Raw genomic sequence first — 114,001 nt, forward strand, 5'->3', positions numbered from 1 at the left:
AGCTATGACCAACCTCGACAGCATATTAAAAAGCAGAGACACTACTTTGCTGATAAAGGTCTGTCTTGTCAAAGCTATTGTTTTTCCAATAGTCATGTATGGATGTGAGAGTTGTACCACAAAGAAAGCTGAGCACCAAAGAACTGATGCTTTTGAACTGTGGTGTTGGAGACGACTCTTGAGAGTCCCTTGGACTGCAAGGAGATCGAACCAGTCCATCCTAAAGGAAATCAGTCCTGAATATTCACTGGAAGGACTGATGCTGAAGCTTCAATACTTTGGCCACCTGATACGAAGGTCTGACTCATTGAGAAAGACCCTGATTCTGGGAAAGACTGAAGGAAGGAAGAGAAAGGGATGACAGAGGATGAGATGATTGGATGGCATCACTGACTCTATGGTCATGTTTGAGCTAGCTCCAGAAGTTGGTGATGGACAGGGGAGCCTGGAGTGCTGCAGTCCATGGGTTCACCAAGAGTTGGACACGACTGAGTGACTGAACTAAACTGAACATTCCTCAGGAAATACATTAACTAAAGAAACCTTTCAACCTTTTATTTGTGACTATCTCATTTAACTCTCCAAACAATTTTACTAGGTAGGTAATGTCATGCCCCTTATTTTACAGAAAACGAATCCCACCTCTTTTAGGTCATCACAGAGCACTAGGTTGAATTCTCTGTGTACCCACAATTCTTGATTATGCTCCCAGAATTCCTCAGGAGATAATGGTCACACCATGCCCCTCTGCAGAGGCAGTTGGCCACCTACACAAAGCTGTTGGACTACACATCCCAGAACCCCCATGTCATTGCCTTCGTAGGACAGAAGGTCAGTTACTATCCTTAGAGCCTGGATTAAATTTCATATGATTCCCCCCACAGTCAAGTAACTTGATTAAACATGTTCACTTATTGGATAATCAATCTAATTTTTCATGTATTTACTTGCTATAGCAATTGCTTCTTTTAAAAACTTGCCTATTCATATCCCTTGTAGTCATATCCATATTCCTATTGGGTTTTATTATCTTAAGATTCATGTTAAGGATTTTAATCCATTTTCTAGCACATATGCCAATATATGTCAAATAGGTTAATATATGTCAAACAGGTCAATATTTTCAGCACAGTTGACTGTCTTTTACGTATGCTGCCTTAACACTGGGAAATTAAAATTGTTTCATACATAATTGATTATTGTTGGCTGGAGCTTTGTGCATCCATAATGAGCAGCTTTTTCTGTGCGCAACTACTATTCCATGTGTTTTATAATTATTAACTTCATTTAACTTCCACAATCCCACCGAGTAAGTACTGTATAATTATACCCCAGCGACTGATTCAGAGATTAACTTGCCCAAAGTTATAACACTAGGAAGTGGCCATGCTAACTGCGAATCAAGGAGAGGCTGGGGGAATACAGAACCCAGAAGTGAAGTGAAATGAAATGAAAGTTTTAATCACTCAGTAGTGTCTGACTCTCTGTGACCCCACGAACTGTAGCCCACCAGGCTTCTCTGTCCATGGCAAGATTCTCTAGGCTAGAATACTGCAGTGGATTGCCATTCTTTTCTGCAGGGGATGAAACCATGGTCTCCTGCATTGCAGGCAGATTCTTTACCTTTGAGCTACAGGGAAGTCCAAAATTTTGCTAGTGGTCACAAGTATAGTCAAGCTATAAGTCAAGTATAGTCAAGCACAAGCGTGCTCAGTCGCTTCAGTGATGTCCGACTCTGTGTAACCGCATGAACTGTAGCCTGCCAGGCTCCTCGGTCCATGGAATTTTCCAGGCAAGAATACTGGAGTAGGTTGCCATGCCCTCCTCCAGGGGATCTTCCCGACCCAGGTATCCAACCCGTGTCTCTCCTGGGTCTCCTGCACTGCAGGCGGGTTCACCGGGGAAGCCCATCCATCAAAAAAGCCATGTATTATACTAGCCCGCTCCCAACCAACTGCTCTGCAAACGCTAGGATTTTCTGCCGAGAAGGAAACGCAAATGCTTCTAACCCTTGTCACCCACCGACCATCGCTTCTCTTCCGGGACCACTGTTGGCCCCTTGCCTAGACTGAGTAAGCGCGGAGCTGTTACTGGGATTCAAGTCACCACTGCATAAAGGGAGTGATGGCCGCAACCTCCCGTGAAACGGAAGTTCTTCCGAGTCACTTCGCAGGTTCCGGAGACTCTCCTAGAGGGCAATACCCGGCACACCTGAATAGGAAATATTGTTGAGTGCACGAAACTTCTGAACCACAGTTCCCAGAAACCCCAAAGGGGTGTGGGAGGTATGGGACTACAGCTCTGCCTGTCTGGGGTGGAACTGCTTCCGACTACACCTCCCAGAATCCTCTGCATGGTAGTGATTCCGCCTTCCCTCCACTATTTCTTTGGGTTAAACGCAACCTGAGTCATTCAAGCACGGTTAGCATTTGGCCTTTTTCTTTTTTGTAATTTTTTTTTTTTTCAAGAAGAAAACTAGAACGTGGGGATTTAAAGGAAATATAGATATTTAGGGGGGGAAAAGAGAAGCTTCTCACATGTAAAGAAAATGAACACATGTTAGCACGAAAGCTATGCCTATGACAAGAAGACTTGTTCTGTGCTGCACTGGACATCGACCTTAAGGAACATGGAATCTCCGACTTGGTTTGACTCCATTGTCTCTATATATGCCTGTATTCATCTACTTCTGACTTTGCTGTCTAGCATATACTATTTACTCCAAGGTGCCAAGCATAAGGAGTTCCAAGCACAGGCCATGAAACAAACTGCCTCCTTGTTTCTGATAAATGAGAAGAGCTGCATGATAAATGAGAGAAAATACTGTAATAGGGGAAAAGTCTGTTTCCTTGGAATTTTTTAAGTTCAAACTCAAGCTTTCCTTTGACTACTCCTGTATTGTTCTTTTTGATACCATATATTTGCTATGAATATTTCTTTCCTACCAGTCTTTTTAGACAAGGTGAGGTCATCATTATTTAGGGCTGGGGGATAGGTAAGTTGATGTGGGAGATGGAATCCATATAACTACAAGTGAAACTACAGGAAGTATGTACTTACCACTTTCCTCTGGGCAGGAAATAATTTAAAAAGTGAAACTTATAAAAATAGTACATAAGTATTGAGAATAGTAACATGAAGTACTAAATACATATAGGTTAAATTCAACACTTATCAACATTATGCCATACTGGCTTCATGTATCACTTTAAAATTTTGTTACTAAAGAATTTTAAGGACTTCCCAGGTGGTGCCGTGGTAAAGAATCTGCCTGCCAATGCAGGAAACGCAAGATATGCGGTTCGATCCCAGGGTCAGGAAGATCCCCTGGAGCAGGAAATGGCAACCCATTCCAGTATTCTTGCCTGGGGAATCCCATGGACAGAGGAGCCTGGCGGGCTACAGTCCATGGGTTTACAAAGAGTCAGACATGACTGAGCACACTCATAAAGAATTTTAAAGCAGTCTTTAACACTATCATTTCCTTTCAAATATCATATTGCTTAAAAATAATAATATTTTACAGCTGGTTTACTCCAGTAAGTATCCAACTAGATGAATTTATTGTATTTGATTGCTATCTCACTTGATTCTCATTTATTCTAAAACTATATTCTACACTCTTTACAGCCACCATCTCTAATGTCCTTGAACTGTTGGAGAAACAAAGATGTCAAATTATGTGTCTGAATTCTGGATTTGTCTATTGGCTTCTCGTACTTTCTCCTCAAAACTTATAAATGTCCTATAAGTAGAATTTTTATTTAAAGGCTATCTTAGATACAGGTTCTTTTTTTTTTTTTTTCCTTTTGGCAAAAACATGTCATAGAAGGGAATGGAAATATTTGAACATGAAACATATTCTGTTCAAACAAAGCCAATGCAAAGCCTGGGCAAGTTTCTGAAGAGAAAAACCAAAAGAAATAGCAGCAAATATGTTAAAAACACCTACCTTAAAACAAGGAAACCATTACCACAAATCACATCTCATGATCCTCTGTATTACAGATTCTATCTTTGTGAAAGGAAAGAGAATATTTGGTAATCTCGGTTTTGAAGTTTCACATATATTAAACAGGATAAGATAAAAGCAAAAATTTTTCAGGTGAGGAAAACAATTTGGAGAAAACATTTCCTACGTTAAACATATCCCCACTTGTGTTAAATCCCCCAAACAAACCTTGCAGCAACACTGAAAAGTGAAATGTACAGCAGTGGTGGAGGATTGGTCCCAGTGCTGCTCTGCATCCTACTCTTGTCTATTATAGATCATACTTGATCTTTTATAGATCATACTTGATCTTTTATAACTTGATGTTTTCCCCAAACAATATGTGAAAACTTATAGGTCTAAATCATTTTAATGGTTGATATTATTCCTTTCTGTGGGCTTCCCAGGTGGTACAGTGGTAAAGAATGCACCTACCAATGCAGGAGACTCAAGAGGCAGGGTCAATCCCTGGGTCAGGAACATCTCCTAAGAGAAGGGAATGGCAACCCACTTCAGTATTCTTGCCTGGAAAATTCCATGGACAGAGGAGCCAGGTGGGCTATAGTCCATGGGGTTGCAAAGAGTTGGACACACCTACACATTATTCTATTATATGAGGATGACATAATTTGCTCAATCTCTTATTCATGGAACTTTAGGTTGTCTGCAATTTTTATTATTGCAAATATTCTTAGAATATGCTCCCTTCTTTAAACCATCTTTTCCAACCCGTGCAATCATGTCTTAAAGATAAATTCTGAGCAGCTGCATTAGTGGTTGAAAGATAATGCTCCTTATACACTTTGATACATATATAAAAAATCCTCTTCAGAAATGTTACACTTTTTTTTTTTCACTAGCATATGGTAAGGATGCTAACTTCTTTCTATTCCCTTACTGACACTGAGTTTAGCTAATATTTCACTATTGCCCACCTGAATTGGTAAGAAAGTAATACTTCAGGGATGGTTTTATTTGCATTTGAATGGCTGTTTCATATACAAACAATAACTAGTATGAAAATGTAATGTAAAAAAAAAAAAATTAAAGGGACTTCCCTGGTGGTCCAGAGGTTAAGAATTCACTTTGCAATGCGCAGGGGTTTCAATCCCTGGTCAGGGAACTAAGATCCCATGGGCCACAACTAAGACCTGATGCAGACAAATAAATATTATTTTAAAAAGGAAAGAAAACTAGAGATTAAATATGATCAAAATAAACAAACAGATACAAAAATACATCATTATTGAAGATAAAGATACTGTAAAGGTATGTTCTCCTCCAAAATCCAGCTGTAATCCCAAACTGAATCACAGTTTTGGTAGGAACTTGACAAAATGAGCACCTTCTAAAAACCCATTATTAAACAAGATGCTGAGAAAGAGTGGTGTCTGCTTCTAATAATGAACACTTTGGCTTGGCCCTCTCTAAGTTATTACTCACTTCTGTAAATGTTAGTTTTACTTAATTTAAAAAAATTGTATTTAAGGTGCAAGATGACAAACTTTTTTGCTACACATTATAGTTTCTCTACTGCATGGGATTTCTTATGGTATAGACTGCACTTGTGGTCAACGTTTTACCACATGTACATCACTTGGAACACTTCTATGATGAATGGCTATTCTCACTGAAGAATTCCTACCTAGACCATTTAAATGTCTGCACTGCCACAAATTGGCACAAAGATTCAAAAGTTTTAAACTCTGAATTCTAAAGTTGCTTTCTTGTGTGGATGCTAGTGACTGTGAAGTTTGTTGCTATTAAATATCTCTGTACTGCTCAGGACACCCTAAGAAATGTTGTAACAAATAAACTGCCAAAATCTCAGTCAGTTCAGTTCAGTTGCTCAGTTGCGTGGGACTCTTTGTGACCCCATGGACTGCAGTACACCAGGCCTCCCTGTCCATCACCAACTCCCGGAGTTTACTCAAACTCATGTCCATTGAGTCGGTGATGCCAACCATCTCATCCTCTGTCGACCCCTTCTCCTCACGCCTTCAATCTTTCCCAGCACCAGGGTCTTTTCCAGTGAGTCAATTCTTCGCATCAGGTGGCCAAAGTATTGGAATTTCAGCTTCAACATCAGTCCTTCCAATGAACACCCAGGACTGATCTCCTTTAGGATGGACTGGTTGGATGTCCTTGCAGCCCAAGGGACTCTCAAGAGTCTTCTCCAACACCACAGTTCAAAAGCATCAATTCTTCGGTGCTCAGCTTTCTTTATAGTCCAACTCACTTCCATACATGACTACTAGAAAAACCATAGCTTTCACTAGCAAAGTAATGTCTCTGCTTTTTAATATGCTGTCTGGGTTGGTCATAACTTTCCTTCCAAGGAGTAAGCGTCTTTTAATTTCATAGCTGCAGTCACCATCTGCAGTGATTTTGGAGCCCCCCAAAATAAAGTTGCTCACTGTTTCCATTGCTTCCCCATCTATTTGCCATGAAGTGATGGGACCAGATGCCATGATCTTAGTTTTCTGAATGCCGAACTTTAAGCCAACTTTTTCACTCTCCTCTTTCACTTTCATCAAGAGGCTCTTTAGTTCCTCTTCACTTTCTGCCATAAGGGTGGTGTCATCTGCATATCTGAGGTTATTGATATTTCTCCTGGCAATCTTGATTCCAACTTGTGTTTCATCCACCCCAGCATTTCTCATGATGTACTCTGCATATAAGTTAAATAAGGAGGGTGACAATATATAGCCTTGACGTACTCCTTTACCAATTTGGAACCAGTCTGTTGGTTGCTTCCTGACCTGAATACATATATCTCAGGAGGCTGGTCAGGTGGTCTGGTATCCCTATCTCTTTAAGAATTTTCCACAGTTTGTTGTGATCCACACAGTCAAAGGCTTTGGCATAGTCAATAAAGCAGTAGATGTTTTTCTGGACTCTCTTGCTTTTTCGATGATCAAACAGATGTGGCAATTTCCTCTGCCTTCTCTAAATCCAGCTTGAACATCTGAAAGTTCACAGTTCACATACTGTTGGAAGTCTGGCTTGGAGAATTTTGAGCATTACTTTGCTGGCGTGTGAAATGAGTGCAATTTTGTGGTAGTTTGAGCATTCTTTGGCATTGCCTTAAAATCTCAGTAGTGTAACACAATAAATGTTTATTTCTCATTAAAACAAATTCCAACACAGACACCCAGTTTCCCCATCATTCCAGTTTGGAAGAAACAGCCTACAAGATCAGCACAAGTAAAGAAAAGCCTAGAGGACATCACAAGATGGTTTTGCAAAGGCCAGTCCAAGAAGTAGCCTAAATCACTTCTGCTCACACTCCACTGGTTAAAACACAATCACATGGACCCATCCTTAACTGCAAGGCCTGCTGGGAAATGGAGTCCTTACTGTGTGCCAGTAAATAGAACCAGTAGGAATATGAATACATATCAGTGTCTCTGTCACACCCTTAAAATATCACTTCCATAGAGATTCTTAACTGTATGAAGAATCCAATGGATTTGAAAACCTGAGTATGGCCTAATTCTTATCATACTAATAACACAGCTTTCATTTCTGAGCACTGTTTTGAAAGTTCTTAGCAGAGAATACATTTCTAGAGGAGATTCTAAAAACAAACAAAAACAAAAGCAAAAACACCTACAGGTTTTGGCTGGACTGAAGTTCTTGCTGGCCCCATCCCAATTAGAATTTCCTTCCTGGGCACACCCATTAATGGAAATTTGACCTCTAACTACTGTCATTGCCACAAACAGCCCATTTGTCAAGAATCACTTTCTTGGCCTATGACAGCTGATGGGCATTCAAGGAAGGTGTTGACAGCCACAGTAGTTTCCTGGAATGCCCTTGAGAAACATATGCTTTAGTGCTGCATGCTGACATCATGGGTGGCAGCGTCCCTGTCCTTTGCTCCTCCAACCGTCCCAATGGCTGAGTAAGTGTCTATCATCTGGAACACCTAGAGTGGCTTCTGTTTTCCTCACTGAACCCAGACTGGCTACATTTATAATGTTTCTGTCCTCTTGTGCAGTCTTAGCTGAGTAAGAAGGTCCAAGCTATATATTTCCTGAGCCTTGTCGTGCTCATGACATGCATAGTCCATCCCATCCCTATGAACTCTCTAATGGGCAAGAAGATATGAGTTACAACTGATGCCCTCCCCACACTCCTTCCACTAATAGGGCCTCTCTCCTGTGTGGACTCAGAGATGAACATGAAGATCTGAGTTCCAACTGAAGCCCTTCCCACACTTGTCGCATTTATATGGCTTCTCTTGGGTGTGATCTCTCTGATGTAAGTGAACATAGGAGCTGTAACTGAAGCCCTTACTACACACTTGGCACGTGTAAGGCCTTTCTCCTGTGTGAACTCTCTGATGAGTGTGCAGAACTGAGCTGTAGGCAAAAGCCTTCCTGCACACATCACACTTGTAGGGTTTCTCCCCAACGTGTACCCTCTAGTGAATGTGCAGGTGTGTGCTTTGGCTGAACCTCTTCCCACACTCATCACACCTGTAAGGCTTCTCCCCCGTGTGCAGCTTCTGGTGAACTTGGAGAACTGAGCTAGAACCAAAGCATTTTCCGCACTCGCTGCATTTGTAGGGTTTCTCCCCTGAGTGGACCTTCTGATGGACAAAAAGGTTGGAGCTCTGATCAAAGTCCTTCCCACACTCGGTGGGTGCCTTTTCCCACTGTGGACCCTCTGACGGATACATAGGAGCGACCCGAATCCGAACCCCTTCCTACACACATCACAGGTGTAGGGCATCTCCCCCGTGTGGACTCGGCGATGGTTGTGAAGAGAGGAATCTCAACTGAAGCCTTTGCCACATTCCATGCATTTATAGGGCTTGTCTCCTGGAGGGCCATTGGGATTCCTAGGAAGGTCTGAGTTCTGTCTGCAGCCCTGAGCCCACTCTTGACCTTCACTTGTTTTCTCCCCTGAATGGGTTTTATCATGAACAGTACGTTCTGGGCTCTGGCTAAAGTCCCTTCCATACAGATGATGTTTATAAGATTTTCCTCCCGTGTGAGCACTGTGATGAACATGAGCATCACCTGTGAAGCCCATTCCAGAGTTATTACATCTGAAAGCGTGCCACACTGCATGGACCATGTGACTGTGTTTGACTGTTGACTTTATAACCAAATGTTTCCCACAGTTGGTGTATCTACAAAACTCCTCTCCTTTACATTCTTGGGAATCATCATAATCACACAAGGTCTGAAGGAAGCTGTCATCACACCGAGCACATCCATCCAGTTTCTCTTCTATCTGCTTTCTCTGAGGATTATGGGGCTGTCATTAGGTTGCCTTTCTTCCAAGATTCTCAGGTAAGGACCTGTGTCAGGCTTTTCCAAGCTGTAATGTCTTGATTTTCTAAATAAATGGCATTTATTACATGGTTTTCATTTTCAGAAATCTTTAGAGACACTCCTGTCCACTCTTCACAGAGGGAAATGTCTCCTAAATACTGGGGACAATCTCCTTACAGATTCATAATAACATAATCATGACTCATGATCAATTCACTGATCCTTTGGTTCCAAATTTGTCAAAAGTAGAGCACTTCTGGTGAGAGGTAACGCAAGCCTTTTCCCCGAAGGTTCATAAGGTTAGGGTTTTTAATCCTGTCTTCTCTGAGAAGAAAGAGAATTTGGCGAAGCAAACAAGTAGATCATCTATCCAAAGGCTCTGAGGATATGAAGCTGGGTGGGATGAAAAGTTGCCACTGGATCCTAGTTGTGTATGAAACAATTAGAAACCTAGTCATTCTAATTGTGAGCTGCCAATCAAAAACCACTGACTGCAGATGCATCAGAAGAAATACCGGAAACAATTTATAAAGGAAGAAATTCACCTCTCTGCTATTAGAGTAGTCCGTAAAAAGACTTTAGTCATTTTGCTAATTTGTTTTTAAGTAATGGATTTGATATCCATGACCTCTAAAGCCTGTAGTTTTTTCAGCAATATTTAAAAATAAATTTATCTAGAATAACTTTGCTTCCAAAATACACAAGCTTTTATAGTTTTTAAGCACATATTCCCTGTGAGACAACTTTAAAACTTAATAAATCTCTGTGTGGGTACTTTTGTAAGAATTAGGTACATCTGTGAGACTTTAAAGGGAGATGCACTTTTAAACACTGTACATATTGAACCACACTGAAATGGAATGCACCCTTTCTTTACTTAAAATTTGTTGTTCATTGTGAATTCATTTTCAACATATTCTTGGTTATTGCTGTTTCTGACTGAAGGGGTGAGTATACATTAGAAAGAATCATCATAGCGACTACACCATGTGACTATTTATTTATTACATGATATGAAGTTAGAAGAACAAAAATATGTAAAAAACAAAACAAAAAACCCCAAACATAAGAGGAAGGCTCCCATATGATTCATGTAGTATATATAATAATGGAGTTCTGGACATGGTGAGAGATATAAAGGACCACAGAGACCTTCCAGGATCCTGGAAGGTTGCAGAAACAAGCAACAAGTCCTCTCTCCTAACCAGTCCTTTCCTTTACATCAACTATTAAATGTGATAGAACTATCATGTATATTTGTGTACAACCTGCACAACTGTACACAGCGGGCCTACAGCTGCAGTGGGGATTGAAATGGGGGTAATATTGTGAAATATAAGACATCCTTTTTATTTTCCCAAGGTTCTCTGGCTTTGTGAAGAGACAAAATCCATCAAGACCCTGTAGTCCAATTCCCAACTTCTCCCCTTTGATGTTATTGCAGAATCTCTAACAGCCATGGCTAGGAGAATGGGCAGTGTGGAACTGTTCACAGCCTGGCACCCAGGGAAGCAAGATTGTATGAAAGGTTCATAAGAAATAGAGGGTTGATGGTCACAACACCTTGGCACCCAAAAACAGGCTTCACAGAATGTCACAAATCTCACCTGGACACTGCTTCTAGTTCAAGGTAATTTTCTGATTCATTTTATTGAGTGACTTTGGTTCATAAAGTGGTGTCAGAGGAAACAGGAACAGGCTTAAAGCAGTAGTTTTCCAACTGTTTGGACTGTACCCATAGCAAGAAAAGCATTTACACTGTGACCCAGTACCTACACAGAGACACAGACCAGAAACTAAAATACTGTGATCAGTTGAGACTTACCTTACCAAGTGCAATGTACTCTGATAAATTCTTTTGTGTTCTAGTCCATGGATTTGTTTTGCTTTTTAAAAACTGCTAGCTATGACATGGTCACTTGATTTCAGGACTCACCAATGGGGTCAGTCCTGCACAGTTAGGCCAAGGAGCCCTGTCTACAATCTATGGACACAGCAGTACTTCACGTCACCTGGTTATTACAAGCACACGGCTGAGGGTCAGACTGGAAGGTTCAAATCCTAGATCCTCTGACAAGCTGGGTGATCCTGGGCAAGTTACTCGCCCACTCTGTGCCTCAGTTGTTTGCTCTGTAGAAGGGGGACAATAAGAGCAACTATATCGTAAACTAAACTGAGGTCCTAGATAGCTGTATACAGGGCTCTAAGAAATTGAAGCTAGGATAGATATTGATCAGCAAGAGAGCAAATAAGCGGACACTCATAGTGTACTGACTACCAACCAGATCCTAAACTGGTTCCTTTAATACCAGTTTGTCCAAAACATTGGTTAAAAAAAAAGAAAATGAAAAAAAACAAAAAAAAACCCACATTGGTTTTATTCTAGAGGCAACCAAGGGACCAAGGCCTTGGTAATGTGTGAACTTCCTCAGTCTTGTTCTGGAAAATATGAGGGAATGACAGCCTAAACGTGTGATGAGATCAGCGTAGGCTTGCCAACTGCATCGGATGCCCGCAGGCAGGGGGCACAGGGCGGGGGAGAGCTCCCTCACCCACCCACAATTCACAAGGGACCACCTGCTCACAGTTATCTGCTAAAACTCATTAACTGCAGGTTGTCATCTGCATGTGTATCTCTTAGGAGGTTTCCCTTTGTGCTCCAACGGGAATATTCTATCCAGTTTGAAGCTGATCACTTGAGAAAATGGGACCAGTGGTTTGATGCTTAGTTACAGGGGCTTGTTGTCCTCACCCACGGAGACCAGGTTCCTGAAGTTCTCCAGCATCACATCTTGGTACAGGTTTATCTGGGCAGAGTCCAAGAGTGCCAGCTCTTCCTTGGAGAAGACCATGGCCATGTCCTTGAAGCTCAAGGTTTCCTAAAACATCAAGCACATGCCACGTTCATCATCTGCACCAATGACTTCTGGAAGAAGAGCTACACTGGAAGCTGCTGTACCAGTCATTAAGTTTTTACCTTTTTGCTCCAAATCCTCTTAGTTCCCTGACCAGGAATTGAACCTGGAGCCACAAGTTTGAAAGCATGGAGTTCTAACCCCACCAAGGAATTCTCCAAACACTTGTTTTTGTTTTTTTCAAAAAATATTTACGTATTTGGCTGCCTTTCAGCATGATGGTTGCGCCACAGCATGTGAGATCTTAGTTCCCAGACCAGGGATTGAACCCACGTCCCCTGCATTGCAAGGTGGATTCTTAACCACTGGATCACCAGGGAAGTCCCTTACTCTTGATTTCTGTACTTATCTCTCATGGCCCAGGGACAAGCAGCTCATCGACTGGCACTGGTAAGCAAACTGAACTTGGAAGCAGCCCTGAACCAGACAGCCTGACATTTCTGAACTTGTTTCTTAATTTCTCCAAAGGGAATAATAACACTACCTCTCCCAGCTGTTATAAATAAGGTAAAATGCCTACCATACAGAAGTCTCTCAAAAATTGGTGACTTCCTTTTGGAAAATAGAGATATCCAGCTCCTCAGAATGGACATGGCATTTAAGAGAAAGAAAGGAAACTTCAGCTTACCTGGAGCTTAATCATACTGTCTTCCTCTTAGAGAGATCAGGAGCCAGAGAAACCAGAACTGCAAAGAAGAGAGAATCCATGAGACCGGGGGTTTAACAAGTTGTGAATGAATATCGGTTCCTTCTGGGCTGGACAGTTTTCTCACACATTCTTTTTTTTTTTTCCAAGATGTCTTTTCCTCTCGTCTCACTCTCACCAAACCAAATTCCTACCTCCTCAAACCTCCCGCCCACCAATCCCATCCCAGACACCTGTATAATTCCTATCTCTTTCCTCAAGCTTTTGGGTCAAACTGCCACATTTTTTTTTTAATATTTATTTTTTTGGTTGTGCTGGGCCTTAGTTGTGGCACACGGGGTCTCCCATCTTGATTGCAGCATAGTTGTGGCGTGTGGGAATCTAGTTCCCTGACAAGGAATCGAACCTGGGCCCCAGGAATTGTACTGGGAGCTTGGAGCCTTAGCTACTGGACCACCAGGGAAATCCTGCCATTAGGTTTTCAACATAATGAATTTGAGGGGGACACAAACATTCAGACTATGGCAGGTACCACTTCTATGACAGCATTATACTGCAGTGGCTTAATTGCCTTCTGCCTCTGTCTCTAAGCTCAGAGAGAGACAGGGACTGCATTCCCTCATGTAACACATATTTATTAAGTGCCTACTGGGTGCCAGGCAGTGATGTGGACACTGAAGATACCACAGTGATCAATGCTATGGAGCAAAGGATTAAAAAAGCAGGGAAGGGGGACTGGGAGTGAAACAGGGTGGTCAGGAAATGTCTCACTGAGGCGATACTTAATGAAGTAAGAGAGTGGGCAATGCAAGTGTGTGTACAGAGCATTCTAGACAGAGTAAATAGCAAGTGCAAAGACCGTGAGGTGGCAGCATGCACATGGTTCAAGTGGAGTGAGTGTGGGAATGAGCGAGAGGGAATGGAATGCAGGTAAAGGGAGCCAAGTGGTAGATGCTGTAAGAACACTTGAAGGTTTGGGCCGCTGGTCTCATTAGTTAGAAGTAATGGGAGGATTCTGAACAGAGGAGTGACATGACTTAACTTAAGTATTAGCAGGATCATGCTAGCTGGTGTGATGAATGGACTGCCAATTGGGATTGACATATATATACTATTGATGCTATGTATGAAATGGACAACTAGTGAGAACCTACTGTATAGCACAGGGAACTCCACTCAATGCTCTGTGTTGACCTAAATGGGAAGGAAATCCAAAAAAGAGGGGACATATGTACAGCTGATTCAGGGGTTCCCCGGTGGCTCAGACAGTAAAGAATCTGCCGTCTATGCAGGAGACCTGGGTTCCATCCCTCAGTTGGGAAGACCCCCTGGAGGAGGAAATGGCTACCCACTCCAGTACTCTTGCCTGGAGAATTCCATGGACAAAGGAGCCTGACAGGCTACAGTCCATAGAGTCACAAAGAGCCAGACACAACTGAGTCACACACACACACACACACACACACACACACACACGTAGCTGATTCATTTTGCTGTACAGTAGAAGCTAAGAGAACATCATAAAGTAACTATACTCCAAAAAATTGAACTTTAAACCCCCACAAAAACAGAACAGACATACAAAGAATGGACTACCAATGGTTAGAAGGGGAGCAGGAGACTCGTTAGGTGGTTTTCAGGGAATCCCATTCAGAGATGATGGTGCCTTGGATCAGGGAAGTGGAGGTGGAGGTAGTGAGAAATGGCAGGGACCAAGATTTATACCGATGATCTGGTCAACAGGATCTGTTGATGGTTTGCATGTGGGCAGAGAAAGGAAGACAGGAGAGGAATCTTCAGCCTCAGTTACTGCAAAGACGGAGTTGCCCGTGACAGAGATGGGCAAGTCCATTGGAGGGACAGGTTTTGTAGGGAGGATCAGAAGTTCAGTTTTGGCAATAACAGGTTTGAGATGTTGAAAAAGACACCAATATTCACTATTCAGAGATAGAAATATTCAATATTCAGAGATAGAAATGAAAAATTGTCCCATTTACAAGGGACAAAAGATATAAATGACCAATGAATCACCTTCACTAAGAAAGGAAGAAAACTACAGAATTTTATTGAAAGGCCTGAAACTCTGACGGCACCTTGGAGCTCACAGGGACTCCCAGGGCATTGGGGTCTAGTCTGAGGGGGGATTTCCAAGGTCTGGCCCCACAGACTATGTGCAACTAAGAGGAAAATCCAACCTTCCCATGCTTCAGGCATTTCCTAGCTAGTTAAGTGGAAAATTGTTTCCAAAATATTGTATTATGGAAACTTCTAACATATACAGAGGCAGACATAACAGCAGAGTGTTTAAGCCAACAGTCACTTGGCTTAAACAATTATTAACATGTGGTCACTCTTGTTTCAACTACACCTCTACCCATTCCCCACACATTCACATACTATTTTGAAGCAATTCCCTGACATATTATTTTGTCCACACATATTTCAGTAAGTAGTGCTAAAAGATATGAAATCATCTTTAAAATGTTAGTATTACACCTCAGTAATTCTCTAATTTTATAAAATGAAGAGTCAGTGTTCAAATTTGTTGACTGCAGTTTAATAATTTAGAATTTGTCTTATAATCCTCAAAGATAGCACTCTCTGTCTTCATACTGTATTCAGAGACATACTCCTGGCCGGAACATACAGAGAAGGGATGCACAGTTTGAGTTGCCCCCCAATTTCCAGTGGCCAGAACTTTTGCCCTAAAGTCAAGAATGCCCCGCTGGAGTCAAGAGCTGCCACACCCCAAACGCAGAAGCCTTTAGAAACTAAGTTTCCAAGGATATAGGGTGCTGAGCCGGAATCGCCCCTCCGCCGAAACGAGGAATGAATAGACCAAGCTGTCCTTCCTATCAGAGGGGACCCAACTGCTTGGGTCAATTCCTCTCCCCATCAGGGAGGAAGGGTGTGTGGGGGTGTGTGTCGCTCAGCCCTGTCCGTGTCCGACTCTTTGCGACCCTATGGTCTGTAGCCCGCCAGGCTCCTCTGTCCTCTCCAGGCAAGAATACTGGAGTGGGTTGCCATTCCCGTCTCCAGAGGATCTTCCTGACCCGGGAATCGAACTCCGGTCTCCCGCATTGCGGGCAGATTTTTTGCTGACTGAGCTACCAGGGAAACCCTTCCCATCAGGGGCGCATGGCCTAAATCAGCATCTCCAAAACCTGAGCCCACGCCTCCTGTCCCCGCCTGGGTTCAGAGATGCACGTGCCAAGACTGACACCAACCCTGACCCGGAGTTGCACATCCTACAAACCTGCAGAGGCACCACCTCGCAAACCAGCCCAAGCTCCCCACCCCCGACCCCATTCCAGGGAGGTCGGACCGAAGCGCCTCACCACTCCACCTCGCCAAGGAAGTCCTTTTATCGGTCACTAGTCCCCGCTTCCAACGCCTCCCATTCCAGTTCACAAGGTCGGGTTACAGTTTCACAACCCCCATCCCCCATACACAGTGACTCCTCGGAAGGGGGCGCGGTCCGAGCCACACTCACCTAGCGCCCCACACAATGTTGCTTACAGCACCCGTCCCGGACCATAGCGCATGCGTGAGGTAGCCTGTGGACTACAACCCCCAGAAGCCCCTGCGTGGCACTAGGGGCCGCGCCAGGTTGCTCTTGGTTCACGGTGCTGCAGGGACCACCTGGACTCTATCCTTATTAAATAGTAACAACAATTACAGTAGCGATAAAATAACAGCGAAATGTTAATAACAATTTTTTTGAAAATCTCTCTCTACCCAAGATAAAAAAGAAGAGTGAAGAGTCAATGTCTTACCACCTAAAAATGAACACTTGATACATTTTAGTGAAAATCTTTAAAGGTACTTATTCTGTAGACATATCCTTTACTTTTTTTGTTTTTGTTTCAATTGTTTATTAACCGACCAGATTACAAAAATAATCCTGGTAGATACCTTAGTTCATCCTTCTAATAAGCCTGTTGATCTGGTCTTCCCTGTTGCCAGCATCTCCACCTTCTACAAAATGGGTGGTCTTTTTCTTCATTCCACCTCCTGGAGAAGACAGTCTAAAGGGCCACAGGACGTTGTTTGCTTCTTTGAAACGTTTTCCAATGGTATAGATCTCATGAACCAGATCCTCCATGCAGATAATTCCATATTTCCCAAGAGATCGAGGAATCAATGAGTTGTCTGTCAGGGCAATTCGCTTCTTGTTGATTTTGCCATAACCACGCTTGTAGATCAGTTCATTTATGGACTTCAGATTTGGGTACCCCCATGCAATGTATGGCTCCACAATTCTCAGCATGTTAATTGAAGCCTTGTTGAGCTTCACAAAGGTGCCATTGAAGATCTGCCGGAGGCGAAGGAGCTGCAGCACCTTTCGAACCTTCAGGCTCACACCGGTGATGCCTCTGATCCTGATGACAAATGCCAACTTGGGTACCGCGGGTACATAGAAGGTGCCGGCTCTTTGTGCCATCCTAGCCATTCGAATTTCAGCTCTGTACGTCTGCCTGTATTCCTTGTGGTGATGCTCAGCTTTTTCTTAGATAAGCTTCCTCCTTGCCTTTCGAAGCATCTTTGGGGCAAACTTCTTTCTCAGGCGCTTGATCTTAAGCTCTGCGAAATTCTTTCGCTTTTTCTTAAAGGTTTTTGGCACAGCAGGAACCTTCTTTTTCTTCTCTTCTACTCCCTCCATGGTTCTAGACGGGAAAGAGGCTATCCTTTACTTTTATAAACACACAACTTTTCAATTAAAATTTACTTCCCTTTTTTTTTCAGGATTTGTTTCCATTTAAGGAGACTCTGGGAAATCTTCCACAGGGCATCTGACATAACTCTGTACTTTTCCCCTTAGGAGAAGCAGAAGGACATATGAACTAGTCAGTAGGTGGTGTCCTTTATCAGGGAATTGTAGGAGTTTGGGGTTCTCTTTAAAGAGATACATTTCAACAAATTATGAAAACATGGAAAGCTTTCACATTCTCTTTGAAATTTCCCTTGTAGGGACTTAATGCTTTTTCTCATTTTAAGGTTTCTATTAAACATCTTCATTTTTCAGTGCCTTAAATTTGAATTGGGATTGAATTGGGCCTTAAAATTAAATAGGGATTATATTAGAGCCTATAATTCTGACCTATAAAGAGTAAAAAACAAACAAAACACCCCCAAAATGGATGAGAACCATCTCTGTCAGCTCTAATTCTAGATTAGACAGTTGGTGATTGGCAGGAGCTGAAAGGATAACATTCAATGATAGGTTAACATCGAAACTGGGGCACACAAAGAGAACAGTGAAATAAATGCTTTGGGCCTGTCTCTTGTCATTTGATGTCTTGACGTTTCAGTTTCACTGTGACTTTTTAAAAAATCTAGTAAAATCTACCAGAGAGATGAGAGTCACACTTAATTATGGCAGAGCCTAACAGTCTTTTTTTATCAGATGGAGAGGAGGATGGTTTCTATAATATGCCTCAGTAATATTTGTGATAAATAGGTAGATCCTCCATTTCTGAATTAATTTATCCTCTTTAGCCCCTCCTCTCTGACCTCATCTTCCATTACTTCCTCACTTACCCATTCTGATCCAACCATATTGGGCTTTGTGTTATCAGTCAAACCTGATCACTGTTTCTCAGCTGGTATGTTCTTTACCTCAGTGGCCACAAACTTTGCTTCACCTTCTTTATTCTTTGCTCAAATATTACTCTCAGCGAGGTAGTCTATTTAAAAGTGCAACAGTCCCGGGGAACTTCATCACCTGCCTCACCCCACTTTCCCTTTCCCTTCAGGTACTTATCACCTAAAATGCAGGCAAGCACACCTTGTTTTATTGAACTCCAGAGATGCTGCGCTTTTACAAAGTGAACGTTTGTGCAAGCCTGTGGCAAGCAAATGTATCAGCACCATTTTTTCAACAGCATTTGCTCACTTTGTGTCTCTGCGTCACACTTTGGCAATTCTTGCAGTATTTCAAACCTTTTCATTATTGCTGTATTTGTTAGGGTGATCTATGATCAGTGATCTTTAAAAATTTTTTTTCTTTTGTTTGTTAAAAACCTTTTATTGTGATCAGTGATTTCTGATGTTAACTGTTGCAGAAAGATTACAACTCACTGAAGACTCAGATGATGGCTAGCATTTTTTAACAAGAGTATTTTATTTCTTATTTTGGCTGTGCTGCATGGCTTGCAGGATTTTAGTTCCCCAACCAGAGGTTGGGTCCACAGCAGTGAAAGCACCCAATTCTAACCACTGGACCCCCAGGGAATTCCCCAGGAAAAAAGTATTTTTAAATTAAGGTGTGTATATTTTTTTAGATATAATGCTATTGCATACTTAATAGACTACAATATACAGTACTACAGACATAAGTTTTATGTACACTGGGAAACCAAAAAAATTCATGTGACCTGCTTTACTGCAGTATTTGCCTATAGCAGTGGCTTGGAATCAAACCTGCAAGTCTTTGAGATATGTGTGTCACTTAGATTCCTTTTCTTGCAGCCTCAGGTAGCAGAAAGGGACTCAGCCCACCTCATGCCTCAGGTCTCCTGAGTCATCCAGGTGGAGACATCAGACTGGAGTTATGGTGCACTATCCTCTGTTGAAGCCAGGCTTGTGGGCTCCCGGGTCCCAGAGGGCCAAAAGGTAGGACAGAAGTACTAAACAGGTCCTCCCAATGATCCAGAACATCTCCTCTTCTACCAGCCAAAAAAAATGATGCAGCCTCTGAAAGTATCTAAATCACAAATTTCACAGTTCACTTGTATACCTTACATTTGGTACTAGGTACTAAGTGAACAGTAGAAAAAGAAAAAAAATTATAGAGTTTATAACATGGATCCTTGACTACATGGGATTATTCCAGCAGACTAATTTTTTTTTAAAACAATAGCTTTACTGTTGTTATAAAATTGATGTATACTTTTTTTTAATAAACCTGTAGAAGTCCATGAAAGTATTACAGACCCTGTATTCCATCTGCTAGAAATAAGCACTTATGATACTGACCTCTCACACATATTTTTCTCTCTTTATAAACACACACACACACACACACACACACACACACACAATATTAACAAAATGGGGTCATAGTATACTTGTCATTCTACAAGTTTTCCTGTTCTCTAAAGAGTTTGTAGGCAACTTTCGATGTCACTACAGGTGTGCCTGAATGTTTTTAGTGGTTTGTCCTCATATACATATGCCTTAACTTACTACAACCGGAGAATTAACATTTGTCGGGTTTTCCTATGGTTAAAAAAAAAAAAATACTGAGCTTGGCCATATGCACTCATCTTTTCCCACATGTGTAACTATCTCCCAAGTATAAATTATTACACACTTATCGCCACTTTGAAGGTTACACAAATTGAATTTGAGGCACTGACAAATTCAAAAAATGCTACCTATTTTCATTCTCATCAATAAGTGCGTAAGAGTGCATGTTTCCACAGCTCCATGGACATGGCTTTGGTGAACCTGTTTTACCACTGCTGTTCTGTTCTAACAAGTTAAAAATGCTATTTCTGAATTTTAAAAGTGTATGAATATTTGTCTTATAAGTTAAAAGTAACCCAACCCTCTATGAAATGAAATGGGTAAAAATACATTCATGATAAAGGTAAAACAAAATCCTAGGCATATATTTAAGAATATTCAGAACCTATCTTTTAAAATCTCTAAAAAATATGACTGAAAGATCATTTAAAATATTTTAGCAAGTGGAGATAAATAGCATTTTCAAAATGGAAAAAGAATCACCATTTCAAATATGCAGATTCTTTCTAGATTAACCTATAAATTCCATACAATGCCAAAGAAAAGCCCAAGCAGATTTTACTTAAAATGATAAAATATTCCTTCAGTTTACAGAACCTTTCTATGAGAGCAGTTTAACTCTGTGAGATAAGATCCCATCACAGAAGCACATGAAAATGTGCTAGAGACACATTACCCAGGCCTGCCAAGAGAATGTCTCTCCTTGAAGCCATTCCTGGCCTTCTAAAGGTAACTTGCCTCAATGAATGTTAACATTATGTTACTTTTTAAAAAAATTTTTTATAACTTTTTTAAATCTTTAAAAAAATTATATATATATATATATATATTTTATCTGTTACTTTTTATAAAAACTATCTTTTTTTTTTTTTTTTCGCTTTGCCACACAGCACATGGGATCTCATTTTCCTGAGCAGGGATGGAAACCTCACCTTGCATTGTAAGTGCAGAGTCTTGATCACTGGACTGCCAGGGAAGTCCCTACAAAAAACCACCTCCTAAAAGGTATGAACATTATTGGTTTGAGTAAGGGGACAATATTTTTCCTACATTTGTCCTGTTTATAGGTATCTTCCCCCTGCCACGAGGACTGTGTATCCATAATCTGCTCCTAGGATACTTTCTCATTACTGTCATCATTTGTAAAACCTCCCTCCTAGGCCAGCTCTGATGAAGGTGACCATTATCACTAAAGTCACTGGCCAGGTCATTGCCTTAAGGAGTATTCAACTGTGCAACAGACTCTTGAAGACTGAAGTTTGTGACTGAAGTGCTTTCCCTATTTACCAAACTTCCAGATTTTCCCTTCCTAGACAGACCAGTGGCTATGAAAACATCAGCCCTTTCTGAGGATCTCCATACACATCACATCTATAATGTTTTTCTCTTGTTTTGGCTCTGAGATGAAGGCAAAGCTCTAACTGGAGACCTTGACTCACATCTACTTGGAAGGCTTCTCGCTTACATGCACCCTCTGATGATTTCACAGACCTGAGCTATAACTGAAGTCTTTCCCACACTCTACACACCTGTAGGGCTTTTTTTTTTTTTTTTCTCACACATTGGCTGCACTACATTGCATGTGGGATCCTAGCTCCCTGACCAGGGATCAAACCTGCGCCACCTGTGTTGGAAGGGCAGCGTCCTAATCACTGGATCGCAAGGGAAGTCCCCCAAAAGAAATTCTGAATAATATTTTACACACACATTTACTTCTTTATTTTAATAATGCTGTTGTTGATAACAACAACAACGTCGAACACCATTACATCGCTTCTATGTGCCACAGAGGTACACATACTAACTCCTTTAGCCCTCAGAGGAAGATGGAGGTAGGAACTATCATGATCTTCATTTTACAGAGGAGAACACCCAGGCACAGAGAAGGTAGGTGGCCGAGTTAAGTTTCTCCAGCATGCCTGAGGAAGCGTTCAGCTGGGACTGCGGCACACAAGCCTGGTCTCAGAGCCCACACTTAGTGGGCATTCTCATCACACTGCCTCTCAGGGTAACTGTGAAGCTGGGTACGTGTGAGCTGAACCTCCGAAGGCCTCCATCTGTGGCTATGTGTTCTGTGAGCATATTCAGGAGGAATCAGGCAATATGGATAGGTCTGGAGACATAAAAACCTCAACATACCCAGGTCACCGCTGGCGAGCCAGCAGACTGTTGTATTTACTGCAGCATTCCATGTGACCTGAAAAACGTGTCCCTGCTATCTGATACTCTTTATTGGTTTATCTTTTCTCTTTTAAGGTTCACCTAACACGAACCTGTTTATGGCCATGAATCTATAATACTGGAGGTAAGTAAGAAATCCATCAGAGGATAGAGTCAACCTTCTGGAACAGACTGCCTGCCACTGGCTTGCTTGTCTTACACTGCCTGTCTCTGTCAGAGGGAAGGAAGCTCAGAGACTGCTTGCTCCCTCTGGGTATGCTGCTCTCTAGAAAGCATGAAGGCAGCATGAAAAGCTAGGGACTGAGTAAGAGAAATGAAGCTGCACAATAATCACCTACCACGGTACCTGCTGTATCCACAGGAAAGATCAAGGTTAGGGAATGGCCTCTGCGTGGCCAGCTAACCCTTCACTGTCACGCTGGGACTCTAGCCTGGGGAACGGCTACTGTGCTTCCCTGGTTGGTTCAGTGGTAAAGAACCTACCTGTCAACTCAGGAGTGGCAGATTTGATCCCTGGGTTGGGAAGATGCCCTGGAGAAGGAAATAGCAGATGGCAGAGGAGCTTGGTGGGCTACAGTCCATGGGGTCACAAAGAGTGAGACATGACTTAGCGGCTAAACAACAAGTACTTTTCTTAAAGTTACCACTTAGTACTAACATGTTCACACTGTAGAAAATCTGACAATATTTCTAAACAAATCCACAATGTTTCACAGGATGCAAAGGCATTATTGATGTTTTATTATAAATCACATAGAGAAGGGACTTCCCTGGTGGCTCAGACGGTAAAGAATCTGCCTGCAATGCAGGAGACCTGGGTTCGATCCCTAGGTCAGGAAGATGCCCTGGAGGAGGGCATGGCAACCCATTCCAGGATTCTTGCTAGGAAAATTCCATGAATAGAAGAGCCTGGCAGGCTACAGTCCACGGGATTGCAAAGAGTTGGGACATGACTGAAGCGACTGAGCACACAGATACATATAAATATTTTATAATATGTAATTTATAAAATATAGTTTATATGTGTAAGATTTACTGATACATATTTTATATACATGTAATTTACATATAAAATTTTATATATGCCTATCACTCAATTTTTTCTATTTGTATAACTACAATTCTAACCGATTCTTAAGAATCGGTTATTAAATCAATCTCTAAATCTAATTTTCATTTTACCTTCTTTCCTTTCTCACATCCAATGGTCCCTCAAGCATGATCACCAGGCCAGCAGAATAAGCCTCACATTGGGATTTATGAGAATTGTAAGCATAAGATCTCAGGCTTTACCCAGTTCTTACCTGCATCAGTGATGCAGTAGCAATGTGAAACTAGGGCTCCTTGATGAATAGCTTAAGACAGAAAGATAGAAATGGGCTAGTACTATCTTATGGATAACAGATTAAAAAACACTGTGAGAGACATCTGGGTGGTGTTACATATGCCACAAAGACCACTAACTTGGGTGGAATTCCTATCAGCCAAGCAGGAGCACTTTGAGCATTGAGAAACTGTTGGTCGAAGAAAAGCATTCTTAGTCTGTTAGGACTGCTATAGCAAAAGTACCTTAAACTGGCTGTATCAAGGCACCCCACGTCCAAGGAGTGGCGCTGCGTGGGCGCAGGAGGGCTGAGAGGAGTTACTCCACGTTCAAGGTCAGGAGGGGCGACCTCGTCCAAGGTAAGGAGCAGCAGCTGCACTTTGCTGGAGCAGCCGTGAAGAGATACCCCACATCCAAGAAGAAACCCAAATAAGACGGTAGATGTTGTGAGAGGGCATCAGAGGGCAGACACACTGAAACCATAACCACAGAAAACTAGGCAATCTGATCACAGGACCACAGGCTTGTCTAACTCAATGAAATTAAGCCACGCCATGTGGGGCCACCCAAGACGGACGGGTCATGGTGGAGCAGTCTGACAGAATGCGGTCCTGGAGAAGGGAATGGCAAACCACTTCAGTATTCTTGCCTTGAGAACCCCATGAACAGTATGAAAGACAAAATGATAGGATACTGAAAGAAGAACTTCCCAGGTCGGGAGGTGCCCAATATGCTACTGGAGATCACTGGAGAAATAACTCCAGAAAGAATGAAGGGATAGAGCCAAAGCAAAAACAATACCCAGTTGTGGATGTGACTGATGATAGAAGCAAGGTCCGATGCTGTAAAGAGCCATATTGCATAGGAACCTGGAATGTAAGGTCCATGAATCAAGGCAAATTGGAAGTGGTCAAACAGGAGATGGCAAGAGTGAACGTTGACATTCTAGGAATCAGCAAACTAAAACGGACTGGAATGGGTGAGTTTAACTCAGATGACCATTATATCTACTACTGTGGGCAGGATTCCCTTAGAAGAAGTGGAGTAGCCATCATGGTCAACAAGAGAGTCCAAAATGCAGTACTTGGATGCAATGTCAAAAATGACAGAATGATCTCTGTTCGTTTCCAAGGCAAACCATTCAATATCACAGTAATCCAAGCCTATGCCCCAACCAGTAACACTGAAGAAGCTGATGTTGAATGGTTCTATGAAGACCTACAAGACCTTTTAGAACTAACACTCCAAAAAGATGTCCTTTTCATTATAGGGGACTGGAATGCAAAAGTAGGAAGTCAGGAAATACCTGGGGTAACAGGCAAATTTGGCCTTGGAGTACAGAATGAAGCAGGACAAAGGCTAATAGAGTTTTGCTAAGAGAACGCACTGGTCATAGCAAACACCCTCTTCGAACAACACAAGAGAAGACTCTACACATGGACATCACCAAATGGTCAACACCAAAAGCAGATTGATAATACTTTGCAGCCAAAGATGGAGAAGCTCTATACAGTCAGCAAAAACAAGACTGGGAGCTGACTGTGGCTCAGATCATGAACTCCTTATTGGCAAATTCAGACCTAAATTGAAGAAAGTAGGGGAAACCACTAGATCATTCAGGTATGACCTAAATCAAATCCCTTATGATTATACAGTGGAGTGAGAAATAGATTTAATAGACTAGATCTGATAGACAGAGAGCCTGATGAACTATAGACGGAGATTTGTGACACTGTACAGGAGACAGGGATCAAGACCATCCCCATGGAAAAGAAATGCAAAAAAGCAAAATGGCTGTCTGAGGAGGCCTTACAAACAGCTGTGAAAAGAAGAGAAGTGAAAAGCAAAGGAGAAAAGGAAAGATATTCCCATTTGAATGCAGAGTTCCAAAGAATAGTAAGGAGAGATAACAAAGCCTTCCTCAGCAATCAATGCAAAGAAATAGAGGAAAACAACAGAATGGGAAAGACTAGAGATCGCTTCAAGAAAATTAGAGATACCAAGGGAATATTTCATGCAAAGATGAGCTCGATAAAGGAAAGAAGTGGAAGAAGTGGTATGGACCTAACAGAAGCAGAAGATATTAAGAAGAGGTGGTAAGAATACACAGAAGAACTGTACAAAAAAGATCTTCACGACCCAGATAATCACGATGGTGTGATCATTCACCTAGAGCCAGACATCCTAGAATGTGAAGTCAAGTGGGCCTCAGAAAGCATCACTACAAAGCTAGTGGAGGTGATGGAATTCCAGTTGAGCTATTTCAAATCCTGAAAGATGATGCTGTGAAAGTGTTGCACTCAATGTCAGCAAATTGGGAAAACTTAGCAGTGGCCACAGGGCTGGAAAAGGTCAGTTTTCATTCCAATCCCAAAGAAAGGCAATGCCAAAGAATGCTCAAACTACCACACAATTGCACTCAACTCACACACTAGTAAAGTAATGCTCAAAATTCTCCAAGCCAGGCTTCAGCAATACATGAACCATGAACTTCCAGATGTTCAAGCTGGTTTTAGAAAAGGCAGAGGAACCAGAGATCAAATTGTCAACATTCGCTGGATCATCAAAAAAGCAAGAGAGTTCCAGGAAAACATCTATTTCTGCTTTATTGACTATGCCAAAGCCTTTGACTGTGTGGATCACAACAAACTGTGGAAAATTCTGAAAGAGATGGCAATACCAGACCACCTGACCTGCCTCTTGAGAAACCTATATGGGGGTCAGGAAGCAACAGTTAGAACTGGACATGGAACAACAGACTGGTTCCAAATAGGAGAAGGAGTACGCCAAGGCTGTATATTGTCACCCTACTTATTTATCTTATATGCAGAGTACATCATGAGAAACGCTGGGCTGGAAGAAGCACAAGCTGGAATCAAGATTGCTGTGAGAAATATCAATAACCTCAGATATGCAGATGACACCACCCTTATGGCAGGAAGTGAAGAGGAACTAAAAGCCTCTTGATGAAAGTGAAAAAGGGGAGTGAAAAAGTTGGCTTAAAGCTCAGCATTCAGAAAACAAAGATCATGGCATCTGGTCCCATCACTTCACGGCAAATAGATGGGGAAACAGTGGAAACAGTGGCTGACTTTATTTTTTGGGGTTCCAAAATTGCTGCAGGTGGTGACTGCAGCCATGAAATTAAAAGGTGCTTACTCCTTGGAAGGAAACTTATGACCAACCTAGACAGCATATTAAAAAGCAGAGACATTACTTTACCAACAAAGGTCTGTCTAGTCAAGGCTATGGTTTTTCCAGTGGTCATGTTGTGAGAGTTGGACTGTGAAGAAAGCTGAGCACCGAAAAATTGATGCTTTTGAACTGTGGTGTTGGAGAAGACTCTTGAGAGTCCCTTGGACTGCAAGGAGATCCAACCAGTCCGTCCTAAAGGAGATCAGTCCTGGGTGTTCATTGGAAGGACTGATGTTGAAGTTGAAACTCCAATACTTTGGCCACCTCATGCAAAGAGTTGACTCATTGGAAAAGACCCTGATGCTGGGAGAGATTGGGGGCAGGAGGAGAAGGGGACAACAGAGGATGAGATGGCTGGATGGCATCACCGACTCGATGGACATGAGTTTGGGTAAACTGAATAGAACTGAACTGATCAAGGTACCAGCAGATTCAGTGTCTGAGGACTTACTTCCTGCTCGTTAGATGCCTATCTCCTTGTTTTGTCCTCACAAAACAGAATAGTTGAGAGCGGTCTCCGTTGACCTCTTTTAGGGGCACTAATCCTGAACTTCACTGATTGTCCAGTGGTTAAGAATCTGTCAATGCAGGGGATAAGCACGGGTTCAATCCCCGATTCAGGAAGATTCCATATGCTGTGAGGCAACTGAGTCCGTGTGCCACAGCCACTTAACTTGAGCGCGCTTGAGTCCATGCTCTGCAACAAACGAGTAGCCCTCGCTCACAACTAGAGGGAACTCACACACAGCAACAAAGACCCAGTGCAGTCAACAATTAATTAATTAAATTTTTAAAAATCTTAAAATAAAATAAGAGCACTAACCCCATTTGTGAGGTGCCCTCATGACCTAACCACCTCCCAAAGGCCCTCACACCCTAAAGTCAAGGTTTTGGGTGTTAGGATGTCAACATATGAATTTGGTGGAGGGACACAAATATCAGGCCACAAAAGGCACAAACTCAACTTCTAATAGTCTTCACAAAAGGTGCACTGCATCAGTCAGTCCCAGTTGCCCTGGAGGCAAGTGTTGGTCGTCATCTAATCTTATGACACATGAAAAATAGGTTCATATGAAGGCCCATACAGAAAAGGAGACTTTACTAGGATGATGATCTGGGAAATACAGGTTTTATCTCACGATGAAAGAGGCCTCTAAAATTCCAGCTCGGGCCCCTCACTACCTGACACTCGGAGGCTGATCTCTTCATTACTTTCCTCTAGTGAACTGGTCACAGCTGTGAAAGGATACACAAAGATACCATTAATAAAGAAGCCCAGTCCCAGGAATATTTGGTCATGTTTATCATTGAAGGGAGCAGATAAGAAAAAAAAAAAGTGATTGGGAATATTGATAACTCACCTTCCACGAGTACTGTTGTTTGCTCTTTGCTAAACTTAGAAAGAAAACAAAAACAGTTAAATGAATATAGCCCATTTCATCACTTGGGAGTGTGAGTGGGGTGGGCAAAGTGTAGATTAATTATCTAGGAGACAAACTGTTAAAGGGGTGGGCAGGGAATACAAATACAAAGTCTAAAGGGAGTCTGGGGGAGAAAGGATACTGTATATGTTTGTCTGAGTCTCTGCTGTCTCTCTGAAACTATCACATAGTTTTCAGCTATGCCACAATGCAAAATTAACAGTTTTTTAAAAAGTAAAAAATAAAACTAAGAAAAAAAGAAATACCAAACAGATTATACCAGTATCAATGATGGAACCCCATATGATTAGTCATATGTGCTGTGTGTGGTGCTGGGTTGCATCTGACTCTGTGACCCCATAGACTATAGCCCGCCCAGCACCTCTGTCCATGGGATTTCCCAGGCAAAGATATTGGAGTAGGGTGCCACTCCCTTCTCCAGAAGATCTTCCCAATCCAGGGACTGAACCCGAGTCTCTTTTGTGTCCTTCATTGGCAGGCAGATTCTTTACTACTAGCACCACCTGGGAAGCCATGTATAGTCATACCAGAGACTAAAGATAAACAGTTTTGAGATTTCATCAGAAAAATCTCCTTTGGCTTTTCCATAGGTTTGGGTCTCTTATAACCTAATCCCCACTATTAAAATTTCAGCACATTCCACTTATGATCGCAGCTACATATTCTTTCTTAAAGATAAATTATCAATTAATTTAACGGCATGTTCATGAAGTTTTTTCAAGACTACAGAAAAATCAAGAACTTACTCTTACAGATAGTTCCAGTCTTTGGCAGTATTTGGCAAAGTATTTGGCAGCAGTAGCGTGGTCCTAGTCCTTTCAGAGAGTGAGGAATGGTGGAGAAACATGTGGACAAACCAAATACAGAACAAGAGCTTCTGTTCAGAATTACCAACCTGGGACTGGATCTGTGGTGCATGAACCACAGGCATAAACAGTCCAGATCTAAATAAACCCTGTCAGAGGGTAAACTAGTGGAGCCTGAGCAGGAAAGAGGAATATTTAAAAGGAATAGCTATGTTTCAAGAACTTGACCCAATAGTCACATTTTAGGAATGCTCCCTAAGAAGAGAGATGATCATGAAGATTCTCACGACTTCAACAGAATACAGAAGATGCAATCCTATTTATCCTATTTCTACTGAAAAGCCATCCCCACTGGATTACAAATCATACCAATTGTCATAACACAGACAATTCACCTTTACTGTTACAACATAAACATCCACTTGGCAAATGTCAAAAGTGATTTTCTTTTTCTGGTTGAGCCCCAGGGCTCGGAAAATGCAGGCTCTTAGTTCCCCAGGGATCGAACTTGTGCCCCCTGCAATGAAGCTTAGAGTCCTAACCACTGGACTGTCATGGAATCCCCAAAAGTGGTATTTTTAAATGTAACAATACTATTTTTACTGCAAAGCATAATAAAAGTCATTGATTTAGTTAGACCCCAAATTTATCCAAATTTGGATTAAATTATCCTAAGCAGTAAAAACTGCCCACGTCACCAACTTAAGTCCTGGCATGCTGCGGTTCACGGGGTCACAAAGAGTCGGACATGACTGAGCAACTGAACTGAACTGATAGCTAATACTGCTATATTGTATACTTGAAAGCTGCTAAGAGAGTAAATCCTAACAGTTTTCATCACAAGAGGAAAAAAACCCATATATATATATATATATATATATATATATATATATATATATATATATGAGATGATGGAAGCTGTGACCATATCTCAATAAAACAAAAATGTTTTAAAAATTTGGTTCTAGGAGAGTATCCCTTAACATCCACGTATTTAAAAACATTCTGGAGAATTCTCTGGCAGTCTAGTGGTTAGCACTTGGCACTTTGACTGCTGTGGCTGGGGTTCAATCCCTAGTCATGGAACCCACGTCTCCTGCATTAGTGGGTCGATTATTCATCACTGAGCCACCACAGAAGCTTGAAGTATTTTACTGTCAATAAGGAATATTCCTGGGAATCTAGGTCCTAAGGAGTGACCTGTTCATGCTAATCCAAATGAACTCTCAGAAGCATGAGAGATCAGAAGCATGATCTCCGCTATCTGGCTGCCCAGTCTTTCCTAAATGGTCAAAGGAGGTGGGTATTTTTGTATTTTTGGACTAATCATTCCTCATATCGTTTCATTAGTATTATAAAAAAGCACACAGTCCAAAAAACAAAAGATCAAGTATAAATCTAAAATTAAAACAGATACACCCAGAATCCCTTTAGATTCTGATCCAAGCACAAATATATCTTTTCATGATTCTAGAAATGAATGTTCTATACTCTTGCCCTGCAATTTTCAGTTTACATCATAGCCATTTCCCTATTTTTTTTTTTTTTTTTTTTTTTTTTTACAAAATCTTTACAGATAAGAGAAAGTGCTTATGAAACAAATTACCAAGTAGTGCTGGAGAAATCACACTGATACACTGAAATGCTGTCTTCCAGTCTAAGTTCTAATGTGCTGTGTGCTAAGTCACCTCAGTCCTGTCTGACTCTTTTGCAACCCCATGGACTGTAGCCCACCAGGCTCCTCTGTCCATGGAATTCTCCAGGCAAGAATACTGGAGTGGTTTGCAATAACTACAGCAATTTCCCAACATTTTCAACAAGCCAACCAGTATTAGCATTCTTTCATTCCTTTTTTTTTTTTAGGTGCCCCAGCTTTATTCTCTTTAGATTTACTATGTATTCTTTTAATTGTAGGATAATTGCTTTACAATATTGTGTTAGTTTCTGCCATATATCAACATGAATCAGTCATAGGTATATATATGTCCCCTCTCATTTATTCTTTATTGGAAAAGATGTCTATCTCACTGGCAATCACTCCACAGCATATTGCCCATTTTTGATAATTCTCTCAAATTCAGGTCGAAGTGCTTTCTGCAAGGAAAAGTGCCAAGAGTTATCACTCTCATGGGAATGTTTAACAAGGGTCAAGTTTGATTTTTTTAAAACATGGACTAGCGAAGTAAAATACATGATTCATACTTTTTCTCTCTTTCTTCTCCAGAGTTTTCAGATACACAGTTGAACAGAGAGCTAACAGAAAGCTCTTTTTCCACACACTATTTTCATGCTTGTTTTTTCCAATACATGTAATCCTGGAGGAATGGAAGGAGGGAACAAGGGAATGAGGGGCTAAAGGGAGAAAGGGAAAGAGTGAGGGAGAGAGGGAGGCAAGGAGGAAGGGATATACTCTGCTGAAAGATTTCCAAGCTAGTTACATCCATAGGGTTTCTCTTCTGTATGAGTTGCCTGATGTCTAATAAGTTTAGAACTATTAATGAAAGCTTTCCCACACTGATTACATGTAAAGGGTTTCTCTCCAGTATGAGTTCTTTGATGTACAATAAGTCGAGCACTCAAGCTGAATGTTTTTCCACACTGATTACATTCATAGGGTTTCTCTCCAGTATGAGTTCTCTGATGTTGAGTAAGGCATGAACTCTGCCTGAAGGATTTTCCACACTGACTGCACTCATAGGGCTTTTCTCCAGTGTGAGTTCTCTGATGTACAACAAGGACATAACTCTGGCTGAAAGACTTCCCACACTGATTACATTCATAGGGTTTCTCTCCAGTATGAGTTCTCTGATGCATAACAAGGTGAGAACTGCGGTTGAAAGATTTCCCACACTCATTACATTCGTAGGGTTTCTCTCCAGTGTGAGTTCTTTGGTGTGCAACAAGTTGAGAGCTCCAGCTGAAGGATTTTCCACACTGATTACATTCAAAGGGTTTTTCTCCTGTGTGAGTTCTCTGGTGGGCAACAAGTTTGTAACTTTGACTAAAAGACTTTCCACATTGATTGCATTCATAGGGCTTTTCTCCAGTATGAATTCTTTGATGGGCAATAAGTTTATAGCTCTGGATAAATGATTTCCCACATTGATTACATTCATAGGGCTTCTCTCCAGTATGAGTTCTTTGATGTGCAATAAGTTTGTAGCTCTGTCTGAATGACTTTCCACACTGATTGCACTCATAAGGCTTCTCTCCAGTATGAGTTCTCTGATGCACAACAAGGACATAGCTCTGGCTAAAGGATTTACCACACTGATTACATCTATATGGTTTCTCTCCAGTATGAGTTCTTTGATGGGAAACAAGGTGAGAGCTGCGGCTGAATGATTTCCCACATTCGTTACATTCATAAGGTTTCTCCCCTGTATGAGTTCTCTGATGGGCAACAAGATGAGAGCTCCAACTGAAGGATTTCCCACACTGATTACATTCAAAGGGCTTCTCTTCAGAATGATTTCTCATGTTTTGAGCAAGGGATGAACTCTGGGAGGTCTTACGACATTTATACTGACTCTCACCAATGGAGTTTTTCTGTTGTTCGTTATGGGATATGCTGTGGTTCAAAACTTGCCCACATTCCTGAAAATCAAAGGATCTTCCTTGTGCATTTATTTTCTCATGTATGTTTAAGGGTGTACCATGGTTAAAAGGTTGAATACTGTCACTAAATCCATAGGATTTATCTTCTGTTTGAGTTCTTGTAAACTGAAAAAAATGAATACTCTGAGGGAGGTTTCCAAATTCATTATGTTCACAGAGTTTCTCACTATTAGTAATCATCTGATGAGTGTTTACCATAGAATTATAATGTAATTTTTTAACATGTGAAGCATGTTTATGAAAATGGTTTCTTATGGGCATCATCTGTGATGAAAGAAGACTGGAATTCAGACCAGCCTTCTCCTCAGGGCTATCATTTTTGCAGTGTCTCTCATGAGTAATGGCTTTCCTGTGAGTAAATGTCACTTCCTTCAAAAGTCTCTCTTGTTTTTCCTGCTGCTTCTCCAACAGCTCCTTACAATCTTGAAATTCTTCACATGAAGATAACCAAGGATCATCTCTTGTCAACTTTTCTATCTTCACGCTAGGGGATAGTCTGTCATCAAAAATGCTCTGCTTCAATCTCGATTCTCTTCTTCCAAGTGCAGGTGCCAAGTCTGGAAGAAAGCAAAATAAAACACCCTAGCCAAAAATTGTTAGAGCTGGAATAGTAGGGGAAAAGCTGACAAGAAAGTATGCAAATTATATGTGGATTTATTTTCAGCTATGGACCTATAACATGAATTGAGAAAGCAAAAGGATGAGATAAGCAGCAAGCAGAGAACTACCACAGTCAGATAGCATAACAAGGAATTAATATGAAACTATTTCAATCTTAGTGTTGCTGAATAAAGACTTTAGATGTCAAATATCTCCATATTCCAAAATAGGATCATCTATGCAGAACTTACAGGATTGCAAAACAATTCTGCAATTCTTAGTAAAAAAACGGAGGATTCTTTCTACCCTCTTTAGTGCTAGACACATGTTCACTGAAATAGAAATTAGTGCCTACATTTCTAGGTATTTCTGAATGCATGAAACTTGTTAGTACAGTCTGTGTTAGTAAGACAAAGTTAAACTACTTTGTGAACCAGGAAAAAATAATGAGGGCACTGTTATTCCAGGTTCCCTAAATGCCTTAGAGGCTAATATGGCCCCATGGATTCCTTTGGTCCCAAGTGAGAGAGGATGGAGATTAGCTCATACACAGAAGCCTGAGTGGCTATTAGGCCAAGGAATAGAAGGTACATTTGGAAAAAAGTGGTGGTGTATACAGTCCTCTTGGAGTGGGAGAAAAGAGAAATATGTGGCATGCCTTATGGGGATTTTTCAAACAAATCTTCTATACCTGTGAAAGAAAGTGAAAATGTTAGTCGTTCTGTCGTGTCTAACTCTTTGCAACCCCAATGGACTATAACCCATGAGGCTCCTCTGTCCATGGGATTCCCCAGGCAATAATACTGGAGTGGATTGCCATTTCCTTCTCCAAGGGATCTTCCTGACCCAGGGATTAAACCTGCATCTCCTGCATTGGCAGGCTGATTCTTTACCACCCAGCCACCAGGGAAGTCTATACCTGTAATGACTCCTAAATGTCTATTTCTTACCTGGATACGCATGTGGGAAAATTCTTTTTATACTCATTCTCTTGTTCAAACTAGGAGATTACATCTAGTTTGGAAAGCTGAGAGGAAAGATAGAGAACTTTGGGTGTTTGGACTGGGGACAAAAGAAAATCACTGCAGAATGTGGCCCCTGTCTTTGGCTCTTAGGAATTTAGAAGACTGAATAAGCTCAAACTCACGAAGTTGTACCTTTGCTACCCTACAAACTAAACCTATATCTTCACCATACTAATCTTTGTGTGGCCAAAATCATTCTGGCCTCTGAACTCCCTAGAGCCTGATCAGTGGAAATGAGAAATTATTTCAATATACAGATACCATTAAAGGGGACTGTACTCTTACCCCAAGAGTCCCTGTGGTTTTCCAGGATCACATCTCTGTCCAGGGTCCTCTGAGCAGAGCTCAAAGTGCCTTCTTCTTCCTGAGTGAAGTCCACAGTCACTATTTTGAAGTTCACTCCCTCCTAAAACAGGACACACATTCCTACTCAGCTGGGTATCATTTCCTTCCAGTGTTCAGAGAGGAAAAATTTGACAGATGGAAGAAGGAAAACCTGATGGCCTGGAAACAGTCCTGAGACAGTCAACATTCAAAAGATTCTAGGGGTATAAGAACCTTCTAGGTAAGCCCCTTTGGGTTTTGGATGCTGGACCTGTTTATATATAACGCCAATGAGGAACATCAGAAAGAACTGACAAACTGTTTTCTTTCTTATGGACCTTAAAGAAAATGCTAATTATGATTTTTGTGTTGGTGAATATAGAATTCCAACTTAGGAATTCCCTCAAAATTCTCAAGAAACTAACAGAACAGATTCAGCAAAATTTTTTCTGTCAAAGGTCAGAGAGCATGTATTTTAGGCTTAGCAAGCCATATAGCTTATATTACAATTAATTAGTCAGCTCTGCTGCTATAGCAAGACAGCAGCCACAGAAAATATATGAACAAATGGTTGTGGCTATATTACAATAAAACTTTATTTACAAAAACAGGTGATGGGACAGATTTGGCACACAGGTTTGTTGATGCAGAGAATGAAATGTAGGCCTTAATGAAAGGCAGGATGTAAAAGCTAAGAGCACTGGATTTGGAAAAGAGATTTGGGTTTTTTCCTCTATTAAGAGCATATGTCTGAATTTTTTTTAATGTATCTTTTTTAAAAAATATAAAAAATTAGATACATTTAATGGTGTCTTTTAATGGTAAGGTTATTCCATTTCTACTTATTAGGCTTAACTGTAACTAACTCATTATGTTGTTGAGTGAATTAAATTGTAATGATACATAAAAAGCCATTAGCAGAGCTTACTGAACAAAAAACAAAGGCTGGTAATTATCAGGATGCTTAGGTTTGAGAACACTGAAAAATTAAATAACAGTCAATGAGAGACCTTTATCCTGAACTCTTAGTCTTCAGAAAACAGTTCTATTTTGCCCACACTATGAGCTGCATGACAGAGCCTGTCATTATTGCCACGTAAAGGGGTTCTCTTGAGCTGCCTCCTGTAAGCAGGAAAGAACCCTCTTTTTAGGACTGTGTGTGTGTGTGTTAGTCACTCAGTCGTATCCGACTCTTTGCAACTCCATGGACTATAGCCCACCAGGCTCCTTTGTCCATGGAATTTTCTAGGCAAGGATACTGGAGTGGGTTGCCATTTCCTTCTTCACATTTTTGGACCGGTAGGTGGTAAATCAAACTACACTCCAATAAAGTTTTTAACTGAGTTTAAAAACAAAAAGACTATTGGGCAGCAATTTTGTTCCAAAAAAGTGCTGGATATGATCTGTCCTTATCAAAAGGCAGCAAAAGCCACTGAAGTCGAACGTCACTTGCCGAGACATTTTAAAATAGATGGAGTGTTCTCAAGCTGTGGTTCATGAACAGGACACAAAGTCCCTGAAGCCCATGAAACTCCAGGCAAAAGTGCTGCTGTGCTTGCATTTTTCTCAGCTACAGCTCATAATTTTCACTAAAAATCTCAGAGATTTTCATAATGAGCCCAAAATGAGACTCAGAAAACTGCTCCCTGTGTTCAACACGGATCTATAGGTACTGTTTTTCAACCTCCAATCCATGCTTCCCTGTTAAAATTTTTTTTAAAAACTTATTTACTTATTTTTTGGTTGCACTAGGTCTTTGTTGCTGTGTGGGCTTCTCTCTAGTTGTGCTGAGTGGGGGCTACTCCCTAGTTGTGAGGCCTGGGCTTCTCACTGCAGTGGCTTGTCATGTTGCAGGGCACAGGCTCAATAGCTGTGGCTCACAGGCCCACATCTGGGATTTCCCAGAGAAAGCGAACCTGTGTCTTCTGCATTGGCAGGCGGATTCTTTACCACTAAGCTACCAAGTAATCCCCATGCTTCCTTTTCATTAACACGCCCCTTCAGTGTTTAATGTAGGGCCCTTTAATATCAAACTTCTTCAAATGTCAAATAAATAATACTAGACTAGATTACCACCACCCCCTCCACCTCAAGTTTTATATTCTCAAAGTTCCAGGAATTTCTATCATAAGACCCACCACCCTTTCTTATCGTTTGCATAGTGGTCATCTTGGTCACTAGGCTGTAATCCATGATGGCAGGGACAAGGTATTTATTTAACTCCAGTGTTTAGTACAGTATTGGTGTATAGTATAGGATAATTACATATTTGGTAACTTATTTCAATAAGTGAATCAACAGTGTATCAATAGACTTTGAAATACAGCAAAATAATCCTGGTTCAAATTCTGATTTAAGTCCTCTCTGTTCACCTGAATCTCACAAGGCCTATCACATATCCATTAGAAAAAGTCCTTTAAGCATGCATACTGGCTTTTCTGGACTTCTATCCCTTCTTATTCTATACTTCATCTACTTGTCTCCAGCTCCCCACTGCTCAAAATTCCTTCCCAAACCTTTCAACTGTGTCTTTGGGAATTCTTCTTCTATAATAATGAAACCCTACATCTTCACCAAATATTCTCTCTACATCCCTGTGTTTGTTTGTTTCTTTAAATAAGTATAGTAGTCTTTTTTTTTGTTTTGCCTGTGCTAGATCTTCATTGCTGCGTGGGCTTTTCTCTCTAGTCACAGCGAGGGGGGCTACTCTCTAGCTGCAGTGTGTGGGCTTCTCATTGCAGTGGCTTCTCTTGTTGTGGAGCATGGGATCTCGGACTTGAGGGCCATGGCACGGAATTCGGTAGTCATGGCATGTGGGCTCCACAGCACAGGCTCAATAGTTGTGGTGCACAGGCTTAGCTGCTCTGTGGCACGTGGGATGTTCCTGGATTAGGGATGGAACACATGTCTCCTACATTGGCAGGTGGATTCTTTATCATTGACCCATCAGGGATGCCCCATTCCTGAGTTAATAGAAAGCTACACTTCCCCCCAAGGACTCCCTCCTCTGCAGACCTCACAGGCTCAGGGTGGTCATGCTCTCCCATCCAGGGGTCTCAGCATCAAAGGTGGAGAAGAGTGTGTATCCTCCCAGGAACCCTGAAACTCATGCCATTTAACTCACTTCTTGGAGCTTTGTCCTACCAACCTCTTGAACATCACCTCCCTTCCATACACTTAAGATTTATATTAATAACACCTAGGATTTATCCTCTAATTCAACAATTTGCATTGTCTTGTCTTGGGTGGTCTATAGCATCCATTTATAACTGACTCTAATGAAGCACTTACTGTGTGGTGTCAGGCAATGTGTTAAGCCTGTTGCATAAATCTGTTCTTGTTGTTTAGTCACTAAGTCATGTCCAACTCTTTTTTGACCCCATGGACTGTAGCCCACCAGACTTCTCTGTCCATGGGATTTCCCAGATAAGAATACTGGAGGGTGTTGCCATTTCTTCCTCCAGGCAATCTTCCTGACCCTGGGATGGAACCTGTGTCTCCTGCACTGGCAGGCAGATTCTTTACCACTTTAGCCAGCAGGGAAGCCCACTGCATAAACTGCTGTTCACTTAATTCTCACAAGGTCCCTGAGAAAATACCATTAGCAGCACCATTTTTCAGATGAAGAGCTAGAAGGTTAGAGAAAGTAACACATATGCCTAAGGTTAGTAACTGGGACGCAACTTCAAGTTTCCCTAACATCACAGACTATGTGTTCTTAGTCATCAACTCACACAGCCAGCCTGACTTGTAGCCCCTCACTCTTAGCATGAGACCCCAGATCTTGAAACCACCATAAAGTACTCCACCTCTCAAGTCACACACAGAGAACTTCTCACTCTTTCATTACAACATCAGATTTCTCCACTTTACTTACTCAATTGTTCCCTTTACTCTTCTCCTTCTTTGATGGTTTGGGGTCTTGATTCTGTTGAAACACCTACTACTACTATTCTCCAGTATATAGTCTTTTCCTTTCTGTTTAGTATCCTTTTTATCTTTTCTATCTTAATTATTCAGTTGAGAGTCTATGGATCATTCACCTTAATCTTTCCATTTGATATAGTCAAAAATTCCCTTTCAAATATTGCCTATGGGCTAACCCTAAATACATCTAAATATCAACCTGCTCTCCATTATTACTAATGGTCACTATTCTCAGAATGCCATTTGATGTGAAGAGCCAACTCATTGGAAAACACCCTGATGCCTGGAGAGATTGAGGGCAGGAGGACAAGTGAGTGGAAGAGGATGAGATGGCTGGACAGCATCACTGACTCAATGGACATGAGTTTGAGCAAACTCCAGGAGATACTAAAGGACAGGCAAGCCTGGCATGTCCATGGGGTTGCAGAGTTGGAAATGACTTAGCAACCAAACAACAATATCAGAATGAATTTTTGGGACTGACCAGCAACCCCATTGTACCTCCTGGAGCAGCCTGTCTCCCCTAATCCAAGTTACTTCTTTAAGCATTCTCCACTCTTCATCTCTCCATTCTGATTACCACCCTCATACTCACCAGATAATTTCATCTGATGGTTCACAGAGAAAAATGCAAGCCTTCCAATAACTCCCTCAACCTCACCTTTCTTATATGAGCCCTTCTTCCTCTAACAGAGCCAATGCATTCACATATGCTCTGAATTAACTCCCCTGACACTAATCAAGGACTGTTTTTTAATGGCTATTTTTTATTTTTATACAATTTTGAAAGGTTACTTTCCATTTACAGTTATTACAAAATACTGGCTATACTGCCCATGTTGTACAATCTACCCTCAAGCCTGTCTTACACTCCATACTTTATACCTCCCAATTCTCCCCCTCAGCTCCCCCCACCCCCAGCACTGGTAACCACAAGTTTGTTCTCTGTATCTGTGAGTTCTGCTTTATAGTTGTATCTTCTCTCTCTCCTGACCCTGAACTTTTTTTTCACTTACTCTTTCCTGCAACCATTTAAACCAAGCCAAATTCTTTCAAACCTTTAGGGGAAGAAAATGACAACCTCACTCTCAAATTTCCATGTAGTTATCACTCTCCTTACATTATAACCAACTTTGTGTAAAATGTGTCCATTCATCTCAATTTCCTCATTTTCTAATCAGTTCACTTCAATGTGGCTTCTGCTGCCTGCCAGCCATGCACATTTCTCAATGGAAAGACACAGAGGCCCTGTCCAACTCACCTGGGATGGGACGGCCAATGACCCGGCATCTTCTCCCTCAACCTTGATGATAATCTCCTGAGGAAGGAGAGAGTCCTGAGAAGGCAGAGCAGATGAGAAAAGGAAGAATAATCAGGGCTCAAAACTCCCACTGTGAGTTGGCTAGGATCCAACAGAGCACCTGTTTTAACACATCTACCGACCAAACTTCTGCTCCTTCCCACCGGTAAGCTCAGATAGGCCACATGGGGAGAGACATGGGATACCCAGGGGAGCAATGAGGCATGAGACACGGCCTGATGTCTCTGTGCGTCTTCCAGACCAGCCCAGTTAGCAGCTGAATGGAGCTGAGTGACCCCAGACACCATACGGAAGGAAAGAACTGTCCAGCTGGGCCCTGCCTGAATTCCTGGATCACAGAACTGTAAGCAAATAGGATGGAATACAGCATGACTGAAGAATGATAAAGGAAAAGAACAATAAATTAACTTCATAAAATGTTTGGCAAAAAATACCATTGATAAGAGCACCACTAAAAAGAATCTATACTGTTACGATTTCTTCCAAATCAGGAAGAAAAAGGTAGAGACTTCCCTGGTGGTCCAGTGGCTAAGACTCTGAGCTCCCATTGCAGGGGGCCCAGGTTCAATCCCTAGTCAGGGAACTAGATCACACATGCTACAACTAAGACCCAACACAGCCAAATAAATAAATATTTTTTAAAAAAGAAAGAAAAAAGTAGCTTAGACAGAAAAATGGACAAAGGAAAATGCCCAGGCAACTCAACTATGAAGAAATAAAACGGCCAGTGAATACGCAAAAAGATGCTCATCTCTTTCAATCAGATAAAATCACATCTCTATTTCTATAACTATCTCTGCGCATTAGAGACCATAAATTCACACCAATGTTTCCAGTTACAATTTAACAACACATTTTATTCTGGCCTCCCTGCTTTCTATATTTTTACCTTCCTTCCCTGGCTCCCACTATTCTATTTATATTTACTTCTTTGCTCAAACCCCTGTATGTGACCAATATCCCAACCACATGGACTGTTTCTTCGGCCTGTTGCTGATTACCCCTGCCCTGGTAGCCCACGATTTAAAAGATTCATATTCATATACTCTTAGTGGAGTTTTAAGTTGATACAACCTTCCTGGATTGGCAATATATTTTTTTAAATAACATTTTACTTGGAAATAGTTTAAAACTCAGAAGAAGTTACAAAAATAGAATAGACTTTCTGTGTATCCTTCACCCAGTTTCCCCCAATGATAGTATCATATACAAGCACAGCACACTGTGAAAACCATGAAACTGATATTAGATCCACATTTTTAACTCAGGTACAGACTTTATCCAGATTTTATCAGTTTTTATATATACTCTTTGCCTTTATGTTTGTTTTCTAATGGTAATGTTTAAAAATATGTAATATCCAATAAGTCTACTTGAAAGTATTTCCTTAGGAAATAATAGAAAATATACTTAGGGAATTCCCTGGCGGTCTAGTGGTTAGGACTCAGGGCTTTCACTGCTGTGGCCTGAGTTCATTCCCTGGTTGGGAAACGAAGATCCTGCAAGCCGTGCAGCACAGTCCCATCCTCACCTCCCTCCCCCCCAGCCCCAGAAAAAAAGAAAGTACATTTAAGAATATGTACAACAAACCTCATTAAAAAGCTACATTAACATAGAAAAATAGGAAGAGGGATTAAGTGTCCATTAGTAAGTGCCTATTTAAATAAATTATGCTTCATTCAGGTAACTGACTGCTCTTCAGCAGCCAAGAGGAGAAAAGATAGATTTGTATGGATTGAGGCATACAAATGACAGAAAGATGTCTGTAACATATTGTTGAATAAAATAAAAATTAAGATCATCATATGGACTATGAATAAATTTTTACAGAATATAAACAAGCACAGAAAAGTCTGGAAAGACAGTCTCAAAAGCATTTAAAGCAGTTGTATTTTGGAAATGCAGAATTGAGGGGCAGGTTCACAGTCTGTATTTCAACACTATATCCGTTTTTTAATGACATCTGTTTTCCTACATTCAATACAGAAAAAAATCAGCAAAAAATGTTTCCTCTTGAATAATCACTTTGAAACAAGGCAGTTCCTTTGTGGCCTCCTGAAGTACACTCCACTGTACTCCTGAGTACAATGACTCAATCCATTAACTGACAGTCCCTTCAAGAACAGGCATATTTCTTTTTATTGTGTTTTACTGTGCTTTACAGCCTTTTACAAACTGAAGGTCTGTGGCAACATCACATCAAGCGAGTCTATTGGTTCCATGCTGCCAACAGCATCTGCCCACTTCCTGTCTGTGTCACGTGTCATTAATTCTCAAAATATTTCAAACTTTCAAAGTATTACTGTATTTGTCATGGTGATCTGTGATCAGTGATCTCTGATGTTACTATTGTGATTGTTTGAGGCTTACCAGGTGGCTCAGTTGTAAAAAATTCTGCAATGCAGGAGACCTGGGTTCAGCCCCTGGGTCGGGAAGACACCCTGGCAAAAGAAATGGCAACAGTATCTTTGCCTGGGAAATCCCAGGGACAGAGGAGCCTGGCGGGCTACAGTCCACTGGGTCGCAAACAAATGGACATGACTTAGCCACTAAACAACAACAACAAAATTGTGATTGTTTTGGGATGTCATGAATTGTGCCCACATATAAGAGGGCAAATTTAACCCATAAATGTTGTATAGATTCTGACTGCTCCACTGAGCAACCCTTCCTCTGTCTCTCTCCCTCTCCTCAGGACTCCTTATTCTCTGAAACACAACGATATTAAATTAGGCCAGTCAATAGCCCTTCAGGGGCCTCTAAGTGTTCGGTGAAAGGGAGAGTTTTATGTCTCTCAATTTAAAAGCTAGAAAGGATTAAGCTTAACATGAAAGGCATGTGAAAGCTGAGACAGGCTGAAAGTGAGGCCTCTAGCACCAAACAGCCAAGTTCTGAATGCAGAGGAAAAGCTCTTGAAGGAAATGAAAAGTGCTACTCCAGTGAGCACACGGATGACAAGAAAGTAAAACAGCTTTATTTCTGATAAGGAGAAAGTGAGTAGTCTGGAGAGAAGATCAAACCAGCCACAACATTCCCTTCAGCCAAAACCTCATCCACAGCAATGTCCTATCTCAAATTCTGTGAAGGCTGAGAGAGGTGAGAACACTGCAGAAGAAAAGTTTGAAGCTACCAGACATTGGTTCATAAGGTTTAAGGAAAGAAGCTGTTTCCTGTGACAAAAAAGTGCAAAGTCAAAGCAAGTGCTGATGGAGAAGCTGCAGCAAGTTATGCAGAAGATCTAGCTAAGTAGTTATTGAAGGTGGCTATACTCAACAACAGATTTTCCATGTAGACAAAACAGCCTTATACTGGAATAAGATACCATCTAGGACTTTCCTAGCTAAAGAGGAGAATCAATGTCTGGCTTCAACGTTTCAGAGGAAAGGCTGACTTTCTTGTTAAGGGCCAATGCAGCTGGTGACTAATTTAAAGCCAGTGCTCATTTACCACTCTGAAAATCCTAGGGCCCTTAAAAATTATGTTAAATCACTCTGCCCGTGCTCTATAAATGGAAAAACAAAGCCTGGATGATGGCGTATCTCTTTACAACATGGTTTACCAAACATTTTAAGCCTGCTGTTGAGACCTAGTGCTCAGAAGAAAAGATTCTTTTCAAAATATTACTGCTCACCTGAGAGCTCTGATGGAGATGTACAACCAGGTTAATGTTGTTTTGATGCCAGCTAACACAACTGTCATTCTGCAGCCCATGAAGAGGGATCACTTCAACTCTCAAGTCTTATTATTTGAGAAATGCATTTCATAAGGTTATAGCTGCCAAAGATAGTGATTCTGCTGGTGGATCTGGGCAAAGAAAATCGAAAATCTTCTGGAAAGGATTCATCAGTCTAAATACCATTAAGGAGATGTGTGTGTGTGTATGTAAAATCTTCTGGAAAGGATCCATCAGTCTAGATGCCATTAAAGAGATTTATTTGTGTGTGTGTGTGTGTGCGTGCATGCACGCACACTTAGTCATGTCTGACTCTTTGTGACCCCATGGACTGTGGCCTGCCAGGCTCCTCCGTCCATGGGATTTTTCAGGCAAGAATACTGGAATGGGTTGCCATTTCCTCCTCCAGGAAACCTATGGGAAGAGGTCAAAATACCAATATTAACAGGAGTTTGGATGAAGCTGATGCTAACCCTCATGGATGACTTTGAGGAGTTCATCACTTCAGTGGAGGAAGTCACTGTAGATGAAGTGAAAATATCAAGAGAACTAGAGTTAGAAGTGGAGCCTGAAGATGGGGCTGAATTGTTGCAATCTCATTGCAATCTTATGGAAAAAAACTTTAATGAATGAGGAATGGTTTCTTATGGATGGGCAAAGAAAAGTGGTTTCTTGAGTTGGAATCAATTCCTGAAGATGCTGGTGAAATGACAACAAAGTATTGGACTTCCTTGATGGTCCAGAGATTAAGAATCTGCCTGCCAACGCAGTGGACATGGGTCAATCCCTAGTCTGGGAAGATCCTACAAGCTGTGGGACAACTAAGCCCGAGGGCCCTAGAACCCGTGCTCCACAACAGAAGCTACCACGGTGAGAAGCCTGCGGACCACAGCTAGAGAGTAGCTTCACTCTCCACAACTAGAGAAAGCCTGTGCACAGCAACGAAGACCTTAGTGCAGCCAAAAGAAAGAAAGAAAGAAAACCTTAAAAAAAAAAAAAAGGAATTAGAATATGACCTGAAGTTAGTTGATAAAGCAGCAGAAGGATGAGAGGATTGACTCCTATTCTGAAAGAAGTTATACTGTGGGTTAATGCTACCAGACAGCACTGCAGGCTACAGAGATATTGTTCATAAATGAACAAATCAATTGATAAGGCAAATTTCACTGTTACCTTATTTTAAAAAATTGCTACAGCCACCCTAACCTTCAGCAACCACCACCCCGATTGGTCAGCAGCCACCAATGAGGCAAGGCCCTCCATCAGCAAAAAGATTATGACTTGCTGAAGGCTCAGATGTTGATCAGCAATTTTTAGCAATAAGATATTTTAAAATTAAGGTATGTACATTGTTATGAGGCCTCCCTGGTGGCTCAGTGGTAAAGAATCTGCCTACTAATGCAGGAGACTGGGGTTCGATCCCTGGGTCAGAAAGATCCCCTGAAAAAGGAAATGGCAACCCACTCCAGTATTCTTGCCTGGGAAACCCCATGGACAGAGGAGCCTGCGGGTTTACAGTCCATGGGGTTGCAAAAGAGTTGGATGCAACTAAACAACAACAAAACATTGCTTATTTAGACACGGTGCTACTGCACACTTAGCAGACTCCAGTATAGTGTACACGTGACTTTGATACGCACTGGGAAACCAGAACATTCATGTGCCTCCCACTGGCAGAGTAGGTAATTAAATAGTTAATCCCACTAGGGGATTGTAAGTAAAGAAAAGAGTATAGGAGACCCCTGTAAGTTAATGATCACTCAAGAAAGCAGGCTTGCCTAGCAACAAAACCAGGCAGCAGGAGCATATGAGACACGCCCCCAAAGGAAGAAAACAATGGTGCTATGAGACCCACATCCTGATAGGTGAGCTTAGTAAGTTAACGATTCCTATGACACGCTCCTCTGTGTGCACTAAAAACAAAAATATAAGGAAACGGTTACATTCTATTTACTAAAACCTGAGATAACGTACCATTTTTAGCACAAGTATATGTTACTTACACACTTATGCAAGAGAGCATAAGCTCTTTTGTTCATTTCCACTGCACCGTGACCATGACCATGGAGGGACAAGTAAAATCCCCTGCTCAACATGGAGGAGGAGCTGATGACGGAAGCATGCTGTCTACTCAAGGAGGAGGAAGGTGGTCCTCTCCCCCTCCTCACTTTTCCTTTGATTGTAAAACTGCAGCCCACTAAGTTTCAGGGGCATGGCTCCCTCTCGCCTGCCTGCTTATAAGCCTCACAAGTGCCCTATTCTAATAAAGCACTTCTGAGCTATCACTTTGCCTCACTGTGCTGAGATATAAATAATTGGAGCTCCTCGGAGCCCCAGAGATGCCGCCCAGTGGTTTCTGTTGTTGCTGTTCAGTTGCTAAGTAATGTCTGACTCTTCGTGACCCCATGGACTGCAGCACACCAGGCTTCTCTGTCCTCTACTGACTCCTGGAGTTTGCTCAAATTCAAGTCTATTGAATTGGTGATACTGTCTACCCATCTCATCCTCTGCCGCCCCCTTTTCCTCCTGCCCTCAATCTTCCCCAGCATCAGCGTCTTTTCCAATGAGACGGCTCTTCATATCAGCTGGCCAATATATTGGAGCTTCAGCTTCAGCATCAGGGCTTCCAATGAATATTCAGGGTTGATTTCCCTTAGGATTGGCCTAAAGTGGTTTCACCATGACCCTTATTAGATTTACTTATCTGACCAACTCCTCTGTAAGTAACTGAGCTCCCATTTCCACTGCCACCCTGGCTCCCACCCAGGCACCCCTTGGCCCCCCAGGACTCTGCTGCCCCGCAGGAGGCCGGCCTCTGCCAAGGAGAGGCCTTGTCATCCGCCTGGGCTCTGACTCTGCAGGCCTCTTCTCACGTGCCACTTGGCTGTGGACTCTGTGTCGATGCCCTTAACATCCTGCCTGAGCTCTGATACTCCACGCTGGGGCACTCTCAAGCGTAGACGCTCTCTGCCTGCTCAGGCTGTGACACGCCACCCAGGATGCACCCCCCACCCCCAAACACGGGTGCCTGTCTCACTCTGCTGTGGCTCAGACACCCCAAGCTGGACCAGCCCTTGCGTGGACACCCCAACTGCACTCGGGCTACCCTCACTGGTGCATCCACTCTCGGGAAGTCCTTCTCCCCAGCTCTGTTCCTGTCGCCCCAAACGAGCACCTCCTCCTCTGTACGGGCACTTACCCCTCCTGGCTTGGGCTCGGACTCCTGATGCCACCCTCCTCACACCCTGCTTGGCCACTGAGGTCCCCACACATGGACACCCTCTTCACCCTGATCAGGCTGTGACGCCCCACAGGCAGCCCTCCCTGAGCTGCAGACACCTACCTGGCTCTGCCTCATCTAACAGCTTCAGGACCGAACTGCTCAGGAAGGGAAAGGTGAAATTCTAATTTAACTAATTTTTTTTCAGGTTTTTTTTTTTTTTTTGATGTGGGCCATTTTTAAAGTATTTATTGAAGGCATTACCATATTGTCTCTGTTTTATGTTTTGTTTTTTTTGGCTGGGAGGCATGGGGGATCTTAGCTCCCTGATCAGCGACTGAACCCACACCCCCTGCATTGGGCATTGGACAGGGAAGTCTTAATTACTGGACCACCAGGGAAGTCCCCTAATTTAACATTTTAAAGAAATGAAATGTTCTCAAAGAAGATGTGCTGTAGGAAAATGCTTTAAACTGTTAATTTCCTAGACTTAAAATGCACTGCACAAAAGGACAAAAGTAGAGCTAAATGAAAACAGAAAATCACTTGGAATGTAATTTACAGATAATCTTTGTTAACTGATAAATTTATAACATATTTTCCATGTACATGCAAATTACATCCCTTTATAAAAAGCATTTTGAAATGCTATTTACTTAACACAGATCATAAATATCATTTCAGCCTATCAGTAGCTACAGTGAATTCCATTTCAAGGTTTTACTATAACTCATTTAACTCTCTTCTCACATTGAATATTCTTGAAATTTCTTTCCAACTGCTTATCCTCAAGCAAAGCTGTGAGCTGCTGGCTAGGAGGGAACAGTATCATAAGGGCTTTGCATTGTTGTTGTTTAGTTGCTCAGTTGTCTGACTCTTTGCAACTCTATGGACGGTAGCCCGCCAGGCTCTTCTGTCCATGGGATTCTCTAAGCAAGAATATTGGAGTGGGTTGCCATTTCCTTCTCCAGGGGATCTTCCCCACCCAGGGACTGAACTCACATATCCTACATTGGCAGGCAGATTCTTTACCACTGAGCCACCAAGGAAGCCCAGCGCTTTCAATACGAGATGCCAAATTCCTTCCAGAAAGAGTTATTTGGGTTAAAAGGGTGAGGAAGTGTAGGGAGCTCCATAAAATGTATAAAAAGTGTTAGAAGCTTGCTGACTGGGAGGGACCAGAAGCCCCAAAACATGACAAAGAGAGCCAGCCTCCCATGCCCAGAGGATCAGACTGTGGGCCACAGGGGGAGCAAACTCTGGTCTCCCAGGAGAAGGGAAGCTCCACTCACCTGCACGCAGACCTTCAGGGGCCCCTGGGGCTTCTCATCCTGCTTTTCCATGCTCTCCTCCAGGCACAGGCAGGGGCCTGAGATCCTGAGCTGCAAGAGGAGAAGTCCTGTGTATAGCATCCTCATGTAGGTCCACTGTGGGCCACATAGCACTATCAGCCTCTGCTTCAGGGATGCAGTCTCCAAGGCAACTGTGTTTCTAGAGGCTCCTGCCCAGATAGAGTCCTGCCTGAATAGCTATGTCTGCACCTAGAGTCGCTAGTCCCTCTCCCAGGCCAAGACTCTGCAGTTCCAACCTGGATGTTCCAGTGTCTGGGGCCTCTGGACCACCTACCTGGAAGCCCACCATGTGCCCAAGCTCCACCTTACATCCATCACCAAAATCTGCAGCATGAATCAGTCTCTGTCCCACCGGATCCTGGGACCACGCCCCCCCCCCCCCCCCCCCAGCAAACACCCAGCACACTGAGGATCCCCTAGTGTGCACCTGCCACCCCCAACCTGAATCTGCAGACCCAAATCAGTACTGCTTCCTAGGGCAAACAGCAGGGCTCTGGGCTTGATGTTGTTGTTTACTTGCTAAGTCGTGTCCGACTCTTGCAACCCCATGGACTGTAAACTCACAGGCTCCTCTGTCCATGGGACTTCCTAGGAAGAATACTCGAGTGGGTTGCCATTCACTTCTCCAGGGCATCTTCCCATCCTAGCGATCGAACCTTTGTCTCCTGCATTGCAGGCGGATTCTTTAGCACTGAGCCACCAGGTAGCCCCCCGGGCTTGATGACCCAGAGTCAAACACTTGATTAATTCCGTGAAGTTCATTACTTAGCCGTGCCTCTCCCAGGATCCTATCCTTCCACTGACCCTCCAGCACCTGTCGATTGCCTCTCACTTCCTGTTCAAAAAGCCAAGCATACTCACAGAGCTCAGCTACACCCACGACCTCCTCCCTCCTCCGTTCTGGGATAGGTGGGCCCCTACCAGAAGAGTGCCAGCCCAGACTCCCCACCACTCAAAATCCTCCAGGCCCCCCCACCCCACCAACCCGCTGTCCTCACCGCTGAGCCCAAAACATGGCCGGCATGGGGCTGGGGGTCGCCCTGACAAACACAGTACCTGCTAGGCCCTCCTAGGCCCTGAATGTGGACCTGTGATTCGATGTTTCTGGGTCTGAGGCTCGAACAGCTCCTGGCAAATCCCCGCCTCCACAAGCCATCCCTGCCCCATTGCTCTCTATTACCCATCCCTCAGCAGTACAGTGTGAGTTCACAATGCAGCTGTACCCTGAACCTGCACCCAAACCGCTTTCTCCACCAACCACCCCAGGCCCCTACCTGCGTCGCACCTGGGACGCGCGCAGAGCACAGTACCGGGATCTGCAGTTGCCTCAGCATCACCACCAACTTCCGTGATCTGAGGCTGAAGCACCACCCACGCAGGTCCCAGATCGCCCACCCACATACCAGGTCCCAGCCACCCTCCTAGACCCTGCGCATGCGCGCACCAGGCACCGGGCGTTGCCCCACCCCGTCACCAACCTGAGCGTCCACCAGCTCGAGGGCCAGGCAGGGCCTGTCACAGCCTCAGTGCACACCACTGCTCTGCGGCAGACGAGCTCGGTTAGGCAATTCTCTGCCACGACTCTGCACACAGTAGGCTAGGCTTAAGCTAGTTCTATCCCCTCCTTTAGTCGGCATCCACAAGGCCGCTCGGCTTAACCGCCAAAGGGCCGAGGTGCGCGGAGACTGCAAGCGTCCGCGCGCGGGACAATGGCTGCACTTCTGGCCGAACCCGGAAGTGCGTTTGGACTCTGCAAGCCGGAACTACAATTCCCAGAAGCCTCGGCGGCTCGGGTGGTGATTGGGGGTGGTTCCTGGTTCTTAGCTGGGGTGGACTCGGGAGGTGGCCACACAAGAACCAGGAGTGAAAGTTGAATTAGCGGCTGAAGGGTGCGAGTGTGCGCGTCCGAGTTTTTGCGCGGCGTTGACACTAGGAGCCAGATCGGAAATGAAGGCCAAAAGACCGATGTGTGGGAAGTGCTGGCTTGGGAAGGGCGGCCCTGGGTTCGGCTTGACGTTCGGGAGTGACAGTGAAAACGGGATGTGGTTGGAAACGTATTTTCATACAGCTTTATTTTTAAGCTTTCTCCTTTAATACTGTCAAGAAACTGTAGTTTTCCTCACGTAAATCTGACTTTAACAACAAAAAATTATTGTTGTTTGAAATGTAATCTCTACCCTCAAAGTTTCTTATAGCTGGTTATTGTGGCTGATTTTTTTTTTTTTTTAAAGTATTTATTTTGTATCTGGTTAACCTACTGAGTTTGAGTAAACTCCGGGAGCTGGTGATGGACAGGGAGGCCTGGCGTGCTGCGATTCATGGGGTCGCACAGAGTCGGACACGACTGAGCGACTGAACTGAGCTGAACCTACTGAAATGTTCTGAATTCTTATAGCATTCCATTTGATTTTCCTGGCTTCTCTAGTGAGCCGGTCATCTACAGATAGTAATTTCATCTCTTCCTTACCGGTATTTTTAACCAGATACTCCCTTTTACAGAAAATGAAACTGAAGCCCAGTAATATTAAGTAACAGGTTGTATTGTAAGGGCAGAGTTAGTATTTGAGTTCAAGAAGTCTGACTCTGCAAAGTATATTGGTAGAAGCATGGGATGGGGACAGTCTCAGTTTAGGAAGGTGAAAGATTCAGGACCTGGAAGACGGTGAGATTTTCACAATAATATCAATGTACTTAGTGCCACTGAACTGTATGGTTAAATATTGTTAAGATAGTGTGTTTTATTTAAATTATGTGACTTTTACTACAGTAAAAGAGAAAAGTCTGACTCTGGAATCCATGCTCTTAATTTCTACATTATGCAATTTTCCCCTTGCCTACATACCAGGATCTTTTCTCTACATAAGCAATACTTAGTTTACAAACAATACAGAGAAAGGAGCTTCCCTGGTGGCTCAGCTACCAATGCAGAAAACATGGGTTCAATCCCTGTTTAAGGAAGACCCCACATACCATGGAGTGTATCTATTGAGCCTGTGCTAGAGCCCAGGAACCCTAGAACCCATGCTCAGCAAGAGAAGCTCATGCACCAAAACTAGTGAGTAGCTCCTGCTCACCACAACTAGAGAAAAGCCCAAGGAGTAACGAAGACCCAGCACAGCCAGTAAATAAAATAACTTTAAAAAAAGACAGAGAAGGGTTCACATTTATTTAGAAGAGAAGCCAAAAAAAGCCCTACAAATAAATTTGGTAAAATAAATTTAGAGACATTAATAGAAGCCTCTGAAACTACCGAGATAAAAGACGTACAAATGGTTGTGTTGTAAAGAGGTCAAATCTTATAGATTGATCTACAGATTTAGTATAATAAGGCAAAATCACAATGGGGTCTTTGGAGTGTTAGCTCATCTTCCCTTTTTTCTGTTCACTCTTTTGTTTTCATTGTTTTTTTCACTTCAAGATATTCAGACATTAAAGCACTAGTACTATATAACTTAAAACTGACTTTGTCTTCTGTTTCACCATTTTTTTCTTTCAAAACGAACAAGATGGTAATATCTACTTGCAAGAGCACCTGAATCCCTGACCTAACCTGAATATTACAGACTTTGGAATAGCTACTCCTGAGGAACAGAAACTCATTCTACACAGATGACCATCTAACCCAGAGATTTCTCTCTCAGTTGCTTGAGGATTGGCTGAGACCCAAGTTTCATACTGAGGTTCTATTGTCCAGGAGTTGGGTGAGGGCTCAACATCTATGGAAGAGCAAGGAAGTTATAAATTCATTTGCTTTAAAGACAAAGATGAGAGGGAGAGTGTGATCTGCTCCACTGATATTTGGGGGAAGCAAGGAGGAAGTTCTCAGCAGGATAAAAAGGACAGCCCGTTTCCTTTGCTGAATCCTCCACCTCAAACTATAAATGTTGGAGGGACCAGTGCTTAGTTTGTCAGCCCCTACTCTTTTCCTGTCTTCATCCACTCTCTTTGGGATCTGTAGGGGAAAAGGTTAACTCAGCAGGTCTGAGTTGCTCATACCCTACCTATTCCCCCCCAGAAAAGCCTATTTCAAAGGACTAGTTCTTGGTCAACTTCCTGGAAACTGAGGAACATAGTTTCTTCCAGACTTCACCATCTGTACCTTTTCCTTTTGCTGATTTTACTCTCTGTCCTTTTGCTGCCATGAGCCATAACAATGATCATAACAACTTGGAGGTCCTGTGAATCCTTCTAGCAAATCATTGAGCCTGAGGGTGGTCCTGGGGACCCCTGACACAAGATCTCATCTAACCCCATGACTTCAAATCCCACTGACAACTCCCAAATGTATATTTCCAGCTCTGCTCTAACTAGACATTTAAAAAACTTTTTTCTGTTTACAGGTTTATTCAACACAAAACAATCTCTTTCAACTTTACTGAGATGGCTGACCATGTCCATGACCAAATCCGCCTCTAAACTGGAATTCAGTTGCCGACCCAGCCCCAGCCTCAGCTTTCTTGTCGGCACCAGGGGGCAAGGCATTTCGTCTGTAGGTGTTTCTGTCAGCTTCCCCTCGTGTGAGCCTTGCAGGTCGCTCTCCCTCCAATCTTTTGGGCCATGGCCAGCCAGTCTCAGGATGGCTGTGGCACAGGGTGGCAGGCACAATCTCAGGGAGAAGGTTGGAGGATGCCCTTGTTGGTGAGGTGGCAGTAGAAGTGTCTCCAGGCAAACTGTTCTTTCACATAGCCTCGTGATTTGAGAGACTGCATGGCTTTCGTGACGTGCAGATTGGGCACGTTCTTGTCTGACAGCTCCAGGTGCTAGGACATGTGGACATTCTTCTTGGTCACCATCACCCCTGCCTTAAAAAGGAGTTCATAAATGCCAACCCGGTTCTCCTTGGGCATCAACATCATGACGACTGCTGTGATCGGGGCCGGAGCTGGAAAAGAAGTTACTTAGACTTCTATGAACATTTGCCTACTTGATTCTCTGATTGATCCTTGACATGTCAAACCAAATTCTTGATTTCTCTCTCTGTCCCAGATTTGCTCCTTCCCCATTGTTGCTTCAGAAAGTGGCCTGAAGAAACTGTCATCCAGTTGCTCTGGCCAGAAACCTGGGAGTCATCCTGGACTCCTTGTTCCCTTTAGCAAATCTCATCCTCACATCTCCATCCCCGAGTCTCTTGAGATTCAAAGCATCTCATGCCTGCACCTCCCTAGGTGCCTCATTTCCATGCTGCATTCTGTGTTTTCTCTTGTCATCTCTTAATAGCTCCTTGTTCCTTATCCTCTACTATGATTTGAAAAGACACTGCTTGTCTGACCCGTGGATACATCCCATGCTCCACTCTGGCTGACTCAGGCTCAGACTTCTCCCCGCCTGCTGTGTCCATCAACAATGTATACAGTAAACACTATGACATCCCCAGCTTCTGGGTATCAGACCTTGGTCCTTTAATTCTAGGTGGCTTTTGACTTGTTTCTATTGCTTTTAAAGAAACACGAGCCCAAAACTTAAGATTTGGTGAGAGCTAGGGTCTAGAGCCTGAAAAAGACATCGAAACAGAATGTCACAAGGTTTACAAAGAGAATGGCTGGAATATAATGTGTCTGTAATAAACATCATTGAATATATGATTGAGCGTGACTTCTTTAGGATTTCTGGAGAAAGGATCTCTGCTTCCATTAGGTGGGACGGTTGATTTGGCAGTAGATGTTGTTTTCTGGATTCACAAGCACCTATTACACAAAGAGAAGAGGTAAGTTCCAGTTCTGGTGGGCTTTCCTGGGCTACTTGCTGTAGGGGCTCAAACTGTCTGGCATTCTCCTTTCTCAACCTTGAAAATTCCGAAGATCTTCCTTTCTCATTGTACTTCAGTCATGCTGACACCCTTCCATTCCTGGAATGGCCTTTGCTTCCCCATAGTGGAGGACAGAGTCTAAGGTGACCCCCATAATCCTCACCTCCTGGTATTCATGCATGTGTCTGTGCTTAGTCCATCAGTAGTGACAGATTCTTTGCCAGCCTATGGATTGTAGCCCGCCAGGCTCCTCTGTCCATGGGATTTCCCAGGCAAGAAGACTGGAGTGGATCGCCATTTCCTTCTCCAGGGGATCTTCCCCACCCAGGGCTTGAACCCAGGTCTCCTGCACTGCAGGAAGATTCTTTACCATCTGAGCCACCAGGGAAGTCCCCTGGTTTTCATGCCCTGATGCAAACCTCCCCTTGAGGGCAAGACCTGTGACTTGCATCTAACCATTTGAATATGGCAAAGGTGACAGGAGGTATCTGCTTACACTGTGTGATTATGTTATATAACAGTGTGACATCTCTCTTGGCTTTGAAGAAGTGAGGTACAACGTTGGGAGCTGCCTATGGAAAGCACTGAACTGAGTGCAGCCCCCAGCTGACAGCTGTCAGACACTGAGGCCCTCCTTATGACAGCCTGCAAGGAACTGAATGCTTCCAGCAACCCGAAGAGCTCAGACGTGGATCCCTTCCCAGTAGAGCCTCAGACGAGACCTGAGACTTGGCCAACGCCTTTTTTGCAGCCTTGCAGAAGACCCATCAGAGAATTGCCTGAACTCCTGACCCAGGAAACTGTGAGATAATAAATATGTGTTGTTTTAAGCTGCTAAGCTCGTGGTAATTCTTTATGCATCAATAGATAAAAAATACATTCACTTCAGGACCTTTTCACTTGATTGATGCTCCTCAACTCAGAACACTCTACTCCAGACCCTCTGCATTGTGTGTTCCTTCTCATCCCTTCAGAAGGTAGCAGACACTGAGGTGTCTGACCTGACACTCCTCCTGTATCTTCCCTCTTGCCTGCTTCTATTGGAGAGAGTGGGAAGGATAACAGCTAATTTTCTCAGCCTTCCTTGCAACAGGGGCCACATGACAGCATCCCGACCCAAGGAGACATAAGAGGAAGTTTAGTGGGTGAGATTTCCAGGAAGAGCTTTTGCTCCACTGATAAAAAGGAACAAATGAGACTCCTTCCCCCTAGATCCTGATGAAGAGAGGGACCTAAGAGGCTATGTTTGTACCAGTTCACAGATAATTAGAGAGCTGACAAATGTCAGCACAATCTATACAATGGCCTGAACAACTGTGCTTCTCCTATGAAGAATCTGAACCAGAAACCTTTAGATAGTAGTAGAGGGTGTTGTCATATATAATTTGAAGTTATAGAGGAGCAGTGACCAGAAAGCTTGCATAGGCATTCAATCTGAACCAAGAAGAATGGAACAAATTCACTGATCAGCAAAAATGAGCAACCACCCTTATTAAAATGTACAAGGCACAAATAAATACTTTTCCTTATTTAAAAAAAAAATGAGCAGCCATAAGAGAGAAAAACTTCCTGATTCTAATCCCCACAAGTCCCACAAGTAACTTCTGACATTGGTTACCTGAGATTCCTCAGTGTTTTCTCAATGAATCCCCACTTTAATTAATCTGAACTACTGCCAAGGGGTTTGTTTTTCTTATTAAAAATCCCGAAGACATTTAGACATTCACATCTTTTGAGAATGGTTCATATGACAGGTAATGAAGCAGAATGGAATGTGGTACAACAGGGTGGGATGGATTACAGAAGAATGAACAGGAAACAGGAGGGTTGTATATATATATACATATATACAAATATATATGTATAACTGAATCACTTTTCTGTACACCAGAAGATAACACCACATTATCTTAGTGAAGTAAATCAAGTAGACGTCAATAAAATAATTTTTTTTAAGTAGAAGTAGAATGGAAGACAATGCAATGAAAGGGAACAGAAAATAATGAAACAGAACTGAACAGCAGGGGGAGGGATGAGGAAGAGGAAAGAAAGAAGGGAATGAAAAGAAATAGAATGAGAAGAAATGGAATGTGGTGGAATGAAATGAAAGCTGACCAAAGGGAAATGAATGCAAATAGGACACTGACTAGAGAGGAGTGGACTAGTAGGAAACAGAATGAAATGAGTGGATTAAATATGCGGATGGAAAGAACAGGAATTATGTGGAACAGGAAGGAGAAGAATGGAAATGAAATAAAATAATAATGAAATGAAAGTGAAATAATAAGAGTAATAAATGAAAGTTATGGTATGGAAATGGAAAAGTGATAGCCAGGATTAAAATAGACAGAAATGGAATGTGGAAGAAATGAACAGGTGGGATTGAAAAGGAAAAATAAAAAGGAATAAAAGGTAATAGGGAGAAGTGGGAAAGAATGGAAAGGAATGAAAGAAGAAAAGAGAAAACATGACACAATGGATGAAGCAGAATGGAATGGGATGGAATGCACAGGAATGGCACTGAGTAGTGGGAAGTGATGACAAGGAATGGAATGGGAAGTAATAAGAGGAACAGAAGAAATGGAAAGGAAATAAAAGGAATTTTATGGAAATAAATGGAGTGAGAGGGAGTGGAGTGGAATGAAAAAAAAAAACAGAAATGGACTGGAGAGGAAACAGTTGGAATAAAGTGAGAATAAATGAAATTAAATGGATAGAAAGCTAAACGGGTAGAGTGAAAATAAGTGTGATGGAAACATGGGATGGAGTGAAATGGATGGACAGGAAGGGAATGGAATGAAATGAACCAGAAAGTGATAGGATAAAAGAGGGTGCAAAGGGATTGAGAAGACTTTTGAAAGGAAATCTCTTGATAGGTTATCCTACAGACTCTTTAGCAAGGAGGAAAAGGGAGATTGGTGGCAGCTTTCCATCTGTCCAAAGACTCTGTGTGGCATAAAAATACCTGATAGTTTGACTCTGCATTTTCTTTTTGTAGAGTTGGGACCAAGGGATGCAATGCAAGTTTGGAGGATGGCTTCCTGGGGCCATGAGAATACCCGCCGAGGATGGTGGAAGGTGATTCCTGCTGCAAGTGAACAAAGAGATCAGTTAGGGCCCACAAGCAGTTTGTCTTAGAACCACAGCACCTGGAAAGTGCCAATGTGCACTCTTCAGAGATCCAGAGACAAAGAGATTCCCAACCAGGTTCTCTCAAAGGATCAGAAGCAGAAGTAGGCCTAGGACCAGAACTCTTCCTTTTCACCTGGCTACGTCTGCAACTTCTAATCCAAAACGTCCTTTGCATCCCGTCACTTGCTAGGCCGGTATTAGCTTATGTGCAACCCAACTGCAAGCACTAGAAGTGGAAGCAGCGCAGGGTAGGAGCTAGAATCCTAGACTCTGACCCAGGGACTTCCCTGGTCATCCAGTGGTTAAGAATCCGCCTTCTAATGCAGGGGATATGGATTCGATCCCTGGTGGGAAACTAAGATCCCACAGGCCTTGGGGCGACTAAGTCCACACTACAACTACTGAGCTCATGCACTCTGGAGCCCTCGAGCCACAACTAGAGAAAAACCCACCACACTACCACAAAGATCCCACAGGCCTCAACGAACATCTGGCATGCTGCAACTAAGACCTGACACAGCCATAAATAAATATACTTTTTAAAAGGAATCTAGCCCAGCTCCCTGTGAGGCCTTGAGCCACTTTCTTCCTACTCCTGGCCCAGCAATGCTCAATGAAAGATCTAGACAAGATGATTTCTCATACTTGTCAAATATAACATTCTCAGATTGTATTCCTTTGCAACTTCTTTAATAAAATCAAGCAAGGCCAACCTACCTCATATAATTGCTCTGGAGGGTCTACTGGCAGCATCTGGGGGAAAAAGAAAATAGTGAAGAGGTCCTGAGGCCTGGGATAAACGGTCACCCCTGGAAATTCTTGGAAATAGCTCAGGCCTCAGAGGCAGTTACACCTCTTCTGATTCCCAGAGGGGGCTCCGGGTTAGGCATTGTCATGCGAAAGAGAAAGAAAACAAGGAGAAGAGATGAAAAAGCCATGGATGGTCTTGAGATCCCAGAGAAAGTAGGGACCCAAGCTGCCACTGGGCATCCTTAAGAGAACATGCCTGAACTTCACCCCCACCCCAAGAGATGAGACATAACAGCCCTGCTGGGCTGGGGAAGTGCCAGGCAGTCAGGGGAGTAGAGGGGGTGCCTCTGGAGAATTACCCACCTTTTTGACTGGGATCTGTCCTTGAGTGGCGGGTACATTGGCATACACAGGCATGGGCCAGTCTAGAGAAAGTGAATGCCAGCCCAAGGCTAGAGTTAGGGAGAGATATGAGGGAAGAAGGGGCTTCCCCAGTGTCTCAGAGGTAAAGAATCTACCTGCAATGCAGGAGACATGGGTTTGATCCCTGGATTGGGGAGATCGCCTGGAGGAGGGCATGGCAACCCACTCCAATATTCTTGCTGGTAAAATCCCACGGATAGAGGAGACTGGTGGGCTACAGTCCGTGGGGTCGCAAAGAGCCGGACACAACTGAAGCTACCGAGCACACACGCATGCGTGAGGGAAGGGGCGACTTGTGCAGGCAGGGCACTTCTATCCCCAGGAAGGACGTGGCAGAAACCTTCCTTCTTTCATCCCCAGGACTACCCCATCACATCTCCAGTGATGTTGACCTGGGAAGGTCTTGGAAATCAAGTTCTGGGTTAGATAAGACTGTTTGATGATACAGATGAGGTCAGAAGTCTTAGACCCAGCCCCAGGTGTACCAGGGTCCTCTGTAGCCTGTGTTTATCATATATCCTTCCTGGCCTTGTTTTTCTTCTCTGTAAAACTGAGCTGAATTGGACAGTCCCAGAGGACTTCTGCTTCATGAGCCCATCTTACCAGAATCTTAGACCAGACATGGCAAAGATGTTTCATTTTGCCTTTGGTCAAAGAATACTGCATGAGGTACTATATTGAGATGGACAGTGAGATTTGTTTTGAATTTAGCAGGGAGGAGTGTCATGATTGATTCTCTCTGCTTATAGAATCCATTAACAAAGTTTTCTGAGAGTGAGGAAGACTAGAATGGCGGTACGTTTTCATATTTGTGTTGTGGCTGTTGGAACAGGCAGAACTCCTCAGAGTTCTTGACCCTGATCTCATCCATTTTCCAGATGGGGACACAGAGGGTCCAAGACTACAGGGTTTGCCCATGATGTCATAGTGACCCAGGGGCGAAGCTGGGAGCAGAAGCCTGGGCTCTTTGCACCAGGCTCTTCTCCAGACCTCACTGCTGCCCTGGGTATCAGCTATGGAGTCACTTACTGCGACCGAGCTCTTCAGGGTGACCCTCTTCAGAAGTGGGTGTCATGTTCTCATAGACGGTATCCTCTGTTGTTCTCCTTGAGAGCCTGAAACCCCAAGACCCTTGTTCACTGTGCCTCTAGTCCTTGCCCATCTCCGCAGGCTCTGCCCATATCCTATGTCCATTTTGGGCAACGTCCCAAACCCTCTCAGTTCCCAACAGGCACCACTCAGCACCATGGTCAGCAACCCTTCTACTGGGCAGGAGGTCCCCCATAGGCCACACCCCCACCCCACTCTGAGATTTACCTGTTGGTATTTCCAGTGTGCAGGAAGCAGCCCAGCCCTATGGCCAGGGCAATGACAGCCAGGATCCCGACAGTAATGCCAGCGATGGCCCCTGCAGACAGGGATGACTGGTGATCTGGGCAAGGAGAAAGAAGCAGGACCTCATCCCTGTCCCCAACCTCATTCCCAATCTTGGGGCTTTATCTCCACCGTCATTTGATGAGTACTTGTTTTCCAGCCATTGGGAGGCAGAAGTTTATAGTAGTAATAGAATCATTTCTGGAGTCAAATGTCCTAAGTTCACATCTCAGCTGTGTGACCTTGGCCATGCTACTTAACCTCTTTGTGTTTCCTTTGGCTCTTCCGTAAAAACAAAGATAATGTGAAGCCTACTCCATATTGTTGCTGAAAAGATTAAACATGTATGTATTCATGTTCAGTACGTGTAAGGTTTGGTATGTTCAATGTGGGTGAAGTATTTAGACCCATGCAAAGTGATCAGTCAGTGTTGGTGTGATGATGTTACTGATTTAGATGATGAATCAAATATGGTTGTCACAGCAAAGGGCTTTGGCAACTGGAAACCTGAGTCACCTTTGACTCTATGGGGTCCTGTGGACACAGACAAAAGTAACTACACTTTCTGAGTCTCATTTCCTCATTTGCAAAGTGGGGGAAATGGTACCTACTGTATAGGGATGTTCTGAAGATGAAATGAGATCACAAATTTTTTTTTTCTATTTTTTGGCCACTTTGCAGCATGCAGTATCTTAGTTCCCTGACCAGGGATCTAACCCTCACCCCCTGCAGTGGAAGCACACATAGTCGAAGCACAGAGTCTTAACCACTGGATCTCCAGGGAAGTCCTGAGTCTGACTGTTAGTGGCTGGAATTCAACAGCTCGGAACTAGGAACCTGCCCATCAGGACAGCCAGTGCCACACTCCAGTCCCTAATAAGAGATCAGAGTGCTAAGGCCAGCATCAGAGAAAGTCACCTGGACCCAAGGGGAAGGCTTACCTGAAAGACTCACCTATGACGCGGACCATGACTGAGGCAGAGCAGGTCAGCAGTGTGACAGAGTTAGAAGCCGTGCAGCTGTAATTCCCTTGGTGTTTCCAAGTCAGGGCCTCGATGACCAGTTGCTCCCCCTGGCACACACTGGTTTTGTCATGGGTCCAGTTAAACTCAGCGTCCGGCTGGGATTCAGCCCAACACTGCAGGATCAGGTTGGAGTTGAGCTCCGCACTGATGGTGTTGTCCGCCAGGGTCTCTGACCCGCTCGTGAAGTACACTCGATCGGGGCCGTCTGCATGCAGAGCCAAATATTATGCTCCCATCCTCCACCGGTGAGATAACCTATTTTTTTTTTCAGTTATGACATTTTTTTTCCATTTATTTTTATTAGTTGGAGGCTAATTACTTTACAATACTGTAGTGGTTTTTGCCATACATTGACATGGATCAGCCATGGATTTACATGTGTTCCCCATCCTGAACCCCCCTCCCACCTCCCTCCCCATCCCATCCCTCTGGGTCATCCCAGTGCACCAGCCCCGAGCACTTGTCTCATGCATCCAACCTGGACTGGCGATCTGCTTCACCCTTGATAATATACATGTTTCGATGCTGTTCTCTCAGATCATCCCACCCTCGCCTTCTCCCATATAGTCCAAAGGTCTGTTCTATACATCTGTGTCTCTTTTTCTGTCTTGCATATAGGGTTATCAAGATAACCTATTTTATCCCATTCAATTCCACATGTGAAGTTCTGCTTTCTTTTCTCCCCCCTTCTCAATTCTAACTGAGGGAATTCCTGGGAGTCAAAGGCTCTTCCAACTGCTGCTGAAAGGAATCTCGGCAAGAGAAGAAGGAGAAAAAGGTCCCTTTTCCTCCCTTAGGTGCTGAGCAAGCAGAATGTAATCCACAACATGGAGGGGGAAAGTCCAAAACAAAACAAAATTAAAATGAAAAACAAAAACCCCTGCCCTTGCAAAAGTGAATTCTAACAAGGAAGCCTCACAAGACATCCAGGCTTCAGAAATTGTTGCTGTGTCCTGCGACATGTATCCCCTAACTTCCAACATGTTTATAGTTCTTAGAGTGCTGATGGTAGCTTAAGCCAAAAAAAAAAAAAAAATTCTTGGGGTCATTCTTGACTCCTCCCTTTCTCTCTTGCTTCATGTCAACTAGCAGTAAACCCTGTGACTTTGATATTTAAAATATATTCATGGTCTGATCACTACAGCTGATCAGCCCCGTCAGTTCTTGATGGATGACTGTGCCTACCACAAGAGGACACCTCACAGACCTCCATCAGTACGAGTGGAATTGACCAAGGGCCCAGCTGTTGTACCCCGTAATCCACTCCCAGGCCTCTCCTGGGCTGCACCCTGCCAGTACCTGAGGGTGTTGGAGAAAGTAAGGCAGACCCCTTCCTGGGAGACCTGGGCTCCCAGAGAGTCTTGACGACATTCCTTAGACTACACGGTGGTCCAAATGCTCCCACCCAACTCTGTACTCTGTCTTCCTCCCTCACTCCAAGTACCTCAGTCTGAGGGCAATCCCACTCTTTTGAGGCTCCCTCCCTACCTTTTCTGCACAAGAGCATTCCCTTAAGAAAATCCTTGCATATATAATCCATTGAATCCCTTTTTGGGGTCTGCCTCTCCATGGAATCAGACAAAAACAACTGTATCACCTCCTCCCTCTCCCCTGTTTCCACCCTTTAGACAAGGGCCAGAAAGACTCTGTGCAAACCCCAGTCTAATCCTCTCTCTCCTCTGCTCAGAGCCTTTTGTAGCTTGAGTGTCCCCACCATGGCCCACGGGACCCTGTGTGGTCTATTACCCCCACCCTCCCAGCTTCTTCTGTTCCATTCTCCCTATAACTTACCTCTCCAGTCATCTTGGCCTCCTGGGATTCCTCCGACAGGCCAAGCACAGTCCCACCTCCCCAGCCTTGGGACTCACTTCCCTTGGTCACCTGCACATCTCTCTCCCTGCCTCCCGCTGCACACATACCACCTCCTCCAGGAAGCCTCACCTGACCACCCCAGCCAGGACTGCAACATCTCCCCAACCTCCCAGCCTTGCCTGTCTTTCTCACTGCCTCTAGTTCCATCTGACACAGCATGGATTTCCCCTTGTTCAGCTGTGTATGGTCTGTCTCCCCCACTAGAACATAAAGCTCCATGAGGGTGGCCTTGTCCCCTGCTCAGACATGCCTGTCACAGAGCAGGTGTTTGATAATTATGGGATGAGCGGCTGGATGTAAGAACTTCAGCAAGGGAGAGAGGAGGAAGGAGGAGAAGGTCCAGGCTAGGGACGACTCACAGCTGATGTTCAACTTCAGGGCTTCACTCCGCGCCTGGCTGCCCCAGTTCCAGACCTCGCACGCATAGGGCCCAGTGTCATTCCGCCGAAGGCCGAGGATGACCAGGGTGTTGTTTATAGGCATCAGGTGCTCGCTGGGCAAGAGGAGTTGGTCCCCCAGGAACCACCGGACTCCAACTCCCTCATGGGGGGTCTGGCAGGTCAGGACCACCAAGTTGGTGTCCTCCACGAGAGTCCGGTTTGGGGGTATGATGTAAGGCTTGGTCAGTGTTTCTGGAAACACACAGAGGGACGGGACGGGGTCCAGGGACACCCTTTGCCAGTCTCCTGCCCATATGGGGCCCACAGGATTTCCCAGGGATGTGTGTTTATGTGGTGTGTGGCGTGTATGTGTGTGTGTTGCACATGACTGTGCTGTGTGGGTGGGGTATCTAAGTCTTTTGTGTATGAGCGTGTGTTGTGTGACAATTATGTGAATATGTTACAGGTTTTGCGTGTACGGAGAGTGTGTGGTACATGGATGAGTTTTGTGTGTGAGTGTGTGTTCTGTGTCTTTATTTATTTTTGCCTGTGCTGGGATTTTGTTGCTGCATGAGGGCTTTCTCTAGTTGTGTTGTGTGGGACCTGCTCTCTAGTGTGGTGCACAGGCTTTTCATCGTGGTGGCTTCTCCTGCTGTGGAACACGGGCTCTAGCGCGTCCGGGCTCAGTCCCTGTGGTACAGAGACTTAGTAGCTCCCTGGCATGAGGGATCTTCCCAGACCAGGGATTGAACCCTTGTCTCCTGCACTGGCAACTGGACTTAACCACTGGACCACCAGAGAAGTCCCTTTTGTGTCTATCTATATGTGTGTGTTGTGTATACATGTGTTGTGACTGTGAGGTATGGTGGTGTGTATATACATACATATACATATATATACACACACACACACGTACTCTGTGTGCAAGTGAGTATATGTTGTGTGTGCGTATATCTTCTGTACATGAGTATATGTTATGTGTCTGTGGTAATGTATGTGTTCTGTGTATATGTTGTACCATGTATTTACAAGCACAGTACATGTATGTACATACCTACATGCTTGGTATATCACTACCATGTGTGAAGTACAGTTATGTACTGTGTGTGTTCTGCATGTGTTGAGGGTGTTAAATGTGTGGTATGTGAGGTGTTTTCTGTGTTGTACATGAGGATGTTTAGTGTCTGTGATATGTGTTGTAGGTGTCTATTGGGTGGATATTATGTTTTGTATGTATACGTGTTTTATGAGAGAACATGTTGTGTGTCTGTGGTATTGTTTGTCACATATTTGAGATATGTGTGTCTGTGTTCTCTAAGTATTGTGCGTGTGCTCTGCCTATGTGTGAGTACATCTATGTACATGTTGTGGGCTTTATGTGTACGGTATGTGTATGTGTGGTATGTGTGATGTGTTATGTCCTGTGTGTTTCATGTACTGTGTGTGTCTGTTGGGTACATGGTATATGGGTCTTGTGTGTGTGTGTGTGTGTTGTGTGCTTTTGTGTGCTGTGTGTGTGCTGCATGTGAGTTGTATGTGTTGTATGTGAGCTGTATGTGTCTGTGGTGCACATGTGTGTATCTGCGATGCATGCGTGACTGATTCTTTTTTTTTAGCCGTGGCATGTGGCATGAGGAATCTTAGCTCCCCAACTGGGGCTCAAACCCAGGCCCCCTGCATCGGGAGTGCAGTCTTAACCACCAGGACACCAGAGAAGTCCCCTGCGTGTGTGACTGTTATGTGTGTGTGTCCATGTGTGTATGGGGTGTGTGAGTGCTGTGTTAGTGTTTGTATGTACAGAGAATTGCCTCCCACACTTCAAGAGAGTAAAGTGATAGACACCCCACAGAGAGCCTCCAAAGCCTTGTGGAGGATGTGCCAAACAAGGACCCGGGTCCTTCCCTGTGCCCAGAGCCACAGTCTGCCACCAGCCGCAAGGGAGAGCCCCACTCCACCACGCCCTCCTCCAGCTCGAGGAGGTCAGTGGCCCTGACTCTCACAGGCACAAAGGACAGGAATGGGGGAAAGAGACTCACCGAGGACGCGGACTTTGACAGTGCCCAGGACGGTCAGTTGGGTGGCAGTGTTGGACACCAAGCAGCTGTAGGTGCCCTCGTGTTCTTTGGACACGGCATGGATGGTAACACTGCTCGTGTTGAGGAACAAGCTTGAGATGGGCTTGGAGTCATTGGCGAAATACCATGAATATAAAGCTGGTGGGTAAGACTCAGTTTCTGCCAAGAAGGTCACATTGGAGCCCTCCATCACCTCAACCACATCCCCGTTGGCTACACCAGGCTCCCACTTGATCGTGACCGGGTCAGGGCCATCTGGGAGGACAAGAACAATTGTAGCAGCAACAATTGTATCATCAGTGAGAGCTCTCTTAGGGGGACCCAGGCATTCAATAAACAGGAACTTTTCTCTTCCCTCAAACTCTGGAACCATTACAAAGGAGATGTTAGAGTCTGACAGTGAGGATATGCCACATGCATCCCTGGGTAAAGCAGGTTTGAAAGACACACCTAAAGCATGCCAGCAAGGGACTTCCCTGGTGGTCCACTGGTTATGAATTTGCCTTCCAATACAGGGGATGCAGGTTTGATCCCCAGTTGGGGAACTAAGATCCCACATGCCGTGGGGCAACTATGCCTGCACTGCAACTACTGAGCCCAAGTGCTCTAGAGCCTGTGCTCCACAACAAGAGAAGCCTGCCTGTCACCCAGAGCAGTGAAAATAAAAATAAAGCATGCCAGCAATTGCTCTTTCCTCACGACTACCTAGGCAATATTTTGGATCAAACATTCGAAAGTTAAGGAGCTCGATTTTAGGCACATCACGTTGGACGTTTCCAGGAGAATCCAAGTAGAGATGTCAAACAGCTATATGTCTGGAGTTCAAGGATGGACAAGTCCGCATTTGGATGGTATGTAAAGCTGCGAGACTGGATGAGATCACTGAGGAAGCGGGTGTTGCTGAGGGGCTGGGGAGAATGGAAAGGGACTCACAGTACACAGTCAGGTAGGTGGGGTCACTGCTCTTGACCAGGAGGAGTCCCAGATCCCAAGCTTCACATTGGTACTCCCCAGCATCCTGCCGCTGGACAGTGAGGATGGTGAGGTTCTTGCCATCTGTGGACAGCTGTATGCGCTCATGGGATGGCAGGGGCTGGTGGTTGGAGACCCAGCGGATGGTGATGTTGACGTCTGGGGTGTCACAGTAGAAGGTCACATTTTCCCTGTGCTCTATAACTGTGCCCTGGCTGACTGAAATGGTGGGCTTGGCCAGAGTTTCTACAGAGGGAGAAACAGAGTAGGGGGAGACAGAAGCAGAGACACAGGTGAAGGATAGACCAAGCAAAATATAGTCACAGAGGGACCCCGAGAAACAGGGAGGGGTTGGAATTGCATGCAGACACCCCTCAGCTCCATGACTGGTCTCCAATGCTGGATCTAGTTCTCATTCTAGGTGTGATCTTGGGACCCTCAAGTCTCCTCTCCCCCAGTAAATGAGGTGTTGCAAATAAAACAGAGGGTCAGGGACATGACGGTGGGTCAATTATTATTGGCTGCAAAGAAGTCAAGCTTGTATTGGGGATAACAACCAGGTCCCTCTACCACTTCTTAGCCAATTTTCCCTAGCCCCAGCCAGGACATCCACCCCTTCACATCCCCTCGCCCCCTCTCCAACACAACTGATTGGCCCAGTCATTGCCTGACTGGGCCAATCAGGTTTGTCCTGTTGGGACTTTGGGCATGGAACCCGGATGAGCACTTGAGGGTGGAGATAGAGACCAGAATGAGAGCCTTGTTTTCTGTGCCCTGAATCTACCATGAGTCTGGGGTGACCAAGGGGCCCCAAATGTAGACGGAACAACATCCTTCTCACTTAGGGTGAAGGCATCACGGGAGATCTGGGCTGCAGCTGCCAAGCTCCACACGGTCAAAAGTGAGGCTGGAGGGGGAAAGAGGAGGCATTCAGGGAGGAAGGTGTGTTGGGGGTGTCCAGCTGTGGTCTTCCTGAGTGAAGGGAGGTCTGAGGTCACGAATGGGGCCCTCCACCCCTTGAGGCTTGACTTTCACTCACTACTTCCTGGCTATGTGACTTGAGGCATGTTTTGTCATCTCTGAGCCTCAGTTTCCCCAGCTATAAAATGGGAATAATATCATCTGCCTCCTAGGATTGTAGGGGGTGGTAATGAACACTGACCAGTTTTAACTGGATCCCCTGAGGGTCACTGCACTCTCCCCAGTGATGCTCATTCCGTGGAAGATGCCTCTCCCTTCCAGTGAGAGGTAAACAAACACTCAGATCAGTGAAGTCACTTTCCAAGACCAGATAGTAAGTGTCAGAAGCTAGACTTGAACCTGGTCTGCCAGTTCCTAAAGACTTTGCTCTCAACACTGCAATTCCTCTGGTCCAGGGTTGGGCACAGAGCCAACCCCCAGTAAAGGGGAACTTCTTCTGTTATCTTTGATGGGAGAAAGTAACCTTTCATTCTTGGGCATGCTTGCCCTCAGGCAGGGATTTCCTCCGCACAGAGGGGAGAAGAGGAAATGAGATAGCAGGAGATAGCAGGAGTTATCGGTTTTCCATTTGGCCATTCTGCACACAGTTTTATGGAAGCTCAGAGATTGTGGGCACAGGTGGGGATACCCAACCCCAGCAGCTATGGCCATGTGCCGCTGACCCTGAAACTCCTGTCTTTGCCCTAACCATTCGCCCAATTAACAAAGGCAGGCAGCCATGCCTTTCTCCAGCCCTCAGATGACCCCAATTTAGATCAAGCATTGCCCCATTCCCCACTCATTTGGGTTAAAGACAAGGGCTCTTAGGAGCAAATATGGACTCTGATAATGATAATGGACTTTGTCTATTATGCTGGGCAAGGGGCTTTCTCTTTGTGAGCCTCAGTTTCTTCAACTGCAAAACAGGGAGAACAGTAGAACTTAGTGCATCAGGTTATTGTGAGGTCTGCTATCAGACATGACGATTTCACAGTAAGTGTTAGTCACTATTATTAGTACTTAGTTATTACTATTATTGCCATTGTTATTTCCTGTGCTTGTAATAACTGACAATGGAAAACCATCTGAAATTCTCTATCCTCAGTGCTATTGGAGGTGAAGTCCATAGGCTCATTCATTGGAAGGACTGATGCTGAAGCTGAAACTCCAATACTTTGGCCACCTGATGGGAAGAGCCAACTCATTGGAAAAGACCCTGATGCTGGGAAAGATTGAAGGGAGGAGGAGAAGGGGTGGCAGAGGATGAGATGGTTAGATGGCATCACTAACTCAGTGGACATGAATTTGAGCGAACTCCAGGTGACAGGGAAGGACAGAGGAGCCTGGCGTGCCTCTCAGGGCTGGCACAACCTCTCGTTGCCAGTCTTACTCCTGTCTGTTATACTCCAGCTCTGGTTCTCTGTCTCTCCCCGCCCTGACTCCCCTGAATCTATTTCTCTGTACGTATCTTTGAAAAATTTTCTTTTTTAAAAAAAATTAATTTTTAATATGTATGTATTTATGGCTGCGCTGGGTCTTCGTTGCTGCCTGGGCTTTTGTCTAGTTTCGGGGCTCGGGCTTCTCACTATGATGGCCTCTCTTGTTGTGGAGCACGGGCTCCAGGGCATGCGGGCTTCACTAGTTACAGCACACCGGATTAGTTGCTCAACAGCATGTGGGATCTTCCCAGATCAGGGATCAAACCTGAGTCTCCTGCATTCGCAGGCAGATTCTTGACCACTGAGCCCCACCAGAGAAGCCCTGCAGAGTTTTTTTGCTCTTTGTCCTCAGGCTCCCTCTCTCCTCTTTGCTCTGTTTTTCCCTCTGGTACAGTTTCTATTGTAATTTTCACTCTCTCTTGCCTCTCTCTGGTTCTGTGGCTCTGATTCCATCTGTCTCTCCTCCTCTGTGTGTATGTCTCTGTCTGTTTCTCTGTCCCCCTTTGTCAATCTCTCTCTTATTTTGTTTGGCTGCACTGGGTCTTAGATGAGGCATGTGGGATCTAGTTTTCGGACCAAGGATTGAACCTGGGCCCCCTGCGTTGGGAGTTGGGCGCTGGGAGCGTGGACTGGACTGCTGGGGAAGTCTCTTGTCAGTCTCTTGTATTTGAGTTTATTCCTGTCTCTGTCTCTGTTTCTCTCGTCTCTATTTGGGTCTCTTTCGCACACATGTACACACACACACCCCTCCCCTCCCCCACCTGAGGGGAGCAGGACACCCACCTGAGAGCAGGATTCCTGTCCAGCGGCGGCCCCGTAGGTCAGCGGACTCCATGGGGCCTGACACCTGACTTCAGAGCGCCAAGCTGTCTTCCCGGCTTCCACACGCAGTGTCCGTCCTCACTCCGCCTGCGGCCTCTCCAGCTCTCTTTTCCCCTCTGCCCAGCTGCCGGCTCACAGGTGACAGTGGCTCCCGGCACAGACGGCGAGGGTGGCACGGGAGGAACTTTGGCCGCACCTTCCTCAGCCCTCTCCCCCAGGCTTTACTTTCCTCCTCCTCCCAGCACAGAGAAAACCAAAGTCCAGCAGTCCCCGGAACCCTGGGGTTTCCCCCAAGGCGCGGAAGGAGGAAGAAGCCCCGCCCTCTGGCCCCGGATCCCGTTGAAAATTACGCCTCTTCCCATTCAAAGGCCCATCAGGATGGGGCTGAGGGAGCCGCGGGAGAGAAGCAGTGCCAGGGAGCGGCAAGTTAAGAATGTCAGCGTTAAAGGGACCAGGAACTGAGATTACAATGGTCAACAGCTACAACAATAAAATCAGTAATGATGGCTCCTGGTTATCCAGAGCTTGATAAAACAGTGCCAGGTTAACCAAGTGTTCAGTCGCATCCAACTCTTTGTGACCCCCTGAGCTGTAGCCTGCCAGGTTCCTCAGTCCATGGGATTTTCCAGGCAAGAATACTGGAGTGGGTTGCCATTCTCTTCTCTAGAAGTTCACCATGAGCTGCCTGGAAATACAAAATGAACTGAAGTGACGCTTGTGATATGGAGTCCTCGTCACAAAGGCGCTGGAGTCTGAAGGGCGGGATGCCCAGAGCTGGGTGGGGATAGCCCCAAGGGGTACCTGACTCAGCCTTCGGGGAGCAGGCAGGGAAGACTTCCTGGAGGAGAGGACATCTGAACTGAGACCTGGAGGATTAAAAACAAAAACCCTGTATCTGAGTGTTAATTCTTCTTTTTAAAAAAATTCCCTTTGGGCAAGACATGCTGTTGGGAGCCTCAAAAACCAAGATTGAATGTAATCGACCTGGTCAGAGAACTACCTTCAACCTATTTCTTTTACTTCAGTTCATTCATTCCTTCATAATAACAGCTGTTCCCCCAAACTCTTCCTCTGGGCTGATTCCTGGACCTAACAGTATATAATAATACAGCAGAAATCTCCAATTCTACCTTCACAAGCTCAAGGTCCAGCAGGGCAGACAGACCTGTGCCCAGTCAGTGATGACCCAGAGTGAGTGGGGCTGGGGTGGGGGAGCCCAGAGTGGGTGCCTGACCCAGCCTGAGGATCAGAGATGGCTTCCTGGAGGAGAGGGCATCAGAGATGAGGATACAGGGATGAGCCAGGGGGTAAGTCTGGTAGGCAGAGGGAGCGGAATGTGAGAAGGTGTTGAGTTGAAGGCACAAAAGGAAATGCAAGTGGCTCCAGAAGAGAGGAAATGAGGGGGTGGGTGGCTCAAGATAAGGTTGAGAACACTCCACAGTGATTCCTTAGGCCAGGAGGGGCAGCTTGGCATCACTGGAAAGCGATCTCAGCTCACCTCCAATAGCTGCTCCTGTCTGGGTCCCATTCACACCACAGCATTCACCAAGGATCTGCTCCAGTGACGCCTGAGGCTGAGCAAACCGGCTCTGGAGCCAGACCGCAGGGGTTGGACTCCTGGTTCCTCCACCTGCGAGCTCCACAGCCTTGGGCATGTCAGTTCCCCTCTCTGGTCATCACTTTCCTCAGCTTTAAAATGGTAATGGTTTTGCGTCTTCAGGGACTGTGGTCCAAGTTCTCCATGCCCCCAGCAGTGGTTTTTTGAGAAGGTTATATCATCCCGTGTGTGTCAGTGTCCTCATCTGCAGACTGGACATAAAAAACGCACAATGCCTGTGAAGATCAAGCAAGTTAATGCTGGGAAAGTACTGGGAACAGCGCCTGAGTACTGGCACAGAGTGAGCGCTCAGAACATGTGAAACCCCTCTAGGCGTTGTAAGTGGGGTGTGTTGTAATACTCACAGGAAGTGAGGGTTACACTCACTCAGTCATTCAACACACACTCCCCGAGCACCTGCTGCTCCTGCTCTAGGTGCTGGAGAGAATGCAGGGGACAGAAAAGAGAAAACCCAGCTCTAGTGGGGAAAGAGACGATAAAGAAATATAACAAATAGGTAAGTTGTGTGGGATCTTAGAAGATGACACATGCTATGAAAAAATGCAAAGTAGAGTAGGCTAAGTGATAATATTATTCCATTTCATAGCTAAGAACACTGATGCTTACAGAAATGACTTGTCCATCTGAGGCCAGGGATTCTGGTCTGCCTGGCTTTTAACCTTCATGTGTGCCACCTTCCAAGGTCCTAAGGTGGCTTCTGGCGATCTCCAGCCCCATCTCCTCTGTACACCCCGATCAGTCAATGCCTGTGACCCCATCACTCCAGTACATTCTTAAACTCTATGGTTCCCTGGGCTGAGGGCACCTGGGGTAGACAAGTCAGCATTCAGGGTCTTTACCATCTACCCTGTTCTTCCTGGAATATCTGAGTCTTCTGACCACCCACCCACTCTTCTCTTAATGTCCTCTGCTCTGTCCCACCTACCTGGGGCCCCCTTCCTTCCTCTCCTCTGCCCCACCCAAGAGGACACGGCTGCCACTGGAGTAGACTTCCCGAATTTGCCTCTTCACAAGGAACAAGGTTTTCTCTCCCTAAATCCTCATCTACCCAGCCTCCCCCCAACCCCCATGAAGGTTCTGTCTTTCCCTGTCCCACAAGAAAGAGGGACTTTCTGGGTCCTTCCCGTAGCATAACTTCCACTTTCTTTCCAACAGGTGAAAATAAAGCCAGGTCCTTCCCGCCTCCACACCCTTTCCTACCGGTCTCAGCTGGCCAGGCTGGCTCATGGTTGTGTCTTTCCATGAGTGACCTCAACTTATTCTTCCAACCTATATTGCTGCCCTGGGGCTGCCCCCCACCATTCACTCAGCAAAGACTTATTTGACTCCACTACGTGCCAAGCACTATGTTAGGTGCTTTTTAAAAGCTACAAATATCAGGTTCAGTGGTTAAGACGCCAAACTTCCACTGCAGGGGTCACAGGTTTGATCCCTGATCAAGGAACTAAGATCCTGCATGCCACATGGCCAAAAAATAAAGAAAATAATTTTAAAAAATTATAAAGATACAAATACTGTATCAAGTTCTCTGTATTGGTATCACAAAACTGATCCATCACTGTGTGCGCTGTGCTTAGCCGCTCAGTCATGTCCAACTCTTTGCGACCCCATGGACTGTAGCCCACCAGGCTCCTCTGTCCATGGGATTCTCCAGGCAAGAATACTGCGGTGGGTTAGCATGGCCTCCTCTAGGGGATCTTCCCAACCCAGGGATTGAATCTCCTGCATTGCAGGCAGATTCTTTACCAGCTGAGCTACCAGGGAAGCCCACTAGAAAAAAAACAAAACAAAAAAGCCGGTATTGATTAAATTGAACAGAATGTGCGAACCTGTCAATTCTGAATAGCTAGTCCATGAAAACAAGTTCATACATGATTTTAAAAAGAGGAGGGATACTTGGCTGGTACAGCACTCTGCAATCTCTCTGTTTTGATTACAAAAGCAGGCCTTACAATATTGATCTCATACAATATGCATCACTTGCCCAATTTTGTTTGTCCTAATTAGATAATATGCACACTGTTAGCAATGAAATATAGCTCTCAGCCCCTTAAAGAAATTACATTTTATGCAGGGATGGGGGAAGGGTGGAGGGAGACAAATAATAAGCAAGCTACATAATATATAACTGAATTATCTGTGATGTTAGAAAGTAATGGAGTCACAGGGGATCAGGGCAAGGGAGTCAGAGTGCTGTGGTGGACATGCAGAATGCAGGGCTGAAGCCGGTGATCTGGGTCGGCCTCACAGTTTTGAGAATGACTTGAAGGAGGTCAAGCAAACCTCCAGAGGTTCCTGGGAATTAATTCACTTCTGGGGAAAAAATGGAGGTGAGGTCCCAAGGAGCCATCCCCTGCTTCCTGCATTTCAATAACTGTATGAGAGATTTCCCTGGTGGTCCAGGGGCTAAGACCCAGTGCTCCCAATGCAGGGGGCCTGGGTTCAGTTCCTGGTGAGGGAACTAGATCCCACAGGCCTCAGCTAAATATCTTGAATGCTGCAGAGCAACTGAGCCCGTGCACAACTATTGAGCCCTCGCTCTAGAGTTCAGGAGCTGAAACCAGAAGCCTGAACGCCTGTGTGACCAGAAGCCTGTGTGAGCTCTAGAGCCTGTGTGACCACCAGAAGCCTGTGTGAGCTCTAGAACCTGTGTGAGCTCTAGAGCCTGTGTGACCAGAAGCCTGTGTGACCTCTAGAGCCTGTGTGACCACCAGAAGCCTGTGTGAGCTCTAGAGCCTGTGTGAACTCTAGAGCCTGTGTGTCCAGAAGCCTGTGTGAGCTCCAGAGCCTGTGTGACCTCGAGAGCTCAGGAGCTGCAACTCAGAAGCCTGAACGCCCTAGAGCCCGTGCTCCACAGCAAGAGAGGCCACTGCAAAAGAAGCCCGCACACTGCAACTGGAGAGTACCCTCCACTTCTCTAGCTGCAACTAGAGAAAAGCCTGCGCAGCGATGAAGTCCCAGCACAGCCAAAAACAAATAAATAAATAAAATTTTAAAAAAATACAGAGAGATTCCAAGATCCCCAACAAACCCTACAAGAAGTCTGAGATACTCCCATTTCTCCCCTGACAAATCCACAGGGTGAATGTGCAACTCCTAATTCTAGCATCTGAAGCTTCTTTACCAGGGGGCTTCCCTCTCTTGCTTCTGTCCTCAGCAACTCCTGCACACACACAGTGCAGGGCTCTCGGGGTCATTTTACCTAGATGGATTTTATTTTTTTCTTTTTTAAAAGAATTTATTTTAATTGGAGGCTAATTACAATATTGTGGTGGTTTTTGCCATACATTCACATGAATCAGCCAAGGGTGTACCTGTGTTCCCATCCTGACCCTCCCTCCCATCTCCCTTTCCCATCCCATCCCTCAGGGTCATCCCAGGGCACCAGCCCTGAGCGCCCTGTCCCATGCATTCCTTAGATGCATTTTAGAGAGTATTTAAGGCAATGGCAACCCACTACAGTACTCTTGCCTGGAAAATCCCATGGACAGAGGAGCCTGGTAGGCTGCAGTCCATGGGGTCGCTAAGAGTCGGACACGACTGAGCGACTTCAATTTTCCTCTGAAAGAATATTTCAAAGGTGAACTCCACAGGATTCTTGGGCTGGAGAGAAAGAGAAGACATCCCAAAAGGAAGAAGAAGTTGCAAAAGAAAGATAGGGAAAGTACCCGCCTCTGTGGCTGAGCCAGAACAAGGCCGTCTTCCCTCTCCCACTTTCAAAGAGGGGAAAAAGGGCGAAAAGATGAGACTGCTGCTTTAAGGATGAGCCTGAGGTCCCCAAGAACCTTGGAGGTAGAGCAACCTGTTGTCTTGATGCGGGTGACACTGGGGTCCATTCCAGCAAGTGTGCTTGTTTGGGGTCCACTCACTTGTTTGGGGTCCACTCAGATGTGGTGTGCTGACGTGGCATCTTAGTCCTGGCCCTCCACAACCCTCTGCTCTAGTCTTCACGTGTTTGAGGGAGCCTTACAGTGGAGTGGTTAAGGAGCCAGGCTCTGGGCCAGACAGAAATGGGTTCAAAGCCCAGCTACTCCTACCAGCTAGCTGTGTGACCTTAAGCAAAAGGCTGAACCTCTTTAAGCTTCAGTTTATTCTTCTACAAAATGGGTGTAACCATAGCACCTCCCTCTCAATGAGATGCTGAACCTAACAGCTCAGCAAAGAGTGAAGTTAGCTTTTTAAATTAATTCTTTAATTATTTCCCACTTGTATTTACCCTTACACAGGCATTAGTATCAACTCTTTAACTCCTCCTAATAATCCACTGGAGAAGGAAATGGCAACCCACTTCCATACTCTTGTCTGGAAAATCCCACGGACAGAGGAGCCTGGCCGGCTACAGTCCATGGGGTTGCAAGAGTCGGACACGACTTGGCAACTAAAACAAACAACAATAATCCACTGACAGAGGTCCTATTACCAGCCTCAAATTTATAGGTCAAGAAACCAAGACTGGGAGGTTCAAGAATTCATCCAAGGTAACAAAAGCCGGGAGGTAGTGGAGCAGGGACTTGAACGCAGGCCTTTCTGCGTGGGAGGCAGCTTGGCATATGAGGTCAAGTGCAGATCCTGTGATCCTGGGCTCTGATGCTCTGAGCCTCCATTTCTCCTCCTCTCAACTGGAAAAAGTTATATGCATAGCTTCTTCTTAAAGTTGTTGGGAGGATTTCAGAGTAAATCCAGGACCATGATTGGTGCAGTTAGCTCTTTGTAATTTAGCAGTATCTATGATGAATGATGGTGTAATTATAATATTGGGCTTCCCAGATGGCTCAGTGGTAAAGAATCCACCTGAAATGCAGGAGATGCAGGAGATGTAGGTTCAACCTCTGGGTCATGAAGTTCCCCTGGAGAAGGAAATAGCAACCCACTCAGTATTCTTGCCTGAAAAGTCCCATGGACAGAGGAGCCTGGTGGGCTATACAGTCCAAAGCGTTGCAAAGAGTCGGACATGACTGAGCAACTGAGTACACCGAGCAATTATAATACTATAATAGCTAGAAGTTAGTGGGCACTACATGAGCTCTAAGTTGTCACTTACTTTAACAATATTATTATTAATAATAGGCTTAGTGACCACTTACCACGTGCAGACACTGGCTAAGCCCCAGTGATACCAGTGAACTGTCAGGACCACTCTATGGCTATGTGCGTGTGTGCCCAAGTCAGTCGTGTCTGACTCTTTGCGTCCATGGGATTCCCCAGGTGAGAATACTGGAGTGGGTTGCCATGCCCTCCTCCAGGGGATCTTCCCGACCCGGGGACTGAACCTGTGTCTCCTGCACTGCAGGCGGATTCCTTACCTCTGAGCCACTAGGAGAGCCCGCTATGGCTACATTTATCTCCATTTCGCCGATGAGGAAACTGAGGCAGGAGGGGTTGGGTCACTCTTCCAAGAGTACCACTGCTAGAAAATGGTGACCAGGTATTTAAGCTCACTTCTGCTAACTGGGGAGCCTAGGATCTAATCACTACACTAAACTGGGAACAAGTGAGAAGTGCCCACCTCCAGCCCCAGTCCTGGCCTCCAGGTCCTCAGGCACGTTCCTTCCCTGCAGACCTGCCCCAGGCAATCCCCCAGCTCCCTACTCACATAGCTCCCAGCAGTGCAGCCCTCTGAACTCCCCAGACGCTCGGTCTCAGCTCTGTGACCTCTGAAGAGCCCAGAGCTGATACCTGGGACCTCATGACCCTGACAAAGAAGCCAGCCACCCCTGTAGGTGTCACACTGATGAGGACACCCAGAGTGATCCCCGCGATGCCCCCTGCAGGAATGGTGGTTCTGAGGAAGACTGGCTGCAGGTTGTTCTCTGGAGCCTCTGCAGGAGAGCGGGGAAGCGACAGAGAGAAAGAGAGAAACTGGGAGAGAGAGCAAGGCAGAAGGGCCCTGAGTTTCAGGTCCTCTGGACTGTGCATGCCTTTTGTATGCCCTTTTCTCCCTCCATTTTACAGATTTGAAAACTGAGGCCCAGAGAAGGAATAGATAACATATAACAGTCATGGCTAACAGTGATTAAGACCAGTAAAGTATATGACCTCATTTATTGCCTAACATAACTATGAGATGGGTTTTCTTAATATCCCCATTTTTCAGAGGGAGAAACTGAGACACAGAGAGGTCAAACTACCTAACCAATATCACACACATGGTGGAGTTATAATTTGAAACATACTGATGCCAGAGCCCGCAGTCTGAATCCCTCCATTATTCAGCCTCTGGGGATCATATTTATCTATTCCCCCATTCAGTAGACATTTATTTAGTACCTACTGTGTGCTTTTTTAGGCCCTGGAGATATAGCTGGAACAGAGCAGGTAGAAATCCCCTGCTGCCCTGGGGTTACACTTTAGGAGAGAAATGAGACCCCAGACACACAGTGGGGCAAATAAGTATTACTAAAGTTTTACCAGTGTGATAAAGGAGCAGAATGGGATGTTCTGTGAGGTCTTTCCAGGGGGATCAGATCTAACCAGAGGTAATTAGGGAAGCTGAGTTGGACGTAATGACATTTAAACTGAGATCCAAAGGTTGAATCCAAGATCAGTAGGTCTAAGGGTGAGTCTCCTGGGCAGAGTGACCAGAGTGTCATTCATTCGTTCAGCAAACTGTTCTAGTCACCAAGGGCAGAGCAGGCAACAAGGTAAACAAGGTCTTTGCCCTCATAGATCTGACTATCTAATGGGGAGACTGATGATTAAAAAAAAATCAGTATGACTAAGTGAAGTCAGAGAAGGCAAAATATCACATGATGTGGTTTATATGTGGAATCTTAAAAAATGGTACAAATGAACTTATTTGTTGTTGTTTAGTCACTCGGTCATGAACGACTCTTTTGTGACCCCCATGGACTGTAGCCCACCAGGCTCCTCTGTCCATGAGATTTCCCAGGTAAGAATACTGGAGTGGGTTGCCATTTCCTCCTCCAGGGGATCTTCCTGACCCAGGGATCGAACCTGCGACTCCTGCAAGTTTCCTGCTTTGGCAGGCGGATTCTTTACCACTGAGCTACCAGGAAGTCATGAACTTATTTACAAAAGATAAATAGAGTTAAAGATGTAGAGAACAATCTTAGGGTTACAAGAGGTTTAGAGGGGAAGGGATGAAATGGGAGAGATTGGGATTGACACATACACATTACTATATGTAAAACAGATAGCAAGTACCTACTGTATAGCACAGGGAACTCAGCACTCTGTAACGACCTCTATGGGAAAAGAATCTAACAAAGTGGATATATGTATACATATAACTCATTCACTTTGCTACATAACAGAAGGTAACGATACTCAATTTTTTTGAAGTAAAAAAATACTGAGAAAAAAATCAGCATGATAATTAAGTAAATTATCTACTGTGTTAGGAAATAAGGGCAGGGGTCAGAGAAAGGAACCACAGAGCAGAAGAGACCAGGAGGAGAAGGGGAGTAGGCTAGTTTAAAATCTGAAATAGTGCAGTGAAGGTAGACATCACAAAATAGGAACATCTGAGCAAAGACCTGAACACAGGGAGGGAACCATGAGGACGTCACCGAGGGGAAGAGAAATCCTGAGGCAAGAGTATGTCAGGCTTGTCTGAGGAGCCACAAAGTGGCTGGTGTGGCTGAGAGCAAGAGGAGTGTCTTGAGAGTCGAGTTTGGAGGTGTGGGGAACATACCACAGGAGGTGAGTGTGGAAACTGGAAGACTGCCAGCCAGGCAACAGATGGTGGCAGCCAGACCAAGGTGGAGGCAACGGAGGAGGTGAGAAATGGTTCTGGATATATTTTTGTAAATATTCATTTATCTGGGGCATCCCTGGTGGCTCAGATGGTAATGAATCTGCCTGTAATGCAGGAGACCCAGGTTCGATCCCTGGGTCAGGAAGATCCTCTGGAGAAGGGAATGGCAACTCACTCCACTATTCTTGCCTGGAGAATCCCAAGGATGGAGGAGTCTGGTGGGGTATATTTTTAAAATATTTATTAATTTGGCTGTACCAGGTCTTAGTTGCAGCATGTGCGATCTAGGTCCATGACCAGGGATTGAACCCAAGCCCCCCTGTATTGGCAGCACAGAGTCTTAACCACTGGACCACCAGGGAAGTCCCTGGATATATCTTCAAGGTAGAGCCAATGGGATTGGATATGAGGAGAGAGGGAAGTCAGAGTCCAAATATGACCTGAGCATCTGCAAGGATGGAGTTTTCATCATGAAATGGAAAAGAAGTCGGTAGAGTGGGTTTTGAGGAGAGTGAGGGGTGCAGTATGGGCCGCGTTGAGTTGGAGATTCCCATCAGAACTCCAAGTGGAGGTGTCAAGCAGACAATTGAATATATGAGCCAGGAGCTCAGCGAGAAGACTAGGCTAGGTATACAAAGAAGATTCATAGGCATAGGGCTGGTGTGAATGGGCCATGAGCCTGGACAGGACCTGTTTTCAGGGGACGGACAGAGATGAGAAGTGATGAGATGGGGCAAGAAGAGGGCTCCAGTCAGAGGCGTTTGGGAGCAGAAGCCTGAGTGGAGTCACAGGCGGCCAAGGCCTGCAGAACCAGATCACATCAGGTTCTGGAAGTCACCTGAGTGTTCTAAATATGTTCTAAGAGCAATGGGAGGGCAAGGCCACTGACTTGCACTTTTCTTTTTTGGCTGCACCAAGTATCAAGTGGGATCTTTAGCTCCCCAACCAGGGATTGACCCTGTGCCCCTTGCTGTGGCAATGCACCGTCTTAACCACTGCACCATCAGGGAAGTCCCCCAACTTGCACTCTTAAAAGCTCACTCTGGCTGCAGAGTTGATATAGGTAGGGTGGAAGGACGGCACCACAGAAAAGGAATACCAGTGAAGAAGAGGCTATTGTAGGTGTCCGGACAAGACACGCCATCTGTGCAGTTTGGGCTAAGGCGGCCGCTGTTGGAAGGAGTGATGAGCATGGCTTCCCCAGAGCATGCAAGACAGAATCTCGAGCCAGAGTTCCCAGTTCCAATCCCAGCCTCACCATTCACTGGCTGGGTGGCCTCCGCAGAACACGTCACCTCTGTGAAGTCCACTTTCCCCATCTATAAAGTGGAGGTACCGTAGGTGGCACCTCCCAATGAAGTGGGAGGATGAGCTCATACGTACAAGGCACTGGGAGGAAGCCCAAGAACTTTGTGCTTTTGTGATTTCTGTATGGAAGACCAGGGCCGGGATGAATCTCAGGGCCATTAGAACAGTAGATACATCCAGAATAGAGAAGAAGTAGGTTGGGGGAGATGACTGGTTTGGACCACATTGGTCTCATGATGCTTGTGATATGTCTTAGCTAGCTAGTCTTAGTCATTCCGTCGCGTTCGACCCTGTGACTCCATGGATTGTAGCCTACCAGGTTCCTCTCTCTGTCCATGGAATTCTCTGGGTGAGAACACTGGAGTGGACAGCCATTCCCTTCTCCAGGGGACTTCCCAATCCATGATCGAACCTGCATCTCCTGCATTGGAGGTGGATTTTTTTTTTTTTTTCACCACTGAGCCACCAGGGAAGCCTGTTGTATAAATTCAGTTCAGTTCAATTGCTCAATCATGTCCAACTCTTTGTGATCCCATGGATTGCAGCACGCCAGGCTTTCATAAGTTACCATTCATTTAATTCTCACAAGGTCCCTGAGAAAATGCTACTAGCAGCACCATTTTTCAGATGAAGAGCTAGAAGGTTAGAGAAATTAACACATATGTCCCAGGTTAGTGACTGGGATGCAACTTCCAGTTTCCCTAACATCGCAGACTATGTTCTCAGTCATCAACTCATATGGCCAGCCCAATTTCCAGCCCCTCACTCTTAGCATGAGACCTCCGATTTGAAATTGCCATAAAGTAAGTCACACACAGAGATCTTCCTTGATGCTAGAATAAATAAGCCATTAAAAATAATTCATCTGGGATTTCCCTGGTGGCACAGTGTATAAGTGTCTGCCTGCCAGTGCAGAGGACACGGGTTTGATGCCTGGTCCAGGAAAATTCCACATGCCCTGAGGCACCTAAACCCATGTGCCATGACTACTGAGCTCATGCTCTAGAACCTGCGAGCTGCAACTACTAAGCCTGTGTACTACAACTAATGAAGCCCATGTGCCTAGAGCCTGTGCTCTGCTCTCCACCACAATGAGAAGCCCACATACTGCAACACAGCCCTGCTCACTGCAACTAGAGAAAGCCGGCACATGGCAGTGAAGACTCAGCACAGTCAAAAATTAATTAACTAAAAATTTTAAAATTTCATCCATTTAAGACATATTTACTGAGAACTTACTTGGGTGCTGAAAAGAGATCTGTGACCTAGTCTCCCACCTAGTGGAGTTGTACGTGGCTGGTGGAGCTAGGGTTTCATGTCCTGCACATGGGGTTTGCAAGCCTTTCCCAAGTGCTCAGATGGATCATCTGGTCCTGGGAAGTCAGTAACATGTCTCACAGTGGGATGGGGCATCTCTGGCCTGGAAAGACTTAAACAGGATCCTCAAATAATATGAGGCATTTATGAAAATAATACAAGCCCCCTGCCTTAGGGCAGACACCACCAGCTTGGCCAACAGAACCAGCTGGATTTCAGCCCTACTTCACCCCTCAGCCACACTCTTGTGGTGTCCCCTTCCACCTTTAAGCAAGGCCCTCAACTCACAAATTACTTTGATGAGAACAGGGTTACCGATGCTGCTGGTGGCTGAGTTGCAGCTCTCACACTGGTAGAAGCCTGAGTCATTCCTGGTGATGTCCCACAGAGTCAGTGTCCTATGGTCTGAAGACAGTTCCCTGTGACCCCAGTGAAGAACTTCTGGCCACAGATGTACCACTGCATGGCCACAGTGCTCTTTGGGTTCAAGCTGTGCAGGCTGACGGATTCCACATGCTCCTGGGGCTGAGATGTTGACTGTGACATTGGGCTGGGGACGTGTCTCTGCAGGAAAATTAGGAAGAGGTAAAAATGTTGAGTCTTGACAGGTCATAGGCTTAGAGACAGAATGCCTGGGTAGAATTCAGTACCCTTATCAATCATTCTTCTAATTAATAATCTGTTCACCCAATCACCTGTCCATACACCTGTCCATAAGTTCATCTGTTTACCTACCAACTCAGCCGCTCATACATTTATCCAGTCAAGGGTGAACACTTCTTTTCTTCCATCCTACCCATAAATCCAACATCCCGTTGAGGAAGAGGACTTGAAACTGTTCACAAGCCTCTGTGTCCTTTGAAGTAAAAGGCTGACTCAGGAGTTAATGATGAGGGGACTTCCCTCACGGTCCACTGGTCAAGAATCTGCCTTCCAATGCAGGCACACAGCTTCAATCCCTGGTCAGGGAACTAAGATCCCACATGCCTCGGGGCCACTAAGTCCGTGCACCACAATCAGAGAGGACCAATGCACTGCAACTAACACCTAAAGCAGCCAAATAAATAAATAGTTTTAAAGACTTTTTAAAAAAAGAGTTAATGAAATGTGAAGAATTAATAGGAAATGTGAAGATGTAGAAACGAATAGTGGGCGTACCAGACCACTTTATCTGTCTCCTGAGAAACCTGTCTGCAGGTCAAGAAGCAACAGTTAGAATCAGACATGGAACAAAGGACTGGTTCAAAACTGGGAAAAGAGTATGACAAGGCTGTATATTGTCACCCTGCTCTTTTAACTTAAATGCAGAGTACATCATGCAAAATGCCAGGCTGGATGAAGCACAAGCTGGAATCAAGATTGCTGGGAGAAATATCAACAACCTCAGATATGCAGATGATACCACTCTAATGGCAGAACGTGAAGAGAGCTAAAGAGCCTCTTGATGAGGATGAATGAGCAGAGTGAAAAAGCTGGCTTGAAATTCAACATTCAAAAAACTAAAATCATGGCATCCGGTCCCACCACTTCATGGCAAATAGAAGGGGATAAAGTGAAAATGGTAACAGATTTTATTTTCTTGGGCTCCAAAATCATTGCAGAGGGTGATTGCAGCAATGGAAGTAAAAGACCCTTGCTCCTTGGAAAGAAAGCTATAACAAACCTAGGCAGTGTATTAAAAAGTGAGAGATCACTTTGCCAACAAAGGTTTCCAGTAGTCATGTACGGGAGTGAGAGTTGGACCATAAGGAAGGCTGAGCACTGAAGAACTGATGCTTTTGAATTATGGTGATGGTTAAGACTTTTGAGAGCCCCTTGGACAGCAAAGAAATCAAACCAGTCAATCCTAAAGGAAATCAACCCTGAATGTTTATGGGAAGGACTGATGCTGAAGCTGAAGCTCCAATACTTTGGCCACATGATGTGAAGAACCGACTTATTAGAAAAGACCCTGATGATGCTGGGAAATATTAAGGGCAAGAGGAGAAAGGGGCAACAGAGGATGAGATGGTTGGATGGCATCACTGACTCAATGAGCATCAGTTTAAGCAGACTCTGGGAGATAGTGCAGGACAGGGAAGCCTGGCATGCTGCAGTACCTGTGATTGCAAATAATAGTCGGACATGACTGACTGAACAGCAAATGGTAGTTCTACTTTTAATTTTTTAAGGAACATCCATATTATTTTCCACAATGGCTGCACCAATTTACATTGCCACCAACAGTGACAAGGGTTCCCTTGTCTCCACATCCTCATCAATGCTTGTTATTTTGCTTTAACTTTTCAAACCAGCAATCCTACTCTTAGGAAGTTAGCCTGAAGAAACATTTCCAACGCTGTGAAAACACATGTGCACAAGGCAATTTGTTACAACACTGTTTGCCATTGAAAAATATTGGAAACTACCTAAATGGCCAAGCATAGGATAGCAGTTGAACACATGAATACATACAGTACCTAGAGACAATGGAGTACTATGCAGCTTTTTTTTTAAATGAGGAAGAGCTCTATGAACTGACATGGGGTGATTTCACAGACATTCTGTAAAGTTAAAAAAAAAAAGCAAAGAACAAAGATCATTCACAGTATTCTATCTGTTGTTTAAGAAAAAAGAGATAATGAGAAAGATACACATATCTGCTTATTTAAAAAGAAAAAAAATAGGGAGGATAAACCAGAAAACAACGAAGCTGGTTACCCATGAGGATGGAAGAGATTTGGGAATGAGGGACAGTTCTGTGAGTACATCTTTATGTGTAGTGTTGACTTCTGGAATCACATGACTACTCTATGTATTCAAGAAATTAAGTTAAATCATTAAGAGTTGGAAAAGGGAACGAAAACTGAAAAGCAAACTAAAGCAAATAAACCTAATTGCACTTCAAATGAATATCAAAATCATACTGAGGGGAAAGGAAGGGAGGAAGGTGTGAGGAGAGATAACCCAAGTAATTTGTAAACATACTATTTGATTATATATGCTCCCTTTTTGGCAGGAGAATTGCAAATAAGTTCAGAACTCTCTTCAGTAGGATCTTTTTGTAGTGGTATAGGTTAAGCAATTTAAAAAATAGTTTAGATGCATTATAATGAGGAAATTGTTATATTGAGCAAATAAGTAAATGTGTTGGGCTTCCCAGGTTGCTCAGTGGGTAAAGAACTGCCTGCAATGCAGGAGACACAGACAGATGCAAGTTCAATCCCCGGGTTGGGAAGATCCCCTAGAGGAGGGTATGGCAAACCACTCCAGTATTCTTGCCTGGAGAATCCCGAGTACAGGGGAGTGTGGTGGGCTACAGTTCACAGTGTTGCAATGAGTCAGATATGACTGAAGAGACTGAGCGCAGACAGATGCAAGTGAGTGTGTTAATGTTCTTGGGAGTCAGCATTCTCCCTGTGAAAGAAGAGGCACACAATTATGGAATGGAGGAGATTAAGAACCTGGAATTTGAGGTATTAGTGTAAACTCATGATTTTCAAAATATACATAATTTTGTGTATATGTATGCATAAGTGTACCTATATATGATGTATGCATATAGGTGTGTAAATGTGTATGTATGCATGCGTGGTGGTTAGTCACCAAGTCATGTCTGACTCTTGTGACCCCATGGAGCTTCCCAGGCTCCTCTGTCAATGGGATTTTAGGCAAGAATACTGGGGAAGGTTGCTATTTCCTTCTCCAGGGAATCTTCTTGACCCAGGGGTTGAACCCAGGTCTCCAGCATTATGGGCAGATTCTTTACTGACTAAGCCACCAGGGAAGCCTAGTTCTGTTCCCTGAAATGTCCTAGAAACAAAGGCATCCCAGTAGTAATGAGTACACCTTGATCTTGGTCCCTAATCCTATTCTCCACTAAAAGGTACCAGGGCTACCCACCCCCCAAAAAATGGCTGACCTAAGTTCTCTGTTCACACACTGTTGAAGCCTCGCTTAAAGGATTTTGAGCATTACCTTGCTTGCATGTGAAATGAATGCAATTGTACAGTAGTTCTGAACATTCTTTGGCATTGCCTTTTTTGGGGATTGTAATGAAAACTGACCTTTTCCAGTCTGTGGCCACTGCTGAGTTTTCCAAATTTGCTGGCATATTGAGTGCAACACTTTAGCAGCCGCATCTTTTAGGATCCGAAATAACTCGGCTGGCATTCCATCACCTTCACTAACTTTGTTTGTACTAATGCTTTCTAAGGCCCACTTGACCGCCCACTCCAGGATGTCTGGCTCTAGGTGAGTGACCACACCACCATGGTCATAAGGGTCATTAAGATCTTTTTTGTGCAGTTTTTCTGTGTATTCTTGCCACCTCTTCTTTATCTCTTCCACTTCTGTTAGCCTTGCCATTTCTATCCATTCCTGTGTTTATCTTTGCATGAAATGTTCCCTTGGCATCTCAAATTTTCTTGAAGTGATCTCTAGTCTTTCCCATTCTGTTGTTTTCCTCCATTTCTTTGCATTGTTCACTTAAGAAGGCTTTCTTATCTCTCCTTGCTGTTCTCTGGAACTCAGGATTCAGTTAGCTATATCTTTCCCTTTCTCCTTTGCCTTTTATATCTCTTCTTCATTCAGCTATTTATAAGTCCTCCTCAGACAACCATTTTGCCTTTTTTTCATTTCTTTTACTTTGAAATTAAAAAGCAGAGACATCACTTTGCCAGTATAGTCAAGGCTATGTTTTTTTCCAGTAGTCATGTATGGATCTGAGAGTTGGACCGTGAAGAAGGCTGAGCACTGAAGAACTGATGCTTTCAAATTATGGTGCTGGAGAAGACCCTTGAGAGTCCCTTGGACAGCAAGGAGGCCAAACAAGTCAATCTTAAAGGAAATCAACCCTGAATTTCATTGGAAGGACTGATGCTGAAGCTGAAGTTTCAATACTTTGGCCACCTGATGCAAAGAGCCAACTCATTGGAAAAGGCCCTGATGATGCTGGGAAATATTAAGGGCAAGAGGAGAAAGGGGCAACAGGGGATGAGATGGTTGGATGGGATTACCAACTCAATGGACATGAGTTTGAGCCAACTTCAGGGGATAATGAAGGACAGGGAAGCGGGTGTGCTGCAGTTCATGGGGTCAAAAAAGCTGGATATGACTTGGAGACTGAACAATGGTCTCATAGCTGTTACCTGTGAGGCAGAGTCATTTCCGAAGCCTACCACCTCTGCAGGGACTCTCCAAAGGGCCAGCCATGTTTTCCTGATGCCTCAGTGATCTAATGGTTTCATGATGTCCTCTGCCTCCTCCTGTTGAGAGTTCAGGCCTAGGAGAAGGGCCAGAGTGTCTCAAAAGCCCCTCTCCCTGCAGGGTCCTTGGTTTTCCCTCACTCCCAAAGAGAGTTTGGACTTCCCAGGTGGTGTTAGTGGTAAGGAACCTGCCTGTCAATGCAGGAGACTTAAGAGACATGAGTTTGATCCCTGGGTTGGGAAGATCCCCTGAAGGAGGTCATGGCAACCCACTCCAGTATTCTTGCCTGGAGAATCCTATGGAGAGAGGAGCCTGGTGTGCTACAGTCCATGGGGTCACAAAGAGTCAGACATGACTGAAGTGACTTAGCACACACGCAGGCAAAGAGAGCTCATCAGTTCTTCCCCCCGAATCCTACCCGTGTTCACCCCCGATTTCCCAGTAAGAGTTAGAAGTACCCCAGGGCCTTGGGGGTTTGGGAACCTGGAAAGGGGGAGGCAGGGTCTATCAGCCTGGGGTCTCACCAATTCTGCAGCTTCCTTCAGACTCTGCAACAATCTAGCTACCTAGCTCCAATGCTGCCAAAGTCAGAAACAGCAGTGCATTTGATGACAAGGCACGTGGCCTTGTGTCCCTAAGGCAATCGGGGCAGCCTTTGTTGTCCCAGAAGTGCCACTAGTGTGACCGGCATGCAGCGTTGGCCCCACGTCAGGCTGTAGTGCTATTAGCACGAGCCTGGTCTCCTGGTCAATTTTTCTTAGGCACCTGCAGCCTGATGTGCAGGTGCTTATGTTGGACAGCCTTGAAGGCCATGGACAGGAGCTTATAGAACAAGTGATAACAAGATAAAGGTAAAGGTGGCCTCCTTGCCTCAGATTCTGCCTGGCAGCAGTTTCCACTTGCAGGTTCAAAGGCCTGGAGATGATGAGGGAAGCAACTTGCTTTCAAATCACCTTGACTCTGGGTTTTCTAAGCCTGCAGGCTACTGGGGAAGCAGGGTAAAGGGGCAGAGAGCGTTCACAAATACTGTTACTTAATCACTAGGGGAGAAAACAAAAGGAAAAACATGTCTAAAAACCACTGATCACTGATTTTTAAATAATAGCATCCAGTCCTGGCAAGAATAAGGGGAAAGCTTTCTGAAAAGCAATTAGGCAAGATGTACCCAAAGGCAGGAAAATGTGCATTCTCTTTGACCTCACAACGCCTCTTCTATTTATCTTGAGACAATCATTTAAAGATATTAATACATGCGAATATTTACTTCTGGGGTAAGCACAGAAACACTGTTTATGGTAAGAAAAAAAAAATATGGAAACTACCTAAATAGGGTATTCGTGATGTACTCTGTGGTAAATTAATTCAATGGAATATTTTGCAAATCTGAAAAGTAAAATTAGAGCAGAACACTTATTTACATCAAAAGATGCTTCTAAGTGTGAATAAAGATGAGTAATAAAATTGACATGGTATATTTATCTATGTCATTAAACATTCTTCAATAACTTCATTTAATGGCTTAAGGGTATTTTATTATATGCAAAATAATTTATCTAACACTTTATTGTTAGACTATTGGACACTGTTAGCTCTGATCACTTTTATATTAAGAAATAAAGCTATACTATAGCTGACAATAGTATATTTTATATTTGAAAGTTGCTAAGAGACTAAATCATCAAATTCATATCACAAGAAAAATATTATAATCATGTGATGTGATGTATATTCATTAAACTTACTGTGGTGATCATTTTGCAATATATATGTATATCAAATCATTGTTACACCTAAAATGAATATAGTGTTATATATCAATTATATCTCAATAGAAAAAAAGAAATAAAAGCTATGATGTCCACCCTTGTAGCTCTATCTTTGCTCATGTCTATGATTCAAAAACATTCCCAGAAGTAGAATGAATGAGTCAAAATGAACATAAATTTCAAGACTTTTAATACACACAGCCAAACTGCCCTCTATCAAGGACAGTGTTTGAGATCATTTCATACTCAACCACATTGGGAATACTCAACAACAAACAATATTAACTTAATAGGTGAAAAATGGGGACCCATTTTTTTGTTGGTTTATTTTTTAAATTGCTTTGTGCTCAGTCGCTCAGTCATGTCCAATTCTTTGCAACCTCATAGACTGTAGCCCGCCAGACTCCTCTGTCCACTGGATTTCCCAGGCAAGAATATTGGAGTGGGTTGCCATTTCCTACTCTAGGTGATCTTCCCGACACAGGGATCGAACCTGCATCTCCTGCATTGGCAGGTGGGTTTTCTACCACTAAGCCACCTGGGAAGCCCATTGATTGATAACAGAGTGGTTAAATAGATGCTAGCAGTTAAATTTCTACTTGCATTTGAAATTCTACTAGCATTGAATTCTACCAGCATTCTACTAGCACTGAAATATTAGAAAGCCATTACAAATAAAGAGGTAAGTCTACTGATGTGGAAAGATCCCCCCAAACATACTACTAATTGGAGAGAAACTTAAATAAATAAATAAATAAAACTCATTGTGGGATTGTGTAAACATTTTCTGAGAGCTCTAGACAGATCTACACCAAACTAATAAGTGATATGGAATATATCTGCTATGATTTTTAGCCATCTGGCACCCCTTCCTATGTTTGGAAAAAATGTCCACTATGTGGGTCTTGGGAGTAGGCTGAGCATGTCCTTTCCAATGGAAGCCTCAAAGGTTGGATGCTTGTTCTCCCATCCTCCTCTAAGTCAGGAAGCAGACACACGATCAGGGGTCAGGCAACCTGACCTGCCTTCTCTGGACTTTGAATTGAGAGTTAGTGGTATAAAGTAGCAGGACAAGGGAGTTCCCTGGTGGTCTAGTGGTTAGAATTGGGTGCATTCTACGAGGTCCATGTACTGAGCTTTTCATTTTAGCTGTCATATTTTTCACAACAAATGCCTCTGGTGGGGTCGTCTTTCTAAAACTGTGCTCCTCCAGCTTCCTACTCCCAGCACTCTTTCACCTACCAGAGAAGATCAAGCTTACGTTCACATCCTGTACTCTCTGCTCCAGTTATTCTGCTGTTTGGAATAGGTGATTCACATTCTCTTTATTATACGCCACTAGCTTTCTCCTAAATACACGTGGAACTGAGGTTGGTCTGTCTGAACTGACACCAGAATCATGTGTGATCAGCACCTGGCCAGATTCACTTAGGAGGGAAGGAATAAAGGAACTGAGAGTGGGGAGGGGAGGACTAGGAGTTTGGGAATAGCAGATGCTAATGATTATATACAGAATGGGTAAAAAACAAGGTCCCACTGTATAGCACAGGGAACTATATTCAATATCCTGTGATAAACCATAACGAAAAGGAATATGAAAAAATATATGTATGTATATGACTGAATCACTTTGATGTATAGTAGAAATTAATACAACGTTGTAAATCAACTATACTTCAATAAAATAAAATTTTAAAAAAGGAAGTGAGAGGTGTCAACAGCCTGGCTTCTGGAAGCAGAGGGTTCTGAACAAACTGATTCAGAGAGAAAACTGGAAATGCCTTCGTGTATGGGCTCTGGGTTTGAATCCTGACTCACCACTTTTCAGCCGAGTGATCTTAGGTAAATGACTAGAGTTCCCTGAGCCTCCATTTCCTCATCTGATAAAAAAGAGATTACAACATACTGTTATCATGAAGTTGTTAAGATATTAAAATGGCTGCAAATTCTTTGTCACTACTCTCACAGAGAGGTGGGGACCATGACCCCTCCCTCCCCTGGAATCTAGGCCAGCTCAGGTCTGCTTTGACCCATGGTGTAAGACACAAGTGATGCTGCATGACTTTCCTGGTGAGGTTATAAACGCTCATGGAGTTTCCACTGGTTCTCTTGGTGTATTAGTTTCCTGTGGCTGCTGTATCAAATTGCCACAAACATCATGACTTAAAGGAACACCAGTGCATTATTTCAGTTCTGGAAGTCAGAAATTTAAGTGGCTTGGCAGGGCCACATTCCTTCTGGGTGCTAGAAGGGAATCCATCTCACTGCCTCTTCCAGCTTCTAGAAGAGGCCACCTACATTCCTTGGACTGGCTGATGGCTCCTTCCTCGCATCACTCTGACCTCTACTTCATTGTGATGTCTCCTTCTCCAACTCAGATCCTTCTGCTTCCCTTATAAGGACGCTTGTGATCACATGGGTCCCTCCATGTGAGCCAGGATGATCTCTCCATCTCAAGATCCTTGACCTCATTATATCTGCAAAGTCCCTTTTGCCATGTGAAGTAATATACTCACAGGTTCAAGGGACTAAGACATGGACACGTTTAAGGGGCCATTATTCAGCCGAGCACAGCTGGATAGACGTTGCTTTTCTGTGCCTCAGTTTCTTCATCCTTAAAATGAAGGTGGCAGTGGTACACAGCTCTGAAGCTGTCTCGAAAATTAAATGAAATCACACGTGCTTGGAAGCAGACCCAGCACCAAGAAGGGCTCAAAAGTACCGGCTATGACAGTGAAATCACACAGTTAATTTGGGAAGTGTAGGAAACAGTACACTGGTGGGAGGTGATACAGGGAAGGGAAATTAAATAATAAAGGGTAGTCTCTATGCCCGCTGCCACTGCAGGTAACCAGAGAGCAAGCCAACAGGGAGAGTCTGGGAAGGGGGCAGAGAGCACACCTGAGGGGCAAGGGTGCTGTTTTTGCTCCAATTTCTCTTAGTTATTGCCGGAGGGCTATTCTCATAGGGTGTTAATTTCCTGGCACTCCCAGTCTGGCCCATGCAGGCACAGTGACCTTCTGTGGTTCCAGAAAAGAGCTCACAGTTACCCAGATGCACACTGCAAGTCCACTAGGGCACCACAGAACACCCGAGAGATGATGGCAAAGCTCTGAGAACAACTCCTGGAGATGTTTGCATTATTACATCCAGCCGAAAAGGGATAAGCATTCACCCGAGCTGTGTGAATTGATCCTGTAACCAAGTCCCCCTAAAACTAAGTTCCTATGCCCAGTTTATAATTCATCTGTCTATTCAAAATTTTATTCCCTTTCTTAGAAACTTAGATGTCCATCAGCAGATGAATGGATAAGGAAGTTGTGGTACATATACATAACAGAGTATTACTCAACTATAAAAAAAGAATGCATTTGAGTCAGTTCTAATGAGGTGGATGAACCTAGAGCCTATTATACAGAGTGAAGTAAATCAGAAAGAGAAAGACAAATGCCATTTATTAAGGCACATATATATGGAATCTAGAAAGATGGTACCAACGCTCCTACATGCAGGGCAGCAAAGGAGACACAGACGTAAAGAATAGACTTTTGGACTCAGTGGGAGAAGGAGAGGGCGGGATGATTTGAGAGAATAGTATTGAAACATGTACATTATTGTATGTAAAATAGATAACCAGCGGGAGTTGGATGTATGAAGCAGGGCACCCAAAGCTGGTGCTCTGTGACAACCTGGAGGGATAGGGTGGGGAGGGACGTGGGAGGAGGGTTCAGGATAGAAGTTTACCTATGTTTACCTATGGCTGATTCATACTGATATATGGCAAAGACTGTCACAATATTATAAAGTAATTATCCTCCAATTTAAATAAATAAACTTTCTTTCCCTTTCTTTTCCTGAACCAGTTCCCCCTCAAGATTGAGGAATATCAAAGAAAGGGGAGATTGTCACCATGGGGCCTTCCTGGGACAGGACCCCTCCCCCACCAAGTCCTCCGCCTGCCTCTTGAGTGTAGAAAAACTGTAGCCTTCTAGGTCTTCCTCAAGTTCCAAAGAGCAAATTTAATCAGAGACATGAAAAAATGTGGAAACAAAGGAAAAGTGTCAAACAAGACAAAATAATAATAGGTTAGCCACTCAACAAAGGCAAGGACTTTTAGTTCCTCCTCAAGGCCTGCAGATGATAACGTGGGCCATATCCTCAAAGAAGCTAACTGCATGCTGGCCACAAGTGCAGAGACCCCAAACCGTTTGGAACCAGAAGGTTGTCGATGCTGACTCCTGATTATCTTGTGCGTGCGGGCTCAGTTGCTGAGGTCATGTCCAGCTCTTTGCGACCCCATGGACTGTAGCCCACCAGGCTCCTCTGTCCATGGGATCCTCCAGGCAAGAATATTGGAGTGGGTTGCCATGCCCTCCTCCAGGGGATCTTCCCAGCCCAGGGATCAAACCCTCATCTCTTAAGTCTCCTGTGTTGGCAGGCAGGTTCTTTACCACTAGCACCACCTGGGAAGCACCCCCACCCCGGGAAGCCCCATCCCCACCCCCCCACTACCTCACCACCAACCAATCAGAAGAATGTCCACAAGCTGATCACACACCCCTCTTCCTCACCCTGTCTTCACAAACCTTCCCTGAAAGCCATTGGCGAGTTTGGGTATTTTGAGCATTAGCTGCCTTGTTGGGTGTACCTCTTGCTTGGTGCCTGCAGTAAATGCTGCACCTTCCTTCACCACAACCTGGTGTCAGGAGACTGGCTTTCCTGCTCTCAGGTGAGTGGACCTAAGTTTGGTTCGGTGACAATCCTGAGGTCGTGGAGGACAATGGTCACACCCAGCCAGGACTGCTTTAAGGCACAGCCCTAAAAAATCTGCCTGCAATGCAGGAAACGGGGGTTTGATCTCTGGATCAAGAAGATTCCCTAGAGAAGGGAATGGCTACCCACTCCAGTATTCTTGCCTGGAATATTCCATGAGCAGAAGAGCATGGTGGGCTACAGTCCACGGGGTCACAAAGAGTCAGACATGACTGAGCGACTAACATACTTTGACACTTTTCCGGCTCTTAGTGCCAGTTGAGGCTACTTGGGCCTTCGGAGGGAAGGGTCCCCCCTCCAAAAAAAGCTGTGAGCTCTTGTGTTGTGGGTCATCCCCACTTCACGCCCTTGGTCATGAGACATGAACTAGGTATCGATGGGCAATGGACCAAGGAGGCCCCATGAGACCACAAGAGAGGGAGAGGCAAGCCACTCCCAAGAGGCTGAGGAAACTGCCCCACTAGATGGACCCCATATTCAATGAATTAACTCACCCCCAGAGACGGGCACCCAAAGCAAGCCAGGGTTTGGGGTCCCTGAGGAGGCCCATGCCCACTGGCCTCACAGGACAGGAAAGTCCCACATAAAGTCATCCAAATGAAAAGAGGTTTATTATCAGGAGACCAAAGGGTGCCTCCAAATCAAAGACAGGACGGGGCTGATCTCACGGGGCTGGACCTGAGCAGCCAGGGTCCCACACCCTCAGTGTGGCTTCTCTCCATCTCCTTGAACTCAGATGGATCAGGTTCAAATTCCACTTCACACCCCACAAGCTGTGTGATCTCCAGTTGCTAGACCCCTATGACCCTCAGTTTCACTATCTTGTTCTCACACACAAGAGGGATAATACTAACTTTCCTTCCGGTGGGAACACTGCCTGACCCACAGTGTGGCTTTGAGTTTGTTGTCATATTTTTGTTGTTGTTTTGTTGCTTAGTTGTGTCCGACTCTCTGTGACCCCATGGACTGCAGCACACAAGGCTTCCCTGTCCTTCACTATCTCCCAGAGTTTGCTCAAACTCATGTCCAGAGTCCGTGACGCTATCCAACCATCTCATCCTCTGCCGCCCTCTTCTCCTTTTGCCTTCACTCTTTCCCAGCATCAGGGTCTTGTCATATATTGTTGTTCAGTCACCAAGTCGTGTCCAACTCTTCGTGACCCCATGGACTGCAGCACACCAGGCTTCCCTGTCCCTCACCGTTTTCTGCAGTCCTCTCAAGTTCATGTTGCCATATATATAGTGTGTGACTATAACATACATATGTTACACATAGTGCATATTAACCTTCTTAATTATCCTCTCCCTGACAAGCCCTCTCTGACCTCTCACTGATTTTATGCCTCTGAAAGGCAACCACCAGAGGGCGCCAGACTCCCTGGTTTTAAGTCCCAGATACAACTTCCTGACCCATTTGATTTTTTTTTTTTTTTGCAACTGATTCATTTGATGCTGGGAAAGACTGAAGGCGGGAGGAGAAGGGGACGACAGAGGATGAGATGGTTGGATGGCATCACCGACTCAACTGACATGAGTTTGTGTAAATTCCGGGAGTTGGTGATGGACAGGGAGACGTGGAGTGCTACAGTCCCTGGGGTCACAAAGAGTTGGACACAACTGATCGACTGAACTGAATTGAACAACTCCCTGAGGACTGCTGGTGCCGAAGTCCAGGACATTCTGAGGCCTCTTTTCTAGAAAGTTCATGGAAATGGAATCAGAAGTCATGTGGTCATGCATGCTCAGCGTCATGCATCTGAGACTCAACCAAGTTACTCTGTAGATTAAGAGCTAGATCTGTTTTACCTAAACTGGTGCAGCCACTATGGAAAACAGTATGGACGTTCCTCAAAAGACTAAAAATAGACTTATGGGTTCCTGCAAACCCACTCTTGGGCATATATCCCAACAAAACTATAATTTGAAAAGATACATGCACCCTTAAGTTCATAGCAGCACTTTTTTCACTAGCCAGATTTGGAAGCAAACTAAATGCCCATCAACAGAAGAATGGATAAGAAGATGTGATATATATATATATGTATGTGTGTGTGTACACACACAATAGAATACTACTCAGCCATAAAAAAGAATGAAATAATGCCATTTACAGCAACATGGATGGTCCTAGAAATTAACATACTGAATGAAGTATGTTGGAAAGAGAAAGACAAAAACCATATGATATCACTTGTATATGGACTGTAAAATATGACATGAATGAACTTATCTATGAAACAGAAACAGACTCACAGACATAGAGGAGACTTGTGGTTGCCAAGAGGAAGGCGACTGGGGAGGAATGGATTGAAAGTTTGCGACTAGCAGATGCAATCTATTAATATTACATATAGAATGGACAAACAACAATGTCCTACTGTTTAGCACAGGGAACTATATTCAATATCCTGCAATAAACCATAAAGCAAAACAACATGAAAGGTATATATATATGTAACTGAATTACTTTGCTGTAGAGCACAAATTAGGAACACGTTGCAAATCAACTATAGTTCCATGAAAAACATTTCTTTAAAACAAAAGAGCTCATTCTGTTTTCTTGCCAAGAGGTCTCCACTGTGTGGATGGCCCACATTTTGTTTCTCTGTTCATCTGGTAATGGACATTTAGATGATTTCCAGTTGAGGCTGTCATGAATAATGCATGAACAGACAGACACTGCTGTGGACATTCATGCCCAAGTCTCTGTGTGAAGGCTGCGTCTGAGGTTCAAACTGCACTTATGCTATTTGGGGGATGGTCATCCTCAGTGATTGAACTTCGTGGAGCCACTGGAGCCTGCATATTTCTGCCCTGCGCAAGACTTCTCCAAGGGGCTGTCTTGGCTCCAGAGCTCCTCCCCACGGGGCTGGGACTTTGTCAAGTCAGCACATGGTCTGTGTCCCTTGCTTCTCTCCTGTCACAGGTGTGTCTTCCTACCAAACCTCTTGCACTGCTGACTCAGCCTTGATGTCAGCTTTCCAGAGCACCCAGCCCAAGGCACACATGGAATGTGCTCGGAACAGTACCTGGCACGTTCTTTATCATTGTGATTATGACGTGGAGGCAGGCACATGAGTTCTGGTGCTGGGTGACTGGGTGCAGCTCCAGTGCCCTGCTAAGGGGAGAACAGTAGTGCTAGAGCCTGTCCCACTTGGGCCCAGCCATCCAGAAGTTTCCAGTAAAAAATCCACCTGCAATGCAGGAGAATCGGGCTCCATCCCTGGGTCAGGAAGATCCCCTGGAGGAGGAAATGGCAACCCACTCCAGTATTCTTGCCTGGGAAAGCCCATGGACAGAGAAGCCTGGAGGGCTACAGTCCATAGGGTCCCAGAGAGTCGGACACGGCTGAGCATGCACGCTGTGAGAATGCATGCCAGGGCTCAGCTCTAAAGAGGGAGGGAGTGAGGAGAGAGGGAGTCAGAATCCCAAGCAGAGAAAATAGAGGAGAATATTCCATTCTTTTTGTTCTTTTTTTCTGACAGGAAAGTAGGATTTATTAGTGAGCATGTGTACGGAGGGGACAGCGCCAAGGCTCTCATGAGGATCCGCTATCTGTCCAGAGGGCCACGATTAGGGATGTATTTAACCCCTAGCCATCTCGGATGAGCCGCTTTTCTGCTACCATGTTTTCAAATTCATCTGCCTTAAACTTAGTAAATCCTCACTTCTTGGATCTTCTGGCAGCCAGGGAACTTGAACTTGGCCCTGTGGAGAGCCTCAATCACATGCTCCTTGTTCTGCAGCTTGGTGTGGACAGACATTATGACTTGCCCAATGTGGACACTGGCCACTATGCCCTGGGGCCTTCCAAAGGCACTGCACATACCTGTCTAGAGCCTAGACTGGGGACAGCAGGCCAGTCATGAATGTCCACTGGAAAGTGCTGTCTCCAAGGTCCCTTAGGGCAACCGGCTGTGGACACGACTGAGGTGGCTGCTGTCTGCAGCCACTGCACAGCAGTCCTACCCTTTTTCTGTCCTCAGCTTCCCCGTCTGAAGCCGCCTTGGGGAAGCAAGAATCTTGGTAACGTTCTGAGCTGTCATGATGAAACGGTGCTGCATAATTTTATTACTGAACCGAGACAGCTCTTGGGACAAAAGGCAGTTTCAGAGCCTTTTATTACTGAAGAGGATCTGAAACATTTGCATTTTGCCTGATATTGTGTCCAAAGGGCATGGAGGAATTGTCCTCATAGCTGTCCACAGGAACAAGGAAGGGAAAAAAAAAACAGACATCGGGTCAGCTTGTGCCCCTGGAGTCCTGATACTCCACTTGATAGACATGGTGATTCCACAGTGGTCATTTCCTGCCTCTCCCTGAACACTCTGGGACAAAAGCCATTAGGTGGGACAGAGTTAGTAGGCAGGGGCTGCGGGAGGGCCGTCTGGCCCAGAGAAGGGAGTCAGAGTCTGCCCAGTGTGAAGGAGACATGGAGGCAGAGAGTAGGCATGGGAGAAGGCCACACATAACATGCAACAGGGTCCATCACATAAGCAAGTGAATCCACGATTACAGGAGCGGGGTTCTCACTGTCAAAGTGGTGAGGTCTGAAGCAGGAAGGGAGGAAGCCAGCATGACACTGTGGCTCTAGGCTGGAATTAGGTGTCAGTGTGAACTCGAGGTTCTCCATAGGTCGTCAAGAGATACAGGTAGACGTAAACGTGTGTGTGCACTGAACGGTATGGAGCGCACAGATATTGGCCTCGAAGTACCATTAACCACTAACAAGAACCAGGGCTCTTTGTAGAATGGGCTCATTTTGAGGGGACTGTGTGTGTGTGTTAGTCGCTCAGTCATGTCTTGACTCTTTGCGACTGCATCAGTCCATGGAATTCTCCAGGCAAGAATACTAGAGTGCGTTAGCCATTCCCTTCTCCAGGGGCTCTTCCCAACCCAGGAATCAAACTTGGATCTCCTGCATTGCAGGCAGATTCTTCACCATCTGAGCCACCAGGGAAAGCCAGGGCAGCAAAAGTTCAAGGTGAGTCTGAGACATCTTGTTATGCCGGAAAGTAAAGACGTGCACAAGGAAGGATGGGGTCATGTCGAGAGGATGCAGAAGTCACCTGACGTCCTCTGGCCTAAAAAGGGATAATTGGGACATCAAAATAAATCATAGTAACTTGTTTGATTTCCACAGCTGATGTAACAAAGTGCCATAGAGTGGCTCAAACAACAGAAACAAATTTGTCTCACAGTCCTGGAGTCCAAGATCCAGGTGTTGGCAGCGCTGGCTCCTTCTGAGGCTCTGAGGGAACATCTGTCCCCTGCCTCGCTCTCTGCTTCTGGTGGTTTGCTGCACTCTTTGCTTTCTTTGGCTTGTAGAAGCATCACCCTGATCTCTGTTTTCATTTTTACATGGCATTCTCCCCACAGGTCGTTGTCCAAATTTCCCCTCTTTAAAAGGACACCAGTCATGTTGGAGTAGGGACCACCCTACTTCAGTCTGACCTTACCTTAACTAATGACCCTATTTTCAAACAAGGGCACATTCTGAAGTCCTGGGGAGTTAGGACTTCAAAAGATTTTAAATTGGGGGGAGGTATACAACTCAACCCATAATACACGATAACAGATTATAATGTAAGGGATCAATAGGAAGCCCCATGTCCATATTGATATATAAATACTGATTTAAATAAATTAATTCACTCAAAAAGCTAATGTGTGATGAGGAACAGATTTATATAGTCTCAAAGCACCTCCCCACTAGTTACTTATTCATAACAAAGGGCGAAAGAAGAACCTGTAAAGAGGCCCCATCTCCAAATACAGTCACCTTAGGGTGAGGGCTTCAACATATGAATTTCAGGGTCAGGGAGCAAGATTTGGTCCATAACAACAGCCTTGTTCCCAAAGAGGGGAACTGAGGGGATGTCACGCTATGGTTCTCAGAGGTCCCCAGCAGTCACCTGCTCATCAGTACCCCTAGGGTTGCCTCCCTTTCCTCCCATGTCCCCACCCTCTACAGGTGCTTCCAGGGATCCTGCAGCCAAATAAACCACATGACCTTGAATCCTAGTCACAGGAACTGCTTCTGGGGACCCCAAACTCACCCGGTGCCTCTACCTCCAGCTTTGGACCAGATGTCCAACCTGGCAGGGAGAGGAGGGGCCAGATGCCACCTTGGGGCAGGGGCAAGCACACCTGTGCAACTTCAGAATCCCAGTCTGGACACCTGACTGGCACTGGCTGACAAGAATCTCTTTCCCAGGGAATTTGGGACTAAGACCAAGAGATTCTGGCTCAGCCTCTCAAAGAGAAGTTATGAAATGGGAGCTGGGGACTTCCCTGGTGGTCCAGTGGTTAAGACTCCATGCTGCCACTGCAGGGCGTATGGGTTCCATTCCTGGTTGGGCGATTAAGATCCCATGGTTCGGCCAAATAAAATTAAACTGAATTGAAAAAAAAAAAACGGAGCTGGAGGAAGCCTGCTTTCTCCATGCCAGGCCCTGAGAGACAGAGAAAGCAGAGCTGCAGGAAAGGAGGAGAAAGATGGACAGAGATGCACAGAGGTGAGGTAGTGCGAGGCACTGATGCTGCTCTGACATTGTCTCTTTCTTTTTCCTTTCTCTTCTGAGACCTGGCTGAGCCCTCTCACAACATGAGCTGTGTCCTAGCATACCCTCCCTTCCCCCTTCCTGTTTTCTTTAAGGCATCCTGGATTAGTGCCCCAGTTACTATTGCTGCAAAACAAATTACCCCAACATCGAGCAGCTTGAAACAATCACGTTATTTTCTCTCCCACTTTCTATGGGTCAGGAATGGAGGAAGGGCTCTGTGGGGTAGTTCTGGTTTAGGACCCCTCACACAGGTGCAACTAGGCATGCCACTCCCACAGGGCTGATATCACTGCTTCTTATTTAAGCCACTATGTTTGGGCTTCCCTGGTGGCTCAGACGGTAAAGAATCTGCCTGCAATGCGGGAGACCTGGGTTCCATCCCTGGGTTGGGAAGATCCCCTGGAGGAGGAAATGGCAACCCACTCCAGTATTCTAGCCTGGAGAATCCCATGGACAGAGGAGCCTGGCGGACTGCAGTCCATGGGGTCACAAAGAGTTGGACGTGACTGAGTGACTAAGCTCACACACACACACACACACACACACACACATATCTTTGGGAAGCCTGGCATGCTGCAGTTCATGGGGTCGCAGAGTCGGACAGGACTTAGCGACTGAACAACCACCACCTTTGGGGGCAATTTGTTTACACAGCAATATATAATAAATACACCTAGAAAGTGGCAGAGCTGACATCTTGGACTTGAGATCTAAGACTGGTGTTTTTTTCTCCCTAGAAAATATTGAAGCTCCAAGCCTGGGCAGGGCCAGGAGACTTTTGGGAGACTGCAGGTGGTGACGGTTGGGGAAGGCGGCAGGTTTAATGAGTTCCTGAAAGGGGAAGATGAAAGTTTTATTAATTAACCTAAAGCAAGACAGACAAGGGGAGAGAACAGAGAAGATGGTCTAACTCTGGCCTGTTTCTTTGGGAAAGTTTTATTTGCCTTTGGTTTCACTGTATGTGTTCGTTTCTTTGTAATTCTACCTCATTTAAAAAATAGCTCATTTATTTATTTTTGGCGGTGCTGGGTCTTCATTGCTGTGTGGGCTTTCTCTAGTTTCGGTGAGGGAAGCCAGGGCTGCTCTCTAGTTGCAGTGCACAGGCTTCTCATTGCAGTGGTTTCTCTTGTTGCGGAGGACAGGCTCTAAGGCACTCTGGCTTCCGTAGCTGCAGTCCATGGGCTTAACAGTCGCAGCACCTGGGCTCCAGAACACAGGATCAACAGCTGTGCCGCACAGGCTCAGTTGCTCTGCAGCCTGTGGGATCCTCCTGGATCAGGGATTACCCTGTCTCTTGCATTGTCAGGTTCTTTACCTCTGAGCCACCAGGAAAGCCCTCTACCTAATTTTTAATTAGGAATTAAATTTTATGAATTGATTTAATTATGAATTAAATTTCCTAATTTCTAATTTTAATTAGGTCAGAGCAGCACAACGAACATCTACATTCCTCTACGTCAATTTCATAAATGATTAACATTTTGCCACATCAGTTTTACAACACTCCAAAAATTTTCTCATGCATTTAGAAGAGAAATATGCAGGACATAAACAGGTCAAATTCTCACAAAGGATGACGCCCACGTAAGTATGAGCTAGAGCCTGCCAGGGACAGATGCTGCCCTTGATTCCCCTCATCCCCCACCCACCCTCCTCCCCAAAAGCAACTATCAGCATGTTTCTCGGACCACATCACTGGGGCAGGTTTGAAATGAGATTGTTCTCATCATAATCCTTCTAGGGAGGATTAAAGATTCCTTGGAGAATCAGCAGAAAGCTCTCCAGGCCTCTCTCCTAGTTGAAAATGCAGATAACACACAACAGTTGCCGCTCAACTTATAGAGATGGCCAGCCCTGAAGCTCACCCCAGAATGAACCTCCGGGAAAAGGCGGAAGCAGACACAGCTGGCTCCAGGGGGCTCCTGGGAGACTCGGCTCAGGCAGTTCTGCAAGGATCAGCAAGAGGGTCCTGCCTGGCCTTCCTCTTCCTCCCCTGGGAATCTAGCTGCTTCCCTCTGCAAGTGACCAGAGGATGCCCTTTGGTACAGTTGCTGGCTTTGTCATTTGTGCCGGCGGGCAGATGTGAACAAGCTAGTCCTGGGCCGGACTGGAGTCGGGGCTGACCGATGCGTTCGTGAGCACAAGTGGGACGTTTTAGAATGTAGATTTTATTTCTATTCAGGCGTGGTGAGGCCAAGAGATCAGGAGTCAACTGCCAATGGAAAGATAGGTGATGACTCACAGGTCCCAAGATGAAGGGGATAAGCCAAGCCATGAAAGGCCCCATGAGAGAACACTGAGGCTGGTCTCAGGCCTGGGTGGGGAGGTGGGTGAGAGCCTTTATTGTGGTTTATACAGGAGGGAACCGGGGAAGCAGGGTTAAGTCAGCTTAAAATTGGCTTGTTTGAATCATTTCAGTGGGCCCTGAGGCATAAGGGGCTGTCCCTAGTTGGTTGATACTTGGCCCTTGGGTAATGAAGGAATGGCAATATTGGGCCCAAACCCAAGCGTTCCGGAAAAAGAAAGCGGCTGGGGACACGAGTTCTGGGTTGGTTAATTTGCATATGAAAGGCCTGCTGGCAGGCAAGCCTTTTGCTATCTCTAGGAATCAGCCTTCCAGAGGCGGGGGAGTCTGGTGGGCTGACATCTATGCGGTTGCAGAGTCGGACACAACTGAAGTGACTTAGCAGCAGCAGCAGGAATCAGCCAACTCTGTAGGCTGTCAAGGGTCAGCAAGGCCCCAGATGCATCATAATACAGAAAACTTGTAAAATGCGGTTAAAACCATTCATGAGCCAAGAAATCTGTTAAACACTTTCTCTGCATTAGCTCTTTCAGCCCTGGCAGCGAAATTATGAGGCATGATCAAATTTATCTGATAAGGACACTGGGAACATTTCCCACAGTTTGACAACTCAAATTTATTCATGTTGCAGCAGAGGACTTCCAAATCCCCTGCGCTCTCTCCCCCAGCAGAAGACCTAGGGTTATATGAAATGTGGGGAAGGGTAGTGTGTGGGTGAAATTTAAATGATACTTTTTTTTGCCATGCCAAGCAGCTTGTGGGATCTTAGTTCCTCAACCAGGGACTGAACCCATACCTTAAGCAGTGAGAGCTGCAGTCCTAACCACTGGACCGCCAGGGAATTCCTGACTTGGTGTATTGACTGACAAAGAAAAGCAGGGCTGTGAGCAAGCGGATCAATAAGGCCTGGGCTGCAAAAAGAACTCAGTGTCCCGTTTCCTTGGAAGCTATGAAATTAAGCTCAATATGTAACACTGAGCCTGGAGACCCCTTATCTGAAGCTCTGAACCTGAGCTGGGGCTGGAGGTTATGTCTCCAGGTCAGTTATCTAGACCCCCTCAGGCAAAAGTGGAATGTCCCATTCTCATTAATTTGATTTCAAATATCCAAGTCTCAGAGTCTTTTAGAGAATGATGCTTCTCCACATTTTGTCCTTGGAAGTCAATTAACAAAAGCAATTTTACAGATTCACAGATAAGTACTATTCAATACCCATTTCACAGATGAGGAAACTGAGGCTTGGCAATATAAGTCTCTTGTTCTAAGTCATTGTTAGGGGAAGCACACTGATTGAAACTGCCCACCCTGGCCAGGCACCATAGTAACCATTTGCATGAGTTGTTTTATGACGGGAGATCCTGATAAGGAATACGGAACTAATAAGCCACCACCAACCGGAAGAGTTTGGGAAAGGTCAAAAGGAGACACCGTGTGTTTTCTGTCCACTTCCCAGAATCCCTCTCGCTAGCATCCATCTTGGCTGAGCGATGTGTGCGCCACCAGGAAAGACTCTGAATTAGAATGATTGGCCAAAGACTACGCGGAAACTAATCCCATCACCATAAAACCAGAGACTGTGAGCCACTGGGCAGAACAGCTCTCCTGGGTTCCCTTACCTACTGCTCTCCACCCGGGTGCCCTTTCCCAATAAAATCTCTTGCTTTGTCAGCATGTGTCTCCTCAGACAATTCATTTCCGAGTGTTAGACAAGAGCCCAGTTTCGGGCCCTGGAAGGGGTCCCCCTTCCTGCAACACATCCACTTCCCAGAAATCCTCTCGCTAGCATCCATCTTGGCTGAGTGATGCGTGCGCCACCAGGAAAGACTCTGAATTAGATTGATTGGTCAAAGACCATCCAGAAACTAATCCCATCACCATAAAACCCGAGACTGTGAGCCACCGGGCAGAGCAGCTCTCCTGGGTTCCCCTACCCTACTGCTCTCCACCCGGGCGCCCTTTCCCAATAAAATCTCTTGCTTTGTCAGCACATGTGTCTCTTCGGACAATTCATTTCCGAGTGTTAGACAAGAGCCCAGTTTCGGGCCCTGGAAGGGGTCCCCCTTCCTACAACATCATGACTGAAGCAGCAGCAAACCATACCTATCTGGCTCCAGAGCCTGGAGTCTAATACTTCCCAGACTGCAGTGTAGGCACTAAGAGGGGGGCACTCAGAACCCCCTCCTTCGCCCACCCCAGGGCTTCTAATCCATCCCAGACTCCCACGTGGGAAAAGCTAGACATAAATTTCTCAAATGAGTCTTGAGCATGTGTCAAAGTTGATTTCTCACCAACAGTGGGGTTGCAGGAGGCGGGGGGTGGTGGGAGGCCGGGGTTGGGGTTGGGGGACCAGCAGATAGAGTGAGCCCAGTGAGGTGGGCAGGCAGAGAGCAGAGCAGCCAGGCACAGTCTTGTTTATTTCCCCAGGATGTCAAAGCACCACATTCTCATCAGCGTAGCATTAGATGTGGGAGGACATCTTTAGGCAGGAGACGTTAATTGGAAATAATAAGCAACTTCTGAGAAGCGAAGCCAGTCCACCTGAGGCCATGGAGTTGATCCCCTAGCAGAAGCCAATTAGCAGCCAGGCACCAACAGTCCATCTCCAAAGGGTCAGGTGGGGGGTCTGCCCAGCAAAGGGGCTCCACGATTAGTGATCTGTACATTTCTCTAGTGAGTAGAGATGCAGAACATGGTGGGCTTCAGTTTCAGTTCGGGGACAAAATGTTTTCTTTCTCAGAAGCAAGTAGGAGTGGGACAGTGTTTTGTTTGGGGCAAATTGAGCTTAAAGACTGAGATGGTCTTTGTCAAATAGTTTATCTAACAGGCTCACTGTGGGAATTTTAATAATTTCACAAGCCAGCAGCATACAAGATAATGTCCCTTAAGAAGTCAATAAAGAAAGATGGCTCAGACGGTAAAGACTCTGCCTACAATGCAGGAGGCTTGGGTTCGATCCCTGGGTGGGAAAGATCCCCTGGAGAAGGGAATGGCAACGCATGCCAGTACTCTTGCCTGGGAAATCCCATGGACAGAGGAGCCTGGTGGGTCACAGTCCGTGGGGTCACAAAAAGTCAGACATGACTGAATGACTAACACTTTCACATTTCTGCAAATCAGTGACAGATGAACTACACTATTGTTCCAGGCAAGGGAAGACGAAAGAAATATAGCCCAAATTTAGCTGAGCTGTACCCTTATACAAGTTGGTTCTTGAGAGAGGCTGCTTAACCAACCATGAGATGATGTCCAGCTACCAACCAGGGAAAACAAAAGTCCTTTCATTGATAGAGCACGTTGCTAGGGGAAAATGTAGGCTTTGGCTGGCAGGATGATCTTTCTCTAGGCTGCTGACGGCTTTTTGCCCCTGAGGGGAAAAGAGTCGCCTTTGCAGTGGCAGAAGCTAAAGACTCAAGGTCTTCTGAGAGTTATTTTTACTTTTTCTCTTTTTAAAATGTGGAGTACAGTTGATTGGTTTCAGGTGTACAGAAAAGTGAGTCAGTTATACACATCCACATATCCACTCTTTGTAGATTCTTTTCCCATATACTGCAAGGAAATCAAACCAGTCAATCCTAAAGGAAATCAACCCTGAATATTCATTGGAAGGACTGATGCTGAAGCTGAAGCTCCAATACTTTGACCACCTGATGCGAAGAACCAACTTGTTGAAAAAGACCCCGATGCTCGGAAAGATTGAAGGCAAAAGGAGAAGGGGGTGGCAGAGGATGAGATGGTTAGATAGCATCATTGACTCAATGGACATGAATTTGAGCAAACTCTGGGACATGGTGAAGGACAGAGGAACCTGGAGTGCTGCAGTCCACGGGGTGTCAACAGAGTTGGACATAACTTAGCGACTAAACAACCACCACACCATATAGGCCATTACAGAGTATTGAGTAGAGTTCCCTGTGCCAAACACCAGGTTCTTATCAGTTTTTTATTTTATATATAGTAGCGTGTATATGTCAATCCCAGTCTCCCAATTTATCCCTCTCCTCTTTATCCCCTGGTAACCATGTTTGTTTTCTATATCCATGACTCTTTACTTCTGTTTTGTAAGGTCATTTGTACCCACACCCCCCCCCCTTTTTTTTTTCTTAGATTCCACAGAGAGATTTATTTAGATCAGCAAAGGATAGTTTTGTCCAGACGGGACACTCTTGGATGGTCCTCGTAAATTCTGCACATTTATACTCTAAACACCTGATGCCCATAGTTGCCTTTTCACCTGTTCTTATTGACAAGCCCCCAGTGGGGTCTCCGAGCAGCTGAGCTACTAAGTGCTAATAAGCAACCACAGATGTGGAAGATGACATCCTGACATCCGATTTCACTTTTACCTCAAAGTACCTTCATCCTTGAAAACAACTTCACTCTTAAAAACAACTTCGTTTTCGTCATAAACAAGTGGATCTGAAATCGTATCATAATCTCTACACAGCAGACAGACTGGCTGGACCCAGGGCTCTGGCACTTCACTATCAGGCGCTGCATCCACCTGGCGCTTCACACTCCAGTCTAGCAGCCTGCAGCTGCTGGCTGGGGAATTTGCCGAAAACAGGCATCTGGCAGATGGTTTCCTAAAGATCCAACCCACTCTGCATAGTTTACCTATAACTCACACCCTCTTGAAAGGTTTTTTTTCATGCTTTCGTTTTTCTAGGCTCTTTAAAAAAACAATGGGATACTGAATTAACAGTGCTGCCAATATCAATTTCCTGATTTTGACAAGGTGCTATTGTTATGTAAAATGTGAACCTTGAGGGAAAGCTGGGTGTGATACAATAGAAACTAATATTTGGTCTTTGACCCCAGCTCCTGGCACACAGTTCCTAAAACCCTTGAAATCTTCAAAGCGAGAGTGTTCTGTGTAGGCAAATGAGGTGATTGGTCATTGGGGGTCCCTAGAAAGCATCAGGATAGGGACTGGTCACCAGAAAGACCAAGGCATGATTAGAGGGGTCAAACTTTCTAACCCCAACCCTAAACTAACCCTTACCCTAACCCTAACCCTCATCCCACCTTGGACCTCTGCAGAAGGGACAGGGGTTAGAAGTTGAATGAATCACCAGTGGCCAATGGTGTAATCAATCATGCCTGTGTGATGAAATGTCCATAAAAACCCTAAGTGACAGGATTCAGAGAGCTTCTGGGTTGGAAAAGACATGAAGTTTCTAGGAGGGTGGTACTCCCAGAGAAGGCATGGAAGTTCTGCACACACACACACCCCATACCTAGCCTTATGCATCTCTTCTATTTGGCTGTTTCTGAGTTGCATCCTTTATAAAAAAAAAAAAAAAAAAAAAACAGGGGGACAGCCCTGACAGTCCAGTGGTTAAGATTCCATGCTTCCACTGCAGGGGGCATGGGTTCGATCCCTGGTCAGGGAACAAAGATCCCACATGCCACGAGGTTCAGCCATAAAATACCAATAATAAATCACAAAATGCAAGTTAAGTGCCTCTCTGAGTTTTATAAGCTGTTCTGGCAAATGACTGAACCTGAAAGGGAGGGGGCTGTGGAAACCTCCAACCTTGTAGCCAAATCTGAGTGAAGTTCAGGTAACTTGGGGACCCAATGCTTGCTACCGGCATCTGAAGTGAGGGCATTCTTTTGGGCTGAGCCCCTAACCTGTGGAGTCCGACTGACTCTGGGCAGTTCAGTATGGAACTGCAGGACGCTAGCTGGCATTAGAAACTCAGAGACAGTATGAGAAAAGAAAACCACACATTTGGTATCAGTAGTATTGTGAGTAAAAACATCTCCGTAAGTGAAGGGTGCACACAGGAACCCTGCCGGGGTCCAGCCCCAGCAGGATCCAGGGGAACCCTCAGGATGAACGGTGTCGGCGAATGAGAGAGAGAGTGAGACAAAGCTCGGGGGCTAAGTCTGAAGTTTATTTTTGCACGGCCCCTTTATACCCTTAACGACATCTTTGGGGGAAGTGCATATTGCTTACACACAGGGCATCTCAAAACATTACAGCAACTTGACCTTCAACAGAAACTGGATGTCACCCACATACTTTTTTGTTCACAAGAGTCTTTCTTATCATTTGACCTTCAGGCCTGCTCACATTTTATGGCTTGCACCTGGTGGGACTTAAGCAACTTCAGTAGCCGACCCTGTTTTTCTTATAATTAATCTATTTTCTTTCTAATAAGCTCATCTTAATGGGAACTAGATAGGATTACATTTTTACAGAACAGAAATGCAAAGGACTGCAGAAACAGCAGATATGGCACAAGACAGGCTCTTAGTCTAAAAGTTAACTACCTGCAAGAAGTCGCCAGCTAATCTCTATCTAAAGTATTTTCTACTAGGCACATTTGTGGCTATCATATTTGTGGAGCTTTTCTCATCCCGCGAAGGGGCCTATGCTTAACAGTTTCTTTTGTTAGCGTACGGCGCTTAGGATGTTTAGAACAATCAAGAGCATTTTGTGCAATGAGATCACACATTTATCAAACAAGCCAGAATGCCAGCAAAATGTTTGAATGGAAGCATTTCCTTCATCTCTGGCCCCTTCATAGGGTACCAGTGTCCAGAAGATTTATTAATTAGGGTTTTAAGTTGGTCCTCATCCAGTGAAAGAGGAGCAGGAGAGCTCTGGGCAGGCAACACAAGAATCTGCAACAGGGCAAACAAGAACAACAGCAGAAAAGGGGGGAGGATACAGGGTGGGGTAGAGGCCGAGGCCAACCTGGAGGGTCCCTTATCCTAGACGACCTTGCCTGTCAGGTTTTTTCCTCGTGACCTCGTCACAGGCAGGACCTCCCATAACGGCTCCCGGCAGAACCCTTCTCCTATTTCTGCAACTTCTTTTGAGTTAAACTATTTCAAAATGAAATGTTATACTTTTTTTTAAAAAAGATGTGAAGGGCACTTGGATTTAATTTTTCATTTACAATAAACTTTTTTCAAATTTGCAGCTTTTTGCAAAGGACATTATATTATACACCTCTATTTTATCTACCTTGGCAAGACTTTGTGGACTTATGAAGCAATTCGCCTAAGCACCTTTCCTTTCTAAAATAAAATTTAAATTTAGCTTTCATTGTCCACTAAATGTAATGTAAAATTTTACAACACTCAGATGCAAATACATTCCAGAGGGCTTGAATGTAAGGTAAGCCACTCATTCAGAGAAGTCACCCAAGATTTAGAAGCAGAAGTTCAGAACCTAGAACCTGCCTCCTTTGGGTAAGTGGAGCTGTTGTCTGCAGACCAGCTCGATCTAAACCTGGATAATGCAAGTAAACATTTATTGAGTGCTTATTGTGTGCCGGGCACAGTTCTAAGAGCCTTACTGGATTAACTCACTTAATCTTTTACATCAACCCTGTTGCTGTTTAGTCACTAAGTTGTCTCTCTTGCGACCCCATGGACTATAACCTGCCAGGTTCTTCTGTCCATGATTTCCCAGGCAAGAATACTGGAGTGGGCTGTCATTTCCTTCTCCAGGGGAACTTCCTGATCCAGGGATCGAACCGGAATCTCCTGCATTGGTAGGCAGATTCTTTACCACTGAGCCACCAGCAAAATGTCAACCCTAGGACGAAGGTATTAGTAGTTTTATAAGATCACACAGCCAGTGTGTGACAAGACTGAAATCTGAACCCTGGCCATCTAGCACGAGGTCTTCACCACCCTGCTACAGAAGCAGGCTGAGGCACAGGCCTGGCTTCAGACTGGGGTCACAATGTGTGGCCCCTTCCAAGTCCTTTACCAGACTTCACTGCATCCTTCACTGTGTCCCTGGAAATAGACTCTGAGACAGGAAGCTGCATGTGAGAGGTCTGCCGGGAGACAGAGTTCTCAGGTCCAGCCTTGTGAGGTGGTGAGGAAGGCAGGGTTGGGTGGAGAGAAAAGCTGATCTACTGTGGGAAAGAAAGTGAGGCCTCGGAGCACTCTGAGGCTCCACGGGCAGCTCAAGTTGAGACCAAAGAGTTACTGTGGGTTAAGCTGTGTTCCTACCAAGAAGATGAAGTTCCAGATTCCCAGGACCTGGAGTGAATGTGAACTTACTTGGAAAAAGGGTCTTTGCGCTCATCAAGCTGAGGTCATCAGGGTGGGCCCTCATCCATTAGGACTGTGTCCTTACAAAAGGAGGAGCATCCAGATGGAGGGAGCAGACTGGGTGGAGGACAGCAGTCTACCCTGAGTCAAAGCATGGCTGGCATGGTGTGGTAACAAACAGCCAGGAGAGGGGGTGGCCAAAGGAGAATGAGTGTGGTGGGCAGGGGTAGTGAGAGACGAGGGCAGAAAGCTAACTGTGAAGGGGCGGGGGCGGGGGGGGGGCTTGAATATGTCGCTGAGGTGAGGACTTGATATTTACTCTGCTTGAGAGGGGGCAGAACAAAGACACACTTTCTGTTTTAATGGAATCCCTGTGGCTATATGTGGGGGAAAGATGGTGGGGGCAAGAAGGCAATATCAGGGAGACAGGGGAGACTATGATGACCCAGACCATGGGGGATAGGGCCCAGACCAGGGTATTCCTAGTTTCTTGAAACTGGAATGATCCAGGTGTCCGTCAGTAGAGGAGTGGATAAACAAATGATGCAAACTCTATACAATGGACTACTGTACAGCCATAAAAAGGAATAAGCTATTGATAACTCAGTAACATGGATAAATCTCCAAACTGTCATGCTGAGTAAAAGAAGCCAGATGAGAAAATGTAAACTAACCTATAGTGACAGGAAGGTGACCAGTGGACGCCTGGGATGTCAGAGGCGGGGGGACCCACAGGGAAAGCAATGGGAGATTCAGGAGATATTCTGGAGGTAGAGCTAACAGGATTTGATGACCTACTGGATCGGGTAGTATGAGACAGAGAGGTGCTGGGGATGAGTACAAGGTATGGGAGGGTTGAGCACGGAGGTACTGGGAACAGGGCAGAGTGGAGGTGGCAACACTGAGTTCCCATGTGGGGCTTGAAGGGCTGGTGGGTCCTATGTGGTAACTTACAGGAAACAGCTGAAAAGATTGTTCTGGTTCTCAGAAGGGAGGTGGGCAACAGAGGAGGATTTCCTGGAAACATGGGATGGCGGCCATGGTGTGTGCTAGTAAACTAGTCCCTTGAAAGAAAAAAGCCCTGATTTGTTCTGCTCCTCAGCTTCTGTGGAGTGCATATTCCCACCAATTTCAAGCTACTAATGGCTTCACAAGGAGCTGGCATTCCTGAATATTTAACAGCTCAACCAATCTGGTAGGAGTTGACTCAAGCAGCCATTATGAAGGACTGGAGACAGTAACAAAACTGAGAATGAACATCTAGCAAGTACTAATTCTGTCCCAACTGTAACGCATCCTGGCCCCTTCAGTCTTCACAATGCTCTCTCCTCTCAAAGGAGAAAATGGAGACACAGAGTGGGGCTTTGCTCAAAGCCTCAGCCACCAAATGCAAGTGGAAAGACTGGGATTCAGACCTAGTAGACAGATGCAGTGCTGCATGAATTTTGTTTAGTTTTGCTTTTTGATTTGTAATGTTGTGTTAGTTTTTGCTCTACAGCAAAAGTGAGTCAGTCATATGTATACATATATTCACTCTTTTTTTATTCTTTTTCCACAAGGTCATTACAGAATAGAGTTCCCTGTGCTATACAGTAGGTCCTTATTATCTATTTTACATATATTAGTGTGAATATATCAATCCCAATCTCCCAATTCATCCCTCCCCTCTTATCCCCCTGGTAACTATAAGATTGCTTTTTACATCTGTGACTCTATTTCTGTTTTGTAAATAAGTTCATTGTATCACTTTTTAAGATTCCATATATAAGTGATATCATATGATATTTGTCTTTGACTTTTCATTTGTCTTTGACTTCACTCAGGAGAACAATCTCTGGTCCACCCATGTTGCTGCAAATGGCATTGTTTCATTCTCTTTTATGGCTGAGTAACATTCCATTGTATATATGTACCACATTTTCTTTATCCATTCCTCTGTCAGTGGACATTTAGACTGCTTCCATGTCCTGGCTATTGTAAATAGTGCTGCAATGCACATTGGTATGCATGTATCTTTTTGAATTAGAGTTTTCATCTTTTCCAGATATATGTCCAAGAGTGAGATTGCTGGATCACATGATACTCTATTTTTAGTTAAGGACACTTCATACTGTTCTCCATAATGGTTGCACCTATTTATATTTCCACCAACAGCGTAGAAGGGTTCCCTCTTCTCCACATGCTCTCCAACATTAACCATTTGTAGGTTTTTTTATAATGGCCATTCCCATGTGAGGTGACACCTTGCAGTTTTCATTTGTGTTTCTCTAATAGTTAGAGATGTTAAGGATCTTTTCATGTTCCTGTTGGCCATTTGTATGTATTCTTTGGAGAAACGTCTCTTTAGATCTTCCATCCATTTTTTGATGGGGGTTTGTTTTTTATATTGAGCTGCATGTGCTGTTTGTATATTTTGGAAATTAATCCCTTGTTGGTCTGTTTGCAAATATTTTTTCCCATTCCATGGGTTGTATTTTTGTTTATGGTTTCCGTTCCTATGCAAATGTTTTAAAGTTTCATTAGGCCCCATTTGTTTTTTTTTTTTTGTTTGCATTTTCATTACTATAGTAGGTGGGTCCAAAAATATCTTGCTGTAGTGTTCTACCTACGTTTTCCTCTGAGAATTTTATTGTGTCCTGCCTGACATTTAGATCTTTAATCCACTTTGAGTTTATTTTTGTGTATAGTGTTAGGCTGTATAAGTGTTGATACTTTGATTGTTATGACCCAGAAGCTTCCTGAACTGAGCCACTCACTACCCAGCAGACACTATCCCAGGACTGTTACTCCTAACAAATCTAGGAGGTAGATTCCATTACGATTCCATTTTAGATAGGGAAACTGTGGGTAGAAGGAAAAATAGCTTGTCTGATGGCTTATAGCTGGCTGATGATGAAGGCAGGACTTGTACCCAGGCAGGCTGGCTCCACAACTATGCCCTCAACCTCTGGGTTATGCCACACAGAGGCCAGGTTGCAGTCCCCACCCTTAATTCAGATCACTGAATCTTACTGAGAAGCTGAGCTCAGAGGTTTCAGAATAAGCAATTTTATCACGCTCTCAGTCCAGTCCATATTATGTCACCAACATTTCCTCCCATTGTTCAGTTTATCTAAAGAGACCAGATTTTAGTGACTCAGGGATTGTTCTAGTTGGCACAATCAGGACAAGGGACACCTGACAAAAAGGAATGGGGAGGTTGGGGAGACAGATACTAGCGGTTGCAGTGGGCATGGCTTGGGAGGCTGTGAGGCAGGGAAGCTCAGATGCTGCCCATGATCAGGGCCTCAGGTCAGCACCCCTCCAGTACACCACTGTACTCACTCAGGATTCCCAGCCAGGGGAGCCTGAGGGAATTTGTTTCCCTTTGGGTGGCCAAAAATGCAAGAGAGCTTAGGGGCTATAAGGAGCTATGTTCTTGACTCTGTGGAAAAAGTCAAGCTGAATGAAGGCAAGGTACAGAGGGAGGCAGATATGAAAGGGAGAAAAAAGTCCTGCAGAGGTTTGAGCTTCTGGTCTGGGTGTCCTTGAAACACAGCCCCACTTTTATCTTGGAATTTCCTTACAACAAATTTTCCTTTTTCCTTCCAGTGGGATTCCTGTCATGCTGCCCCAAAAGAAATTCAAGAGATACACTTGCCTTGACAGGCTGTATCCTGACTTTCTTCTCCATGAGAGAGTATTTTTGTGAAGACTAGGTTTAACCGCACATAAAAGAAAAACCCAAAATCATATAACCTAAACAAGTTGGAAGATTAATTTGTTTTTACACAGAGTCTGGAGGTAGGGCATCCAGGGCTAATGTGGCAGCTTCATAGTCATTAGTACCCAGCCTCCTTCAATATTATTGCTCTGTCATCTTCAGTATATAACTTGTGATCCAAGATGGTTGCTGGAGCTCCAGCCATCATATCCACATTCCAGTCAGTACTGTAAAGGACAAAGGGCTTAAAAAAATTCTTTAAGACCAACCCCGAGAAGGCCCATACAACGCTTCTACTGGCACCTATTGGCTGACACTAATCAATAATCCAGACTTCCCATGAGGCAACAACAATGAATGCTTACCTGTGACTCCCAAGAGCTGTAAATGGGGAGGGGCTCTGGTCTCTTGCCACCCCCAGTTCTCCCCTGGCCCACTGTCTGGACACCCATCCTACCAACGTCCCCTTTTAAAATACATACCTCCACCAACAGGAGGCGCCATTCACAAAGCATATGCAACAGAGTTATGCAAGGCAGTGGTATCCTGGTCCACATCCCAATGGGGTGGAAAGGGAGCAGAAGAACTAGGTTGAGGGGGGTCTATAAATTTTTTATGGCATTCAAGTATTACAGTCATATTCATAATACA

General features: G+C 44.7%; 2 protein-coding genes and 3 pseudogenes across 9 annotated transcripts; all 5 read right to left on the minus strand.

Annotated features, from left to right (window-relative positions):
- Positions 1-16,708: 16,708 nt before the first annotated feature.
- LOC133054500 (large ribosomal subunit protein uL30-like) lies at positions 16,709-17,507 on the minus strand (annotated as a pseudogene).
- A 12,504-nt stretch (positions 17,508-30,011) lies between these two features.
- Positions 30,012-49,517, minus strand: ZNF180 (zinc finger protein 180). Its single transcript, XM_061139545.1, has 5 exons — positions 49,374-49,517; positions 48,040-48,129; positions 39,795-39,869; positions 34,568-34,688; positions 30,012-33,214 (listed from the first exon to the last, which is right to left on the minus strand). Exons 1-5 carry the CDS (start codon positions 49,431-49,433, stop codon positions 31,470-31,472), a joined length of 2,091 nt encoding a protein of 696 aa, XP_060995528.1. The 5' UTR covers positions 49,434-49,517; the 3' UTR covers positions 30,012-31,469.
- Positions 49,518-51,244: 1,727 nt separating this feature from the next.
- On the minus strand, positions 51,245-52,955 carry LOC133054504 (small ribosomal subunit protein eS10-like; annotated as a pseudogene).
- Positions 51,245-69,326, minus strand: CEACAM20 (CEA cell adhesion molecule 20). Of its 8 annotated transcripts, none has more exons than XM_061139555.1 (12): positions 69,031-69,323; positions 66,690-66,755; positions 65,810-66,094; positions 64,838-65,131; positions 62,781-63,053; positions 60,479-60,754; positions 59,468-59,558; positions 59,180-59,265; positions 58,091-58,152; positions 57,695-57,730; positions 56,811-56,933; positions 51,245-53,783 (listed from the first exon to the last, which is right to left on the minus strand). In XM_061139555.1, exons 1-12 carry the CDS (start codon positions 69,080-69,082, stop codon positions 53,730-53,732), a joined length of 1,698 nt encoding a protein of 565 aa, XP_060995538.1. In that variant the 5' UTR covers positions 69,083-69,323; the 3' UTR covers positions 51,245-53,729. The 8 variants fall into 8 exon arrangements, 6 of the variants coding, with proteins under 6 accessions (XP_060995538.1, XP_060995537.1, XP_060995540.1 ...); XM_061139554.1 differs by having other exon boundaries at positions 56,811-56,930; positions 59,468-59,582; positions 69,031-69,322; XM_061139557.1 differs by having other exon boundaries at positions 59,468-59,582; positions 65,810-66,007; positions 69,031-69,321.
- Positions 69,327-96,638: 27,312 nt separating this feature from the next.
- LOC133055318 (small nucleolar RNA SNORA70) lies at positions 96,639-96,755 on the minus strand (annotated as a pseudogene).
- Positions 96,756-114,001: the final 17,246 nt, after the last annotated feature.

The sequence above is a fragment of the Dama dama genome, chromosome 4 (assembly GCF_033118175.1).
Source record: "Dama dama isolate Ldn47 chromosome 4, ASM3311817v1, whole genome shotgun sequence".
Taxonomy (NCBI): Eukaryota; Metazoa; Chordata; class Mammalia; order Artiodactyla; family Cervidae; genus Dama; species Dama dama.

Coding starts and splice junctions, on each gene's coding strand:
- ZNF180 (XM_061139545.1), bottom strand. CDS start 49,433: ATGCTGAGGCAACTGCAGATCCCGGTACTGTGCTCTGCGCGCGTCCCA. Junction 39,870..48,039: donor CCCTGAAGGTCTGCGTGCAG/GTGAGTGGAGCT, acceptor CTGCCTTCTCAG/GACTCTCTCCTTCCTCAGGA. Junction 33,215..34,567: donor AAACCACAGGGACTCTTGGG/GTAAGAGTACAG, acceptor GCTTTCTTCCAG/ACTTGGCACCTGCACTTGGA.
- CEACAM20 (XM_061139553.1), bottom strand. CDS start 69,082: ATGGAGTCCGCTGACCTACGGGGCCGCCGCTGGACAGGAATCCTGCTC. Junction 59,583..60,478: donor AGTCATGGTCCGCGTCATAG/GTGAGTCTTTCA, acceptor CTCCTTGCCCAG/ATCACCAGTCATCCCTGTCT. Junction 59,266..59,467: donor CACACTGGAAATACCAACAG/GTAAATCTCAGA, acceptor TTGGGGTTTCAG/GCTCTCAAGGAGAACAACAG.